At 35.4% G+C, this 144,179-nt stretch overlaps 5 protein-coding genes and 1 pseudogene across 19 annotated transcripts; 4 read left to right on the top strand and 2 right to left on the bottom strand.

Moving 5' to 3' along the window:
- Nucleotides 1-551: 551 nt before the first annotated feature.
- LOC114300426 (uncharacterized) lies at nt 552-1,646 on the top strand. The gene is made up of 2 exons (XM_028245303.2): nt 552-965; nt 1,050-1,646. Exons 1-2 carry the CDS (start codon nt 552-554, stop codon nt 1,644-1,646), a joined length of 1,011 nt encoding a protein of 336 aa, XP_028101104.2.
- A 4,197-nt stretch (nt 1,647-5,843) lies between these two features.
- LOC145816164 (uncharacterized) lies at nt 5,844-7,172 on the bottom strand. Its single transcript, XM_082912424.1, has 2 exons — nt 6,557-7,172; nt 5,844-6,337 (listed from the first exon to the last, which is right to left on the bottom strand). Exons 1-2 carry the CDS (start codon nt 7,170-7,172, stop codon nt 5,844-5,846), a joined length of 1,110 nt encoding a protein of 369 aa, XP_082768550.1.
- A 21,630-nt stretch (nt 7,173-28,802) lies between these two features.
- Nucleotides 28,803-43,804, bottom strand: LOC114299929 (uncharacterized). The gene is made up of 4 exons (XM_082912414.1): nt 43,169-43,804; nt 29,739-29,823; nt 29,072-29,430; nt 28,803-28,949 (listed from the first exon to the last, which is right to left on the bottom strand). Exons 1-4 carry the CDS (start codon nt 43,802-43,804, stop codon nt 28,803-28,805), a joined length of 1,227 nt encoding a protein of 408 aa, XP_082768540.1.
- A 16,642-nt stretch (nt 43,805-60,446) lies between these two features.
- LOC145789342 (putative disease resistance RPP13-like protein 1) lies at nt 60,447-89,927 on the top strand. 15 transcript variants are annotated; one of them, XM_082915259.1, is made up of 16 exons: nt 60,447-65,204; nt 66,540-66,625; nt 68,118-68,363; nt 68,439-68,594; nt 68,745-68,923; nt 69,043-69,139; nt 69,658-69,739; nt 69,890-70,057; nt 70,260-70,345; nt 70,925-71,025; nt 73,803-73,874; nt 85,015-85,170; nt 85,312-86,844; nt 86,961-87,335; nt 88,475-88,606; nt 89,297-89,927. In XM_082915259.1, exon 1 carries the CDS (start codon nt 60,867-60,869, stop codon nt 65,187-65,189), a length of 4,323 nt encoding a protein of 1,440 aa, XP_082771385.1. In that variant the 5' UTR covers nt 60,447-60,866; the 3' UTR covers nt 65,190-65,204; nt 66,540-66,625; nt 68,118-68,363; nt 68,439-68,594; nt 68,745-68,923; nt 69,043-69,139; nt 69,658-69,739; nt 69,890-70,057; nt 70,260-70,345; nt 70,925-71,025; nt 73,803-73,874; nt 85,015-85,170; nt 85,312-86,844; nt 86,961-87,335; nt 88,475-88,606; nt 89,297-89,927. The 15 variants fall into 15 exon arrangements, with proteins under 15 accessions (XP_082771385.1, XP_082771378.1, XP_082771377.1 ...); XM_082915252.1 differs by having other exon boundaries at nt 68,118-68,594; nt 85,312-85,383; nt 86,479-86,844; XM_082915251.1 differs by adding an exon at nt 84,859-84,920 and having other exon boundaries at nt 68,118-68,594.
- A 32,293-nt stretch (nt 89,928-122,220) lies between these two features.
- LOC114284290 (putative disease resistance RPP13-like protein 1) lies at nt 122,221-126,468 on the top strand. Its single transcript, XM_082912410.1, has one exon. The coding sequence runs from the start codon at nt 122,221-122,223 to the stop codon at nt 126,466-126,468; it is 4,248 nt and encodes a 1,415-aa protein (XP_082768536.1).
- A 12,552-nt stretch (nt 126,469-139,020) lies between these two features.
- On the top strand, nt 139,021-140,221 carry LOC114309045 (cation/calcium exchanger 4 pseudogene; annotated as a pseudogene).
- The last annotated feature ends 3,958 nt before the right edge of the window (nt 140,222-144,179 follow it).

Here is a 144,179-nt window from a genome sequence, read left to right as displayed (position 1 = left end):
AACTGCTTTCAACCGGTTTGGTTTGAACAGGTAGAATTTCAGATAGGTTTATTTTTAGATAGCTTATTTTGTGGACTTGGAATAATTTGGAATAATTTGAAGGGTGATATAAATTTTAATTTCATTGAAAATATAATTCAAATTGTTATCTTTTATATAAATATTTTAAAATTAGTCGTTTCAGTAAATTTGCCGTTGGATGGACAGAGTCTTTTGACAATTTGCCATTGTTATCTCATATACATATTTTAAAAGTAGCCGTTTTAATAAATTTACCGTTGCATGAACAGAGTATTTTTAAAATTTACCGTTGATAATGTGTTCTATAAAATATATCAGTTTTGTATATCAAGATGACAGAGTATTTTATTTTGAGAAGAGCATTACATTGTATGTTGTGAATTTTGTTTCTTCTGTGATTTTTCTCCTTTGAAACTTTAATTTATATTATCTGACTAAATTATCTGATTCTAAGGTTCAGTATTGATTGTATATCATTCTAATATTTTTTACTATTTTACATATTGTATGTACTGTATTTTTTTGAAATTATGGAAGATTTTCAAATGTTTGAAGAATCACAAATGTTTCAGCACAACACTGATATTAATTTTATGTCAGAAACTTCGCGAGAACAGAACACGCAGAGCAGTGATAATCATTTCATTTCAGAAACTTCTCGTGTTTCTCGTGGTAAAGCATTTACAATTATAGAAGATGAAACTTTATGTAGACCTTGGTTAGCAGTCTCTCAAGATCCCATTACTGGTAATAGTCAGACTATGGTTATATTTTGGGAACGAGTACTTGTTAATTTTAATTCACAATTGAGTGGTGAATCAAATCGAAACCGTATTTCTTTGTCTCACCGTTGGTCTGCCATGCAAAAGGCAATTAATAAATTCTGTGGTTTTCTTGAACAAATTCAACTGAGGCAACAAAGTGGAACAACTGAGGCAGACATGGTAACATTTATTTGTGTTATTAAATATCAAATTTCTTCTCTAAATGTATATTTGTTATTAAAATTGTTGTAATTTTTTTTGTAGGTCGCTGAAGCAAAGCGGATGTATCATGCAATACAGAAAAAACACTTCACATTTGATACATGTTGGGATATTTTGCGCCAAAGTTGTAAATGGGATGAATTTCGAACACAATCCAAAAAGAGTACGCAACATGCTTATCCATGTTCTAATCCACCAACTGGAGAATCTGATGCATTTCAATCCAACCAGAATAATGTTCTGCACGAAGAACCATCTAATCCATCAACACGACCAATTGGTACTAAAGCAGTGAAAGAGAAGTTGAAGAATCAAACAACCCACGATAGTAGATTTGATGAAATGGCTGCCAACCAATCCAAAATTGTTGAAGTGTTATCAACTATTTCCGCTAGAACTATTGAGCGAGATGAACAAAAGGCGATCGACCGTGACCAGAAAGCTGCAGACCATCGAAGAAGGGCCGAAGATAGGGAGGAACAACTAAAACTCCTATCTATGATGAATGAAAGAGAACAACGAAATGAAGATCATAAAATAATGTCAATGGACATGACAAATTTAAATCCAATGCAAAGGGCGTACTACGAAGATCTTCAACGACAGATTTTATTTCGAACAACTAATAGATTGCCTTGAAAGGTTCTGTATTTACTGGTTTCATCTATTGGTGTCATCTATTGGAAAAGGAAACGGAAAAACTGTGTACAATTATATGAAATGTCTCACTTGCCTTTTCCATTTATGTAAAATTAGAAATTAATTAATTTGTTCTCAGTTTTTGTTTCTTGAGATGGTTGCGTTCTATTCTCTACTACTTCTTTGGATACCATATTGATTGGTAAAAACAAAACACACCAATTGCTAAGTAGTTATCATGAATGAAATTCTTCTTCATGGATATGTCAGATAAGGGGCTCATATTTTTATTTTTCTTCTACAATTTCGTACAACTATCTAAATGGGTGTTGTTCTTCTGTTACGCAATCAAGTCCAAGGGCTACATCTTCATATTGTTATAGATGATTATAATTCTAAGGTTTTATAATTTCACCCTTCATTCAATCTGCGTCTTATCTTCATCTCAATGAATCTCCTCTGTCTGATTTCTCAAATAAGAATATGTTGTACATGTACATACAGTATTACAGATAACTACTTACATATAAATACATCCTTTATTCTTTTCTTTGGTTACCATTACACCTTTCAAAAACTTTCATACAAATTTAAGTAATCAAAAACATTAATAACATATTACAGATTATGGTATGAGTGAAGCTCGAAAAGATGGTGCTAAAGTATTACCAAGGCAAGATCATTTTATATCACATAATATTACAAAATCAGTACATTCATAAAAGAAATTTACCTAACAAAAGGTTGTGAAAATAATACAAGACAAAACAATGGAACCACATAATGGCACACCAATCAACAGTCATTATCTGGTTGTGGTGGAGGAGGGAAGTAGTGATGGTATATGTCATTTACGCGATGCTCAATTCTATCAATGCGATTGTTTGCCACATCATGACGTCTTCCAATGTCCAAACAGAACTCACCAAATTGTTCAATTAATGAGTTCTGTGCAGTGGCAAATGTCTCAAACTGAGTACCCAACGAATTGACCTGATTGGCCATTTGATGTTCCCATTCAACGCGTTGATTATAACGTTGTTGTTCTATGGCCAAAAAATCAATCCAATATTGAGGTGGTTCAGTTGATGGCATCACATTGACAGGAGGATCTTGTGGACCATCATCTGGTGGGACTTCATCCTCTGAATCTTCTGCAGCATTATCATTTCCCATTAAATTGGCGGCTGCACCAGCACGATTCACAGTATATTGCGTAATGGGTGAACGGATTTTGATCCCCATTTCATTTGCAAAATGAACCTTAAAATATTTGAAAATTTTTGTCAAGAGTGCCCCAAACAGTAATGACCGGCACATTTCTTGATTTGCCAGCACCATTTCTTTCATAATTATGTAAGACAAATCTAACTTCTGCCCAACCTCAAAACAGTATAACAAATAGGCATTAAAATATGGGACCGCATCATGATGTCCTTTTTTCGGAGTGACATTTTCTACAATCCACTGGTAGAGGATCCGAAGATAAGATTTTAAATGTCTTGCTTGTAGACTAGTTCCAGTAAATCTGTTCTGACATATACCATTACCGACAATATTAACTAACTCAACCTCAGTCTGAAAATGGGTATTTTCATCACCTACCTCAACTCCAATAATGCGTGCCAAAGTAGGAACATCAAACTGTACACCCTTTCCTTTCACATATGACAAAAGAGTAAAATTTCCATCTTCTTCATGAGTAACTCTTAGGTGAACATAAAAAAGGGATACTAGCCGTGGACATACCTTTTGGGGTAAATTAATTAAATTTAGCCATCCCATTGATTCAAGTTTACTAACTAGTAGTGTATCATATTGAGGTGGCAGATTGACCCTCCTCCCTGTTACAATAGGTCGGCTTGAGAAATTTTGAAAGGCTAGTTCATGACTTTCACTAAGAAATTCATCTGTAGGATATGACTGATTTTGAGGCTGCTGTTGTTCGCGTCGTCGAGGGTTAGAACGTTCACCAGCTTCTGTTCTCACTCTTTTAGTTCTAGGCATGATGTGAATATCTGTTGAATTTTAATAAAAATGTGTTATAATGAAGTAATTAACATAAACACTGTCTTTTAAAATGCTTACTGAAAACATGAACTTAGAATTAAAATGTAGACATGTATTTTTAATGAAGCATGGCCACTGAAAATTTAAGAACATAGTAATGTAGTATAAAGCATGCAGACTCTCTATTCAGTACATATCAAATGAATGTAGCTCATGTTTTAATAAAACATGCACACTGAAAATTCAGTATTGTAGTTGAGGTTTTAGTAAACTACATTCATTTTATAGAACTACAAAGTAACATCAAGTAAAAATCAAAATCTTGTTCTGTAGTTCAGGTTTTAATAAACTATATTCATTTTAAAACCATTAAAGTAACATGAAGTAAAAATCAAAATCTTGTTCTGTAGTTGAGGTTTTAATAAACTAATGTCATTTAAAAAACATTAAAGTAAACTCTTGTTCTATGGTTGAGGTTTAAATAAACTACATTCATTTTCAAAACATAAAAGTAAAAAACATTCATTTTCAAAACATGAAAGTAAATAAACTCATGTTCTGTAGTTGAGGTTTTAATAAATTACATGCATTTTCAAAACAAGAAAGTAACATCAAGTGAAACTTAAAATTCAATTCTGTTGTGCAGGTTTTAATAAACTACATTAATTTAGAAAACATGAAAGTAACATATAGTGAAATTATGTTCCTGTCTTCTGTAAACAAGTTGAACAATTGAGTGGCATGCACACTGGAAGGGGAAAAAAAAAAAATTGAAAGGGCCGGTTGCCCAACCGATTGCCCAACCGGTTGCCCCGTGAATCACCTTGCTCTTTTAATGCTGCCTTCTTGTTCTGTTTTGATGATCCTGCCTTGTTCCTCTATTCCTACTGATGCTGCCTTGGTGATGATGTGGATTCACACTTGAAAATGTAGAGTGTCTGGTTAGAGGGCTTCAGTGAAAACATGTGAAATGTGAATGTGGTGATGGCAATGTTGAGCTGATATAGAGGATGGTAGGTGGTTGAATTGATAGGTGGTTCATATAATGAATTGTAGGTGGTGTGATCTTCTGAATGGTAGGTGGTTCAATAGATGATTTGCCACATATAGTACAATGACTGTAGGTTAAATGTTCAATGTGGCAGAAAAGTAGGTTGAATGTTCAATGCATCAACATCAATAATTTACGGAATGGCACAAATAATTGATGCCACAAATAATGCACAAATAATGTATGGCATAAATACATTGAATAATGCACACATAATGTATGCACAAATAATGAAAATGCATTGAATTTAAAACAAATATACATACAAATACATTGAATATACATACTGAAATGCATGCAATCAGTCCAATTATGAATATTGAAGATAAATCCTTACAAAAGCAATTATTTGAATGCACAAATAATGGCATGCATGATGAATCCCACGAACCAGACCCTTAATTAATTGAATGCTTCATTTGATGAAAAAATTGAATGCTCCAATCCTCACTTCTTAAAAATGCCAAACCCTTAATCATCAAATCTTTTTAAAAATTCCAAACCTATTCCCAAAAGTTTGTTTCAACAAATTTGGTAAAAAGCTTTTTTTTTCCTTGATTTGATGAAAGAAATGTAAAAGTTTGATTTAATACAAGTTTGATGTAGATTGGAGGTGATTTTTACCAAATTTGTCATCAAATTTTAATTTGATAAAAGATTGAAGATTCTTAGGAAATGTGTGATTCACTGTTTAAGGATGGAAGGGAATCAATGAGTAATGGTAGGAATATAAATACAAAACACGAGACACATATGTCTCATATGAAATGTGATGTACATGATATGAGATCCACATATAAGACTCATTTCATGTAAAACATATGTCATATTCTATATTTGATATTTGTGTTCCTAGACTTATTGGGGAATCAATAGTGAAGCAAACTTGCAACTCCAAAACAGAATTATAGAACTCCAAAACAGAATTGTCATACTGAAATAAATTATTTTGATGATTGTCATAAATTGAACAGAGAACAATTATGAATATTGAAGATTGGATCACCACAATAGCACATCTAATCACATAACTTCTGCGTTACTTGGTTAATATAGTGCATCATAATGAAGATTACAAACAAGACAACCTTCTATTTCTTTACTAAACAAAATTACAAAATATATCTGTGGTGAATCTAGTTTTCACCGCGAAGATGCCACATATGTTCTATTAAATCATTACAGAGTGCATGATATGCATTTTTATCCCTAATACCTAAATGACGAGACAAAAATGATTCAAAGTCATTGGTAGGAGTAGAGGAAAGTTGCACTAGTGTGTTGGTAGATGAAATTTCATAATCAAAATCAAGGTGCTCCTCCCTCTCATCTTCAACAATCATATTGTGTAATATAATGCAAGTCTTCATTATGTTGGCAAGCATTTTTGGATCCCAAAAACGTACAGCACCACCTATAATTGCGAATCGAGATTGGAGGACTCCGAATGCCCGCTCTACATCTTTCCTGGCAGACTCTTGCATCATTGCAAAATGTTGTCTCTTTGCTCCTTGGGGAGAAGAAATTGTTTGAACCAGTGTTGCCCATTGCGGGTATATACCATCAGCAAGGTAATAACCCATATCGTAACTATGTCCATTAACAGTGTAGCGGATAGGGGGATCCTTACCTTGGGCAAGATCAGAAAACAAAGGTGACCGGTCTAATACATTCAAGTCATTGTGTGACCCAGGCATTCCAAAAAATGCATGCCAAATCCATAAGTCATAAGAAGCTACTGCTTCAAGAATAAGGGTTGGCTTTTTTTGATGGCCTACGTATTGACCTTGCCATGCTTTTGGACAATTTTTCCACTCCCAATGCATGCAATCTAAACTTCCCAACATACCCGGAAACCCCCGAACCTCGCCAATAGCAAGTAACCTAGCAATGTCAGTTGGTGTCGGAGATCTCAGATATTCTACTCCAAAGATTTCAATCACTGAATAACAAAATTGTTGCAAACTTTGAATCGCAGTGCTTTCCCCAATACGTATGTAATCATCAACTGCATCTGCTGCGACACCGTATGATAATATTCTCATCACTGAAGTCATTTTTTGTAGGGCAGATAATCCAACTACATGAGCTGCATCTTGTTTTTGAATAAAATATGAATTGTGTGCTTCGATTGCATTCAAAATTCGCAAATACAAAGGACGACGCATTCGAAAACGTCTCCGAAATATTGTAGCTGAATACACTGGATTTGCAGCAAAATAATCTGCAAACAATCTGTCATGACCTTGCCTTCTATCTCTGCGTATATACTTGTGACCTACAACAGAACCCCCTATTTTCTTTGAGCTATCACTTGACTTAAGAATCTGAAGCATACTACTGGTATTCTGCTCATAAGCTGCTAAAAGTGTGATCATATATTCATCATCAGACTCCTCATCAGAGGAGGAGGAAGAAGAAGAGGATGAAAATGAAGTAAATATCATGGATTTCAAAGTATCCATTATCCTCTGTTTTGTTTAAGATACAATCCTTGTGTTTAAGCTATGATCCTTGTGGAGTTGTCTGGCATATAAATAATAATGTGTTTATATAAGATTTTAGAAGAAAATAATTATTACGGGTAAACCAATGGAGGGAAAAACAAATAGGAAAAGAATTAGGAACAGAAATGAAGGGAAATCAAAAATAAATAAATAAATAAATAAAGATTACCGGTCGACTGGCCAGTTGACCGACCGGTCAACCAACCGGTCGCCCCCTACCAGTTCACATCGGTCAGTTCACGTTGGTTGGTTCAAACAGTTCAGTGGTTGGTTCAAACAGTTCAGAAAGGTTAAAAAAAAAAAATTTCCTCTAACTAGTCGACCATCCGGTTTTCCTGAATGAGATTTGACGAAGGTGAACCGTTGGAGCGTGAAATATCAAATTAAGGAAATGGCCATTTTTTAACTCAGATTTGGTGAAACATTAGGTGAACCGTTGGAGATGCTCTTATAGATTTAGATTATATATATTTTTTGTAGTATAGTTTGCAATTTGAATTTATATACATTTTATATATTGGAATTTCACTTCATTTCGTATTTTTAGTAAAGACTTTAAACAATTGGTAAAAAAATTGCAATCATAAGAATCAAAGAGAAAAGGTGCTTCTATTTACACACCATATTTTATCTCAAGACAAACCATTACTCAAGGTACACTATTAATATTTTGATAAATAAATATTTCACTTAATACACACCATAAACTTCCATATTTACCCTTACTCACACCCCATCCACAATCTACTTCCCATGTTTACTCTCACTCACACACACACCCCACCCACCTACGATATTTCCATCTCCCCCTTCATTCTCTATTTAAACCGGTAATGGAATACACTTTCTTTTCTCATCAAAGACGTCGTCGGTGGTGTGCTCAACATAGTTAGAAACAACTTCACATTGGAGATACAGTAGGTGAGTTCTCATTCGGCTTAGATTTTAGGGTTTTATGCACTTTATTCTATTGCCATGAAATTTGTATTAGCATGATTCAGTTTTGGACCGTTCGACACTGGAATTTCGAACCCCAAACATCTGGACGGTCGATTACTGTTGAACAACATGTGGTTCGACACTTGACTTTTGAACAATAGCCTTTGGTCCAGTCAATTTATGTCGAACATGTTCGACATCTTACTATCGGATGTTGAATGTTGAACACTAACAACATGTTTGATGTTGTACTGTCGAACAGTCTCTGTGTTTGGGTTTTTTTTTTTTGTCTTATTGATTTCTTTGTTGTGAATAGTAGCTAGAGGGCCAGACCAATTCCTCTGATGAAAGGGAACAGTCTCTATGTTTTAATAATTTTTTTTTCTTCTTGATTATTTATTTATTTATTTTTGTTAAATTCACTTTTCTTGAACTTAAAGCAGAGTTCCAAAAAAATGGTTAGTAGAGCTTCAAGGGCTTTTAATCTGTGTTACTTTCTATGTTTGGCCAACCTTGTAGTTATGAAATTCAAACAAGGTTGTTTAGTTCAAAGGAGAAATGCATTGGCCTACCATGTGTAACCGATAGGATCCATGCTTTTTGGTGTATAGGGTTTGCTCTTTCTGATGCCTTGTAAAGAATTTTGACTATACAAGGTTCACACTTTTAGGTGCTCTGTACAGGTTGGCCCCCTTCTAGTGGTTTGTTTATAAAAGAACTTACAAAAGGTAGATTTTAATATAAAATTAAAGATTTAAGGAATCCAAGCTTACTCTTGTTTTTTATTTATTTATTTATTTTTTTTTTGAACACCCAAGCTAATTCTTGTTGTAATGCCCCAAATTTTCAGCATAATAATAATTCAACAATCACGGCTCCTTAAGGTAAAACGGGAATAAATTCCCCACACTTGCATTACATGATCATGAGATTCATACAAATAGTTCCTCATGCGATTATACATTCGATGATTTCTAATACATGAATCTATAGCATGTAGAACATTCAATCCAAAACCAAATAAATTAACACCCTCAAGGGTTTACAATTTCCAAGACTTAAGTCTGGTTACACAAAATGGTTACTCAAACCCACACAAATATAGCCCTTGGCTTACAAACAGAGTCACAGCAAAATGAGAACGTTGTGCACTCAACACACACTTTCGCGCCCTTAGTTAGGCGGAATCACCACATCTTTTCCTGCACAAAAATCCCGTAGGGTGAGCATAAAGCCCTGTAGGAAATTCTTAACAAAGTATATACATTTTATACAAGTCTCAAGAGATGAAATGCACATGCCATGCTATATCTTTTTGAAAGTAAATCACATCTTCATCTTTAGAAAACCATCATGCTCAATGATATCTTGCAATTTCAACTGTTCAAAATTTATCAATTTAATTCAAAGGGCGGTAAATACGACTCTGGTAATCCCTAGGTTGGTGTCTGCAAGTAGGCATAATTAGCACTACCAAAACCCCACTTTACCGGTCACTAACCGGAAGGGAAGTGGTGCCTCCTCCTGCGTGTTTTCGGTCTTTCACCCTGGACACTCAAGCCAACTTAATCAATTTCATATACACCTCCTATCCGGACTTAGCAATGTATTTACCCCAAAACCATTTCAAGAAAACTTATTTCACAACATTCTTTTCTCAATACAAAAGTTTTCAAATTTAGATTCAAAGCTTAACATAATCAAATGAATTGATATGCCAATGTAACGATTATCAATGCAATGTAACATTTCTTCCATGCTCAATTCTTCCACACAATATTACCATTGTGATCACAATTCCCAATCCTCTTTTCAATGCAATTTCACAAGATGAATATATATACTTTTATTCTAATTCATCCAATGGATAACATATTTCTCACATTTCGAGCATTCTCAACAATTTAGTTATTTCAAGACTATATCAATATTTTGGACAACAACTTCCAAAATCACAATTCTCATATTTCATGAAACTCGTCATTTATATAAATATAAATAAGAAATTTTCCAAAACATTCATTCATTTTGGCTTACAAAAGAAACTTGGCCATGACATCCGTGGATTCTTAAGATCTTTTAAAAACCCCCAATTTCTAGGTTTTCTCACCACAACTATACTCCTCCAAAACATTTGAAAGAATCTCACCAAAAACATCTTTCTTCAATCAATATAGTTCAAAACCCTCAAGTGATTATTTAAAAAGGAATAAGGGGTAAACCCACTTTCAAAATCACTCATCTTCTTGAGCCAACAATCAAATTTCAAAACTATCAAAGCAGGATTTCTAAAATCATCTAGATCTTGCAAATATATATATATATATAACTCTAAGAAAATCCCTACCTCAAGTTTTGAAAAAGAAATGAGATTAAATCCCCAAAATCAACGGTGTCGAAACTTGATCTTTACTGCACACAATGTAGCTCTCGAGGAGTTCCTCAACTTTGGTGAAGGAACTATGGGCAAAACTCTAAGGGATTTAAAGAAATCAATGTTTTGATCTAATTTGGTGTAGGGAAATGTAGAGAGAAGGGAGAGAAAAGGGATTTTTAGAGAGAGAGATATATACAGAAGTGAGATACATTCTACCCCAAAGAGAAAGAAAAGACAAATTTTCAGACTCAAACAGGCATGCACGTGCAGCCTTCATCCACCACATGTGCAGCCCTTCTCCCGCACCTGCACTCCCGCACTTGCATATAATGCAGCCTTGAACTCCACCCTTCCCTATTTTCCGCATGTGTGGCCCCTCTCCCGCACGTGCGGCCCGAGGCCCCGCACGTGTGGCCCTCGCCCTCCAGCCTAAAAAATCCTCAGCTCAACTCTAGACACTCCGGACCCGACCTCGCACCCTCCGAAACAAGTGAAATACTCAGGATCGAAATAAACACGAACGATAGATTTTTGGGAGGAAGTCACTGCTGGAAATCGGACTTTTAGTGGTGTTTAAAAAACGCCGCCATATGTATCAAAAACGCCCCTAATTCCTTTTGTGGCGTTTAGTACCAAACGTCGAAGCTGCGGCCGTCGCTGTAGCTTTGCGACGTTTTAAAAATGTCGTGATATTAGTATAGGAGGTGTTTTAAAAAACGCCGCCAAATGTCCCACTATACACACGCTGACGTCACCAACAATATTTAGCGACGTTTTTGAAACGCCGTCGTATCTGTTTTAAAAATATAACCGTTATTGTTGAGGGTTTAGGAGGCGTTTGTAGAAACGCCGTCATATCTCTCTCTTTTTTTTTTTTTTGGTTTTGATATTGTGCTAATTTTATTTGATTAAATTAAAAAGAATACCTGTAAGAAAATATTGAATTTGGTTTCTCATGCAATTAATAAAAAAATACCTGTAATAAAACTAACATACAAAATATTAACTCCCATTCAAATACCTGTAATAAAACTAACATATAAAATAATAACTCCCATTCAAATAACAAATGAAGCATTAATTCAGTTTCTCATTCAAAAAAAAACTAACAAACCGTTCTTAAGTAAGAGACTACAATTTGTAAAATTTTGATTCCAGATCTGCTAAAATGAAAAATCCATCCATCTTGTCATAAAACATAACCCACCAAACTCAATTCTTATCTCAAAACTGCCACAAAAAGTAAATTAACTCCTCTTGAAACAAAACAATTAGATAAAAATAGTATACCTACGACAAAACTCAAAGGCAGAAAAATCTCACTAGAAGACTCCTAACCACTTTGAGAAGTTTTCAAACTCGGTGTAATCGCTGTCGGAGATCATAGTCTGGTACCATGCCTTTCTTGCAGACTTGCTTTTGGTAGCCTCTTCCTGTTAATGATGAAAAGGTCAAAATTATTCATTTAGAAAAAAGGATCCAAATGAGGCCAATTGTCTTCATATAAGTTTCTATGCACTGAATGTTATTGACAGAACTGCAATTCTCATAAATAAACTGCAAGAAACGGCCAATTATCCCAACCACCAATATCCCAAAACCAAAAGTTGGGATTTGATAAGCAACATTTTGACTGAAGATAAAGAATCTTCTACAGCCATAAACTGCACTGAGCACCATTAATAGAGGATATAACCAACAGGTGTAAACAATACAGACTAGCCACCAATATCATGTATAATATAACCAATAAGAAACATGACACTAGAAAATTGAAGGGAAATGTAAATAACATGTAAGCTAAATATTATTCACATTTTGTTTCCCTTTTGAACTATTGTTGACTTAAGAGCTTTTATATATGTCTTAAGTTGTGAAACATTGAAAATGTTCTGGTTTATTGGAAGTATGTTTTGGAACTTGCCTCATATGGAAGTTGAATGTAACATTGTATATGTTGAATATATTGTTGAAATTGGAAAGATAGTGCATAATGTTGATGCATGTTGGAAGTACATATGTTGTTTACATATTGTGAAATGTCTCTTGTTAAAGGGATGGGATGACCGGTGATGGGTCGAATTGTTGAATGTTAAAATGTGTAACATTGTTTTAAATGGAGGAAAACTTGTTTTTGAAAACTTGTGTGTAATTTCGGGGACGAAATTCTTTAGGGGGGGAGGTTATAGCGATCCCGAGTTTACCCTTGTTATACAGTGATCCGGACATGTGTCCGTGGATGTTGGTAGTTGTTTATTATTTTGTTTACATCCTTTTAACTTCGTAAATTGAGTTATAGGATGTGTTGACAAGGTTTGTTACAGGTTGGTTGAGTTTAGAAACCAAAACTAGTTGCCCAGATTTTGGCTTGTACGCTCGAGCGGGAGTTTTGGCGCTCGAGCGGAGATTACACCCATCCAGTATTTTTCCTGTGCAGCGTTGTACGCTCGAGCGTGGTATTGGCCGCTCGAGCGGGGTTGTCTGAGTGACGCTTGAGCGTAGAGTTGGAAGCTCGAGCGGAGGCCTGGTTCTGTATAGATGCTGGGAGAGTGCATCCGGCGCTCGAGCGGAAGTTTCGACGCTCGAGCGGGAGTCTGTGAGTGACGCTCGAACGGGGTGTTTTACGCTCGAGCGGGAGACTGGGTTTAAGTCCCGAAATTGTGACTTTTCAAATCACTTTCTACTTTCTTTTCTCTCTCTTACTTTTCCAAAAACACCATTGTTGAGCCTCTCACTCTAGACTCTACCTTCTCTCTAGGTTTTGATCTAGTAGGAGTGATTTGTTCACCTTTGGCCTTTACAAAAAAGTTGTTGATCGTCGAGCGCTTCATTTTAATCTGAAAATCTCGGGTTTTGGAGCACGTTGGGTTTTGTTGTCTTCTCCTTTGGGACTTCGAATTTGAGGTAGGGATATCCTACTCCTCTCTATGGATTTTGTCTTTAAGTTTTAGTATTTTGAGATGTTGGGTTTGGTTGGGTAATTTCGAGAAAGTTTGGGGCTTTTGTGTAATTTTACAAAAGTTGGGGTTTTATTTATGATAAACCTAGATGCATGTTTGGCATAGAGAAATGGAATAAAGGTTGAGTCATTGATGAAAATGGGACCTAAGGGTCGTAATGTTAATTATGGGAATTAACCTAATTATATTGTTTGATTAATTGGGATAATTAATTGTGAGAAATGAGGAGATGAAATGTTGATTGAATATCCATTGTGCATTTATTATCTGTTTAGAAATAACTGCTTTGGGCTATCGGTGGAGGATAGTCGTGATTGTTGTAGACAATGCATGATGATTAGGCAAACGGAAACTAATCAATGGAGTGTGTCATGGAATTTGACGGTTGATTGAATACATTAACTGTATGTATTGAATGATTGTATATAGAACCAATGTGTTTGTATACGTTATGTGTAGAGGAGGAGATGGGGGATGTACTCCGCGGTTTAGGGGAAGATAGGGGATGCACCTCTAAACCGGATAGTGTTGGGAGAAGATAGGGGATGAACTCCGTAGATACAGCTCATATGCTTGTCTAGAGAAGTGAAGATAGAGCTCATATGCTTATCTTTGTGAAGTGTGGATATAGCTTATATGCTTATCTGTGTATATGGGATATTGTTGTTATACATATCTGTTGAGAATGTGGATACAGCTTATATGCTTATCTGTGAATGTGGGATATAGTCTTTATACATATCTGTTGAAATGATGATAGAGCAAGTATGCGTGTCTGTTGAAAAAGGGAAAATGAAAGGTAACTTAGACTCATAAGTCGTATGACATAAATATGTAATTTATGTGAATGTATCAGTGTTGGCCATCTATCAATTGCTAATCTTTTAGTCATTGTTCATGGTTGGTTTAGTGTATTTCTACTGGGCTGTGGCTCACCCTATATGGGAACATCATTTTTAGGTACAAGCAGCATGCCACCTCCAAGGACGTAGCTTGGGAGGCTAGAGGCAGGCGGACTTTTGTTGTTTTGTTCTTTTGATGTATTACATGTAAATCCAAGCCAAGGGCTTAACGTGTATGAGTTAGTACTCTTTTGTTGTAACCAAGTGTTAACTTGGAAAGCTGTAAGCCCATAGGGCATTTGCTTTTGTTGTTAACATGTAATACTTTTTGTAATGAAACTCAGATGAATAGAAGAATGTGGACTTTTATTTATCAATGCATGCCTTTATTAACGGGTTTAATGTTATTATTTTGAGGGCGTTACAGATTAATAAGTATAAATCTACATTTTTACCTTGTTACTTCTTCTTTTTCTTCTTCTTCTTCTTATTCTTCTTCTCTTTCTTTGATAGGTGAACCTATATTTAATAAGAGCAAGTATTGTAATTAATAAGATATGCTATTTGTCAAAAAAGCTTTTGATTAAATGATTGCTCACCTCTTAGGATGAAAATGCAAGAGATTGTTGTTGATGTGACATTGGCCGAACAGTAGGATGACTACTAAGTGAATCCACAACATATCATTCAATAAGAGGCTTAAGTTGTATATTAGCTCTAGGCAATTTAAAGTAATAACTAGTAAAAATAATAAAATACCTGCTGCCTATATAATGGGTTTGATGGTGCAACAACTGGATCAACGGGCACGCCTGCAGCTTGCAATTGAGATTCCAAAAACTGAATTCGTGACTGAAAATCTGTGCGTATAGCCTGAATTTGTTTCTCCATTACTTCATTCATCTTCAGCTTGAACTGCATTTGATACTGTTGAAGTTGCTCTTGAACTTGTTCCTGAACTTGAGTTTGGAAGAGACGATTCTGCTCTTGTGACCGCCTATATCCACCTCCAAAAACATCAGTGGGTGACGGTCCCAATCCAAACGTCCGAACACGGCCAGGTCGCTCTGGGCCCATAACTTGTATGAAGATTTGCTCCTGTAATGCTGCAGGGTCAGTAGAAGATCCCTCCATGTGCTCTGTTAACTCATTCATTTGAGTCTGCAAGTTTGAATTCAATAATTAGCCTCCAATATAAATATAAATCATGTTAAAAGTCCAAAGATAAAGTAGTATCACATACCATAACCTCATTAACTGAATCACTATTTGACGTCCCATCTTTCATGTATGCGGCCATCCACACCTGTGACTGACTAGCAGGAACCTCATTGTTCTTTTTTGTCTCCTATAAATGAAAGACAACCAAAATCTTAAGATAAATAAGAACCAAAGTTTCCATTTAATACTTTGAATGTCTTAGTTTTTAATGCATTATTTCATATTTCTTCACTACATAAAATGAAGAAGAATTTGCAATACATAAGATAAAACTGTCCTAAATACACTGATCACAGCTCAGATATCTGTCCAGTTAAGGATACACATGAAGTACACTCATGTTCAACATAACAGAATATCATGCAACAGACTGAAATGGAATGCTACACTGAATTCAATCAAACATACCTTTGGGATGAATCGGTAGGGTTACAGAAAATGCAAGAGCTGAATGTGTCAATGAGTGCACATGTTTGTGGTACAATATTTTGACTAGTGACAAAAAAGAAGTACGAAAGCAAAGCAAATGACCTAGATAGGAGCCAGATCTACACATACAACTCTCATCCAAGAGATGCACACAAATGCGGACAGGAATAATTTGATCCTAAAACCGACTCCTTGGATAAATGGTTAAGCGGCGTATTTGGCGAAATTCTAGAGGATGGAGAATCATGTATATGCCTAATTGATTGTAGCTTCTTTGTTTTCTCCCTCCACTTTTGGATGTGATAAAAAATTAACAAACTTTGAGACATAGTCTTCAAACTTTGATAGAATAATTATACCTCCAGTCGAACTACTGAGAAAGGCTTTGGGCTTGTTCTATGATGTAATGTCTTCTTCTTCCGGATTTTTCTATTCTTCTTGCTTGATTTCTGTCAAATATGAAATTTATTTAAGATGTTATAAAAAATTATCATATATAAACATTTTTTCACATAAATAAAATTTTACCGACGCACTCTGAGTGCCCCAATAGTAGACCAAAGCCCGCCACTGATCCTCATGTACTCTATCTGGTCGATGAGCCAACCGTTCTGCATCATTCTTGAAGGGTTTGTATCCCATTGTTTTCACTCGACTTTTCCAATCTCTCCATTTCTTTCCAAATGAAGGCATTATTGTTCTCTTCATGGATTCATCTGCATCCGTATGAGCCTGCATTATAATTATATACACTTGTAATATGCAATGTCAACTACACTTGTAATATGCATTTCATATGGAATACAATTGTAACTTATTTCATATTAAATATCCATATATACCTTTATCTCCCTCCATATGTTATCTTTGTTTTGTTTTGGAACATAATGCCAAGTCGTAAAAGTGAGTGCTGCAAGCCTCCCATCTCGTGCCAAAACGCCCAAATGTGAAGCAAGGGATGTGTGTCCTTCAACTACTTGATTCAACTCATTTGGAACAACTTTTAAAATGCCATCTTCACTAGTACCCCATTGACCATGCACATATGTGGGACCCCTTGTCTACTTTTGTGCGGCTTGACTTGAGCTAGGACCTACAAAACACAAAAATATGTATAGGTAGTGGTTATTTCGTACTAAACATTCATAGAAATTACAATGTGGCATTTCCACAAATAGAGGTAAAAGCAAGTCAGAATTTGTCGAACTAACACTTACAAGAGTCACATGAATCGAATTGTGAATTGTTCTCTGCAGAGCTCATTAAAATGTTGCAGTTTTTATATTGGGTAAACATATAATAACATTGTATTCAATTTCTGTCTGCAGTCAGAAATCTACTACAGATTCCCCATCAACACCAATAACTACACCTACTACTACCTCTACTACAACATCAGCAGATGGCTCAGGATCCGAAACAATGTACTGTAGCATAAACAAATTCATGCTCACAGAAACATTACATACTTTACCATTGAAAGTAAAGCATGGCCAACCTACAGTCATTAAGCATACTCAACAAGAACATCAATACATAACTCTTTTCACAAACCAAAAAAAAAAAAAAAAAACCTCTATTCTGTCCTTCGAGCTATCAAAAATCAAGATGACTAAAATTCTCCAGGCAGCTACATTTACCACTATTTTGAGTAGTTGATGTTCAGAATAGTTCACAACAATTTACAACTAAGGCTGTGAATGAAATAGGCAATAAATAGTCGTCCTAATTCACAATTTAGAGCCTCAAAAACAAAATATATATTTTATACTCCCAAACTTACATTCATCAGAGACAGGGTGCCAATGTAAGTCACCTTAGGTTGTGTTTGGATCATGGATTTAGGTAGAAATTTAGAAAGAAAAAGGAAAAAAAGTAAGTGAAATATAACTATATTTCATTCACATTTCACTCATATTTTTTCCTTTTATTTTCCAAATATCTATCCAAAACCATGATTCAATCATAGCCTTAGGGTACCCACATGACAGCATAAAACTATCAATTCTATATCAACATAATTATGTTGTTGGGTAATTAAACTAAACTACAACCAATCAATAAAGGCATCTTCCAAACTAATTGGGCCACAAAACAATTCCTAGTTCACGGGGTCAGCTAAAACTGAAAAGTTATTAATTTTGTCTAATCATGATACGTTTCATGCCTGTTTCCCATTCATATTGACACTAAATCATGTTTTGTACCTCCTGCCCTAACTGACGCGTCAATGAATCCATTTGGTTTTGTTTTCTTTACAAGCTGAAAGTTGATAGTAATAAAAATAGAAACTAAAAACATCTATTACCTAACTTCTTGATAATCAACTCTTTTCATATTATTAAAGTATTTTGTCTCATAAACTGTAAGCAAAAAGTGAACCAAACACCATGGCATAGATTCCCAATTTAAAGAGAAAAAAAAAAGAAGGTTAGTGGTCCCAATATCAAGCGACACCAGGTGGGATCCCTGTGATGTATAAAGTTCATTCACCTCGGTTATAAAAGTTGATATAACATAATTCTATAATGGAGCAGAGTTTGATTACTTATTTCAAATTGTTCAGATCCATGTCCCATAAACTGCATACCAAGAAAATAACTGGAAATAACCAATAATTTTATTCTTCTCTTCAGTGGCAAGTAATTAATAGATCAACTCTGCAACCTCCTCTCATAGGTTACACACATTGGGAGCATAACAATTTCTAATTCTAACCATCCAAAGGTATATCATCAAGCATTTTCCTTTATTTATAGCACACGTGTCTGTGCAAGAAAACTTCGCTTGGGATAATCTACACCATTTTATGAAGAAAGGCATTATCCCTAAAACACGGAATTCATAACGATTAGCACATCGCCTCCAAAGCTACATTTTATTTTTCCTCTGTCAATAAGTTCAAGTATAGTTTATGGTGTCTTCCTTTAAACACACATAATATGCATAGGTTCAAAGAATGGAATCATTTAGATAGAACTGCAGATCTAACTCAAAAACACCATAAGAAAATATCAAGCAAAGTTTATACATACCAGCTGAAACAGAGCCACGTGATGTACTACTGCTACGTGATGTGGTAGGAAGACTGCCTGGTGGATGCCATGATGTCGGTGGATCGGGTATGACTTTCATCTTGAGTGTGGTCTGAGTCTCATCTGAACTAGAACTACTAGAGCTTGATTGCTCACTTTCACTAGAAAAATGGTCGGAGCTAGAACTCATAGATAATATCTATAAAAAAAACTACAAACATAAGAGTAAGGACATGATAATCTATAAATACCTACTGCATTCAAAACAAAATAAGAGTACATGAAAGGTAAAAATGGCCATTTAAAGAAAACTACAAAGGTACAAAAGCAAAGATTTTATTAATATGAATATCCATACAAATGTAAAAGTGAATATGCGGCCAATTACAATATCATATCAGTTCTTCATCATCTTCAAATTGCGCCTCTGTCGATGCTTCAAGAGGTCCAATAGTTTCATCAACAGTTGTTCCATCAATACCTTGCCTAACCCAATCCATGTCCTCCTCACAAGTGAAGGAAGCTACATCTAACTCTTGATCACCAAATCCTTCCACTTCGTTGTGATGTAGTCCTTCATCAATAGTTGGTTGTTCTCCACACACCTCATACAAGTCTCTAGGTTTCATCTTGAGTACAACATTCCAATCTTCATCAACAGAATCACTAACATACAAGACTTGTTGTGCTTGAGATGCTAGAATGAATGGCTCATCACTGTCTTGTTTCTTCGCATATAACAAGTGATTGAAATTAACAAGTATAAAACCAAAATCATCTTGCTTGAGTCCCTTATTGTTATCAATCCAGTTGCACATGAATAACATGTATCTATGGTCATGTGAGTAATACAATTCAATAATATCTGTCGCATGTCCATGGTACGCTACATCACCTTCCACTGGATTAATGTCTTTCTCACTTGCATAGCTAGAAGTCTTTGCCTTCACCATAACCCCACTATTCTGAGTTTTTCTTCTCAACTCACAACTCTTAGTATGATACCTAGTACCATTAATTATATACCCATTAAATCTGGTGGCCTTTTGGCTGGGTCCCAAAGCCAAAATTTTAATCTCTTCTGACAACGCTACATGTTCAGTAGCTAGTAGCTCAACAACCTATTTTTAAAAGAAAGTTATCAATATTAAACATCAATTAACAACTTCAAAAATATAGAAGCACATGGATTGCAAAAATATAGAAGACTTGTGCTTGACATGCACTTACATGAGAATTGAACCATTTGGGAAACTCATCATTGTGCTTAACATGCACTTACACAACCATGGTGGCAAATTGTATGGCATTATAATAACTGGCCAACTGCTATGAGAGACATTCATTGCCTTGAATGGATTGAATCCATCCGCTGCTAAACCCAGTCTGACATTGCAAGGCTCACTCGCAAACTTGGGATACAAATTATCAAAATTTTTCCAAACTGGAGAGTCAGCGGGATGTCTCATTTTGCCGTCATCAATTCGGCCCTCTGCATGCCATCTCATTAAAGAAGATGTTTTGGATGACATAAACAATCTTTGAAGCCTTGGAATCAATGGAAAGTATCTAACAATCTTATGTGGAATTCTTTGTTGCTTCTTCTTAACATCATTCTCCTCCCCCTCGAACTGCTTCTATCTAGGCATATGACACACTATGCAATCATCCATACCAGCTGTTTCCTTCCAATATAGTGAACAATCCCTTGGGCATGCATGTACCTTATGATAATCGAGGCCCCAGTCCCTAAGAAGTTTCCTAGTTGCATAAAATGACTTCGGCAAAGTTTCACCCTTTGGGAACGAATCCTTCAAAAGCTCGAGCAACATCGTGAAAGACTTGTCACTCCATCCACTAAGGCACTTGATGTGCAATAACCGAACAATAAATGAGAGTGTTGAAAACTTCTGACACTCAGGATACAACTCTCTTCCGGCCTCTTTCAATAAATTGAAGAATTTTTCGATTTTCTCATCTGGACCTTGTTTAATACCAGAACTTATAGCCTCGTGAATAAAGCTTGGTGGAGGAAGTCCAAATCCTTCGTATAGCATTTCATAAGTTTCATCACCATCGTTCGAATCAGTTTGCCCGACATTCACATTGTGTGGCACAGGCGATGACAAATTCTCCCCATGAAAAATCCAACTGATGTAACTTGGAAGAAACCCGTTGATCATTAAATGTTCCCCTAACAGGCCTTTCTCCACCAATTTGCATTACGACACCGTTTACATGGGCATGTGACTTCATTCAACAACGGCTTATTTTCACATGCAAATTTAATAAATTCCTTAACCCCTTGTATGTATTTCGGGTGCAACCTATGTTGATTTATCCAAATTTTATCCATCTGATTCTCTCTTACACTACAAATGTCACTGCCAAATCAACAAAGTTCAAAATTACCGTTCCATTTTAATTAATCTTAACCTCAATTAAGTACCTTAGAATGCATGCAATATGACATCATTCACCTCTAACTGGTCTCTAATATGTTGGTTCATCCTACTTTCCCATTCAGGAATGCACAGTCTATATTGTAAAAAGCAGCTCATACCGCTCTGCTCATCTCTAATGAAATTTTGGCAGCATCTCCCCATGGTTCTCCAAATACACGACATAGACTAGGTGTACTGTTACACCTTGTCTAGTATGCACTCGGAGAACACAAGGAGTTGCTACACGAAATCTCTACGAGATGGACTATAAGCAGTAGAACTACTAATTACAATACAGACTTGTGCTCCTGAACTGTCCAACTAGACAATCCAAGAAGATCTTCATTAAAGATGACTAGGTATCTCTAATGAAGATTCTTGGACGGGTCTAAGGCTATTTATGCATGCATGCACCATTAATGATTGCATCCCAGTGGTGCAATCTAAATTAGTACTATCAAGCATACTAGAAACATTTCTAGTATGAAGCATATTAATCAAGAAACCAAAAATTTCTACAATGTTCTTGATAGATTATGATAGATTCAAGAAATACATTGCTCTCTTAAATCAATCAATAATGGAATAATTTTGGCAGGAACTCATGGATGTGGGAAGTTCAAACCCACTACCCAAACCAATAAGTGTACCAAAGTTCGAATACTTCTAATGATGATGATGATGATGATTCAGAAAACACCAAAGAGCAACCACTAAATGAGGAATCACATTCACAATCACAATTACAATCACAATCATATTAGTTGAGGAATCACAATCACAATCACAATCACAATCATAATCACAATCATAGTTATCCACGTTAATAACTATGAAGAAAACTTGTTTGAATTGAAGACCAAACTTCACCATATAATACTACAAATCAAGACAAAGTTACATGCAAGACAATTCCTTCACATGCTAGCTAGATGATTATTTATTTATTTATTTATTTTGGGTCAAATAACACTCCAAATGAAGTTAATTGTATCCTACACTCTCTCAAATTAATCTATCATGACATTATAAAATTAGAAATTAATTAAAGGGTTAATTAGTAAAATGTCTATTCTTATATGGTCATGTGTTATCCAAGATTAATTTTTCTTTTTTATTTTTTCTGATAAGGATATGTTTTGAAAAACTATCAAAATTGAAAAAGGCATTAGCAACAGTGAAGTAAACATAAATACATCACAAGAGGTATTTTGTCCATTTTAATTAAATTGATGAAATGTAAAGTTCAAGAATGAAATAAATTTAAATTATTTATTATTAACTATAAATAAATTTTGAATAAATAATTATAAATATGTAGTAATGTTGTATCCAATGTGCACTGAACTTAGAAGCATGCTATGAGTATAAATGCAGCTTTGATGAAACGTTGAGACAGAGAAAGAGAGAGAGAGAGAGAGAGAGAGAGAGAGAGAGAGAGAGAGTCAACGAAACAGTAAAAAGAGTTTTGATTTGAGAGTGCAGTTTCACTAAAATGAAAGATCATTGATTGGCTGCCGCTACACCACTTAATTAGATAGAACAGAACAGCTTCTAGCCCTTGTACTACTCACTTCCATCATCCATATTTCATCATAAAATAATAAATTCTTTTACTTGTTGGTTGATCCATACAGATAAAGGTAAAACCCTTTTTCAACGAACCAACCAACCCTTCTTCCAGTACTTACTAACCTGATACCAACCAGTAGAATCATCTATCAAATTCGTCTTACAATAGAGAAGAAAAGAAAACTTCGGCAATCATGAAAAGACATCTAAAAGGGTTAAAGTAGACATACTATTGAAGGTATTTCATTTGGGCCTACCCTCCTAGGAAAGAACATCAAAAACCATATCATTTAAAAGGGCCAGTGTTGTCAAATTTCGGTTTCTTTTACATCAGTGTACTCTAATACAAGCCATTCATGAAAAACATTAGTTGCAGCATGCACAGTAGGATAATTTTTCAAAAAGCTTTGGAACAGGAGAAAAAATAACAAGGAGAAACATGGAATTGAAAGTAAAAACAGAGAATTAAATGAGGAATGAAAAACAACATGACAATGATTCAAGTAGAGAGAACAAAAAACTAGAGGAGTAATCATTGTTAACTCGGCCTCAACTGTTGAGGAATAGGACAAGTTCATACTGCTGCTCATTTTTGCAAGTGCAAAGCTCTGTTGCATTAATGTTTGCAACAAAAAGAGAGCATTTTTGTTAGTTACTAAGAGTTGTCTATTTGCCACTTCCAGAATGAAAATGACTAGAAACAGAGTTGACTGCTTTCAACCCAATTTGTTGCTTCAAAAGTAAACGTATCAAGCACCTTAGCTTAGAAAAAGAAACAACCATATTTAACTACATAATGTGAAGCCATCTAAAACAAAAGATCATATTTAAGTCTTCTGGTGAGGAAACCCTAAATCAAGGTGTCCTTCTCCATTTGATGTATTTTCTCCTCTAATTCAGTTGATGTACAAAAAACCAATATGAATTTGTTTTGGGGGTAGTTTCTCAATTTCCATGCTTTCTATGAAGGGAGTCTATTAGTCCCACCCTAGCTTTTAACATCTTTCCCTGGAGGGACTATTGCTTCATATCACTACCACCATATGATGAAACTGTAACAATTTTTTTTTGTACAAAAGCAGTAGCAAGGTCCTCCACAATAAATTCTTTCCCATAAGAACTTTCTGCTGTAAGGTAGAAATAATTTTTTATGTTTTAAAATAACCATCTATGTATCAATGTCAAGCTCTTATAAGTTATAACCCTAGGCAGCTCAAACCAACATAATAGCATCTTAATCCTAATTAAAAACACAAAGCACAAGCAAGTGATGGCCAGCCTCCACCATTTGAGAATGTATGATAAACAAAACCATTAACCTTTAAATTATCAATCTGCTAATTTTTCAAAGTAGAAAACATACTTGATTAGACCAAGCATATCTAATTTGATAAAAAGGCCAGATCGGCTGTACAAAACCATTAACATTTAAATTATACATGCAAAATGTACAACAAATCAGCTTGTAAAATCAAAGCAACAACAAATTCAAGTGAATTGTGAGTAAAATTGAAATCAAAGGGTGCAGAGCAAGCTATAAATCAAAGTTATGACATACACAAATCAAGCACAATACCAGTTCAGCTTGAGAGAGAGAAAGAGAGAGAAAGAGAGAGAGAGACAATAGAGCTCACCGATCTGAATCGCTGAGATGAAATTTGATTTCGATTTCAATTTCGAGAGAGAACTTTGAAATGGCTCTGATGAATCACTGATCTGTTTCGCTGAGACCGAGCTAAATCTCTGAATCTCTAAATCATAGAGCTAAACTGACAGAGATAATTAGGGTTTAGACAGCACAGAGAGAGAGATAGAGAGGGGGGGGAGAGAGAGAGAGTAGATCACCGATCTGAATCGATTTTGAGAGAGAACTTCGAAATGGCTCTAATGAATCACCGATCTGAATCGATTTTGAGAGAGAACTTCGACATGGCTCTGACTTCGATTTTGAAAGATCTTTGACAGCGCAGAGAGGGTGAAAAAGAGAGAGAGTGCGAAAGTGAGAGTGGGAGCGCGAGAGTGAGAGTGAGATTTTCGCTTATACTTGCTTATCATATTCAAAATAAAGGTGAAACAGGAGCGGAGGAGGGCGTTGAACAAAAACCATTCCAAGGCATTTAAAAAACGTCTTTGTTTCTTGAAACGGCGCCGTTTCAATTACAGAAAAATAAGACGTTTACAAAACGCGTTAAATATTAGAAACAATGGCGTTTTAAAAAACGCCGTTAAAAAAACGCCACCTAACCCCATATTTCCTGTAGTGAGTTTTCAAAACAAAGAACGAACCCAACAGTTGACAAGACCACACTTAAAGCTTGACATTCTAACGAAAGTAAATCCAACATAACTCAAGAGAACGAGGCGAATTACGTACTGGTCATCACACTTGTTGTCACCAATTATCATGGTACCCAAGGCTTAAGGAATATTTTCAACTTGGTAAGAATGGTTGAAGTGGCTAAGACACCTTTAATGCTGTATGATTACTCTTATGAAAAATCTGACATGCAAAGGCATCTTTTCTGCCACGATTGAAAAAATTATTAGATTGGCTAGAGTTACCTCCTTGTTTGCTAGGGCTTTTAGCTTATTTCCCCCAGTAGACTGAAAGCCACCCCTAGTTCTATATCTGTCAACACTGTCACTACTAGTTTTGTGCCTACTAGTATTTTCATTTTGAATAAAGCCTTTTCATTTAGAATTCAATCCATTTTGTGTGTTATTCTTTCTGTGATTTCACCACAATTAGGCTTTTTGATCCATAAAACTGTTTGAGGTAGACTTGGACCATGAAGTTTAGTATGAGCTTCATGTCTCTAGAGAAGAGGAATAATATCATGATAAGAATAGGAGGTTTGAGCATTGTGGTTACAAAATTGTCATATTATGGACAAGGCCTTGAACTTCCTAATGTATTCATTTGTAAAGTTTGTGCCTTTATGAAGAAGGGATGTTTGCTGCATTAATTGTAAAGGCTTCTACACAATAGGTTTTCATAGTTGCGACAATTCTGAACTTAAAACACGTAAATGTTCTTGCTAGCATGAGTTAGCATTATCACTAACAGAAGCAAACCTTCAAAAAAAATCTCATGACAATTAATTTGACAAATATGTTATCTTCAACCACATAGCCAATCCATGTTAAATATGGAAATTTCTACAAAAACCAACTGTTATAGGAATAATTTCACAACGCAACTCACATTTTTTTAAAAAAACTAAAAAGTTTGCTGTGTTTTATAGTTTCAAAAATTGTTTCTACACAAAAGTAAAAATGATGGGTTATATCAAACATAAAGAAACAAGAATTTGAATGATTGTGAGTATTTTAACATAAATGATTTGTGTTCCTTCTATTAACTTTATTGTTTTATGTTTCATTTTTAGAAATGGATAACCCTTCGCGTATTCCACCCACTGCCTCAGAGAGACGACGTCGTGCATTAACAAATCCTGCTCGTGGTCAAGGTTAAGGTCGAGGTCAGGATCGGGGTGATGATATTGTGTTGGAAAAAGCACCTCAAATATTGGAAGAGGATGTGATTGGTAATGGTTCAGGGGAAGGTGATGATGCTGCTGATGTTGATCAGGCTAAGGAGGTACTCGCTGGTCCGTTTCTTGGGGGCCCATCAGATCCATCAGTGCTGAAGAGCTTCAAGGCACATATTGCAGCAGCTATATGGGAGCATAAGGTAGTATATATATATATATATATATTAAATGTTTGTTTCATTTAATTATTTATTGAACCAAATTATTTATGTAAATTATTATATACCTTGCAGGAGAGGAATCTCTTAAGGTGTTATAATCATGCGTCCAAGATTCTTGAGTGGCGGTGGTGGTCAAGAATCGACAATAGAAGGTTTAGAGACATTGTGCAACAGTCAGGCCTAACTACTTTGGTCCATTGCACATATTGGTTCGTGAATAGGATTGTCATATCTGTAATTGTTGAGCGATGGCAACCAGAGACAAATACTTTCCATTTGACAGTTGGTGAGATGACAATGACATTGGATGATGTGGGTACCATCTTGGGAATCCCTATCACAGGTAGATCAGTTAGTGTTGCAACTTGATAGATCAACAGGCACATGCACTTGTGGTAGATGCCTTGGGAGTTGATAATGCTGAAGCAAATGAGGAGCTATCATCTGCTAGAGGACAATCAGTGAAGTTGGAGTGGTTACGAAGCAAATTCAGTGGTTGCAAAGATTCAGACACCAAGGAATCCATAGCATGTGCCACCGGAGCGTATTTGCTATTTCTATTGGGATGTACATTGTTCAACGACAAGAGTGGGACGAGAGTTCTTGTTGTGTACTTGTAGTTGTTGATGGATCTGTCTGATATTCATACATATGCTTGGGATGCAGCTGCATTGGCATATTTATACCGCCAGTTAGGATTTTCCACGAGATTAGCTGTTCGACAGATGGCTGGTTACGTGACATTGTTGGAGGCATGGATTTATGAGCATTTTCGGCCATTTAGACCTCACCAAAACATGGAATATACTGTACAATTGCCTCACGTGCATTGATGGACTCCTCGTCAGGAAGCTAGTTCAATGATATCACACCTACAGGCGTTACGGGAGGAGCTTGACAGATTGGCATTTGATGAGGTATACCAATTAATATTAGTTTAATTAAGTTTTCTCAATACATGTCACTCATCAAGATTTCATTTGTGTTTCTCTCTTAGGTTACTTGGGATCCATAGCGAGATTGTCATCAATATCACCTATGTCATGAGATCACATTATATACTGGTTGTTTGAAGTGTTTGGATGCAGTTGAACCCTATCATCCTGAAAGGGTTCTTAGATAGTTTGGTAGGATTCAGACCATCCCACTTGCGCCACTCAACCCTATTTGTGCTATTAGAGGTGTCATAGCAGGCCGATATAGAGTGATGTATCAGTGTCTTGATCAGATATGGGAGAGTTGGGATAATCATGTTTTATCTGCTCGGAGGAGGAGTACCTTAGTCAGATGTCCAGCTGATTGTGTTGATGGTTACATGCAGTGGTATACAAGCATCACACACTTATATATCCAGAACCCTATACATCGGTCTGGTTTTAACCCACATGCACAGGATAGTCGATCTGATGTGCAGGATGCTGAGGTATGACAATATTGCGCACACATCGTTTACATTTTTTTTTTAAGATGGCACGTGCTAATTACAATTGTATTTGTTCTTAATACAGCGTATTGATCACGCACTACGGATTGTGCATCCTATCATCGAGGCGGGCCATGATGCTAGTGTCCCTGAGCTAGATAGGTTATATGAGGCCATTGAGAGGATGACATGTGTTCTTCAGGGTCAACAAATCGATGAGGCTGGACCTAGTTCTATTCCATTTCGAACATACAATCGTAGGAGACGAGTAGATGACAGGTAGTTGGTTTTGTGGTAATCTTGTTTTGTTTTTTTGTCATGGAAAAGAAGTACTCTTTTGATGTTTTTGTTGTTTTGTAATGAACAAGAATTACTCTACCAATATTTTATAATGAAAAAGTATTCAGGGTTTATATTTTTGGTAATGAACAGGAAGTATTATGCCAATGCGTTTGGTATACCGCAATGGACAAGTAGTACATATTGCATTAAATTAACTCAAAGCTTAATCCAACTCAACTATTTAAATGCTAATCATTAAAAAAATGTATCAATAATTATTTGAATTGCATAACTATAACTCAACTCACATACATCATTACTTATCAAGGTTAATACAATCAAATGTCTCTCAAGTAGCTAGCTCTGAATGAACAACTTCTTTAAAATGCTCAATTCGGCGACTATATGCAGTACCCCATCCAGCCGCACAAGCATGATGAAACTTGCACCAATTGGTAGTTATCGGTGGAACTGGATGACCCAGTAACATGAACACCTACATTGACAAAGCTTTAAGCATGAGAGCGATGCAGTACAAAATGATAAATGTATTACACAAATCATAATGCTATACTTGGACAAAATGATTTCCATTAACAAACCCAATATCAATCTCACGTTGTTGAACTTGTGATATTGGCACTGATCGTAGAGGGGGAATGTAAGGCATTGCTGTGCAGATAAGTGGTACAAAACCACATTATAACAAGATGCAATAAGATGACCCATGTCAGGCATAGTCATCCAACAGTGATACCTTGGATTGGGCTCCAAGTATGATAGAATATAGGTCAGCTCATCAATCCTGTCATGTGAACCATATAGATGAGTGTAATGGTCTATGTGTGTGTGCAATTCCTGTAGGAGATCACGCCTAACTTGACCCCATTCAGCCTCTGTAAGCCCCATCAAGCAAGTAATGGCCCTAAACCCACAATTGCCATCAGCATCTACATCCTTAATAGACGTATGTACGGCTTCAATCCAATTGGGAGGGCATCAACATATGAATAAGTCGTGGTTGTACGAGTCCGATATACCTATTCAACAGGGAAGGCATCAACACATGAATAACAAAACACATAATTTATCATCAACAAAAATGTAAGTAAAAAATGATTACATGTACCTTCTCTTTAGCAGGCCGTTTTTTTATGTACTTTGACAAAATCCTGTGTGGGGATCTGGGTGCCCATGGGTGAGTGGCTTTCATGTCCAGACTGAACCAACTCAAATGCACATGGGTCTCGACATGTAAATACATCTATCTTCTTATGTCCCTTACCTCGAAGGTTGGGCTTCACATCCTGCTCAATGAGAAAAGTACTTTGCAGATTTGCAATCTCTCCTAACTTATGCAGAATTTCCAACTACATAGTGTAATAAGATGCATTGAATCGCTTAAGTATGAGATCAAACTTTGGTTCACAACTCAATTCCACTTTATCGTTCTTCAACTTTTGTACTAGCTCAAGAGTCCTCTAATGCCGGTTAATGCTATCAAGTGGTATTGAACGACACTGTCAGATGTAATCCGCAATCTCATAGGCACAAGGTAACCCGTGTGTTCGTTGAACAACACATCCACATACTGAAGCATCAATGCCAACATCATTCACTCGCTTACTCTCCGCTAAGACACGTTCTAATGCAGTAATAGAGATATTGCCTCGGAGCTCTCTAAAATGGGATGGTTTATGTCACACCCCAAATCCGAGTATGACCGGCCGTGGCCAACAGGGATTGAGCCCAAGGCACACGTAAGCCTAACCACTAATCCATAATCACATTGAGCAACTATACAAAAGTCCAGTAATAAATAACCAAACTCAATCCAGTGATATGCCACAAGTATAAACGGCAAAACCAACCGTAATCAATACCATCCAAACTTATGGGATATAAAAAGCCGACATATCAAAATAATCCTAAATGAACCTCAATAAAAATAAAAAGAAGTATGCACAAACTTGACATAACAATCTAAAACAAAATAAATGTATGTCCTAGAGGTCCATGCAATCGAGTCTCAGCTACGCCATGAGTCCACCCTAAGTCCTTCTAACACCTGGAAGTGATAAAAACTAAGTCAGCTGATAGCTCAGTGAGTAGCAACATGGATAGTAAATACAGTTTTGAAAACATGGCTCAATTCCAAAATAAGATATATATCACATAAACTAGATTGGCATACAGCTTGGTAAATGTAATCTGTTTCAAAAAGAAGGTTCCACAGTTCAACACTTAAAATACTCATGTCTCGCAAGAACATGATAAATGACATTTTGCACTTAAAACAGATTATAACATGAACACCAATAATTTTTTGGGTACCAATAAAAACAAATAATATGCCACACAGTTCTCAAGGCTATAAGCCCCGTTGGATCCAATACCGAACTAAGAGTCATCCTCAGGGTGGCACCTGGGCCTTTTCTCAAAGACGATCCGATTGAAGGTCACCTAGCTTTTTTTTAAGGTCTTTTCCTTACAATCGTTGAGCACTAGAGTCATCACGGCCCAACCCGGATCTGTTCCCTAGTGGCCAGAGTCACCACACACAGTGGAATAATTTCCCTGGACTAAATAAATATATGGTCCCAATAATCAATACACATCAGTTTCGCAAAACATGGTAGTTCATCATTATAAACATGAGACCAAAGCAAATAGTTTACAGTATGCCAAGTTCACACATGTTTCAGAAATAATTTGATTTAATTGATAATATAATAATTTATTAAAACAGTTTAGTCATGAAACAACAATTTAATTTTCCAACAGTTCAGGGTAGGGAAACATTTATAAAAATATGAAGCATGAAACTACTCACCTGAAACCAAAATAATATAATCCTCGAATAGAGTATAAAAGTCCAACTAGTGCCCTGAACCAAGTATGAAAACTACACGTTACTACTAATTTAAAAATACTAAAGAATAAGAACTAAGTAATCCCAAACTAAAGCTCACTAACACGGCTCAACCCAACTCACCGTTACTCTTAAATATTACTTAAGTTCATGTTCTTCAAGGTCTAAAATCACCCAAGACATGGGTTCCGATCGAAACTTAACTAAAAATAACTTTAAGATAAAACAGAGTTTTAAACAAGTTTTCCCAATCTATTCACTAACTTTGAAAATTACAAAACCCGCTCCACACTATTTGAAAATTTTCAAAAACCTCCAGATATCAACTAATATATCCTAAGTTTCAAACCCAATTGGCTTCACTTGATTTGCTTATCAAAATCATTATCTACAATTTATTATATCCAAACAGGTTGTTTTCTGCAGCACTTTAAAGAAATTGCCGGTTCTCTTAATATACACAAGCAATCAATGCAAGGCCAAAAATGTAAGAAACTAGACTCATAACCGGTTCTAATGACGCTGATTTGATAATTTTTGGATTTATACCCAAAGAGAACAACACTCCCGAATTTACTGTTTAAAACCAGTTTTCTGGACAGATTTGAACGCATCAGTTTATATGGATTTTGACTCCCAAAAATTATGAAAAAAATCAGATATACAATTCAATATGTAATTAATATATTGTAAAAATTTCAGTTCAAAATTCATTCGTTTGATAACTTTTCTTGATTTTTAAAGTTTGCTAGCAGATTAATATTCTTAGGAGCAACATTATGAATTCAATTAAAATTTCTAGAATACTATCCCCATCTGCCAATCCATTCATTTTTCTTCCACCAACTCACAACACCCACAAGCACCATAACTATGTAAACAACATAGTATAATAGAACAAGAATAGATTGATTAATACCTTAGAAAGTTGTTGAGATACAAGGGTGCTGGAAATCTCTCTCCCTCTCTCTCTCTCTCTCTTTCCCGTGGCTGCTACTACATGTTGAAAGTGTTGTGCAAAACAATTATAATAAGGGTTAGGGTTTTTGTTAGGAAAACTAGGGTTGCTCTCTATATATATCCAAACAAAACTCTAAATAATTATCCTTTGTTTTATATATATCTAACCAAAAGGCTCTGATTTATTAGCTCTTTATATTATTTTAATTTCTATCTCCATTAAAATACAAATATTATTAGATCAAAATATGCTTACCAATTTGGCACTTAAATTTATTTATTTATTTATTTATTTATTTAAATAATAAATCTTGCTTCTAATTTAAAGACTTTCACCATAAATTTATTTTAGGTTTAAAAATTAATTAAAAGACCTTCCAAATATTTAATTTGCACTTGGGGTTCACCATCAAAATATTTGAGATTGTAATATTATTATTATTTAATTATTTACTTGATTTGTATATTCAGGTTCTCACAGTTTGAACTGGTGTTGTACAACGGTTAAACTCTTCTTAAACGATGCCTTAATAACAACATGCTGCAACTCAAGCAAACTATGGATCTTGGTCCATGAACACTCAAAATTGACTTGGTTAGAACCAAGTTGCCGTTTAAGTTTTGCATGTGCACTTTCAGCTCTGTGTACAATGGAATCAATTAACATAATTAAGTTTCAATAATCAAACTCATAATGACTAATAGTGTAAGGTAGACAAATATATATTATCTGTTTGTTGTAACATTCAAGAAGTGCATACAACTATTTGTCCATACGGAAACAAACTTATCCTTATATAGAATTAACTAACTTTGTGACACATATTGCACTGCCTCAAGATATGTATCAAAATCCTCAAGTAGCCTAGTAAGGTGTTCATTGTATTCAAGCACAGTTGAGGAGAGTACTAAGAAATTCCATAAAGAGATAAACTTGTCCCATTCCTTCATACTCTTAAACATTTTCTTGCATTTTGCCAGTACATTTCTACTAATATGCCATCAGTATAATAAATGTTATAGCGATCCCGGTTGTCCCTTTACTGTTCTATTGTATTCCGGACTCAGTTCCGTGGAGTTGGTAGTTGTATCTATCTTGTTGCCATCCTTTAATTCTATTTGTTTGAGTTTTAGGATGTGTTGGGTATGTTTCGAGCAGGTGGGTAGAACCTTGGTCTAAAATCTTGTTGCCAGGCTTTTGGTCATTTCGCTCGAGCGGAGATTGCACACTCCCAGTATTTCGTGTCCCTGCAAAACTTCTACAGGTGTGATTTCTACGCTCGAGCGGGTTTCCTGCGCTCGAGCGGGCCGCGCTTGAGCGGGTTTGTTGGCGCTCGAGTAGGTCGTACTGTCTTGGTGAAAGTTTTGGGAGAGGGAGATTTGCGCTCGAGTGGACTGGTTTTCTCGCTCGAGTGGATGTACTTTATTCTTGTGTCTTGGCGCTCGAGCGGGCCTTCTTGCGCTCGAGCGAACCTAGTTTTTGTTCTTGACGCTCGAGCGTTGTGTTTTCCGCTCGAGCGGGAATGTCGTATATCAGTTGGCTGTGGGGCATTTTGAAATCACTTTTTCTCATCTCTTCTCTCTCTTACTTTTCCAAAAACTCCATTGTTGAGCCTCTCTCTCTAGAACCTTGCCTTCTCTCTAGGTATTGATCTAGTTGGAGTTGTTTCCTCACCTTTGGCCTTTACAAAAAAGTTATTGATCGTCGAGGGCTATCTTTGATCCGAGAAACTTGTCATTTGGAGCAACTTCGTTTTTCATCATCTTCTTCGTTGGGTGTCAACTTTTGAGGTAGGGATTCCTACTCACTACTATGGGTTTTGACCAAGATTTTTGAGCATTTTGTTAAATGGTTTGATTTTGAGATCTAGGGTTTCAAAATGTATAAAACAGGATTTGTTATTTTGATTCTAAAATGTGTATCTTGAGTTTCAAAATAGTAGTATGATTGTTGGTTGATGAAATATAGACCATTGGGTCCTTATTGGAAAATGGAGAAGAATGCCCTAATTTGTATAATAAATTAATTGGTACAATTAATTTGGGAAAGTTATGGATTTATGAAATTGAGTTATAAATAATAAAATTGGTTCATTATGTGACGGACTAGTGGAGTTGGATTTGTTAATCGCTCACTTTTGGAAACATTGATAATTTTTCTGTTAATGCATTTATTATCTGTTTAGATATAATTGCTTTGGGCTACCGGTAGAGGGTAGTCGTGATTGTTGTAGACAATGCATGATGATTAGGCAAACTAAAACTAATCAATTGGACGTGTCATAGAGTATGACGGTTGATAAAATACATTTACGTTATGTATTGATTGATTGTGTATATGACCTATGTGTATATACGTTGTGTGTGTGTGTGGGAGGAGATAAGGGATGTACTCCATGGTTTAGGGGAAGATAGGGGATGGACCTCTAAACCGGATGTTGTTTGGGAGGAGATAGGGGATGGACTCCACTGATACAGCTCATATGCTTGTCAGGTAATGCGGTGATACAGCTCATATGCTTATCTATGGAAGTGTTGATATAGCTCATATGCTTATCTGTTGAAGTGTGGATACAGCTTGTATGCTTATCTGTTGAGATGTTGATATAGCTAGTAGGCTTATCTATCGTGTAATGAGAAACGTTTAATATGAGTCACTGTCTCATGAAAATTGTTGGCCAGGTTCTGAGCCGTTGTTGTAATTGGGAAATTGGATAAGAATGGAAAATGAAATGGAACATGGACATAGTGGTCATGTAAAGGAAAACGGATCATGAAATGATTTATGGGAATTGAACATTTATCAATTGCTAATGTCTTAGTTATTGCTCATACTGTGTTTAGCACATCTCTACTGGACGTTGGCTCACCCTATATGGGACATTATTTTCAGGTACAGGTAGCATGCCACCTCCAAGGACATAGCTTGGATGATGATGAGAGTTGAAGACTCTTTTTGATTATTTTGTTTGTATTACATGTATATCAAGCCAAGGGCTTATTTTGTATAGAGTTAGTACTCTTCTTTTGTGTAACCAAGTGTTGACTTGGAAAGCTGTAAGCCCATAGGGCATTTGCTTTTGTTGTTAACATGTAATACCATTGTAAAATTTACTCTGATGAATAGAAATGGTTGGTTTCTTTTATATCAATGCATGTCAAAAGTGATGGGTTTTATGTATTATTTTGAGGGCGTTACAACTTGGTATCAGAGCGTACCAGGTTCGAATACTTTGGGTACGTGGGATGTGATTAGTATCACAATGGGTTTGTCTCGCTTGATAGAGACTTAGATGTAGGGTCATATGCTAAGTGTTTAATTGATAACATGCTTATGTGACTATGTGCGTATGAAACGTAGTTTCTAGGATATTGATTGGATCCTTGGGTTTCTGGGAGTCTTGTTGGAAAAGCACTTGATCAATACTGTTTCTAACCGGAACTCTAGTAACGCCTCAAGACTATCATTATCCGGAAATGAAATTCGTAATTGCTTACGTGATTATGTGCTTACGTGGAGTGAATTACAGTTGTCCATCCGTTAGGACGCGGGTGTTATAGCTTCGGCACATTTGTGAATGTGCTAATAGTCTTGGTTACCTTTATTAGGATGTCAGGACGAGGGCGTAGTAGGCATGGCAGGCATGGTAGGCAGGAGATGCCTTTACCGGATGACGTTCCGGCAGTGCAAGAGGGAGTTGGTCAGGCCAACGTGGCCGAGCCAGCGGGTCAGCAGGCTATGGGTGCCTTGGCCCGAGAGATAGCGGGAGCTTTGGGTATTCTCAGAGTTGAGAATCAGGTTGCTGAGGCAGGACCTTCTTTCTTGAAGAGGGAGTTCTTCCGGTCTAACCCGAACGAGTTTGTCGGGGATCCGAAGGAGCCCCTTAAGGCTGGCGAGTGGTTGGAACATATGGAGAAGACGTTCGAGATGCTTGGCATCGAGGACGGGGCTTTAAAGGTGACCTTGGCATCCTTCCAACTGACGGGACATGCGGGTCAGTGGTGGATGTACGAGAAGGGCCGTGTTGGTAATGCATAGGAGGTGTTTGTGAGTGCTTTCCAGGAGAAGTTTTTGTCTTCAGCTGCTAGGGAGAAGCTAAGGGAGCAGTTCTGCCAGCTTAAACAGCAGGACTTGTCAGTGGCCGAGTTTGAGGCTACTTTTACTAGTCTATCCAGGTTTGCACCTGAACTTGTGGCGTCTGAGGAACACCGTTGCTTTGAGTTTGAGCGGAAGTTGAGGCGTGGACTCAAGCTGAGGGTTGGAGGGTCGTTTATCTGGGAGTATAGACGTTTGGTGGATGCTGCAGCTCATATGGAGCTCATGATACAGGAGGAGGATGAAGGGCAAAGAGGCTCCAAGAGGAGCCAAGATGGTCAGGGTGACGGCAGGAGACAGAGGGGTTCTAACCCTCAGCAGTCTCAGGGTGGTTTGGCTAGATCGACCTTTCCAGTGCCGAGTGCGGGCTCTGGGAGAGGTAGTCAAGGAGGCTTGACTTGTTTTGCGTGTGGCCAGCTGGGTCACAAGTCTTCGATTTGCCCGCAGAAGGGAGGGGGTCAGCGAGCTGCTTCTTCTTCAGCTAGACCTCAGGGCATGAGTCAGGGCAGGGGCCAGCCTTTGTCTTGCTATCAGTGTGGTCAGCTTGGGCACCTGAAGAGGTATTGCCCGCAGTTCGGTGCCACATCGGGAGCGTCTGGTTCTAGGCAGACGCAGAGTCATCAGCCAGCTCAGTCTGTGCAGGCCTCGAGGGCCAATCCGAGAGTTTCGTCATCCCAGTCTGTGCAGCAGTCTTTTGCTCCTAGAAGTGAGCAGGTGGATCAAGGGCCTACAGGGCGCGTGTATGCTGTTACCGCGCAGGACCTAGTACCGGCTCCATCAGTAGTGAGAGGTAGCTTTCTGTTTTGCAACTCGGTTGCTAGTGTGTTGATTGATATGGGTGCGTCTCATTCTTCTGTATCTGCTACATTTGCATCTGTGTTAGAGTTGGAGTTGGCACTGTTAGCATCTCCTATTTGTGTAGTATCACCTGTTGAGGGTGAATTGGTTTTGAAACACGAATGTAGAGGTTGTGATATAGAGGTCGCCGACCGTAGGCTTCCTTTTCCCTTTGTTGTTATGCCCATGAAGGGTTTTGATGTTATTTTGGGTATGGACTGGTTATCGTCATACCGGGCAGTTATTGATTGCTACCGCCAGAGGGTCACAGTTTGTACCCTGAGCGGGGAATGTTTCCATTTCTTGGGGGATCGAGTTGGTAGTGTGTTGCCACCGATGTATGATCCGCGAGGGCGGAGTGAGCTTAGTGGTCTACTTGCTAGCTTCTTGAGTAGTGAGTGTGATGAGACCCAGACTATGTTACCAAGAGTGGTTTGTGAGTATTCGGATGTTTTTCCCGAGGATCTCGTTAGTTTGCCACCTCACCGAGAGATAGAGTTCTCTATTGATTTAGTGCCCGGCACGGCGCCGATTTCTATGGCACCTTATCGTTTTGCCCCAGCCGAGTTGAGTGAGTTGAAGACTCAGCTTCAGGAGTTGTTAGATAAGGGTTTTGTTCACCCTAGTGTTTCACCATGGGGAGCACCGACCCTCTTTGCTAAAAAGAAAGATGGTGCCTTGAGATTGTGTATCGACTACCGAAAGTTGAATCGGGCTACGGTTAAGAATAAGTACCCTATGCCCCGTACAGATGATTTGTTTGACCAGTTGAAGGGTTCCCGTTGTTTCTCTAAGATAGACTTGAGATCGGGTTACCACCAGTTGAGGGTCAGGGAGGAGGATATTCCAAAGATGGCATTCCGTACGCGGTATGGCCATTATGAGTTTCTGGTGATGCCATTTGGGCTTACCAATGCACCAGCAGTCTTTATGGACTTGATGAACCGGATCTTCTGGGAATTCCTAGATCGCTTTGTGGTCGTTTTCGTGGACGACATACTGATTTATTCACCTTCTGAGGAGGAGCACGAGGAACACTTGAGAGTGGTGCTTGAATTGCTTAGAGCCCATAGGCTGTATGCCAAGTTTGGGAAATATGAGTTCTGGCTAGGGGAAGTCAAGTTCTTAGGCCATGTGGTATCCGGGGAAGGGGTGTCTGTTGATACATCCAAGGTTGAGGCAGTGCAAGATTGGGCACAGCCTAAGAGTGTTTTTGAGATCCGCAGTTTTCTGGGATTAGCTGGGTATTACCGTCGGTTTGTGAAAGATTTCTCCAGGCTAGCTTCGCCGTTGACTAGATTGACGCGAAAAGGGGTCAAGTTTGTGTGGAGTGAGACTTGTGAAAAGTCGTTCCAAGAGTTGAAGGTTAGATTGACCACCGCTCCGGTTTTGATTATTCCGGAGAGAGGGTTGGGTTATGCGGTTTATTGTGATGCCTCACGAGAGGGTTTGGGTTGTGTGTTGATGCAAGAGGGGAAAGTGGTAGCTTATGGCTCACATCAGTTGAAAATACATGAGAAGAATTACCCTACACACGACTTAGAGTTAGCAGCAGTAATCTTTGCCTTGAAAATTTGGAGGCATTACCTTTATGGTGAGAGGTTCGAGGTGTTCTCGGATCATAAGAGTTTGAAGTACCTGTTTACACAGAGGGACTTGAATTTGAGGCAGAGAAGGTGGATGGAATTCATTGAGGACTATGATTTTGAGTTGCACTATCATCCAGGAAAGGCCAATGTTGTGGCCGATGCCATTAGTAGGAAATCCATTAGTGATGTAGCTTGTATAGCCATCCAGGAATGGGAGATGTTGGGTGCACTGGGCGAGTTTAATTTGCTTCTGGGCGAATCCGTTGAGGCTGCAGCCTTGTTTTCTGTTGTTGCACAGCCTACACTTGTGACTCGAGTGTTAGAGGCACAGAGAGGTGACCTTGAGGTAGAATCCCTCCAAGAGAAGATCTCCAGTGGGAAAGTTGAGAAGGGTTTGACGGTGTATCCCGACCTGAGTGTGAGATACAGAGACCGTTTGTTTGTGCCGGAGTCTTGCCGAGAGGAGGTACTCCGGGAGTTTCACCATTCATGCCTTGCGGTGTATCCAGGAGGCACTAAGATGTATCGTGATTTGGGTCGCCAGTTTTGGTGGCGGGGTATGAAGAGGGATGTGGTAGTTTTCATATTGAAGTGTCTTACTTGTCAGCAAGTGAAGGCCGAGCATCAGAGGCCAGCAGGTTTGTTGCAACCCTTGCCTATTGCCGAGTGGAAGTGGGAGCATGTCACTATGGACTTCGTTGTAGGTCTTCCGAGGACTCAGCGGGGTAATGATGCTATTTAGGTGGTTGTTGACCGGTTGACTAAGTCAGCGCACTTTATTCCTATGCGCGTGAGAGATTCGGTAGATCATCTTGCCGATTTGTACATTCAGGACATAGTGAGATTGCACGGGGTCCCAGTGACGATCGTCTCAGATAGAGATCCTTGTTTTACTGTTAGGTTGTGGCAGAGTTTGCAGAGTGCCTTAAGCACTAAGTTGACCTTTGGTACGGCTTATCACCCTCAGACTGACGGGCAGTCCAAGCGTACTATTCAGATCCTTGAGGATATGCTTCGAGGTTGTATCCTTGACTTTAGTGGGACGTGGGAGAGGCACTTGCCCTTGGTAGAATTTGCCTACAACAACAGATTTCAGTCTAGCATCGGTATGGCACCGTTTGAGGCCTTGTATGGCCGACCGTGTAGGTCTCCAGTTTGTTGGGCCGAGGTGGGTGATGCACCTTTGTTGGGTCCGGAGTTGGTTAGGGAGACAATGGAGAAAGTTGAGCTTATCCGTAGGAGGCTTGTTACAGTCCAGAGTCGCCAAAAGAGTTATGCCGACCGTAGGAGGAGGCCTTTGGCATTTGAGATAGGTGATCATGTTTTCTTGAAAATATCACCTAAGCGAGGTTTGATGAGGTTTGGGAAGAGTGGGAAGTTATCCCCTCGGTTTATCGGTCCCTTTGAGATCCTTGAGAGGATTGGGGAGATTGCTTATCGTTTAGCTTTGCCACCGCAGTTGTCCGGAGTGCATGACGTGTTTCATGTGAGTATGCTTCGGAAGTATGAGTCGGATCCATCCCATGTGTTAGATTGGACCGACTTAGAGGTAGATGAGGATGCCTCATATAAGGAGATACCGGTTCGGGTCTTCGATAGGCGGGATCAAGTCTTGCGAGGCAAGACCATTCCCTTGGTGAAGGTTTTGTGGAAGTATCACGGAGTGGAGGAAGCCACTTGGGAACGTGAGGCGGATGTCCGTGAGAATTATCTGGACTTGTTTGTTGATGTGTAATCATGTATTGAAATTCTGTAATATTATGGAACTTTAAGAGCATTACATATGTCTTAAGTTGTAAAACATGGTATATGTTTTGATTTATGGAAGTATGCTGTAGAACTTGCCTTATGATGGAAGTTGATTTTAACATTGTTTATGTTAATGATGTTTAGAAATGCAAAAAAAAAATATTTTGGCATTGAAAATGAGTTGGAATTGGTAAATTTCAAAGGAATGCATGTTGATTATGCAGGTTGTTATGTGTAATGTGAAATGCCTCTTGAATAGAGATGGGATTGACTGGTAATGGGTCGGAATGTTTAATATTATGTTGTAATATTGTTGGGAATGGAGAAAACCTATTTTTGAGAAACTTGTGTTTAATTTCGGGGATGAAATTCTTTAAGGGGGGAGGTTATAGCGATCCCGGTTGTCCCTTTACTGTTCTGTTGTATTCCGGACTCGGTTCCGTGGAGTTGGTAGTTGTATCTATCTTGTTACCGTCCTTTAATTCCATTTGTTTGAGTTTTGAGATGCGTTGGGTATGTTTCGAGCAGGTGGGTAGAACCTTGGTCTAAAATCTTGTCGCCAGGCTTTTGGTCGTTCCGCTCGAGCGGGTCGTTTGGCGCTCGAGCGGAGATTGCACACTCCCAGTATTTCATGTCCCTGTAAAACTTCTGTAGGTGTGATTTCTACACTCGAGCGGGTTTCCTGCGCTCGAGCGGGCCGCGCTTGAGCGGGTTTGTTGGCGCTCGAGCGGGTAGTACTCTCTTGGTGAAAGTTCTGGGAGAGGGAGATTTGCGTTCGAGCGGACTGGTTTTCTCGCTCGAGTGGATGTACTTTATTCTTGTGTCTTGGCGCTCAAGTGGGCCTTCTTACGCTCGGGCGGACCTAGTTTTTGTTCTTGACGCTCGAGCGTTGTGTTTTCCGCTCGAGCGGGAATGTCGTATATCAGTTGGCTGTGGGGCATTTTTAAATCACTTTTTCTCATCTCTTCTCTCTCTTACTTTTCCAAAAACTCCATTGTTGAGCCTCTCTCTCTAGAACCTTGCCTTCTCTCTAGGTATTGATCTAGTTGGAGTTGTTTCCTCACCTTTGGCCTTTACAAAAAAGTTATTGATCGTCGAGGGCTATCTTTTGATCCGAGAAACTTGTGATTTGGTGCAACTTCGTTTTTCATCATCTTCTTCGTTGGGTGTCAACTTTTGAGGTAGGGATTCCTACTCACCACTATGGGTTTTGACCTAGATTTTTGAGCATTTTGTTAAATGGTTTGATTTTGAGATCTAGGGTTTCAAAATGTATAAAAGTGGATTTGTTATTTTGATTCTAAAATGTGTATCTTGGGTTTCAAAATAATAGTATGATTGTTGGTTGATGAAATATAGACCATTGGGTCATTATTGGAAAATGGGGAAGAATGCCCTAATTTGTATAATAAATTAATTAGTATAATTAATTTGCGAAAGTTATGGACTTATGAAATTGAGTTATAAATAATGAAATTGGTTCATTATGTGACGGACTAGTGGAGTTGGATTTGTTAATCGCTCACTTTTGGAAACATTGATAATTTATCTGTTAATGCATTTATTATCTGTTTAGATATAATTGCTTTAGGCTACCAGTGGAGGGTAGTCGTGATTGTTGTAGACAATGCATGATGATTAGGAAAACTAAAACTAATCAATTGGACGTGTCATAGAGTATGACGGTTGATAAAATACATTTACGTTATGTATTGATTGATTGTGTATATGACCTATGTGTATATACGTTGTGTGTGTGTGGGGGAGGAGATAAGGGATGTACTCCACGGTTTAGGGGAAGATAGGGGATGGACCTCTAAACCGGATGTTGTTTGGGAGGAGATAGGGGATGGACTCCACTGATACAGCTCATATGCTTGTCAGGTAATGCGGTGATACAGCTCATATGCTTATCTATGGAAGTGTTGATATAGCTCATATGCTTATCTGTTGAAGTGTGGATACAGCTTGTATGTTTATCTGTTGAGATGTTGATATAGCTAGTAGGCTTATCTATCGTGTAATGAGAAACGTTTAATATGAGTCACTGTCTCATGAAAATTGTTGGCCAGGTTCTGAGCCGTTGTTGTAATTGGGAAATTGGATAGGAATGGAAAATGAAATGGAACATGGACATAGTGGTCATGTAAAGGAAAACGGATCATGAAATGATTTATGGGAATTGAACATTTATCAATTGCTAATGTCTTAGTTATTGCTCATACTGTGTTTAGCATATCTCTACTAGGCGTTGGCTCACCCTATATGGGACATTATTTTCAAGTACAGGTAGCATGCCACCTCCAAGGACATAGCTTGGATGATGATGGGAGTTGAAGACTCTTTTTGATTATTTTGTTTGTATTACATGTATATCAAGCCAACGGCTTATTTTGCATAGAGTTAGTACTCTTCTTTTGTGCAACCAAGTGTTGACTTGGAAAGCTGTAAGCCCATAGGGCATTTGCTTTTGTTGTTAACATGTAATACCGTTGTAAAATTTACTCTGATGAATAGAAATGATTGGTTTCTTTTATATCAATGCATGTCAAAAGTGATGGGTTTTATGTATTATTTTGAGGGCGTTACAAATGTCAAGATGTAGAAAATACCCTATCAATAGCATTCATCAAAGCAAGCTCCCTATCCGTAACAATCACCTCAGGAATAACAATGTCATCCAAGAGACTACGTAATGTAGTTAACACCCAAACGTAGTTATCAATACGCTCAAATTGGAGATATGCAAAGGCTATGGAGAATGACATATCAATGGATGTCACACCAACTATCTCAAGAAGAGGAAGACGATATCGATTTGTCTTATATGTGCAATCCATGACCAACACCTTTGGAAATGAACAGAACAAATCTAAACTGACAGGATGTGCCCAAAACAAGTCTGTGACAGTTATCGTGTTGTTGTCACACCTATGCCGCTCAATGTAATTATTCTTTTCTAATTCACCCAACAACTGTTGCATTTGTGATCTCCCAGCTTTCTCAATAACATTATTCCTATGACATGCATTATAAATGGTTTTCATAGTGGTTACATTCAAAGCATCATTTTGTTTCAAGGTAACCAAAATCTCTTTTGGTCTGACCATACTTTTGGACATATCCACTAATAATGATGTTTCCTCCTCAGATAATCTCCGTGCAAATGAATGTCCTTCAAAATGTTTAGCAGGAGAATGGTTATGCATTCCACATGCTACATCTACCATCCAATCATCATCAGCCATCAACTTGCGAGCCCTCAACTCAAAGAGACACCTGCATTTCTTTGTACCCGTTACCTTCACAGTTTTTTTGTTTGAATCATCTCCTTTTAATTTCTTATGAGCTCTGTATTGACCACTTCTCTCTCAGGCAAGATATATCCTTGGTGTCCTATGACCACTACCATAGTCCGATGTCTTGATGACAATCACAAACCCATTTGTCCTTCCAACGTCCGGTACCCAACTGAGCAATTCTTCTTTGCTCTTGAAAACCTACATGTCAAATTCACCAAAGTCATTAAACATGCGAAAATAAAAAGAAAAAATACTAATTTTTTACATGAGACTACCTCATTAGTAATGAATTGACTTGTGTAGTCAACAAGACCCCTAGATCCAACATTACTGCATTCCATGGATGCACATGTCTGGAAAAAGCCCCCCCCAAAAAAATGTTATAAGTGTTCGGCAGTACAGAGTCGAATTAAATGGAATTGCTCGATACTTAAAAACAGAAGAATTGGATTATGTTCGACACTATGAAACCGAACACATAAAATTTGTTCGGTTTTAGGTATTCGAACATTGATATATTATTCGACTCTAGATAACCGAACTAATACAAACGTTTACCACTCAGCAAGTAAATGAAAACGGAAAAAAATAAAAATAAATAAATAATCTTTTCCTTGCTCCATTGTTCCGAATCAGTATTGCGAGATGAGTTCTTCATTGAATCCAATCAAAATGTTTAATAATACATATATTTTTGGTTGTTTCTTTAAGGGTTTTGGTTTTTGTTTTAGGGTTTTGGATCCTTGAGAGACAAGATACGTAAGTAACACCTTTGAGATTGTTGATGAGTATTATATTTATTATTGTCCTTTATTGTAATTATACAAATGGTGTGTATCATAGCTTATCCTTTGTAGTCATTTTACCTAAGGTTAAAATTGTAATAAAAAATAAACTAATTAATGGTTTGTCTTGAGAGGAAAAGTGGTGTGTAAATAGAGCCTCCCAAGAGAAAAGGGTAAATTACATTGACACCCCTAACATTTGGCCTGATTATATACCAACTATTGATGTTCTGGAAATTACATTTCTACCATTGTAGTTAATAGTCTCATTCACAAATTCCCCTATCATGGAGTGGACATTAGACCTGACATAAGTAAAAAGAAAGTGTAAGGCCTCATTTGGGAACAAACTTTTTTAGTAACTTTTTGGCTTTTTGGCTAAAATGTGATATAAAAAAAATAGTATGTTTGGGATGACTTTTTAGCTTTTTACGAAAAGATGTGCAAAAAGTAAAAAGAAAAGGGAATCTTTGACTTTTTTGTATAAGTTGTTGGCTTTTTGATTTTTTTAGTAACTTTTTGGCTTTTTGCCTAAAAAAAGCCACTTGCCAAACGAGCCCTAAGTGGTTGATTTGTCCTTGGAGCCTTAAAAAATCTTTTGTAGCCTTATACCCTATTTAAAATTAGCAATATACTGAAAAACAAAGGTCCAATCATAACAGACACCACCATTTCACTTGCATTTGCAATTGCAATTCATTTATTCGCCAAATATGGCTTGTGGTAGGTAAAAAGCACAAAAGGGTATTATTCACCATGTTTGGTTTTAGAAATTTGAGCCCACTTTTTAAAAAATTGAGTTCTTTTAGTATTTTTTTTTTATTTTTTGTGAACTTTTATAATATTTTATGTAAATTTTTTTATTTTTTAGATACACCTAATCTAAATACGTTTAAAAAGTATAATCTTTGCGGGAAAAAAAAATTCAAAAAATTCACCAAATACAAAATAATAATAATAATAATAATAATAATAATAATAATAATAATAATAATAATAATAATAATAATAATAATAATAATAATAACAACAACAACAACAACAACAATCAATATATTTTCGTATTTTGTTGCATTCAATGAATTTTTTTAAAAAAAAAAATCGTACAACTTTTTTACTTTTTAAGTAGATTAAGATTAAGCGGATCTAAAAATTAAAAAATTGATTAAAATATTTTAAAATATCATTAAAAATGTAAAAATATTTAATAACCTAGAAAATTATCTTTGAAAGCCCAAAACCAAACAGGGTGATTGTCATTTCTTTGAAATAACATAGACAAAATATCTACATTTTTTTAATTAGTTTCTACATATAAAGGTTTACGGGCAAAAATGTCATTTTATCCCAACATTAACTCCGTCAAAATAATTACACTGACAAGGGGGTCAGTGGAATGTCCTAAATGTGAGGAAAAATCTGTATTAAATTCAAACCTCAGGGGGTGTTAATGTAATTTACCCAAGAGACAATTGAATTTTACATTAAAAAATTACAATAGAAAAAGTAATAAGTATTGTTTGAAATAATATTTAAATTTTAAAAAAAGAAAAAAATTATTAAGATTTTGCCTTACTCCTTGTCAAAGAATAACCCAACCATGCTTTATTACCCCAATACGTTAACACATTTTTTTTTATCAGCAAAAATTAGTTATTAGATTACAACTCATAAGAGTTAAACCTCTCACTCAATACATTAACACTTAACTAACAACAATAACAGTATACAAAAAAGTGAAAATACTAAGGGCAATGTAACGCCCCACTTTTTATTTCTCGAAGTCATTACCAAATTCATTAACTTAATTCAAGTTCAAAGATAACATGCAGAAATAAACCCTTTAGTCCCATGAGTAGAAATAAATAACAATTCTCTCATCCGAATGCAAATTAAATACAACATGAGCATACTGAATAATATGCCCGAAGGCTTACATCATTAAAGAATCAAGAAGAAGGGTGTAACCCTTTTTCATATATGGCGTTCCACCAACACAAAGAGGCCCCGTGGCCAACAAATAAGAAGATCCAAATCTTGTAGCCCATCCTGCTTAATACCTGAAAAAGATTCAATGACGTGGGATAAACATATAGTCCAGTAGGGATCTCTACATGATCCTCAACAATAACCACTTACAGATAGCTATGATCATGAATGCTCAATCTTGTACTAGAATAATAATGTGGCAGTTTACACAAAAGTATACATAAGTATAAACTTTTCTCAAAACAGTCAATCCATTCAGCGCTATAAGCGATTCATCTTTCATTTCATTTCATTATCCCTTGATCGCAAACTTTCATAACAACAACAACTCCTTAGAAAAAAATCAATTTCTCTAAGCCCATTACCTTTCTCCCATTTTCCATACTTGCAACAAATTTTCCCTTTTTCAAAATATACTTTCAAATACCCAATTCTCCTTCACACTTTCCCAAAATCTCACAATGGCATTTTGGTTTGTTTCCAATACATTCATATCAATACATGCATGCCTTCAATAAAAGGGAGATAACAAATCATCAACATGTATATAATCAACAAATGAGGCAACTCGGCCCTCCAAAACTATAACCATCACAATCCATGATATACTCAAATACATTGAGACAAAAACAATAAAACTTTGCTCTACCGACTATAGGCATAGTAAGCCAAGGATACAACTCTCACAACAGTATGCCATTTTACCAGCTGCTAGCTGGAAGGGTGTGGTACCTTAGATTCTCAGTGCAGTCAGTTCTTCAGGCACTAGCTGGAAGGTAACGGTACCTCTGATTATAAGCGCAGGGTATAACACCAATAATCACAATGCAACAGAGTATAACCAACAAGTGTAATACATACACATAAACTATCAAGATACAGAAGCAATGTGTTAAAGTATATGAACACATAGGTATGTGTGGAGTACATCCCCTATCTCTTCCCACACACTGGAGTACATCCCCTATCTCCTCCCTAACAATTATACATATATAATGTATCATAGCATTTCATTACATACAATGCTCAATCAACACAGGTGTAGTGCATACACGACAATTCAACACAACCATGTCATCCTCCACCGATGACCAAGGACAAAACCTCTAGATGCATGATTTTAATACATCGATTATAAAGACTCAACTCCATGAGATCTTAAACCCGACAACGACACTAGTACAATAGGTAAGAGTGAAACCCCCAAACGTGTGTATTCAACACTCAAGATACGACAATTAAATTCCCAATTCATTTTCCATTTTCAAAATTGACTTCCAGGACTTTCCAAATCCAAAACCCCTTTTTCATTTCATAAAACCAATATCATTCCTCTCATAACTTTCCAAATCAATTATGCAAATTAATTCATAACAGTAAATTAGGGCTTTTCTCCCTCTTTTATGATATTGACCAAAAAGGCTCAAATACCAACAACAACAATAACCTCATTTGAGACCCAAAATACATATGTATTGGCCCAAATAACAAAACCCCTCTTTTAAATTATCAAATCAAATATAAATTAGGGCTTTGTCCTCTTTCAACAATGATATACTAATTTACACCCCAATTAGTCCAAACCACAATCAATGATAACAAACCCACTTTCAAACAACCAACCCTAGGTTCACCCTCATGATTTTCAAACAAACCCAACATGGATATGATTTTCATGAAATACAAAACTACCACATGTCTATCTATAGACGAAGCATTGTAAAAGAACAAGGAAATCCCTACCTCAAGTTTGGAGCTCAAATGGAGAAGATGAAGAATTTCGAAATGCTCCAAACCTCAAGATTTTCGAATTGATAGGAAGCCCACACCAAGCTCTACACTTTTTACAAAGGCACTAGGGTGGAAGATCACTCAAACTAGATCAAACCCTAGAGAGAAGGTGTATTCTAGAGAGGAGCTCTCAAAAGAGGGTTTAGAAAAGTAAGAGAGAGAAAGGAAATGTGAAAAGTGATTTAAAATCACCCAGCTGCCAACTGATATACGTATGACCCGCTCGAGCGGAGAATAGGACGCTCGAGCGTCAAACACAAAAACTGGACCCGCTCGAGCGCAAGAATACCCGCTCGAGCGCCAAGACACAACTGCAAATTACACCCGCTCGAGCGCAAAGGAAAGTCCGCTCGAGCATAGATTACACTCCTCCAGTATTTGGACATTTCTAGATGCCTAAACTAGTGTGCTTGTTTGAAGAAAAGGAAGAAAAAGAAGAAGGAGAAGGTTGGGAAAAGAAGGAACATGAGGGATTTCCTTGTATGACAAGACTCGAGTATTTACAAATTGAAGCTTGTCCAATGTTGAAGAACCTGCCACAAGATCTGCACACCTACACGTCCCTTCAGGAGTTGAAAATCTACAGTTGTGCAAGTCTTGTCTCTTTTCCAAATACAACTTTGCCATCTATGCTAAGAGAACTTGTAATTATAAATTGCAATGTTTTGGAGTCCCAACCCGAGTTGACGAAACTAAATACTATCCAAGAGTTGTTAGTTTCTATAGCGATCCCGGTTTTCCCTCCTTATTTATTTTGTATTCCGAACTTGGTTCCGTAGATGTGGATTGTTGTATTTAACTTGTTTCCGTCCTTCAATACTTTGTATTTGAGTTATAGGATGTTTTGGGCAGGTTCGTTTCAGGTTGGTTGTGATTGGAAGCATATGGTTGCTGTCCAGTTTTTAGCCTCTTTGCTCGAGCCAGGACTTTGTCGCTCGAGCGAGCCTTGTGTTGTTGCTTCTTCGCTCGAGCTAGTGTTTGTACGCTCGAGCGAGTTTTTCATGTCTTCAGGTTTTGTTCAGACGCAGCCTTGGCTCGAGCTAGTTGTTCTTCGCTCGAGCGAGATGTTCTTCGCTCGAGCGTGCTTCTGGGTTGCAGACCTGAAGCTTCGTGTTTTCCACTCGAGCGAGGCTTTGTGCACTCGAGCGAGGTTTCTTTGTGTCTGGTCGCTCGAGCGAGGAACGTATATATTAGTTCGCAGCAGCAGCTTCTTCTTCACTTTTTGAGTTCCCCTTTTGACTCAAACCCTAGATCGGCTGCTCTCTCTCTCTACATATCTTCTCTCTAAAAATCCATCTAGCTCTAGTGTGTATCTAGCCTAGTTCCTTTGTAAGAAAGGTGGAGTTTGGCGTGGCCTTCGTTTTGATCCGAGAAAGGTTGGGTTTGGAGCACTTCCGGGTTTGGCTCTTCTTCCCCTTGGGTTCTCCATTTGAGGTAGGGATTCTTCTTGTTTTTTTTCAATACTCCGTCTATAGATAGACATGTGGTAGTTTTGTATTGCATGAAAATCATATCATGTTGAACTTCTTTGAAAACCATGTGAGGGAACCTAGGGTTGGTTGTTTGAGAATGATTATTTTTATCATTGATGGTTCTTTGGGCTAATTGGAGTATAAATTAGCATGTTATTATGGAAAGAGGAAAAAGCCATGTTTTGAATTGGTAAATTAAAATGGAGGGTAGTTGAACAATAATTGTAAATTACTGTTGTTAATATGAGTTGGGTAAAGGTGTTAATGCCTATGGGATTAATTATGGCTTTGGGGTTGTTTTGAAACGAATGTATTGAACCGAGTTGGTTTATGGCTTTTATTATCCATGGAATTGGTTTTGTAAAATAAAAAGAAATGGAATTGGTTTTGTGAATGAGAAAAGTGTCTTTGGGAATAAGTGGTGTAACTTGTTGACTTGGAAAGTTTATGAAAGTTGACCTTGAAAATGGAAAATGAAATGTTAACTCTATGTGAGTCTCGAAAAATGAATATGGAATGTAACGCCCTCAAAATAAACCCACAAATCATACAATATTGACATGCTTAAACATATGAGAATAAAGCATAATTACATTTCATCAAAATAATCATTACAAAATGTATTACATATTGACATCAAAAGTAAATGCCCTATGGGCTTACAACTTTCCAAGTCAACACTTGGTTACAAAAAGAGTGCTATCTCTATACAAAGAAAGCCCTTGGCTTGATATACATGTAATACAACCAAAAACACAAAATAGTCCAACAGCCTCCAGCCTCCCAAGCTACGTCCTTGGAGGTGGCATGCTACCTGTACCTGAAAATGATGTCCCATATAGGGTGAGCCACAGCCCAGTAGAAACATACTAAACCAACTATAAACAATGACTAAAATATTAGCAGTTGATAGATGGTCAACACTTATACACCCACTTATACCACATCACAGTTTCATGAAAATCATATCCATGTTACATTTCATTTCAAAAACGTGGCTCAGAACCTGGCCAGATAAGTTGGTAGAGATCGCATTTCTTATTAACAATATTTCCAATTCAATTGGGGTAATACTCATGTTAAACATTTCTTGCTTCATAACAGATACACATTTTGGTGCTGTATCAATCTCAAACAAACTCACTTCCACACTTCACAAATGATACACATTTTAGTGTTGTATCAATCACAAACAAAATCACTTCCACACTTGACAAATGATACACATTTTAGTGCTGTATCAATGCCAAACAACATCCGGTTTAGAGGTCCATCCCCTATCTTCCCCTAAACCGTGGAGTACATCCCCTATCTCCTCCCATACAATACAACGTATATAAACACAGATCATATACGAAATCAATTAATACATAAGGTTAATGTATTGTTCCAACCGTCATATTCGATGACGCATTCCATTGATTAGTTTTAGTTATTCTAATCATCATGCATTGTCTACAACAATCAAGACTATCCTCCACCAATAGCCCAAAGCAGTTATTTCTAAACTGAAAAATAAATGCGCTAAATGGATATATTATCAACATTTAGACTAGGTGAGCGATAAATTAATCTAACAACACCCTTCAATTCCATAATTCCCCACTTCCAATAATCTCAATTCAATTTCTCATAACTCAAAATTAATTATACAAATTAATTTGCCAAACTAATTAGGGCATTTTCCCATAATTTCCATAACAACCCTAAGGTTCCATTTCCATCAATAATCCAATATTAATTCCTTTTCTCAATGTATTACATACATACGGTTTTAAATTTGGAAACCCCTCTTTTGAAAATTACACAAAGGCCCCAAACTTTCCCAAAATTACTCAACAACTCCCAACATATCAAAATGCCAAAATTTAAAGACAAAGCTCATAAGATGGAGTAAGATATCCCTACCTCGAAGTTAGAGCTCAAACGGAGAAGACGAAGAAATTCAAAGTGCTCCAAATACCAAACTTTTCGGATCAAAATGTAGCCCTCGACGATCAACACACTTTTTACAAAGGCCGAAGGAAAGGAGAACACTCTAACTAGATCAATCCCTAGAGAGAAGGTATTTTCTAGAGAGAGGAGCTCTCAAAATCAATTTTGGGAAAGTGAGAGAGAGAGAGAGAGAGAGGAAGTGTAAAAAGTGATTCACAAATGCCCAGCTGCCCTCTGATATACGCATGACCCGCTCGAGCAGAGAATAGAACGCCCGAGCGTCAAGCACAAAAATCTAGACACGCTCGAGCGCAAGAAGTCCCGCTCGAGCGCCAAGACACAAGAATAAAATACATCCGCTCGAGCGCGAAAACCAGTCCGCTCAAGCATAGATTTCCCCCTCCCAGAACTTTCACAGACAAAGCACTACTCGCTCGAACGCCAAGATACCCGCTCGAGCGTAGGAAACCCGCTCGAGCGTGAAAAACACACCTGCAGAAGTTTTGCAGGGGCACAAAATACTAGGAGTGTGTAAATCCCGCTCGAGCGCAAGAAGACCCGCTCGAGCGTAACACCAAAATGTAGGGCAACAACTCTTGAGACCAAAACTCAACCTAGTTCGAAACACGCCCAACACATCCTAAAATTCAAACATAAGGAATTAAAGGATGACAACAAGATACACAACCACTAACTCCACGGAACCCAAGTCCGGAATGCAACAAATACAGAAAGGGAAAACCGGGATCGCTATATGGAAATTGAACTATTATGTCTTGAGTGTTGAATACCCACATTTGGGGTTTTACCTTTACCTATCGTACTAGCGTTGTTGTTGGGTTTAAGATCTCATGATAGTTGAGTCTTCTAATAGGTGTACTGAATTCATGCATCTAGAGGTTCTGTCCTTGGTCATCGGTGGAGGATGACATTGTTGTGTTGAATTGTTGTGTTTGCATTACACCGGCGTTGATTGAATACTGTGTGTGATGAAGTGCTATGATACATTCTATATGTATAATTGTTAAGGAGGAGATAGGTGATGTACTCCAGTGTGTCGGAGGAGATAGGGGATGTTCTCCACACACCTATGTGTTCATATACTTTAACACGTTGCTTATGTATCTTGATAGTTCATGTGTATGTATTACACTTGTTGGTTATGCTCTATTGGATTGTGATTATTAGTGTTATACACTGCTCTTATAATCAAAGGTACCGTTACCTTCCAGTTAGCGCCTGGAGAACTGATTGCGCTTATAATCAAAGGTACCGTTACCTTTCAATTAGCGCCTGGAGAACTGATTTAACTGTTAGAGCAGAACTTTATTATTTTTGTCTCACTGTATCTGAGTATATCATGGATTGCGATGGTTATAGTTTTAGAGGGCTGGGTTGCCTCATTTGTTAATTATATACATGTTGATGATTTGTTATCTCCTTTCTATTAAAGGCATGCATGTATAGATATGAATGTGTTGGGAATAAACCAAAATGCCATTTTGAGATTTTGGGAAAGTGTGGAGGAAAATTGGGTATTTGAAAGTATGTTTTAGAATAGGGAAAACCTGTTGTAAGTATGGAAAATGGGAGAAAAGTAATGGGCTTAATGGAATTGTTTTCTAAGTCGGTATTGTTATGAAAGTTTGGGAACAAGGGGTAATGAAAAGAAAAGGGAAGGTGAATCGCTTATAATGTTGAATGAAACGGCTGTTTTCGAGAAAAGCTCATACTTACGTATATTTTGTATAAACTACCACATTACTATCGTAGTATGATATTGGGCATTCATGATCATAGCTATCTGTAAGTTGTTATTGTTGAGGATCATGTTGAGATCCCTACTGGACTATATGTTCATCCCACGTTGTTGAATCTTTTTCAGGTAATAACCAGGATGTGCTACAAGATTTTGGATCTTCTTATTTGTTGGCCACGGGGCGTCTTTTGTGTTGGCGGAATGCCATTGTTGTAAAATGGTTACACCCTTCTTCTTGATTCTTTTAAACAAATGATGTAAGCCTTCGGGCATTTTATTTAGTATGCTCATGTTGTATTTAATTTGCATTCGGATGAGAGAATGGTTATTTATTTCTACTCATCAGACTAAAGAGTTTATTTCCGCATGTTATCTCTAAAATTGAATTAAGTAATGAACTTGGTAATACTTTTGAGTAATAAAAAGTGGGGCGTGACAGTTTCAAAATGTGCATCACTCGCATATTAATCATCAAGAGGTGGACTACAGTCCTCACTAAGACAACTTCAGATTGATGAATGTGAAAATCTGAAGTCACTCCTTGCAGGGGACGGGATCAAAATTGTCCATCTCTTGAAACTGTAGTTATCAAGTATTGTAACAGTCTCACATCCTTACCAGATGTCCTGCATTCTAAAGGGAGATAATCTCAGGGAATTGAAGATAGAAGATTAAATATGGTAATAATCAAGTGTCTCTTTCAAAAGGATGGTTCCACCGCTCAAGCAATCTAATAGAAATTGTAATACGTTGGTGTAAAAAACTTGAATTCCTGCTACCACTTGGTGTCGGTGTGCACAACAACGAGAACAACAACATCAACCAATTTAATTCTCTTGATTGGTTGAAATTATATAATTTCCCTGCAGGAATGGTTTCCTACTTTCTCAAGGAAGGGAGTTTCCCCACCAACCTCAGTTCACTTCACATCGGGAATATCAGAGTGGACGCCGGTCAACTTCTTCCACCTCTATCTCCATTAGAGTGGGGTTTGCACAAACTCTCTTCTCTTACAACACTTGTACTTGGAGGCCCAACTTCACCGTGGGAAGATACAATGTCCCTTGGGATATTGCTGCCCACTTCTCGAATCTACCAGACCATCATCAACTTTCCAAATCTGGAAAGACTCTCTTATGAGGAGCTTCAAAACCTCGCCTCTTTCGAAACACTTCATATCATACTTTGTCCTATGTTCACGTCATTTCCAAAGGAAGGGCTGCCTCTCTGATTTTGCATCTGAAAATCTGGGACTGCCCTAAGCTTGCGTCATTTCCAGAACATGGCTTCCCTCCCTTGCTTTTGTCACTAGAGATCTTGAGATGTCATCCACTACTGAAACAACAGTGTGAAAAAGGAGAAAGGCCAATATTGGCCCATCATCCAATACATTCCTCAAGTATCTATAGATGGTGATATCTAGTACAATCAGCAAACTGCAAGGTACAAACAAACATATAAGCACATTATATCCTATCATTTTTATTTATTTATTTTGTCAGTACCAAAATCGTCTCAAATTTTTGTCACAACTGAGGATTTTCTATTTTTTTTCTTCTTTTTTTTGGATCTTTAACACAACTGAGGGTTCTATTTTGTTGTAAATGTGGAATTTCAAGTACAGTGATTGAACACATGATGAACCCCAAAAATATTAGTAGGAAACAGAAAAGAAAAAATAGGTCAATAAAGCTTTAGAAATGGAAAGATGGAAGGAAGTAGCGGGGAAGAAGAAGAAGAATTCAGAGAGGAGAAAAGAGAAAAGGAGAACATATCAAATTGAGAATGGGGGCAAAAAAACACTGTGTTATATTAATTCTTTTTCTTTTCCTTTTCTATCTATATACCACTACAGAGTGGATGAACTTCATTCTCATTTGGCATTTAATCTCTATTATTTTACACCTTAGTGGAACGTAAGAACTATTTCAAGTTGTCAATGGAGATTTTCATTTTTGTATTTGGTAACAATGATCTCCTTTATTGATTTGTTGAAAGGAGTACATTTCAATCATTTCTAGTTTTTGCAGCTTTATTTTATGGGTCAGTATATGCTGTTTGACCTCCATCTCATCCTTATCACTAAGACATCAATTTTTCCTAGCATAATGTATGACATCATGGATTGGCTACATAATGTTTCTAACAGCTACAAATTAATTGGTTTTGTAATTTGATTAGGACACGGTATTTGTTCCCCCTTTCAAATTTCTAGAATGAGAACTATTGAGTGGTTCCATTTTTGTATTAAAATGCTGATTTTTATTTTTATTTTTATTCTAGAGAGGACAACTTCCTGACTCTATTACAAACCTGTAGTTGTGACTTTGAATGCAATCTTCTTTTTGTTGTTCAGCTTGTAAATGTATATTTTTTCTATTTTTCTCAGTGTTTTGTGAAAAATATATACAAAAGATTTGTGGATGGTTTAAATAGAAAAACTATTGTTATCATTACCTTTTTGTTCTCCAAGGCTTCTTTTGTCATGGAAACAAACTTTAGGATGTATTCATACTCACTGCTGCATTGTGAAATTTTGTGTCTTTACAAGGTATGCCAAAAAATTTCGTTGAAAATAAGGCTTCTTGTCTTTGGAAAGTACTACAATTTAGGATGCAATGGGTTGCTATTTTATGAGTTTTAAAACTGTCATGAGGTTTTTTATTGAATATATTGATTTACTTTTGTACAGTCATGCCGAAAACTCTTGTTAGTGATACATAAATAAGAGATATATCAAGAAAATTGAGAAGGAAGTCCTTTCCACAAACTATAAATGAAAAACCTCCCTTCCACACACTCTTCAAAGGCAAGAACTATGATCATTGAGACTTCAATAAATTTGTTTAATATCATGTTGTATTTTAAAACCTTTTTCCTTGCATGCTGAACTACATTTGATTTGACAGTTATGAAGCCACGTAGTCTAGTCAAAATCCATGTGGGAAATCTGTTGCAGTTGGAGGCCTTTAGATTTCCTTGATTAAAAGGAGTTCAGAATCCAAATCCAAGTCTTTCATTTGTTAACCATGTTAGTTATTATTACAACAATATTGTCAAAAATGGTTCTCATCAAGAAATTCAAAAAGTTGGTAAAATTGACATATAACACCAATCTTGCATCTCATAGGAACATGAAATTTTGTAATATAGTTACCACAAGAAGGCCCTATTTATTCCAATAATTTGACAAAAGGGGAAATTTGTCTAATTGTGAAAAATGGCATTATGGCTGAACATGCAATAAATCAATTCCTAGTTGTCTTTTGAGACCTTTTAAGGAGTCATTTAATATGAGATGAAATAGCTTAATTAAGCTTGAAAAAAATGAAATGACTTCCAAGTAATGACAGTTAATGAAATGATAAAGTTTGGTCCTTGTGCTTTCCTTTAAAAGAGCTTGAGCTTGAATTTTTTTTTTTTTATTAAGAAAATCCGCTTGCCTTCTAAGTTCTAGGGTAAAAAATTAAAAATTATCTCCACTAAATTTAGGGTAAAAAATAAAAAAATTGCCTTTTAACCTTTTGTATTGGATTTTAATTAGGTCATATTAAAGTTTTGCACTAAAGATTCCGCTTTAGAATTGTTCAACAGATATTTCAGTTATTGGTGACATTGTAGAGGAGATTAACGTAATTTGCAACAGCTTGAATCCTTTACGGTGTTCTTGGAAGAGAAGAGAAGCAAACTGTTGGGCTAATGCTATTTGAGGCTGACAACATAGTGGATGAATTTTTTGGATGGACTCTGCCTGCTAAACTTCCCATCCTTCTAGAACATTCCTATTATTAGTTGTCTTTGTTTTATCCAAATAAAATAAAAAAAAAAGAAAATGCGAGGGGTCACCATTCAATTAGCTCACACTTCAGTAATTAACATTCCATGCACTGTCGGCATTCACAGCTTTATTGCAATTTCTTTGGCACTCCGAATTACGGAATGTAATCAGACATTTAATTTTTTCTTTATAGAAACCACGATACTTCTACTGTATTTTATTGCTTGCTGCCTTAATAAATAATTGGAGTGGTAGCTATTTGATTGTATTATAGCTAAATCAACACAATTTTTGTTTTATCCACTTCTCTAGTCCATTAGACATCCCACTGATCAATTATTATAGCTATTAACTTGTGCATTAAGGGCAAATTATTGTTTTTTTTTTTTGGGCAATGTAGCAGTTTCTTTATTGAAACAACATGAATACATATGAAAGAAGTCCTGAGCCTTGTTTTAAGTCCCTGGATGCACATCTTCATTTGTAGGTGGTTAGGTTGCTGATTTATTAGAATTTAACTTTCTTCTACTATGTGCCACATGGCCTAATTGATTGTTCACGTGGTATTCACTTTTCAAGAGCATTCTTGAGAGAGTATGTTTTGTTACTTGATCGTATAAATGATGTAGAAGCGCAATTACTTGAACAAAGTCTGATTCTGAGTTCAGTTTAGTAGATGTTCCCAGGAAAAAAATGCTAGTTTGGACCTTGGAATATAATACCTACCAAAATAAATAAATAAATAACTGTGGAGTCAAGTATAAAATTGTCTAAGGAAAAAAGACATAAATACATATATCTGGACATACATAATATACCTGCACCATGTATATATATATATATATATATATTCAAAGCCTTAAACTCATATCTCATCTAATTTCATCCCATAACTGTCGTATAGTCTGAGAATATTATTACTCATTCTATGGCCATCAACTTTTATGTGGGAAAAAAAAAAAAAAAATCAAATATCAAAAAACTAGTCCCAAAGCTTCAATCTTATTATGGACTTGGACTTGTGGAATGATTCTTCTGCAACATAGAGATTGCTATAGTGCTGAAGGGCCTCCTGTTTATTATGGTTATATGGCGAGTTAAAGCACTCTCAAGCTGAAATTAGAGCAGTTTGTTCAACTCTCTAAGAATAGACTCAGTTTTTTTAATTTTTGGATTCATTTCTCAACCCTTGAGAACATGTTACTATTCGAATTTTCAGAAGTTCGAAGAATCTGCTTGATATTCCCAAGTCTCATCTAAAAATTAAAGAATTTGAAAAGTATTCGCAATTCAATTTCGGGACTGCAGGAGGACAATGATCTGAACCTGTAGGATCCAAGAACATCTTCGACTTCTTTGAGAGTATCTTCATCCCAAAGGGGGATACAAAACAAGACCTCACATTATTATCCAGATATTCAACTCTGCAAGTAATAATTGTTCAGAGGTTTGCAACTTTGAAACTCTTAAGTTGTGTTTGGATAAGGGATATTTGTGGAGGGAAAGTAAAAGAATTATGTCCAGTGGCAGAGCTACAAAAATACAAAAAATATACTGAATTTTCGTATTTTTTGTTATATTTTCGGTATTTAGTGATTTTTTTTTTTTAAATTTACAAATATTATACTTTTTAAGTGTATTTATGTTAGGTGTGTCTAAAAATTTTTTAAAAAAATTATTTATAATATTAAAAAAATTAATTGAAAATAAAAAATACGAAAAATAAAAAAATAGATTTTTCTGAAAAGTATTTTCTGAAAACCAAAACTAAACAAGCTGAACTACTCCTTGATTTGAAATTAATGCATCAATTGCTGAAGTCAAGTGTGAAAAAGGAGACAATTTGTTTGGCTGGTTGGGTGAGTAATTGAATTCTAAGGCTTTGTTTGTCATGATTTAAAAAAATTAAAAAGTCAAAAAGTTACTATCCTATTTAAGTCACATCATCTTATTTAAATCACATCACATCTCTAACAGATCATTTCAAACTCAACTTATATTTCATAAAAAGTCAAAAAATATATTTATTTAGATCATTCCAAACCACCCCTAAATGAAAAAAAGTTGACAATTTTAGACGTTTTTCTTGAAACAAAATGGTAAAATTATTAATTAAATTTTAATAAACCATTAGATGAAGTGACTAATAAATTATTGAAACAGAACACTGGAATTACAAGGCTCAAATCTAGAGAAGTCACTAACTTTTAAATATTTAATTTTTCAAAAATCTGATTATTATAGAGGCACTTATGATGGAATATATATAATTAGTGAGCGATCATACTCTTACATTTGTACCTAATCCATAAAAGTACTAGAAAAATGATTTACAAAAGAAGGAAAAATAAAAAATAAAAAAATCGAAGGAGAATGAAATTCAGCAATATTAAACATTAGGGTTAATTACACTAATAGTCCCTATAGTTTAGTGCTTGTGTCACTTTGGTCCCTGACTTTTTAATTGTGACATTTGATCGTAAATTTTGAATCTTGTTCCAAATAAGGACAATTGAAAATATCATTAAATTTTTCAAGAGTAAAATCGTCAATTTGATAAAATATAAACTAATTTGACAAAAATAAATGTCAAAAAAAATATTTTAAATTTTTTAAAAATTATTTTTATCCACCAATGATAAAATTATGTAAAATTAATAAAAATTACATAATTAATTTTTTTAAATTAATTTTACATGATCATTATCCAAACACATAATAAAAATTAATTTATTAAAAAAAATAAATAAATGTCTAAAAGATTTATCAATTTTACATAATTTTATTTTTAGTAGGTAGAAATAATTTTTAAAAATTCAAAAATATTTGTTTGACATTTATTTTTGTCAAATTAGTTTATATTTTATCAAATTGACAATTTTACCCTTGAAAAATGTAATAATATCTTCAATTGTTCTTATTTGAAACAAGATTCAAAATTCATGATCAAATTTATCACAATTAAAAAGTCAAGGCGCAAACTATAGGGACTATTTATGTAATTTGCCCAAAACATTATTCATAAAAGAGGGTGGCCCCTCTCTCTCTATTCCTATCCCTTCGTAATCACAGCCACCAATCAAAATGTAATGTTGACCATGTAGCACAATCTTCAACAACTACTCACTTGCAGAGCTTCTTTAAACTGTTTGTTTTTGATGAGTTTCTGACTTTTCAGATCCTTTACAATTCCAAAGTTGTTTGAAGTTTGCAGAGTTTCAGTCTGTTTTTGATCTCTGTATTGCTTCGTTTCTTACCTTTCATATCTTTTATCTGCCAAAGTTGTTCCAAGTTTGTAGAGGTAGCAATGAGATGAGACTCCATTATTATTATTGACTTCTTTTTTCTTCATACCCCTTCTTTCACCAATTCCTCATTTTGACTCAATTTCTTACCTTTACCACCAAAGTTTGTTCCAAGTTTGTAGAGGTTCTTCAGTCTATTCTTGATATCTGTATTGCTTGGTTTCATTACCTTTCCTTCTTTCAGAACAAACACCATGGATGTATTTGGGATCTTTATCTCTCCATTTGTGCAAGCCATGGTTGATAAATTGTCCTCTTATTTAATCAACTTAGTGAGCACAGCGGAAGTTGGCACTAGCATCCAGAATCTGAAGAAGGCATTAGAGGATTTAGAGACTCTGTTGGCTGATGCAGAGAACAAACAAGTGTACGACAAGGATATCAAAAATTGGCTAGAAGAGGTTCAACCTTTGGCTTACGATGCAGATGACTTATTGGATGATTTTGCCACTGAAGCTCTCGAAAGGAAGCTAATGGCGGAGGAGACGACAATGGGAAGAAGATCAGCTAAGTTTCCACGCCTCTCTTCTATTGTTCCATTCAATTTAAAAAATGGGTCTAAGCTAAATGAGATTACTAGTCAATTACAAGAAGTTGCTACAAAAGGAAAAGATCTTGGTTTAGATAAAAGACTTGTTGGGAGGATGTCTACAGGTCTATGGCAGAGATCACAAACTACATGTTTGAAGGAGCCTCACATTCATGGCAGAGATGAAGACATGAAGCAAATTATCGAATTGCTACTTGGGGATGCACCTACTGCAAAAAGGTTTGATGTAATTCCTATTGTAGGCATGGGTGGGATCGGCAAGACTACACTAGCTCAGCACATTTACAATCACGACCGAGTGGAAAATCATTTCAATCTAAAGGCATGGGTATGTGTGTCTGATGACTTCGAAGTTATGAGAATAACAAAGGCAATTCTTGAGTCATTCACTCACAGTTCATTTAATTTTAGTAACTTAAATGAGGTTCAAGTTCAACTTAGCAAAAGGTTGGCAGGGGAAAAGTTTTTGCTTGTCCTAGATGATGTGTGGGACTACGGACGTGATGGGTGGAATTTGTTACAATCCCCATTTAGAGCTGGAGCACTTGGAAGTAAAATCATTGTGACAACTCGAGACAGAGGTGTTGCAAAGCAGATGGGAATGGATAAATATCACAATTTGCAGAACTTATCATATGGTGATTGCTGGTTAATCTTTTCCCAACATGCATTTCAGAACAGAAATATTGAGGAATACCAAGAATTGGAATCAATTGGTAAGAAAATTGTTGAGAACAGGTGCAGAGGCTTACCCTTGGCAGCGAGGGCCCTTGGCAGCTTATTATGCTGTAAACAAGAAGAACATGAATGGAAAGAGATACTAAACAACAATATATGGAATGAGGAAAGTGGCATTCTCACAGCGTTGAAATTGAGCTACCTTCATCTCCCTGTCCATTTGAAGAGGTGCTTTTCCTACTGTGCAATTATCCCAAAGGACTACGAATTCATGGAGGAGGAATTAGTCTTGCTATGGATGGCTGAGGGTTTAATTGAGGAACCAAACGGTGGAGACCAAATGGAATATTTAGGCCGCAAGTATTTTCACGAATTGGTGTCAAGATCATTTTTTCAACCGTCAAGTGGTAACAAATCGCAATTCATAATGCATGACCTCATTAATGATTTGGCTCAAGATGTCGCAGGGAACAAATGTTTTAGGTTGGAGAATTATTTGGAGTATGGCAGGCATAACAAGATTTCGAAAAAAGCTCGACATTCATCATACGTTGGTAGCCATTATGACGGAATCAAAAAATTTAAAGTTTTTGATGATGCCAAATGCTTACGAACATTCTTACAGTTTTTTCCACCGAGTATGTATACATCGAGGTACTTGTTTCATGATTTGTTGCCAAAGTTAAAATGCTTACGTGAGTTGCGTTTACATTGTTATCACATGGATGAACTACCAAATTCCATTGGAAATCTAAAGCATCTACGATACCTTGACGTATCCCATTCTAATATTCAAAAGTTACCTGAGTCGGTGGTAACTCTCTACAATTTACAAGTCTTGTTTTTGAAATTTTGTGGACTACTTCGGAAGTTGCCTCTAAACATGGGAAGGCTAGTAAACTTGTGCCATTTTGACATGACTGGCGTGGATATTTCATCATCAGAAAAGATGTCACTACATATAGGTAAATTAACTAATCTCCAAACGTTGTCAAATTTTATAGTGGGTAAAGATTGTGGGCGTAAAATAGGAGAGCTGAAAAACTTATCACACATTCGAGGGGCAATACACATATCAAGAATGGAGAATGTCAGTGGTGTTAAGGATGCAATGGATGCCAATTTAATGTCTAAGGAGGAGTTAAAAGAGTTATCACTAGAATGGGATGAATCTCACCGTTCACTGAATGACATAGTTGAGAGGAATGTGCTTGACGTGATGAGGCCTTTCAAATTGTTGGAACGACTCACCATCAGTGGGTATGGCGGTACAAAATTTCCAAACTGGGTTGGAGATGTTTCATTCTCCAAAATGGTGTTCATGCGATTAAAAGGTAGCAAATGTTGCAGATCTTTGCCACCACTTGGACAACTACCCTTGCTTAAAGACCTTTACATTGGAGGAATGAGTGCAATAGAGCGCTTGGGTTGTGAGTTCTATGGGCAGCAGTGTTGTGCCAAACCTTTCCCCTCTCTAGAGAGACTGAGCTTTGAGTTTATGCCAGAATGGGAGGATTGGTCTGCTTTTGAAACAGAGGGAGTTCAGCCTTTCCGTCATCTCAGTGAGCTTTCCATCATAAATTGTCCCAAACTTGTTGGAAGATTACCAAATGATCTTCCTTGTCTCAATTCTCTCAAAATTGATGGTTGTCCGCAGTTGTTGATTGATGTTTCGAGCCTCGTTCAGCCATCACTTGCATCCTTGTCAATGAATAATGTTATGCTCCCAAGCCTTCCAGCACTCTTAGGGACGAAGAACACGATTGAACTTGGTTCCCTCACCTTGGATGTTAGCCGTGTCACAGTTCCCGACTCCCTCTGTGATCCAAGCACAATTGATGAAGAGTTACTGGCTACTGAAATGTCTAAGCATTTGACTTCAATAACTGCTTTGAGCATTTTTCATGTTGAAAAATTGGCGTTCCTACCAACATGGTTTACTCGAGATTTGATGGGACTCGAGAAATTGGAGATTGGTAACTGCGAAGAACTCATAACATTGTGGCAGAATAAGGTGGGAATACAAGTATGTCTCCCTTCCCTCTGCCATTTAAAGATTTCTCATTGCCCCAAACTTGTTTTCTTGTTTGAAGAAGAGCAAGAAAATGGAGGAGAAGGTTTGAAAAAGCAGCAACATGAGAGGCTGCCTTGCATGACGAGACTCGAGTATTTAACAATTGAAAAGTGTGGAATGCTGAAGAAACTGCCACAAGATCTGCACACATACACATCTCTTGGGGTGCTTAGAATTGACGGTTGTGCAAGTCTGATCTCTTTTCCAATGAAAGGTTTGCCATCTATGCTGAGAGAACTTGGGGTTTCAGGGTGTGATGCTTTGGAGTCCCTACCCGAGTTGATGACACTCAATAATCTGCAAGAGTTGCAGGTTTCTAGGTGTAAATCACTCACATATTTATTGTCAAGAGGTGGGCTACCATCCACACTAAAACAACTTCGGATTGATTCGTGTAAAAATCTGGAGTCAATTTTTGCAGAGGAAGGGATCAAAATTGATTGTCCATCTCTTGAAAATATTGAAATTTGGGGTTGCAGGAGTCTCAAATCTTTACCTGAAGCCAATAATCTCAAGAATCTCAGTGAATTGGAGATATGCGGTTGTTCTAATCTGGAGCCCCCGTCACTTGGTGGTCGTGATGAGAACAACAACATCAACCAACTCACTTGGCTTCAAAAGCTGTGTTTAGTTAATTGCAGAGCAAGAATGGTCTCCTACTTTGTCAAGGAAGGGAGTTTCCCCACCCACATCACTTTACTTCAAATCGGGAATTTGAGAGTGGACGACGTGGGTCAACTTCCAGTTCCGCCTCCATCTCCATTAGAGTGGGGTTTGCACAAACTCTCTTCTCTTACAAGACTCAACCTTCATGGCGGAGGTTGGCCGAGCGGAGATACGGTGTCCTTTCCAGAAGAAGGGATGTTCCTGCCCACCTCTCTCATCACTTTGTCCATCTCTTGGTTCCCAAATCTGGAAAGACTCTCTTATGAGAAGTTTCAAAACCTTACCTCTCTCGAAACACTTCATATCTTGTTTTGCCCTAAGCTCGCGTCCTTTCCAAAGGAAGGGTTGCCTCCCTCTCTTTTGCATCTATCGATCTACGATTGTCCTAAGCTTGCCTCTCTCCCTCTCTTTCCAGAACAAGGCTTCCCTCCCTCGCTTTTGTCACTGGTGATCAAACCATGTAATCCAATACTGAAACAGAAGTGTGAAAAGGGGAAAAAATATTGGCCCATCATCCAATACATTCCTAAAGTAGATTTCGAAGCATAAGCAGCCACCTGCAAGGTACAAACAAACAAATTCAAAATATGTCCTACCATTTTTATTTATTTATTTATATTCTCATTACCAATTTCAGATTTTTATCACAACTGAGGATTTATTTATATTTGCATCCTCTACCATTATAATACAAAAATAAAAAAAGTACAATTAAAAATAATAAATTTAAAATTTAAAATTTGATCTTATACATATCAAATAAGTTGTTTGAGTTTAACATTTAAATTTTTATCAAACAATTTTTCAACTTACAAACAAGCAAACACAAAATCTGTCATACCTATATTAGAGCATGTATATATTTTATATATTAAATTATTAAATATATAATTATATTCTAAAAATTATTTTTTTTCTATTTAGTTAGTTGTAATATATTTGTTAAAATATGAATTTTTGTTGGAGATTGATATCAACTACAAATTGTCTTTATTAAGTATAAATAAATATTATGTAAATATAAAGTACTATAATAAGTTTGAGTTATTTTTCTTTTATTTCTTTAAGATTTATATGCTTGAGAGATTCTATCTCAGTTGAAAGCAAGTTTATTCCTAAAAATGAACGAGTTTCTTGCTAGTTTCTTATTTGAAAGCGTGGAATTGTGTTTCTTAAGAAGCATTACCAAATTAAGAGTTTCTTGCTACTATGGTCTAGTCAACTCAAATTGATCATTTTGTGGCTTCAACTACATCTCCACATCAACTCTTCTATTTTTCACCTGTATCAACACACAACAATGTTTTTACGTTCATTCCTTTTTCTTTTCCTTTCAAATATTTCTTTTTCCTTTTTTTTATCTATATACCTCTAAATGGATGAATTTCATTCTCATTTTTATTTTATTTTTACCCTGACTCTACTACAGGCATGTAGTCGTGACTTTGAATACTATGCTCTTTTTGTTGTTCAGCTTGTAAAAGTTTATTTTTCTATATTTTCTCAATTTTCTGTGAAAAAATATAGAAAATATGCCTTGTTTGGTTTAGCTTTGAAAACAATTTTTGAGAGCTCAAAACCCAAAATTTGTTTGGTTTACAATTTTTCCAAAATTGTTTTCAATCACTTTTTCTATCTCATATTCTCTTCTCTCACATCCTGCACATCAATCAACTACTTTTTCTTTCACACCCATCTATTCAACTATAAAAAAATTTCAAATCATTCCAAACTACAAACCTACAAAACTAATTTCAATATATACAACCAAATAAATTTTCAAATTTTGAAAACTCTTTTCAATTTTATCTTTCAAAACTAAACCAAACGCAGCCTTTGTGGATAGTTTAAATGGTGAAACCCACTAACTATTGTTGTTATCACCCTTTTGTTCTCCAGGGCTTTGTTGTTGTGGAAACAAACTTTAGGATGTATTCATACTTACTGTCTAAGCTGCATTGCAAGATTTTGTGCCTCTTTTCAAGGTATGCCAGAATTATTCTTGGTAAAGACTGGCTGCTCTGATTTAACTCAATGCTTTTTGGCTTTGGAGAGAGCTACAATTTTGAATTCAATAGGTCACTATTTTTTGAGTTTGAGTTGTCATGAGTTTTTTTTTTTTAATTTCTTTTCAGAATATATTCATATACTATTGTCCAGTCATGGTAAAAGCTCTCATAAGTAACAAAGGAGTAAGAAATATATGAAGAAAATTGAGAATAAAGTCCTTTCCTGAGACTACAATTGTAAACGCCTCCCTACTGCACATTGTCATGCAAGACTTTTGATCATTAAGGCTTCCATGCCTTGCAAGAAGGGAAATTTTTTTAATATCAAGTTGTATTTTTTAACCATCCTACTTGCATGCTGGACTACATTTGACAGTTACAAAGCCACACATAATCTTGTCAAAATCCATGTGCGCAATCTGTTCTAGTAGTTGGAGGGATTTAGGCTTCCTTTATTAAATGGGAGTTGAGAAGCCATCTACCCTACTTGGAGTATTATTTAGAATTCAAATACTGGGCAAATATTTTAAAAAATATAGGAAACTATTAGAAATTGGTATACCGTATAGAGTTTTTGTGTTTGTTTGTTTAAATTTACATGTTGATTTGTTTAGACTTGTCATGAAGTGGGCAATATGGAAAACAATAAGAATAAAACATAAAGGGAAGTTCATCTAATGATAACAAATAGTTCTCTAATGTTTGATAAAATCAGGTTCTTTTCCGGATGGGGTTGACCAAAGACTGAAGTGTCTTAGCAAACACTAGAGAGAAATCCTCGCTACTTTGCCATTCCAAAAATCTTCCGGCAAACTCCAAAACATGAAATATTAAAAAATGTTTGGAATGAGAGTCTTAGCTTTAGATATCTTTATTCTACTAGATCATAGGATATTTAAAAAATAGTCGATTACACTGTACAAGCTTGGTGCCACATTAGGAAGATATTGCTTATAGTTTGTATTTCCCTAAATGCTATTCATCAGTGAAGGGATAAGCTTGTCATTCATCAATGAAGGGACCAGTTTTGGCTTGAAAATGTAGGGTAGAATATCAGCTTCCAAATCTCATACTGTTTCTGAATTTACTAAAGAAAACTTGTATAATGCTTTCAAAAATGGTATTACAACAGAACATGCAAGTATTAATTCCTACTTGTTTGTAATTTTTAATCTTATCTTTTGAGACCAAACTTTTTCTTAGCTACTCTAACAGGTAAAACATGAAATAATTAAGCTAAAAAAAATGAAAGGACTTCCAAGTAATGATAGTTAATGAAATGATAAAATTTGGCCCTTTACTTGTGGTTTCCTTTAAAAGAGCTTGAGCTTGGTTGCAATTTCAATTTATTTTTTGTTAAGCAAATTTGCTTGCCTTCTAGGATATAACTCATTTCCACTACAATTGTGTTCATGTATATTACTTCAAACATCTTATCAACTTATGGATTTGTTTCCATATCTTGCAGTAAGTTTTTGAGGATGCTTGCAACTTTGCTGGAGAATATGGGGGTTTGTTATGGAAAGATTCAAGGTAGATGGCAAAGAAGGCAGAAATACTAGTGCACATCTGAGAATTCCCGCGTGATCAAAGGCAATAGAAAGCACGGAATAGGAAAGAAAGAAGCAGAGAAGAGAGAAATTGTACATAGTTGCTTTTTGGCTGCTTAGCTTGGTGGGATGGGATTTTAATAAAGCTCTTTGAGCTAAGCAAGGTTGGCAGTTGCTTACTATCCAAATTCAAATTTTCTTGAAGCTAGTTTGAGGAGTAACCCATTGACATTGTTTAGAGGAGTATTTAGAGTGCAAAGTCTTTTTTGGAGGCTGTACTGCACTGGCATATTGGGAATGGAAGGTCTATGAAGATTTGGAAAAATATATGGATTCCAAGGCCTTACTCTTACAAAACTATTTCTGTTGCAAAATTCCTGCATGCTGATGCTAAGGTTTGCTCTCTCATTTATGAAGTTTTCATCAGACAGTGCTTTTTTTGGATTTTGAAGTTGAGTTGATATGTAAAATCCCTCTTTGCCCAAGGCTTGCTTATGATATACTGGTTTGGCGCTTTACTAAAAATGGCCTTTTTTTCTGTTTAGTTGGCATATCATTTGGAGATGGTTTTGTGAAGTAGAGAAACACAGGTCAGGTCAGATGCTGGGAGTTTTGGAAGGGCATTTTCAAAAAAGATTTGGTTGCTGAAATTTCTGAATAAAGCGAAAATCTTTGCACGGAAAACATGTTCGAACATCCTTCATGTTCAATCAAAGTTGAGGAGGTGCAAATTAATTCAATTCAATGACTGTTATTTCCCTTTTGCTGCTGAAGTTTGGTCTTTAAGCCCTCTTTACTCTATTCTAACTATGCCCTGCTTAAAATTTTCTATTCTTGATCTAGGAGTTTAGCCAACAGATGGCTGTATCGCCTTTGGGATTATTCTTTTTTCATTTGCTGGAGTATTTGGAACAATCACAATGATTGGGTTTTTTGCTAGGTACGTGGCTGATTACTTACAAGGTTATAACAATACATAGCTCAAGGTGGCGACTCTTGTTCAGCAAAAACATGTTTCTGTTGGGAAAATGGTTTATAACCATGAGGTTTTGCTAAATTTGGAGCCAAAATTAAGTGGAACCCACTTATTATTTTTGGTCAATCCAAAGGCAAAGTTGTTCATAGCTATGTGAAGATAAATATTATGTATTTGGTTGGTGAAAACCATTTATGGGTGAATGAGAAATCGACACCAAAGTGAGCCATTGGAAATGACTCATGTTGTGGGTTCCTAGAGGGGCTTGGGCCCTAAGGGCACCCAAGTTTTGTAGAGGGGGAGGACCTAGACAAAGGTAACCCTAACTGGTGACCACCATACCCACTGGCTCAAATCTGGGTTGGGTCAAGGTCGTGCGTTGGGTCAAAAGATATTTGTGTATATACTTTTTGCAGAGAATTTTTTAATTATTTTTTTCAAATTTCCCTCCAGTTTTATTTCTTCTTCTTCTTGTTGAACAGGCGTGTCTGTTTAGATTCAAACAAAAAGTTTTCAATGGCAACCCTTTGCCATTGTTGCATTGGTTCAGACCTCTCCGAACAGGTTTCTAACAGCCTATATAAAGGCAATCCATTTCCAAAATTTATTAATTCAGTTCCATCCTGTTTTTTGTCCTTTCTTGCAGTATTCTTCATATTAGTTTTTGAGAGAATTAAGAGAGTTACAGAACATAGGTTTTGATTTGCTGTGCAGAATTGAGTGTAGTGCTGCTTCAATATTGCGAAGATCATTGTATCTTGGGAGATTGATGCCATCATACCACAAGCACTTGTACGACGGCGAATCTATCTCAATGACAAAGTGTCATACACTCAACTTGATTATCAACTTTGTTAAATCTATTTTCGGTACATAAATTCTGTAAGAAAATTAATTTTATTTGTTTGATTCGTTTATGTTTTTCTTATTGTACACAGAAGATTGTTCTAACAGTTTCCAATTGTGAAATATATTTTTCTGTATTTTCTGAGTGTTTTGTGAAGAAAATAATAGGAAGGATATGTGGACAGTTTAAATCGTGAAATCTACTAACTATTTTTGTTATTACCTTTTTGTTCTAAAGGGCTTGTTGTTGTGGAAACAAACTTTTGGATGTATTCATAATCATTGCCTACACTGCATTGCAAGATTTTGCACGCACTTCTCAAGGTACTTTGGATGCTCTGATTTAAATTAAGGCTTCTTGTCTTTGTAGAAAACTACAACTTTAAATGGAATGGGTTGCTATTTTATGAATTATAGAAATGTCATGAGGTTTTTTATTGAATATATTGATTTACTTTTATCTAGTCATGGTGAAAAATCTCGTATATGATAAAGGAATAAGAGATATATCAAACAAATTGACAAGGAATTTCTTTCCACAGACCACAATTGAAAATCCTCCCTAAGACACACACTTAGGCAAGACTTCTGATAATTTAGACTTCCACGCCTTTACAAGAAGCTAAACTTTGTATAATATCACGTTGTGTTTTTAAACCTTTCTCCTTGCATGCTAGACAACATTTGACAATTATGAAGCCACCTAGTTTGGCCTACAACACACTTTTTGTTTAATGTATTCTTATTGAGTTTTTTTTCTTCTTCAAAATTACATGTTGATTTGTTTAAACTTGTTGGGGAGTGGGCGATATGACAAAGAAAAAGAAGAAATCAAAAGGGGAAATTTGTTTAATAGTAATAAATGGCCTCTAAATCTTTGATAAAAATGGGTTTCTTTTCCAGATAATGGGGTTGACCGAAGACCAACATCTTACACACTGAAGAGAAATCCGTGGTTACTTTGTCACTCCGGAATTCTTTGGCAAACTCCAAAACATGACATGGTAAAAAATGTTTGGAATGAGAGACTTTCCCTTTAGATATATTTATTCTGCTAGATTGTTAGATATTATATATATATATATAAATTGAAGTCATTGTCATTTACCATTTTCTAGCTTGGTGCCAAATTAGGAAGCCGTTGCTCATTGTTTGTATTCGTCTAAATTCTATTCCTATATTTGCCATTCATTGATGGAAAAATCAATTTTTGTGCTAAAAATGCAGGGTAGAATATCAACTTCCAAATCTTATTGTAGCTACAATTACAAAGAAACCTTGTATAATGCTTTCAAAAATGGCATTATGGAAAAATAGACAAGTATCGATGCCAAGTTGTGTAACACTTTGAGACTCTTATTATTGTACTAGTAGGATTGCTCGACACTCTTATTATTGTACTTGGAGCCTCTTTGGTTCATCTTGGAATATTGATTGAGGTGGTATCATAATGGTAAAGTAGGATTGAACCAAAAACATTGATTCAGATAATTGTCCTATGAGCAGTCTTCACTCTTTTGCCTTTTTTTCTTTCCACACTTTGAATCTGAATGTGAGGCTAGAACCATTGGAAAGCTCATTACGGGACTTTGATTTAGACACAAGAACGACCAAAAATGGAGTCCGAATGACGGAGTTATGCCCATTTGAAATTTGAGTAATTGTGTTAGAAGTAAGTCCGCTCAAGCAAACTTTTGACCGCTCGAGCGGTTTTTTGCGAATTTTAGAGATTCTAGGAACTTTCTTTCACTGCTCGAGCCAAGCTTTGACCACTCGAGTGGTCTGTTTGAAATCTGGCACTTTAAAGTCACTTTTGGCCCACACTTTTCATTCTTTTTTCCTTTCTTCTCTCCCTTTCCTCCATACCCAAAACCCTAGACCTCCAAATCTTGATTTCATCCATTTTTCACCAAGAATCCACCATAGATCTTGTAGTAAAGGTGAAGAACAAGAGAAGATCAACATTTTAACTGATTAGATTGCGTTTTCTTCAAGGTTTTTCTTTAGGTTTGCATCTTCTTGTCTTCATTCTTGAGGTAGGGGTACTTTTAACTTGATATATTTGTGATTTGAGATATATATGTGATATTTTCTTAGTTATAATAATGTATGAGATGATTTTGTGATAAAAAGTGGGTTTGTTGAATAACAAGGGGTTTTCCTCCATATTTTGGAAAAGTTTATGCATATCCTTCTTGATTATTGTTAGAAATGGTGAATATTGACTCCTTATGTGTAAAGGAGGGGAAAGCCCAATTTTTTCAAAAACCCTAGTCTTCAAATTTGATTTAATAATGGGTTTGGCCAAATTGACTCTTAAATCTTAAAATTGGGTGAAGGATTATGGAAATGGTGTTAAGATATGAGATTTTTGAAGCTCTGAGTATATGTATTGAGATTGATAAATGTTGAGATTGGAGAAATCTTTTGGTTGTTGATATTATTAATGTTGTTGTGGATTAAACAAATCTTAGAGAAAATTTATTGAAAACTCTTGCATCATGTGCATCATAATTTCTCTTGTGATCCTAAAATTTTGTGGATGATTGGAAAGTATTAGAAGGGGGGGTAAATAGCATATGAGTCTAGGTAGTTGAGTCGGGTTTTGGTAATGGGTTCTGTGTTGTATGTGGTACCCGCGCGAGAGTTAAGGTCCCCAATTGCCCTGTCTTGTGCATATCGCCAGACGAATGTGGGAAAGGTTTTTGGGTGTCTACGAGCTTGCCGTTTATAGAGTCGGCGAATGTGGAAAAACTTGATTTTGGGTGTCCACGAGCCTGCCGTTTATAGAGTCAGTGAATGTGGAAAAGCTGAATTTTGGTTGCCCATAAGCCCGCCATTTTAGGAGTCGGCGAAAGTGAAGAGGGAAGGTTTTGGGTACCTATCGCCCCGCCATTTTTAGAGTTGGCAAATGTGGGAATATTTTTTGTTTATAAATCTATATATGTATGTATGGTTTTGCAGCTCTTGCTTGAGACGTCATAGCGTATTTACCACCCCATGTTTGTAGACGAGACTTTGAATGTAAATCATGCATTGAACATTTTTGGTTTTAAAAGAGAAAATATGGATTTCATCCTAACAAGTCAATGGCATGATTATATGCATCTCGATTATTTATATGTCTTGTTAATAGTATTTCCTACTGGGCATTAGCTCACCCCAACTAACAACATTTTAGGAATTGATGGTGTGACTCCACCCAAGTGACAAGGCAGTGAAAATTTTGAATGGAGCACGTGGGCTCATTGGATGTTATTTGTTGAAGCTCCGAGCTAATGTGTGCTGGGACTGAATGTCCAACCTTTTGCGTAACCAAGGGGTTTCCCTTAAAACTTGTACGCCATTAGGGCACCTTTACTTTTGATTTCTTTAATTTTGTGAACTATAACTTGTATCGTGAACGTAAGATGTAATAGTTTAATATAGTTCAATGAGAATGAGATTTACTTAATGAGAGATAATATTTTTCTTAAAGCATTATCTTATGAGAAATGGATTTATTTGATGGAAACCGGTGAATAATTAATTAAAAATTGACTATATAAAGGTTTATAATTTTTGGGGCGTTACAAGTTATCTATGACTTCATGTTATCTTTTGAGACCTTTTAAGAAATTATGTCGTCTTTTAACAGATAGAGTAGCTAAGACTTTACAATAATAGCTAATGAAATCATAAACTTTGGTCCTTTACTTGTGTTTTTCTTTAAAAGAGCTTGAGCTTGGTTGCTAATTTTATTAACCAAATTCTCTTACCTTTTTTGGATGTTTTGTCATAGGACACAACTATGCCCTTGCAAGTGCATGGAACTCTCTTGCTTGCAGCCTTGGTTACTTTGAAAAGTTAGCAGGTATGTTTTGTTTGAAATAGGAAATGGGTATGCTCTAAGAAGCACATACACGGACACATGACATGACACTAACACGCAAACATACAAATTTTCAAAAACTACAGGACACAACACATTGGGGACACGTGCAAAACATATAATTTTTTACATTTGTTATATGTTATATTTTTAAATATTTAGTATGTATTTTATGTCAAATATTTAATTTATCAAATTTATCAACCTTAGATATGTTTTTTTAATAAACAAAATTAAATCTTTTTTTTTTTTTTTTTGAAAAAAATAATCCTCAACGTGTTCTTAGAGTGTCCTCAGCGTGTCCCTAACGTGTTCTCAGAGTGTTCTTAATGTGTACTTAGCGTGTCCCAACGTGTCCACAACGTGTCCCAAGTGTCCCAGCATGTACGACGCTTTCCAGCGTATCAACACCTGTATATGACCTCCGAGGAGGTGTTTGTGCTTCATAGTATGCTTTATTTGTTTTGTATTCTTTTTTTGATAAATAGTTTTCTTTTCTTTTCTTTTTTTTATTTGGGTGGTTTTTGTTTTTGTTTTCTTGGTATGTATGTTTGCATGTGTGTGTGGATAGGTGTGAGGTGGGAGTAGTTGATAATAAACAAAGTTTTTTAAGTTATAATTAATGGTGAAATCTTGCTTCTTTTTTTTGCTGATTAATGTGAAATCTTGCTTTCTTTGAAAGCCCTGAATGGGATGCTCTAACCTACTGGAATGTGGATGACTTGGATGGTTATATAGGACTAACTTTATGACTTATATGTAATATGTGGATATGGCTGCTCAAATACCATGAGTTCCACTTAATATATTTTTACGTTTTCTATATTCTCTAAGGCGTAGAACGAAGTATAAAATGCAGCCCCAATTTTTGTTCTTATATAAATCTAGCCATAATTTTTTTGTTATCTACATGGGCCAAAAAAAAAATTATTGTTTGTTTGTTTGTTCTATTAGAATATAATTTGCTTCTTTGAAATTTGAACCTTTGTATTTGTAGATAATTTCTTTTCATCTATAGAAAGCACATCCTCGTGTTGCAAAAAGAATGCCATGTTAAGTCCCATCAAATGGGGTCGGTTATACTCGACTCTATCAAAGGTCATATCGTTAGTCAAATTAAGGAGATTTATATTTCTATTTACTACTCTAGCCCACGTCAATCTAGGTCTACCCCGTCCCCTAACATTTCTATCTCGGTCTACCCCGTCCCCACGTCACTACATCGTATCTCTTTACTATTGCCTCTGTTGGTCTCCATTGTATATGCCCAAACCATCTCAATCTATGCTCTCTCAACTTATTTTTTATCGATACTACTCCTACCCATTATCAAATATACTCATTCCTAATTCTGTCTTTCCTAGTCTTGCCATACATCCACCTTAACATCTTCATTTCAGCAACACTCATCTTATCTACATGTTGTTTCTTAGTTGCCCAACATTCCGTCCCATACAATATCGCTGGTCTAATAGCCGTTCTATAGAACTTTCCTTTTGGTCTAGTGGGTACTCGTTTATCGCAGAGTACTCCAGATGCGCTCCTCCACTTAAACCACCCCGCTTTAATTCCATGGACTATATCCGCTCTAATCTCCCTAGCCGTTGTGATAATCTATCCTAAATAACGAAAATGTTCACTATTAAGTAGTTCTTGGTTCTCAATCTTCAGTTCTCTACTTCCATTGTTATTGTTACTAAAATTACACTCCATGAACTCTATCTTAGTTCGGCTTATCCTAAATCCTTTACATTTAAGTGCTTCTCTCCAAGTCTCCAACTTAGTGTGAACTCATTCTCTAGTCTTATCTACTAACACGATATCATCTACAAAAAGCATACACTACAGCACATCATCCTGAATATTTCTTTTCAACTCATCTATAACTAAAGCAAAAAGATAAGGACTTAAGGTTGATCCTTGGTGTAACCTTACAATAATTGGAAATTCATTTGTCTCTCCAGCAGGTGATCTAATAGTGGTCATCACACCGTCATACATGTCCCTAATTACATCAATGTAATATGTTGTCACCCCATTCTTCTCTAACACCCACCAGAAAGAATGCCCTCTGTATCAAAATATGTTTCTAATCAAGTTTACATTTTTCTCAATATTTAGATACATTTGCAAACCAAAATATTGCTGATTCTATTTAGATTCAATATTTAGTACATGTTAGCTCCTAGTGAAAAGTGAATTTGGTTATGTTGTTTTTGTGAATCATCAAGTTCTTAAAGATATATATCTTGTTTTTCAAATGATTAAAGTTAGAATGTATAGTGAAGCAATTTAGGGTCTGGGTTTAGGTGGAAGAAGAAGAGATAAGAGAATAGAGAATTTTTTATTTATTTTTGTTTTTTTTATATATATCTAGAATGAATCTATTGATTACATCAACAAAATATATATACAAACCCTAACCTAGTGATATGACCATCGTACCCTCAACTTAAAGTAAATATTAACAGAAAAACAATAAAATAGAAAATAATAACTATTCTAACACTCTCCCTTAAGCTGGAACATAGAGATCAAACATGCCCAGCTTGGTAGATAAACGATGAAATAAAGACCAAGCCAAAGGCTTAGAGAGAATATCACCCAATTGATCTTCAGGACGAACATAAGGAGTCACAAGTTGCTTGCAAAGTAAGAGATCACGAATGAAATAGCAATCAACTTCTATATGTTTGGTTCATTCATGAAACACTAGATTGTTGGCAATAAAGATAGTCGTCTAATTATCACAAGACATGCGCATAGGAGTGGGAACAGAAAAAACCAAAATCCTAGAGAAAATACTGAACCCAGAGCATCTCAAAAGCAGTATGAGCCATGGGACAGTACTTAGCCTTAGCACTAGAATGTGCAACAATGGTTTGTTTGTTGCTACGCCAAGTAACAAGATTACCACCAACAAAGGTATAATAGCCGAACGTGGAACGACGGTTAGTCTTATTACCAACCCAATCAGCATCACTGAAACTAGTGACAGACAACGAGGAAGATGGACAATAGAGCAAACCCCGACTAGGGACATTCTTCAAGTACTGCAAGATACGAGACACAACAGAAAAATGAGGTTGGTAGGGAGCATGCATAAATTGACTAACCACTCCCACAACATACATAATATCGGGATGAGTGACAGTGAGATAGATTAACTTCCCAATTAGCTGACGATAACGACCAATATCAGGAAACAAGTTCCCAGTTTCACCATCAAGTTTGACACTAGAATCCATGGGAGTATCACTAGGAAGAGTGCCTAAGAGGCCAGTGTCAGTGAGAAGATCAAGAACATACTTCCGTTGGGAGAGAAATAATCCCTGAGAAGAGCCAGCAACTTCAATCCTAAGGAAATACCAAAGATGACCTAAGTCTTTAGCATGAAATTATTGGCCTAAATACCGCTTCAGATCAGCAATACTAATGGAATCACTCCCAGAAATGATTATGTCATCGATATAGACAATAAGAACAATACTCCTAGTAGACGAGTGGCGAACAAAGACAGAGTGATCAAAGGTGGAATGGCGAAAACCATAGGCGATCACAATAGTACTGAAATGATCAAACCAGGTACGAGGGGACTGCTTGAGACCATACAAAGCCTTCCACAATCGACAAACAAGATGCTTATGACCGGAAACAACATAGCAAGGGGATGATCCACAGAGACCTCCTCGTGGAGATCACAATGAAGAAAGGCATTCTTGATATCAAGTTAATATAAAGGCCAAGACTTATTAACGACAACGGAGAGAAGGATCCGAACAGAGTTAAGACGAGCCATAGGAGAGAAAGTCTCTAGGTAATCAACACCATAGGTTTGTTGGCAACCTTTGGCTACCAAACGATCCTTAAGCCGCTCAACAATCTCATCAGAAAGATACTTAACAGTATAAATCCAACGACAACTCACAATAAATTTGTCAGAAGGTAGAGAGGTAAGTTCCCACGTCTAATTCTTATAAAGGGCATGCATTTCCTCATCCATAGCATGCTTTCAACCAGAGATGGACATAGCTTGTTGATATGAATGGGGAATGGTAATACTAAACAAGCTATAAGCAAAGGAGTAAAGGCCAAGAGAGAGGCGAGCATAAAAAAAAAAAAATTAGTATTTCAACCAGAGATGGACATAGCTTGTTGATATGAATGGGAAATGGTAATACTAAACAAGCTATAAGCAAAGGAGTAAAGGCCAAGAGAGAGGCGAGCATAAAAAAACAAAATTAGCAATAGGATGTTAAGTGCAAGTAAGTTTACCCTTGCGAAGGGCAATAAGATATTCATCAGAGGGCACATCGACAAGTGGAACAAGGGAGTTAGGAACCTCATACGAAGGAGATGAACTGGTTAGGCTATAAGACACAATGTGACGAGCTTGAGACCGCTGATAAACCTGCAAAGGAGGGGTAGAGGTGATACTAGAAGGAGAAGATATAGAAGAGGAGGATGAAGGATCATAATACGGAAGAGTAGGGGTGAGGGAAGCAGGCTCCTCCTCGCGACGAGAAAGAAGATCAGTGGATAACTGTTACTCAGAGGAGGAGAAAAAAAGGAGTGGAGGAGGAAAAAATAACATTAGCGCTAACAAAGTATTGACGTAACTTAGGATGATAACACCGATACCCTTTCTAAGTATGAGGGTAGCCTAAGAACACACACTTGCGAGCACGAGGAGATAACTTATCCAGACTAGGGTTAAGAATATGGACAAAGGCAACACATCCAAAAACACGAGGTGACGAGGGAAAATGAGACAATATGGGATATAACTGATGATATGGAGACGTGTGCACAACATTGGAGGGCATACGGTTAATAAGGAAACATGCGGTGAGAACACCATCGCCCCAAAACTGTTTGGGGACATGCAAATTAAACATCAGTGTACGAGTAATATCTAACAAATGACGGTGTTTTCACTCCGCAACACTATTTTGAGGAGATGTATGAGAACAACTAATCTGATAAATAATACCACGAGCATCACAAAAAGGTAGTCACAATAGACTGCGTATAGTTTAAGGTATTATCAGATCGAAATGTCTTAATACGTTTCCTAAATTGAGTAAATATTTCATTATAAAACTTAGAGATGATAGAAGGGAAATCAAATATCTATTTCATTAAAAATAACCAAGTCATCTGAGAGTAATCATCCACAAAAATAACAAAATAAAAAAAAATCATTAACAGTGGGAGTTCTAGAAGGACCCCATATATCCGTATGGGAGCAAACGACTCAAACACACGACTAACACTATGACTAGGAAAAGAACTACGGTGATACTATCCAAGTTAATAGGCTTCACACTCAATCTTAGAAACATGACTTAAACTAGGAACAACTAACTTAAGCTTGGCCAAAGAAGGATGACCCAAGTGAAAATGCCACTAAAAAGGAGATATAGTACTGCTCAACACAGTAGATGAAGGAGGAGGAGAAATCTCAGTACCCAAAAAATATAAGTCATCATTTTCATGCCCTGAACCAATCATCATCTTGGTCTGGAGGTCCTGTAAAACACATGAATTGGGAGAAAAGGTTATGGAATAGTGGAGAGCTTGCGTCAATTGGCTAACAGAAAGCAAATTAAACGGAAACTTAGGAACATAAAAACCAGAAGGTAAGGAAATGGATGGAGTGAGATGAAGAGGACCTTAACCACTGATAGGTCGAGAAGATCCATCAGCAAGTATAATCATATGATCAACAGGCCTAAGAGTATTAAAAAGAGAAGAATTACTAGAGATATGGGAAATAGCACCAGAGTTTAGAAGACAAGGCTGAGTAGACTTGGCCGCACATGCAACATTACCTGAACTAGCCATAGTAGCAGTAGAGGAGGAAAGTAGACTAGACCGGAGAGATTGGACAAGAGCGGTAAGCTCACTAATCTGAGTAGTGAGAGTCTCATAAGAATCAATTAGAGAAGCAACAGAACCAGTGGAAAATAAGAATGGCTGTGAGGATAGAGCATCCATAACCTAATGCACATGTTCAAGTTTGCCATACGTCTGCCAACACCAAGGTTCAGTATGACCTTAGGAACCACAATGAGTACACTTGCGATCACCATGTGTGTCGGAACCAGGTCCACTACTACCGCCTCCACATGAACCACTACCATGAAATATCCCACCACGAGAACCACCTCCACAAGAACCTCGTGAACTAGAAGAGCCATGAGAACCCTTGCAAGTAGACCCTCGATCACTACTACTAGAGATCAAGGCAGAAGAAGACAATGTAGAAGACCTAGATGAGGGTTAGGACTGGCCCAAGAAAGAACGTAACAGCCGAGAATAGGCATTAGTAGTAGACGGTAAAGTCCACTAGCATGAATCTGATCCTTGAACTCCTTCAATTTAGGATTTAAGCTGGAAAATAAGGAAGCCATCATAAATTCCTCCCAATGTTGCTTCTGTTTGTTTACATCAATAGTGAAGGGCTGATACTGCAATAACTGATCCCATAAGGTCTTGAGACTACTATAATACTCGGGAAGTGACTGGCCAGATTGACACATAGCAAAAATCTATCATATAACTCATAGACCTGAGAGATATTACTCTGATTTGAAAAAGATTTAGCAAAGGAGTCCTAATTTTCCTTAGAGGTATTACAAAATTCCATGGTAGTAGCAACATGCGGTTCTACATTATGCCAAATCCAACCCATAACACAGGAATCCTCACACAACCAATCATCATAACCTTTATCATCCTCAATAGGTGGAAGTTCAGTAAGAAACAGTGACTTCTTCTTGCCACGTAAGAAGAGCCCAAGCCAGATAATTTAAATCATTTAATTTCTTAGTGGTAGTTGACTTGGGTATTTCATCATCCTTAATTGCAGAGGATTGAGAGCAAGAACAATCAATCAAGAACTCCAACAATTAAACAACAACACATAACCAAGCATCAACACAACAACAAGAAGAGTCCAAGAAGAGAATTCCAAGTTACAGGACCAATTCAGAGAGGAAAACGCCCTGTTTGTCAAACAGGGAGAAGCCGAAATCCACAAAAGCTCCAAGAAAACACCACCAAATCACAAAACAACTTTAAGAAAGGTGTAGACACTAATTTCGGTTCCCAGAGAAGACAACCCACTAGGTAGATATTGCAGATAGCTCGTAGAATCACAGACCAAAAAAATGACGTAAATAACTCGAAAATCATTCAAAAATACAAAACTTACATTAGATGGTCCAAAAAAATTCTAGAAAAATCACCATTAACATCAAGAAAGAGAGGCGACCAGGAGGGAGCATATTGTCCGTATAGACTATGACATCATGCTGACATCATCATTCAAAAGATGACGTCAGCACGTCGTTTTCACCTCAAAAGAACTTCAAGAGTCTGACAAATACTAGACAAAGATGGATTGTTGCTCTGATATCAAGTTAGAATGAATAATTGTAATGACCCAATTTTTTTTTTTTTGGCCAAATGATAAGATAGTCGATGGTTTGCTGAGAAAATAATTGTATCATTTTATTTTATTTTTATGATACAAAATATTATAACGTTTCTAAAATATATCTTTAATTATATATATATTTTTATACTCGGGTGGTGGTTCATAGTTGGTAGAGGAGAATGATTAAAGAGAATGTATTGTTTTTTTTTTTCTTTCTTATCTCACGTGGGGCAGGATGAGTAGGAGGAGAGATTTAAAAATTTAAATATATCATCTAGTGCTATCTCTCTTTACCTCACACCCACATGTTTTCTCTTTCTGCACATGCACATTCTCCCTGAACCACAACATCTCTCTCTCCCACACGAATCAATCCCCTCTTCCCACTATCTTCGCTTTTCCGAAAGTGCTTTATTGCTGGAGCGTCAACACCCTGCCCCTTCAATCCCACCTTTTCTTTGTCGCTTGCAGATACCATCTTTCTGGGTCTTCAACAATTACTCACGGGTTCAAAGTTTCAAACAAGTTGTTAGTGAATGGAACTTTGAGGATGGACTGTTCAAGTTTTTCACATTGACAGTTCGGTTTTTGTAATCTGAGTAATCTGAACCTGATTGATCTTGTGTGAATTTTACATGGAGTTCTTACCTATTGAAGTAATTGGGAACATATTGTCTCATCTTGGAGCTGCCTGAAACGTGGTGATTGTTTCTGCAACGTGTAGGAAATGGCGAGAAGCTTCGCGCAAGCAACTTCAAACACTTTCATTCAGTTCCGATGATTGGCCTGTTTATCGTGATCTCAGTAGAAGTCGACTTGAAATCTTGATTATACAGACTATATTTCAAACAACAGGATTACAAGGCCTATATATATTTACGGATGATGTTGATGAGTTCTCGGTGTCGAGTTTGGATGTTAGCCGTAGGCCCGGCTAGTGTTGTTCAAGATTTCCATTTTCATCGTGGGTGTTGTCTGCTTCGGTCGTGAGTTTTCCATCCACTGGTTCAGCTTGTTGGTGGACAAGCATTGAGTTTTTGTGGTTACCAGTCTTCGCTGGTAGCTTTTCAAGTCTCCGGCGGTTTTGGAGTGGTGGGATGGTTCTTCTACAGCCCTGGCAGACTGGGTTTCGTGATGATGGCACCATCGCCATTTCTAGGTAGAGCCATCTTAATCACCGTGGCTAGTGGAGAACAGGTTTCCGGTCCTATATCGTTGGTAGCTTTGTTACAGAGTTTGAGATTTTTGTAGATGGGCGTGTGCCTCATGGCCTGCTTCATGTGCATGATTCAAAAGTTGGTGCTAAGCTAATGTCAGCCGCGTGAAGGTTCTCCACGTGGAGGGATAAGAGGGAAATTTAAATTTAGCAAAATGTTTAGTGGGTTTCATCCACGGGGTTCTTTTTGTTTTTTTGTTGGGTCATGGTCACTGATGAGGTTACAGTAAAGAAGGAAAGTTTGAGGTTGAAGTTTACAACTTCTCTCAAGATGATATGTTGCTCGAGGATATTTTGTTACTTAACACACACTGCCAACTCTCTCTCTCTCTCTCTCTCCATTAATGCTCAATCTTTAAGCTTAAGATGGGAGTCTTTAGAATGTGATTTTGTCAAAGTGTTGTATATGAAAGTCGGAGGGCTTGTCGTGATCTTCGCAATGATGATCTCAGATCTATGATCGGGTGATGTTTGCATTTTCGGATTAGCTTCTCTTCTAACTTGAGGTAGAGATTTTTTTTGAGTTATATATATATTTGTAAGATCTAAATAATTTTAGAAATCATCTTTTGATTTGTTTTGAAAAATAGATTGTTGATTCAAGAAGGTGAATGATTTTGAAAGTGAGTTTACTTTTTTTTTCCTTCTAAAAATAGAAATTTATATTTTTGAACTATGTTGATGAAAGAAATATGTTTTTGGTGAGATCTTCTCAAATATTTAAAGATGAATGGCTTTTGGTGAGAAAACCTAGAAATTGAGAATTTTTAAGAAGGATGTTGAAAAATTTTAGAATATGTTGTTATATTTATTTTGTGTGCCAAAATAAATGATGTTTGAAAATTGCTTATTTATTTACATATAAATGATGCTTTCATGAAATATGTGAATTGTTGAAGTTTTGGGAATTGTTGTTTAAAAGTATTAATATAGTCTTGAGATGACTAAATTGTTATGATTGTTTGAAATGTGGGAATTATGCTATCCCTTGGATGAATTGAAATAAAAGTATTTATTCATCTTGTGAAATTGCATTGAAATGATAAATGAGAATTTTGATCACAATGGGAATATTGTGTAGGAGTATTGAAAGTGGAAGAAATATTACATTATATTATTAATCATTGCATTGACATATCAATTCATTTGATAATGAAGAGCTTTGAAATTTGATTTGAAAATGTTGTATTTAGAAAAAAATGTTGAGAAACAAGTTTCCATGAAATGGTTTTGGAGTAAATACGGTGGTAAGTCTTAACAAATAGTGTGGATTAGAGGTGTCGAGCCTTCCAGTTGCAATTGGTAAAAATGACAAATTGGTAGTACTTGTATAGTCTACTTGCAGACACCAGCCTAGTGATTGATAGGTGGTGTAGATGATAGGTGTCGAGCCTTCCGGCTGTGACCGGTAAAAATGACAAATTGGTAGTACTTGTATAGTCTACTTGCAGATACTGACATAGGGATTACCAGAGTTGTATTTACCGCCCCTTGAACAAAATTGATAAATGTAGAACAGTTGAAATTGCATAGCATCATTGAGCATGATGGTTTTTGAATAAATAAAGATGTGTTCTTATTTTTCAAAAGAGCATGGCATGTCATATGCATCCACCTTTTGAGACTTGTATAAAATGTATAGACTTTGTGAAGGATTTTCCTACTGGGCTTTATGCTCATCCTACGGGATTTTTGTGCAGGAAAGGATGTGGTAATCCCGCCTAACTGAGGGTGTGGAAGTGTGTGAAGAGAGCATAGTGTGCTCGTTTGCTGTGACTCTGATTGTAAGCCAAGGGCTTTATATGTGTGGGTTTGAATAACCGTTTTGTGTAACCAGGCCCAGGCCTTGGAACTTGTAAACCCTTGAGGGTATTTGTTGTTTAATTAATGGTTGTTGGATTAATTGTATTATCGCATGAAGACTATTTACATCTTGTAATGCAAGTATGAGGATTTGTTATCGGTTTTACTTTAAAGAGCCATGACTAGTGTATCACCATTTAGGCATGAAAATTGGGACGTTACAATAATGAAGCAATTTATGGTTAGGGTTTAGAAAGAAGAAGAAGAATAGATAAGAGGAGAGAGAGAGAGAGAGAGAGAGAATTTTTTATATATCAAGAATGAATCTATTAATTACATCAGCAAAATATATATATATATATACAAATTCTAACATAGTGATATGACCATCATACGCTCAACTTAAATAAATATTAATAGATGAACAATAAAATAAAAATAATAACTATATTTATATCTTAATTTGTTTGACAATGATCTGAAATTCAATTTTTTTTTAATAGATTATGTTGTGCATAAGGTTGGGATGGCACCCGCTCATCTTTATGATGGGTTCCCTTCTAGGGTAAAAATAAAACTCATCCTCCACTACAGTAACATTTCGTGTATATTTCTTAGAATCTTTTATCAACTTATGGATTTGTTTCCTTGTCTTGCAGGAAGTTTTTGAGGATGCTTGTCAGAGACACTCATGAAGGGATTTGAATACTTGAAAAAGCATACCTTTTTCCCTTAGAGGACGCAAAATATCAGAAATGAATGAGGAAGCAAAAAAAAAGGGAAAAAAGAAAAGAAGAAAAGGAGGAAGTAGAGATGTAAGAAAATGTACAAAGTTGTTTTTTGGCTGTTCAAATTGCTGCCTTTCACTTTTGTTTTTGTCTGTACTTTTATTTACATACTTGTGAACAGCACCATTGGCAAACCATTGTTAACTTCTTCCACTTCAAATTGTGCAGTACCAATTGGCACCCACGAGCTCAGGAATTATTGTGAACCTTGGTTTGTCATGCTTCTCTACTAGGTTTGAGGTGATCAAATATATAAAAGAGTTTTCCATTTCAATTCTTTTCCCAATAAAATTTGGGTGCGTCTGTCTATTTTGTGTCTTGTTGGACTATTGGAGGATGTTTTTTCACCTCTTACTTTGAACAAGTAAATTGTAAGTTATAAAAGACTTGTATAAGTTCACACAATGCTATAAATAAGTTAGCACATATTCTGGTTATGTGCAAAGAAGAATACACTAGTATAAGTTCTGTCCTCTGTCTTTGGTTTTATGCTCATGAATTAGCTTTGATACTTCCTCTTTGTTTCTTTTTGTTTGTTTGTTTGTTTGTTTGTTTGTTTTCTCCAGTAGATTCGTGTTGTGCTTCTTTACCTCACATTCCTTCAGTAGGGTTGGTATGTTAAGGTTAATTGTTGGGGCAGTTGAAAGGCAGTAAGGATATTCATGTTGGTTTACCTCCCTGGATGTATGATCTACTCCTAGCTAAGTCTTTTTAGCTTTGCAGCTTTACTATGGCAAACAATAGCTTCTTCTCTCAAGCTAAGCTCCAGCTGGTTTTGGGGCTTCATTAAGAATTCAATCAGCTTGCTCCTTTATTTCTGAGATGTTCGGTTTCTTTGCTATTCTACTAGTTGTTGTCCTTCGTAGTTCTTGTGATTTTAAAGTTTTTATTCAAAGCTCTATTTTCCTGTTTTGTTTGTCATGTTTAGGTGGTTAAACTCTTGTACTTGGTCTCTTTTATCAATGAAGTTCATATTGGAGATAAGATTATATTGTTAAAGATATAATAAATTTCCACTTCATCAAAGGCAATAGATTTTGTCTGCAATTTGTAAGATGGTACTTAAATGGGAAAAAAGAAAGAAAAAGAAAAGAAAGAAGTATAGATGAAAGATATTGTACAAAGTTGAGCTTTGGCTGTTTGGCTTTGGGCTTTTAATAAAGCTCTATTAGCTATTGAAGGCCGGCAGTTGCTAATTCAAACTTTCTTCAAGGTAGCTTGAGTTGTAACCCAACGTTTATTTGGAATGCAAAGTCTTTTCTGGAGGCTGGGCTGCGTTGGCGTGTTGGGAATGGATTCCAAGGCCTTATCTTACAAACCTATTTCTGTTTTCAGAGTCCTCCATGATGCTGATGCTAAGGATTTCTCTCTTATTTATGAAACTCTGATCAAATAGTGCTTTTTGGATTTTGAAGTTGAGTTGATATGTAAAATCACTCTTTGCCCAAGGCTTGCTCATGACATACTGGTTTGGCACTTCACTAAAAATGGCCTTTTTTCTGTTAAGTTGGCATATATCATTTGGAGATGGTTTTGCAAAGAAGAGAAACACGGATCATCTCAGATGATGGAAGATTTGAAAGGGCATTTTCAATGAAGATTTGGCAGCTAAAAATTCCGAATAAAGTGGAAATCTTTGCATGGAAAACGTGTTCGTATATCCTCCCTGTTCGATCAAACTTGATTGATAAAAGGTGCAAGGTAATTCAATTTGATGACTCTGTTATTTCCATTTGGCTGCACTACTTTGGTCAGTAAGCCCTCTTTACTCTGTCCTGAATATAGGCCCAATTCAAAACTTTCTTTTCTTGACCCAGGAGTTTAGCCTACAGATGGATGTATTGGCTTTGGGATTATTTTTTTTCACTGGTTGGAGTATTTGGTACAATCGCAATGATTGGGTTTTTAACAAGAAGAGTCAATCAGCAGAGGAGGTGGCTAGGTATGTGGCTGATTACTTACAAGGTTATACCGATACACATACACAGCTCAAGGTGGCTACTCCTGTTCAACGAAAAGAGTTCCCAGTTGGAGGCCCCAGGTGGAGGGCGTGTTTAAAATCAATTTTGATGGTGCTCTTTTGAAGTGTTGGTGTGATTGTTTACAAAGTGGAGGTAATTGTAACAGTAATAAGTTTGCCAGGGTTTTGGGTCTTCATGATGTTCAGATTGAAGGGGATTCCTTTAACTATGGTAAGTACTTTGAAGGGTACTGATTCTCTTTTGTCTTCTTTTGGCCATATTATCTAGAATTCTTGTGAGCTTCTCAACAACACAGCACATTTCTCCCCCCCCCCTCCCTCCCTCATTTTTTGAAAAGGTGAAGTATAAGTGGAAAAAGAGTTGTGTAAGTGCATATAATGATATAAATAGGTTAGAATATATTCAATCAATAATTTTATAATATTTAGTTAATTTTATAGGTTATGGTTTCAAGTCTTGGGGCCACCACTTTGTGCATTATGCTAAAGGTTAGGTGTGTACTCAATCTTTTCCCTCCCAAACACACATTAATGTGTACTAATTGGGCGTTGTTTTTTAGTTAATTTCAAAACTGTATTGTATATAATTGAAACAACATCCTTATATAGATAATAGATTTTTACCCAATATTCTTGCACATTTTTAATTGGTAATGAAATAGAATTATTGTTAGTGGTGCAAACAAATAATAAGATCTCATTGGGTTATATATAGGTTATGATCTCCAATGACACTACGAAATGACCCTTCTAAGTTCTACTCTACCTTGCTTGCTGGTTGAAATCAAACGGATTAACTCTGCAATTCTTTCATTTAGTAACCATGCTAGTTATTACAACAATATTGTCAAAAATGGTTCTCATCAAGAAATTAGAAAAGTTGGAAAAATTGACATGTAACACCAATCCTGCATGTCATAGGAACATGAAATATTGTAATATTTTTACCATAAGAAGGTCGTATTTATCCCAATAATTTGACATTGCATTGATATGGAAATGAGAGATCAACATTCGTAAACACAAAAACATTGCCCCAGAATTGGGACTGCAGTAAAATCATTGCACCCACCCTTCTCCATTCTACGGTGTGGGGTATAGGAGGAGTTCATATAAAGTTTCTTTGGTCCTAATTCAAGTGCCTAGAACAATTATTTATCGATTTGTGCCCCCTCCACATTTTCCATTTGCAGCATCCCATGTGTGTGTTTTTCCCCTCATTTTTTAAAGTAGCATCCAAGTGTAATTTGGAGTTTAGGTGATGAAAATGCATCATGCTCTTTCTTTTTACCAAATTTGATGGCCACAATTATGATATTTAAGCTTTAATATTAAAATTTCAATGTTCAGATGTTTGCACTACTAAAGGTTTTGTTGAGCACGCTGTACCAGCTCTGGGGGAATGTGTTACACTTTGTTTTAAGGCCATTCAGTTCACTAATAATTCACAACCAAAGAACATCGGGAGGAAAGATGTCTCAGGTCTGTCATTTCCATTCAGTTCACTAATAATTCACAACCAAAGAACATCGGGAGGAAAGATGTCTCAGGTCTGTCATTTCTTCTGAACTTGTGTTCTTGCTATTTCATTTTTGCTTTGCTTTAGAAATCATCTCAATTTGTTCACTATGCCGTGATTGTGGGCACTCGTAACAATGTAATTTACCAGTGCAAACACAACAAAGCATCTCCCTGGAAGTGGAAACATGGAGAAGGGTTTTACTTAATCTGTTCATATCATATATGCATATGTTTACTTTTTCAAAGTTTAAATGTGTTTGCCAAGAACTGTAGATAGTAATGCAATGATATATAAATTAGTTGAAAATTATGGAACACAATCGTGTACTTCTGCACCTTTACAAGGAAAGAAGTTACACTTTTCTTTTCCTTTTTTCAAATGTCCAATATGTTGACATAGCAAGGGTGTACACATCATAGCTCTTTTAGTTACAATGTTAGAGCAGCTGGTCCTCAAAAGATTCGCTTCATGCTTGCAACCATAATAATTTCTTGCTGACCAAATAGCTTACCAAAATGGGTATTTTCAGTGAGGAGAAGCATTCCTGATTTGACCTGAGTCTGTTTCTCTTTTAGATGTTCTTTCTTAGCTCAATGGAAATCTTTTTCTAGATAATAGTAACACGACCTTTTGTATGGAATGTTGAGCAGGTCATATTGAAGCCCTATGCTCTCTGATATAAAGTTTTGCACTGGAGATTTTGCCTCAGAATTGTTGAGATCTTTCAGTTATTGGTGACATTATGGAGGAGATTAATGTACTTTGCAACAGCTTGAATCCTTCATGGTGTTCTTGGAAGGGAAAGAAGCAAACTGTTAGGCTAATGCTTTAGCATTTGAGGCTTACAACACAGTGGATGAATCTTTTTTATTAGTAGCTCGCCTGATATTTCCTATTCTTCTAGAGTGTTCCTATTATTAGCTCTGTTTGATTTATCCAAACAAAAAAAGGTTATTTGTGCAAGGCGTCCAACACCATTCAACTTGCACACACTTCAGCAGTCAACATTCTGTGCGTTGTCGGCATCTGAAGATAAGTTTGAGCAACATTATGTAGTTGTCTTGGCATTCACAGCTTTATTACAATTTCTTTCGCACTCCAAGTTGCAGAATGTAATGAGACAGTCGATTTTTTCCTTGTAGAAACCACAACACTACTATTATATTTCATTGCTAGCTAGCTTAATAGTAGTAATAGCACTTGTCAAAAATAATTGGAGTTGTAGCGATTTTATAGTATTATAGCTGAATCAACACAATTTCTGTTTGATCCACTTCTCTAGTCCATTAGACCTCCCACTGATCAATTCTTGCAGCTATTAACTCATACATTAGGGGCAAATTAGTGTTGTGCAGCAGTTTCTTTATTGAAACAACATGAATGAATACATATGAAAGAAAAAGTCATGAGCCTTTTTTAAATCCCTCGACACAAATCTTCATTTATAGCTCCGTAGGTGGCTGATTTATTAGAATATAAATAGGTTCTACTCTGTGCCACAGGGCCTAATTGAGTGTTCACATGGTATTCACTTTTTAAGAACATTCTTTAGGTTGTGTTTAGATCATGGATTTGGATATATATTTGGAAAAAGAAGGAGAAAAGGTGGGTGAAATGTAGCTCTATTTCATTCACATTTCACCCACTTTTTCCTTTTCCTTTTTCTTTCTAAATCCCTATCCAAATCCATGAAGGTGCTCGTGGTTATATGAAAAGTTAAAGCACTCTTGGATCTAATTTAGTTTCTCTTTTGCTTCAATGACTCTAATTTAGATCGGTGTGTTTTTTGTTCAGTTTTTAAAAAACAGACTCGATTCTTTTCATTCTAAGCCTCATTCTCAACACTTGAGAACCTGTTACCTTTTAAATTTGAAGAATTTTGAAGAATCTCCTTGATATTCCCATCCCATGCTTCATCCAAAAATTGACGATTATGAAAAGTTTTCTCAATTTAATTTCAGTCATTAAAGTAACAACAGGACAATGATATGAAACTATACTAGCCAGCAACTCAGCTTCGGCTTTTTTGAAAACTTGAACTCACTAGAATTAACTAATACTCTATCTAATTTGTTAGGTTTTTATTCTTGGCAATCCCGTATGATAAAATTCATTTCAGTTGTACTTGTTTTTGCACTTTTTATTTTAGTGAGGCTATGAGTTTTTAGATGCGAATCCAACCCAAATTGTGCCTTGCAGAGAAGTTTGTGGTGCTAATTCTTTCATGATTGCCACTTCACTGACTATGGCGGGGATTGAGCTACCCGGTCAGCTCATGGGGGATCCAGGGGGCAACGCCCCTTGGTGGGTCCAAGGCAGTGCCATGCGGGGTTGAGGGGCAGCGCCCCCGAAGCAAAATGCAAAAATGCATTCGAAGTTGCTTGTCCACTCGAGTGGAGAATCCTTGGTTCTAGAAGTTTGATCACCTGCAAAAATACTGGAAGATGTTTTTTTCTTGCTCGAGCGGAAATTCCTACTCTCGAGCATCAGTCCGCTCGAGCGACCATTCCGACGCTCGAGCAGAGATCGCGGGACAGTTTTCTATAAATATGCGATTCAGTCATATTTTAGGGTTACGCCTCTAGATCTTCTTCTTGGATATTAGGGTTTATATCTAGGGCTATTTTGTTAGTTTTTTTTTTTATGTTTGATTGAATATTCAACTCATAGTTTAAGAAGTATACATCAAAGGATTATTTCTTTATTCTACACAAAAGAGAGAGTTGTTTTTCGGTAGATTCTGGAGAATTCAAGCCTGAAGCTTTGATGGATTCTGGAGTGGCTCATCGTCGTGATTTGACATCGGCGTTGTGGATTCAACGTTGGGCAAGACAATTCTGAGGTGAAGACGGGGTTGGAAGAGGCACATAGGGGTTGGTTCAATTCGGGCGTGGATTCACTAGATAATTGAGAGTATACATGTGTAATTCCTTTATGCCTTTTTAGTAGGTTGTTTTGTGACTTTTGCCCGTGATTTTTTTTTATCACAATTGGAGACGCTCCAATTGTGGTTTTTCCACGTAAAATAGTTGTGTCGATTTATCTTGATTGTTTGATTGAGATTGTTATATATTGCTTAAAATTGATACATAATCACAAATCAATATCTAAGAGATTTCTAAATTTTTCATAATTTTCATTTTACAGTCCACAAACTTCTTTTATCAATAGCTTTAAGAGTAGTTTTATCCCAAGTGGGGATACATAACAACACTTCATATTATTAAATCCTTACAATTATTAAGAAATTCAACTCTGCAAGTAATCATTTGTTCAGAAGTTTGCAACTTTGAAATATTACGGTTGTGTTTGGATCAGGATTTTGAGGGGAGACTTGTGGAGGGAAAGTAAAAGAAAACAAAGCCTAGGAGTAAACCAAATTGTCCCAGCGGTATTTTCATCAGCATTTATGAAATTTATTGCCATGGTTAGAGGCAAACAATTCTGAGCCATATTGTTGATGATTCCCAAACTCATTTTATTCTCTAATAATCCTAGAAGGGTGGTCAATTTATTCTCATTTATCAATTTCCTATCATCTCTTTGTTTATTGGGGGTAACACCTTATTTTTTTAATTCAGTTAGCCCAAATAGGCAATTGAGCATTTCTTTACCCTTTATTTTTCTTGTTGCTCTTTGTTTTCAAATCAGGTAGGGGTTTTGTTGACACTGAAAGGTCTTTTATTTCTAAGCTTGGCTCATTAATTAGCTTCAGCTAATTATACTTTTTCAAATTAATTTCTTCTAAGCTGATTATTTTCTTCACATTATTTATCAATAACCAGTAGGGTCCAAGACATATCATCAATATGGATTACTATTCTCTTGGGACCAAAATTTTCGTCTAAAAAAGTAAACATTTTGGCACGAAATTGTTTTTATCCCTAAAAGTGCTTTTATAAGTGACATTTTCAAAATTTTGTTAATTATATATATACCTCCATAGTTAGACCTGCAAAGTTCACCACTTCCGCAAGAAATCTCAGTGAATACTATTACTACTCCTTGAATTGAAATTAATGCATTAGTTGCTACAATAAGAAGACATTTTGTTTTGGACATTTTGTGTGATTGTAATCAAATACAAAATGAAGTTAAAATGTATTTGTTGTTGCTGCCCCCAAAGACTGCAGCAGCATATTTTTGAGTTGGTTTGCATAGTTTTTGTACTGATAAAGATTGACAATTTGGAATATATTTCTTGAAACAAATTGGTAAAACTGTCAATTAAATTTTTAATAAGCCACTGGGTGAGGTGATTAATAAATTATTGGAACGTAACACCAGATCACACAGCTCAAATCTAGGAAAGTTGATAACTTAGAAATCCTATGCATACATTCAGTTTGAGTATAAGACCAGTTAATAAAAACCACTAAACAAATGAAATGACACCCCATATATACACTGCTCTATACCCACCCACCAAAATTGACTATTGCTTGTGCTTGAAGAATCAATAGGCAAAGATCAAGGATTGGTTTAGCGTATGAGGCGCTTTCTTACCAAACATGACACTTCGATACGAGTCTTACCGTTGTGCTATGCAAATTGCCCGGTTCCTCTTCTCTATATCCTCCTAAATAAATTTTAAAATTAAAAATTAAAAAAAAAAAACGCAAGTGGAGAAAAAACTAGCCTTTCTTCGTGAGTAAGTAGTTGAAGGGGAATTCCTTACTAGAAGAAATTGCTAGTATAGAATATGATGCAGAAATCATAAATGACTCCAAATCATCCCAACCTCTTGATACCACAATATATATATATATATATATAAAGAGACTACACGGGTGTAGTGTGGGATTTTTTCCTTTTTCACCCTTCCAATTAATGAAAGTTAAAATTATCGCACTTGTTAAAATGTGTTTTTTTTTTCTTTCTTTTTTTTCTTTTCTATGCAATTCTGGATTTTAAAATTGCATTATATAGAGCTTCATTTTGTGTTCACATAAAAATGAGATGTTCGCTTAGGTAGTATTTGATAAAATTGAAAATTGAAAACTGAAAATTTAGTGTTAAGAACTTAATACTGAATTTTTTAAACTAAAAAGTTATTTGATAATGAAAACTAAATGTTGATTTTTTTAAGCTGAAAAACTATTTGATAAAAATTTAAGTGCTAAACTAAAACAAATTGTTTGATATATATAATATTAAATTAAAATTTTATTATTTTTAAAATATATTTTATTATTTTATATTGTGATAGTGAGTTGGTGGTGGTGGTGGTGGAGGTGGAGGTGGAGCAACAATGGTGCCTATAATGCCAATGACAATGGTGGTGGAGGTTAGAGAGTGGTTGTGGTAATGGTGGAGGGATAATGTATTTAAGATAAAAAGGGAGTGCTGCTGGTGGTGTAATGATGGTGGTTATTGTGGTGATGGAATAATAATGGTGGTTATTGTAGTGGCAGAAGGGTTGTAGTAGCTGTAGTGGTAGTGGTGATAACAATAGCAACTGTGGTCATTGTAGTGAAATGATGTGGTGCTTAGAGTATAGTAAACATAGCTAAAATAGCTATCCAAAATTTCACTTTACTAATTTAGCTAGTCACTTTTTAAACATACACTGCAACAACGCTCTACTTTAACTATATTCTTTTAAAATATTCTTATTCTTTAACCCGGTCGTCCACCAGGACATCCCCAGGACGTCCTCCCGGTCGTTTGCTAAGACATCCCCAAATTGTGGTCATCTCCCAAGAGGACCAACTTGTATAATACTCTGTTGAAATGTTTTTTTTCATTGTGGTGTGTAATACTTTGGTGAAATGTTTTGGACATCCTCCTAGTCGTCCGCCAGGACATCCCTCGATCATCCAATTATCATAATTCTAATCTCTCGGTTTTATTTAGAATTATTTGATGCCTTAAAAGTACAGAAAGCATGCAAAGAAGTAGGCAACGAAAGCAAAGCAGCAAACAGGACAATAAAACCAAGGCTGGGCAACAAAGCAAGAAAAAAGCTTTGGGTGGTCGATCGGATTGACACCTGGAAGTTTTGCTCACTTTAGCGCCAATCTGATAACTGTAACTAGTTCAATTTACCGTATTTTTTCAAAAAAAAAAAAAAATTGGACGACAAAAAAAATAAACTATACATTTTTTCCTATGATAAACGCAATAAATTAAACTAGTTACAATTATTGGATCGAACTATTTTTTATTTTATTTTTTTGTGTAGATGAAATACACGAAGTACTCGACAAAATGAATGGTTTGAATTATCAAAACAGGACTCATGGGCTAGAACAACGCCTCAAATTTTAGACTGGAGGGGATCCTCCACGTATGCAAAAGAAATTAATATAAAGAAAAAGGAAAATAAAATGCATTATCAAAGTTAGTAAATAAACTTAGGGTTTAAAATGAAATAAAATATGGACTGGAGGGGATCCTCCACCTTTTAATATACAAAAGAAATTAATACACAGAAAAAGGAAAATAAAACGTTTTACCAAAGTTAGTAAATAAACTTAGGGTTTAACATGAAATAAAACTCAAGCGCTAGGAATATTTCTACGTTATGAAATAACACACAAATACCTATTTGCAATTAATAAAGGCTAGAAAAATATACTGTTCCATTGGACCTAATTGCAAAGTTTAGCAAAATTGGAAGATAAAATAGAATTAACTAGAAACTTAGAATTTAAAGTACAATGACTAAAACTTAGGGTCCCTACATGTTTCCACCAAAGAAAAAAAAAAAAAAAGGGAACACCCTTGAGAACAAAAAAGTAATAACAACATAGTTAGTAGGTGCGTTCAAAAAAAAAAATTAGTTAGTATAGGTTTCACCATTTAAACCATCCACAAAAATTTTGTATATTTCTTTGACAAATAATGTTATATGTATCAATTGGTGTACTAACTACTGTACCAATTGATGATGTGGCGTAATTTAAGAGGTTTTTGAAATTTGTAATGTGATTAATGGGTGTGGTCAATAATAATGTCATAAGTAATGTTGGTACACAGTTAGTACACTAATTGATGTATATAACACCACCTTTCTTTCACAAAACACTGAGAAAAATAGAAAAAAAAAATTTCCAAGCTGAACAACAAAAGGAAGATAGCATTTAAAGTCACAACCGCAAGTTTGTAATAGAGTTAGGAAGTTGTCCACTCTAGAATAAAAATAAAAATAAAAATAAAAATTATAATTTCAATTGAGAAAATGAAACCATTCATTAGTTCCCATCTTGGAAATTTTGAACGGAAAATGAATATCACGTACTAATACAAATTACTAAAATAATTAATTTGTAGCTGTTAGAAACATTATGATGAAGCCAATCCATGATATGCCAACATTTCAAATGTTGATGTAACTAATTGATTTTAACAAAATAAATTACATCAGTCTTTGTGGTAACGATGAGATGGAGATCACACAACATATACTAACCCATAAAACAAAAAACTAGAAATGATTAAAATGTACTGTTTTCAACCATCCATAAAAGGAAGTCATTATTACCAAATACAAAGAGGAGGCTGAGACTACCATCGGCAATTTGGCACCTAAGAATAATGCAGATTCAATAGCAAATGAGAATGAAATTAATCCATTCAGTAGAGGTATATAGAATTATAGATAGAAGAGAAAAAGGAAATATTTGAAAGGAAAAGAAAACAGAATGACCTTAAAAACAGTGATGTGTATTGATACAGGTGGAAAATAGAAGCTGGAAATCTGAAGAAATGGACAATTTAGTTTGTTATGACAGTTAGGGTTAGTTAGCAAAGTAGTTAGTTTGTAATAGAAAGAGAGTATAAAGCTTCTTTTTGTTGGGATTGTATCAGAGGGATCAATGATTGTAATGAAGGGTTTTTTTTTTTTTTAATTTTTATTCACAATCTCTCTGTTCTGCTTTTCTCTTTTCTCCTCTTTGAATTATTCTTCTTGTCTGCTGAACGTAGTTTACCTATTTTTTGTCTCTGTTTCGTACTGGAATATTTTTGGGCTTCATCATGTGTTTAATTTAATCGCTGTACTTGGAACCCTTAGTTGTGTTAACGATCCAAAAAGAAGAAGAAAAAAAAGTAAACCCTCAGTTGTGATAAAAATGTGAGACGATTTTGGTACTGAGATAATAAATAATAAAAATGGTGCAACGGAATGTGTTATTATTCGTTTTGTTTTTCTTTTTCTTTTTAACAAAAAAAAAAAAAAAAAAGGTTTGGTGGGGATATCATAACTTATGCAGGCCATGTAATCGATTGACGGCCAGGTTTAACTTAATCTAGATTTAACCCAACTCTCTCCACGTGTCTTAAGACTTTGCGAGTATATTGCAGTCTTTCGAAAAAAAAAAATTACATTCCCAGTATGGAACCTAAACATCTTGCATGGAAGAAAAGCAAAGAACCGCTCGACCACCACCCCGGTGGTTTTATTTGTTTGTTTGTGTCTTGCAGTTTGCTGCTTATGTAGGGGATCGTGGATTTTGCCCAGGACCTTCCAGAAATTATACCAAGCAGAAAAACACACCCACACTCAAAGAGACACCATATTTAACGTGGTTCGGCCTCAATGCCTACATCCACGGGAGAGTAGCCGGTTATCACTATAATAATAGAGAGATTACAAAAAGATTACAATAGAGGAGGAGCTCACACTCTCCTCACTCACCCACTCATCCGTCTCCCTCGCTCACACCGAGAGAGACGGTCTCTCCACCTCACATCTCTCACTCTCTTTGGTTTGCTCTATCTCTCTCAATTAAACTCTCTCCTCAACCTCCATTTATACACTAACAGAATGGTGGAGAGCTTGGTTGCCCTTGCATATGTCTAGCTCTTTCCCCTTTACAAAAGTGGTGATCCACCTTTGTGACTTGTCGGTTGGCAAGCTGTCTTATGTGTTGGCTTCACATGGAGCACATGGAAAAGAGATCACCCTCACATAGGATGATAGATATCCAACAAATCACCCCCTCAACCCATGTGAGGTGATCCACTGCACACACTGTTGCTAATCTTGTCATGCCTAAATTTCAGCATAGTCTGTTTCTCCTCACTGAGACGTTTGCACCCCCTGAAACTAGAGATAATACACCAGAGATACAAGAGGAGGAGGGAATCCTATATCCTCAACTCAACTCACACCACTCTCTAATTTGGGGAGAGAGCCTCTGCTCCTATCTCTCACAGATCTCTTCCACGCTTCCTGTCTTGGATGCCTTCACTTGCTATGTTTGAACTTGCGTAACCAAGATATCCGATACCCCCTGATTGGATGTCCTGCACCCCCTGATTGAGATGCCCAGCACCCCCTGCCTGGGATGCCTTGCACTCCTTTGAGTGCTCTGTGACACTACAGGTTTTCCCTGAAATGCCACTATCCTGCCATGTATGTCTTTGCACGGCCAAAACTGGAGCAACAGAAACTCAACGTTCCTGGTTTTCTTTGCTTGGAGTTTCCTCTAAACCATCCTAAACTTATCAGCATTTGCCCTTTGCACTCTTGAACAACTTCCCAACATTTCCACACACTTGTTGTTCATGCCTTTTGCAATCCCTGATCTCCACTTCAGCGATACGCGTTACCTGCACATCTTTCATTTGTACTACCAGATTGACGGTTGAGAGTAGCTTTCTCTGCCAAAGCAACTTCAATAGATTTGTACAAGTAACCAACTATGCCACACTTAGCATAGTACCTGCACCCATACTCCTTGAGTGCTCATTATGGCTCTATCTCTCCTCTTGCGCTCGAGCTCGCCTGAGAGATCTACAACTACTCTATTTCATCAAGAGGTGCGTTCGCCGCCACTAGGGCTGCAAACGAACCAAGTCGTTCATGAACAAGCTCGAGTTTGGCTCGTTAAGGCTCGTTCGAACTCGGCTTGATTAATAAACGAGCCGAGCTCGAGCTTAAATTTTAAACTCGTTTAACAAACGAGCCGAGCCCAAGCTTAATAATACTCGGTTCGATAGGCTCACGAGCTCAAACATATATATATATATATATTATACAACATGTATATATTTATATAATATATAAATAAATATAAATATAATTAATAAAATATTAAACTTACAATTTTTTTTCTATTATATATGTGTCCATTTTTCCTATTATATAAGTGTCCATACATATATATATTGTAACTTCAACTTTGGAATCATTTGCTTCAGCTTTAGTTGACTAGAGAAGCAATGGGCAACCACGTGAGACTTTTATAAGCATTCACCTTTGAGCATACTTTTGTCATGGACCGATGTGGGACTCTTTTGGGCAATTCCTCACAACAACAAAACGGCGTCATTTTGCTGTATCATGTTTCAAACAATCTGTCCCACATCGTTTACACAATGTTGTTCAAGGCAAAGTGATATCTATTTATGTTATGTGTAGTAGTAGGCTGGCTTGAAGTCTTGTTTCAAGTGTTCCATGAATTTCACTTGGCTAACGAGCCATAACGAGCCGAGCTCAAGTTAGAAAAATTTTATGCGAGCCAAGCTCGAACATCTTGAAAATAAATCGAGCCGAGCTCGAACAATGATAAACTCGACTAGGCTCGGCTCGATTACACCCCTAGCCGCCATGGAATTAAAAATCGATACCACAACCTAGGTATCCAACCATTCAGTCAAAACTGAATGCCATCTGCTATACAAAACACAAGCGCTTTTCCAAAAAACACAGTAGATTTTATTGCTCAAAATCACATTGAGCCAATGTAAAGAACATGCAGAACCGATCGAGCTAGCTCTTCGATTTTCTGCAACTCAAGCTCCACCATAGTGCCAAGTTCCAATTTCCATAGGCGCTAAACAAGTTGTCCTTGACAACTCCAAATAAAACATGGCGAGCAACCCGCTTGAACCAATGTTGAGGAGACTAAACAAGAGAGACTTCAAATTCTCCGTCAAAGCAACTTCAAAAGCGGTACCAAAAAACATCATGTCTGATCAACCATCAAACACAATGCTGCTCTCTTCAAGCTCGAATTAATCAAGAGAGCCAAACAAATTCTCCAAGAATTGAGTCAAGTTCTCCACCAAACAAAACTGGACTGTGGACGCAGTTAGGCTCTAACCAGTTCAGAAGTATTGGAACAAACTTCAAATGAACTTACAAAGTACCAAGAGCCAAAAAAAAGTTCTGAAGTGTCGAGCAAACTCCAAATTCCTTCAACTGTAATTCCAACCGACAAACACAAGATGATGCACCATCTTCACAACTACCAAAAAATAGCCAAAAAAAGGCGTGTGCATCGTAAATGCACAACTCCAACAGTCCCCGCTGACTTCACCGTGTATGCAAACGATCTATCCCCTCCAAATCCAACGGCAGATTAAGAGATGGATCTCAACACTAAACGGCGCGTGGCGGCGCGTTTTGAGACTAGGACTCACACGCAGTCTTCAGGGGGCGTGTGATGGCGTGCCCAGGGTCCTCTCGGGCTCTGCTTTGCATTTCTGGACTCCTCTCGTCGAGACCTTGCTCCTGGTATGCTCAAAAGCTAATTTGGAGCAATTTGATTTCTGGACAGTTTCGAAAAACACACTGTTTTTGTTCTGAAAACGATTGACGAGGCTTTGATACCACTTGTAGGGGATCATGGATCCCGCCCAAGACCTTCCAGAAATTATACCAAACAGAAAAACAAACCCACACTCAAGAAGACACCATATTTAACGTGGTTCAGCCTCAATGCCTACGTCCACGGGAGAGTAGTCGGTTATCACTATAACAATGGAGAGATTACAGAAAGATTACAATAGAGGAGGAGCTCACACTCTCCTCACTCACCTACTCATTCGTATCCCTTGCTCACACCGAGAGAGATGGTCTCTCCGCCTCACATCTCTCACTCTCTTTGGTTTGCTCTATCTCTCTTAATTAAACTCTTCCCTCAGCCTCCATTTATACACTAACAGAATGGTGGAGAGCTTGGCTGTCCTTGCACATGGCCAGCTCCTTCTCCTTTACAAAAGTGGTCGTCCACCTTTGTGGCTTGTCAGTTGGCAAGCTGTCTTGTGCGTTGGCTTCACATGGAGCACATGGAGAAGAGATCACCCTTACATGGGGTGATAGATATCCAACAGCTTATACTAGTCGGCGGTGACCATCCATAGATACTCACTCTCTAGGCAGGAATTCGATGATGGGCCAATATTGGCCTTTCCCCAGCCCATTTCTCTGAATATTCCTACAATTTTATTTTCGCAATAAGGTGAATTTTTATTTTATACCCAATATAGAATAAAATGAATTTTGAATTGAAAATTTACCTATAAATCTTATTTTGAGAAATGGTGATAATTTAATCTCAAGGATTTTCTTATAGACCAATTAGTCCCAGTGATTTTGGAAACGTAGATTGAATATATTATTTAAAAATTAAATTTGCGGTTATACCCTTATTTCTGTTATGTTTTTTTCTCTTTTTTTCTTTTATACTAGAAAGGTAAGGTACATAATATGTGAGAATTAAATTTGGGTAAATTTTTGTATGAGAATCTTTTTTATTTAGAAAACATTTTAAAAGGAGTACAACAATGAATTAAAATATGGGATTCTTCAAACATTCTAAAAGGATATGGGATTCTTTAAACGTTTCAAAAGGAGTACAAAAACTCTTTAATAAGCTTTGGACAAATGTATAATTCAAACTGTAACACTCTAATGTAACACTCAAACGTAATACTCCAATGTAACACTTACAAAAAAAAAAAAATTCCTTAGCGTATTTTTTCAAATATAACACTCTCATATAATACTTCAAAAAAAAAAAAAAAAAAAAAACTCCTTAGTGTAACACTCTAATGTAACACACAAAAAAACTCCTTATTGTACTTTTTTCAAATGTAACACTCACTCTAAAAAAACTCTTTAGTGTAATACTTTAGTGTAACACATAAAAAAGCTCCTTAGTATACTTTTCTCAAACGTAACACTCTAATTTAACACTCCAAAAAAAGCAAATCATTTCAAAAGAAGTACAAAAATTCCTTAATAAGTTTTGGACAAATTAATAATTTCAAATTGTGAGGGTTACGTTTAGAAAAAGTACACTAATGAGTTTTTAGTATTTTGTGCTTGTTACATTGAAGTATGTTACATTGGAATGTTACGTTTGGGATTACATTGATTGGAGCGTTACGCCAGGGAAAAGTACACTAAGGAGTGTTTTTTTTTTTTTTTTGGTGTTACATTAGAGTGTTATGTTTAGGAAAAATACACTAAAGAATTTCTTTTTTTAGTTTACATTGTAACGTTTAGAAAAAGTACATTAAGAAGTTTTTTAATGTGTTACATTAGAGTGTTACGTTTTTGTTCGCAATGTGAGATTTGTTCAAGAAAGAAGGTAAATCCAAAACTTCTATGTTGCGAATTGCCCAAATGTGTAATTTTATATTTAGAGAAACCCACTTTTATCCCTGAAAAATTAAATCCAAACATGTAAGTGACTACCCTTTTGTGTAATTTCTATTTTAATGGGACTAAACAGTTCACAAAATCACATTTTGGGATTTATTGATGCTTCACCTATTTTGAAAACACATTTTTTCAATTTTAAAATTGATTAGAATAGTATTAAAAATATGTCATAAAAAGTGTGTTTTCAAAACATATTTTTGATTAAGACTCTATTTGTTTTGATGTAAAATATTTTTGTCAAAATTATTTTACTCATTTTTTGTAATTTGGTTGAACAAAAAACAAGTAAAACATTTTTTAAGAAAAATATTTTTGTATTATTTTCTCAAAAATGACTTACCATTAAAAATTTCGTAAAATAATTTTTACAAAGTTGACTCTCACTCACTACGTTTTCAACACACTTAGCCTTTTTAAATAAATATATTAGCTCACTAAAAAGTCATAAATGACATTTTATTGATCAAAATTTATCTTTTCGACAATAAAGTATTTTTGTTTCAAGTGTCAACCAAAGGTAGAAAAACAAAAACAAAAGCATTTTTTTTGTGTAAAATATTTCAAATTGATATGGAGCCTAAGTCATGTTAAAAATTTTAATTAATCAAAAGTGGATTTTGTAAACACGATTTTACGAAAATTATAAATAACACTAAAAATATGTTTTTGTTTTTTATTTTCTAGCTAAAATATTTGTATGTGTAAAGCGGGTTTTGTAAACATGTTTTTACATTTAAATATTTTTTCTTTTCTTTTTATAATAAAAAAACTAACTTGAAAACATTAGTCATTTTCTAATATTTCAACAGAAGTGTATGGATTTAAAAAAAAGAAAAAAGACTGAAGTGCACTATTTAGCCGTTATTGTCAACCATTTTAAATGTCATTATTAGTCCCATTTGATAATGTTTGGCTTTTTTGTTTTAACTAATAAAAGGTCACATGCAGTGCACATGAATATTAATCTGGTATATATATTTTATAGGGCAAATTATAGAAATGGTTCCTATAGTTTACTCATGTTTTCACTTTGGTCCATGTACTTCTAATTGCATCAATTTTGCCCCTGTAGTTTGGTTTTTGGCTTGAAATAGTCCAATAATTAACGGTGGTTAGACATTTGGACGGAAAAGCGGCCAATATTGACTTTCTTGACTTTCTTGAACAATTTTGACTTTCTTGAGTATTTTTGGATCAATTCAATTTGTTCTCTAATATCATCACTCAAATTTAACTCATTTAATGATGTTTTATTTAATTTCATTATTTAATTATTATTATTTTTTAAAATAAATTTATTTAAAATTTTAATTAAAAAAATAACATATATTTTTATTGATATTTTATTTATTTAATTTTTAAAAATAAATTTATTTAATTGTGTAAAAAATAAAATAAAATAAAATTTTATTTAATCTAGCTAAAAATAATTAAAATATTAAAGACATGTTTAATATTGCTATTACTTAGTAAACAATTGAAAAATGGTAAAATAGTCTTTTGTACATTTATCTTTATCCAGTTCGTCCAACCAAAAATTAGATTTACTAAAAATAGACATTTCACATATTAGTTCTATTGGATACCAATCCCATGGAAATAATCTTCCCCTAGGATTGTTTAGTCCATCATATGAGGGATATGGAGTCCCTCATATAAATTATAAATTATAATTATAATTTTAATTCTAATATAATATAATATAATTTAATTATATTTTTAAATTAAATTAAATTTAAAATTTAATTTAATTATAATTAAATTATAATATATTTTTTAAATTAATTTAAATTTAATTTTATTTAAATTATATTTTTAATTTAATATAATTTAAAAAATATATTTTTTTATTAATATATAAATTAAATTAAATAAAAAATAGAAAATAGAAATTATAAATTTAATTTAATTTAATTAAAAATAATAAATTAAACATTATGGCCTTATAAATTATAATTTATAATTTATAATTTATATGAGGGACTCCATATCCCTCACATGAGGGACTAAACAATCCTACGGGGGTGAGATTATTTCCATGGGATTGGTATATCATGGGATTAATGTGTGAAATGTCTATTTTTAGTGAATCTAATATTTGGTTGAACGAACTGGATAAAGATAAATGTGCAAAAGACTATTTTACCATTTTTCAATTATTTACTAAGTAATAGTAATATTAAACATATCTTTAATACTTTAATTATTTTTAGCTGATTAAATAAAAATTTGTTTTATTTATTTTTTACAAAATTAAATAAATTTATTTTTAAAAATTAAATAAATAAAATATCAATAAAATATATGTTATTTTTTAATTAAAATTTTAAATAAATTTATTTTAAAAAATAATAATAATTAAATAATGAAATTAAATAAAACATCTATTAAATGAGTTAAATTTGAGTGATGCTATTGGAGAACAAATTGAATTAATCCAAAAACACTCAAGAAAGTCAAAATTGTTCAAGAAAGTCAAAATTGGCCTGCTTTTCCGTCCAAATGTCTAACCACCGTTAACAATTGAACCGTTTCGAGCCAAAAACCAAACTGCATGGGCAAAATTGACGTAATTAGAAGTACAGGGACCAAAATGAAAACACGGGTAAACTATAGGGACCATTTCTGTAATTTGCCTATTTTATATTTCTCGTTGAAGATAAATACATTTCAATGCATATGATTCTCACTTTGTCTCGCAATATAAACAAGATGGTTGCAGATATAATCATAATAACAAGATTACAAACTCAAATTTTTTTGTCCATCATTTTTTCATAAATAGAAATCAATAATTCAAATTCATTTCACTCATGAATTGCACATTTCATCAATTTAATTTTGTACCACACAAACTCATTCTTGATAAATTATGGTTTCTAAGTATGGTTCCTAGCATTTTTGTAGTCACAATTGTTGCTACAATCTCCATCATGTTTTCTTTACATAAACATCTCATTACAAGTTGTGTTTTTTTTTTCCTTTTTTTAATTTTTAATTTTTTACCCAAGCCTTAGAACTTGTAGTTGTAGATGTGTTGTTCAAGCATCTAAACCTGAAATTTAGTTCATATAAATTATCTTTAAAAAATAAATAAAAAGGCTTTATAGTTGTAGTAGATAGTAGATTGCTTTTTTTTATAAAATTGGTATAAAAAACAAAGTGGGTTTCAATCCCACTAAAAAAGAAAAAAGAAACAAGAAAAAAAAAAAAGAAAAAAAAGAGAAGGAAATAAGTGGTAATTGTTAAGAATGCTTTCAATAGTGGGTTTCAATCCCACTAAGCAATTATGTGTTTTAGTAACTAGAGTTTTATTTGTGGTAGGATTTTTAAAGTATTGGTGGTAATATGCTTTTGATTTAATTTTGTTTGACAAAAAAAATGTTTTTATTTTTAATTTTGGTTAGGTTAATCATGTCATACGATTGCAATGAATATTGTGCAGTTTGTTGTCACATTTTGTTGTCATGGGTAATTCTTTTGCCACATTATTTGCTCTTAGTACATATCATTTATTTATTTTTTGTTTTACTCATTTCACACACCAAAGGAGGAATGATTGATCAAATGAGATTTATCATCAATAGGCACTCCGCAAAGAGGAGGCAAAGAAGGAATCCAAATGAATGGATTGAAACTTGCAAATGCTAATAAGGCTCAGGGCCGGCTTTGACTTTTTAGGGGTGTAAGACGAACTTAGAAAATGAGATCTCGATTCTCATACAATTTTTAAAATATATATACATTGGTAAAATAGTTACAATCTTAAATTTATTTTTATTTTTTGCTTGTACCTTTTATAAATTTGTTGCATATAGTACACATAATTATTGACGTAAATCATAATTATTGAGATAAATTTTGAATATTTTCGATTGTTAACACTATTAATTTATTCACACTTTTTCCTAACGTAGTAAATTAAATTGTAAAATTTGATTAACTTTAACTTAAAAAAAAATTATTTCTCCAGAAACAATCATAATTTGTATAGTCAAATAATATTCTATAAATAATTCATACATTTGGCTAATAACCATCCATTATTTTTAGATAATTCACCTATTCAATTGTTTGTTTAAAATTTCATTTTTAAACTAGAGCAAATTGTGACAATAGTCCCTGTATTTTGGTCCTTACGTCATTTTGGTCTTTGTAATTTCAATTGACTTGATTTTAATATTGAATTTATGATTTGCTCTTAGCATTTTTTTTTATGAAAAATATGCATATAAGTGACATGTGTCATATTTTTTAGAGTAAAATTATAAATTTACTAACCTCAGTGATTTAACCTTAACTAATTCAGTGATTATTTTCAGTCAAAAACACTAACGATATTATCAATTGGACCAAATTGACACAAAATTTAAAACTAAGAGTCAAAATTATACCAATTGAAAGTGTAGGGACCAAAATAACGCAAAGGGTAAATGTAACACCCTCAAAATATTATAATTGAACCCAACATTTATGACATCAATAGACATAAGAGAATAAAATATATTTCATTTATTAGAGTATTCATTACAAAAGTATTACATGTTGACAACAAAAGTAAATGCCCCACGGGCTTACAACTTTCCAAGTCAACACTTGGGTTCAACAAAAGAAGAGTTCTAACTCTTTATACAAAATAAGCCTTTGGCTTGATTTACATGTAATACAGAAAAGATAACACAAAAAGATCTTTCAGTCTCTAAGCCTCCCAAGCTACGTCCTTGGAGGTGACATACCATCTGTACCTAAAAATGATGTCCCATAAAGGGTGAGTCAAAGCCCAGTAGAGATATACTAAACCAAATATGAGAAATAACTAAAACATTAGCATTCGATAAACGGCTAACACTTGTAAACCAACTCACAACATATTCCGGTTCCATGGCAAATACATCCATGTTTCATTCCTCTTTCCTTTACTTATCAAATTCAAATTCATAAACATGGCTCATTATCTAGCCAAATAGTTAAATGAGACTACAACTCATATCAAAACACTTTCATTACCCACAATTCAAATGAGACTACAACTCATATCAAAACACTTCCAATACTTCAATTATCTACGTTATGCAAACGTAATTAGAATTTCGAGACTTTCACTCTGGACACTTGTAACAACCCTCGTCACTGTTTACCGAATAACCACTGATTACCGTTAAACTGAAACTGATTATGACTGATAAGTGAACTGAATAAACTGAGACTAATTGTGATTGATAACTGAAGTAATTGAACTGATTGAAATACTGAACTGACTGACTGAAATCTGAAACTGATTGATTGACTGTATCTGTTTAAATGCACTATCTATCTGTTTGACTGTCCGATTATCTGTTCATGGTTTTATGGTTAAATTGCAAATTGAGGGCCTTATCGGCGGCCAAACCGGAAACCGATTAGTGTTTTATGATCATCGTGATTTATGTGATTTTATGGTGTAATTACCTGAAAACTTATTAGGTATGATTAAATTAGATTAAAATGAAGTTAAATTGCACAACTTAGATTTAATTACAACCTTGCCCTATTAGTGGCCACTACCTTACACACTTTGAGACTTGTATACACATTGAATCAACACAATTCATCAGCCTTTCTCCTTGTTATTGCCGACCATAGAGAGAGAGAAACTAGAAGAGTTGATTTCAACTTGTTTCATTGTGAATTGGCTTGAATCTTGGTAGAATTGAAGGTTGATAGCAACATTGACCCATAATCCAAGACCTAAGGCAGATCATTGACCTTCTTCATTGTGTAATTGAACTTATTCTTGCATAATTCTTGGGTCTTTAGTGATTTAAGGCATGAATTGGTTCAATGGTGTTGAATTGAAGCTTAATCTTTGCATGCATGGCATACTCTTGCATTTTTGAAGTTGTTCTTCATGGATTTTTACATGCATGTCCATGTTAATGCTTAGGACCATGTTTTCATCTTGTTTTTGGAACAATTGGCTCCTTAGAGCATCAAATTGAAGCTTTGAAATGGTTTTAATTCATGCATGTTTGCATGTTCTCCATATTCATGAAAATTGGTTTGAATTGGATTTATTTGAACCACCCTTGGGCTTTGATTTTACAATTGAGCTTTAGAATCATGTTAAAGAATGAGTTTTGATGTGTTTTCCAGAAAATTGGCCCAAGAGGATCGAAATTTATGGTTTTAAAACTTGGATTTGAGCTTGAGGTTCAAATCTGAAATTTCCAGAATTTGGACTCACGCTCGAGCGGGGTGACTGGCGCTCGAGCGTGGAAATCGTCCTCCCAGCATTTTGTTCTGTTTTGAAGTCCGCTCGAGCGGAATAATTGACGCTCGAGCGGGACATTGTGTCTCATGCTCGAGCGGGTGTCGAGCGCCCAATCGAGCGTGATTTTCACCTATCCAGCACTTTTGACTGTTTTGCAGAACGCTCGAGCGGGTAAGTCTACGCTCGAGCGGAAACCTTTGTCTGCATGTCCGCTCGAGCGGAGTAACCTACGCTCGAGCGTGACCCCTATTTTCTGAAAATTCTGAAAATGCTTTTAAAGTGCATCTTTGCATCCTCATCTCATCCTAGGCATTATTAGGCCTAGTTTAAGGCATCTTAATGAGGATATAGATGTAGAACCACACCGAGGCAAATTAGGGATTAAGTTGTTATCTTTCTCGACTGTGTAGCTTAGTGTGTGTTCAATCTGTAAACTGTGTAGAGTTGGCGACTGGGGACGCGCTCTAGCTTTACTGTAGCCCAGAACTCTGTGAGTAACAACTGTGTAAAGATATGTTCAAAATGATTATCTTCTGAACAATTGAACTGTACTTCTTTCTGAACTGATACTGTTAATTGAATGAATGTATGTCCTATATTCTGAACTGTATTGTGGCATCCTTAGCAACTACTGTTTACTGTTACTGTTATAGAGATCTCTGTCGGTTCCCTTGTTGGAACCACTACTGTTTACTGATTGATATGGCCATCGTTTATTGTCCGGTCTTTTAAGACCTACTGTTTACTGTACTGTTATGCTAATGGATGTACCACATATGACTGTATCGACTGAACGACTGAAATACTGATTTAATGAACTGTTTTCATTACTGTAAGGACATTCATTCTTAACCCCTTTACGCATTGTGTTATTCACTGGGCTTTAGCTCACTGCTCATATATATATGTAGGTGTACAGGCACCAGACCGTGGCTAGAAGCGTCGGGGTTAAACTCCAGTTTTGTCAAGCCAACCTATGTGCCTCAATGCGAGGTTCCGAGCCTGTCAAGCTTTGGCTTAGGGGTGTTTTTTATTTCCCCCTTCGGTCTCTGTAACTGTTTTGTTTACTGTACGGTACTGTTTAATAGGGATTCGGTCCCTAAACTGAACGATTGTATATATGTACATACTGTTTTGTCTGACTGTATATATTTGAATGAAAAGTCTTTTTGCATACAGATTGTCACAGCTCATTGGACAATGTTTAATTACTGTATTGGCTTCCGCCAGCCCCTGTACTCTGTATTACTGTATTACGGTTAAGCAGGCCTTCGGTAATCTCGGATTACTGGCCGGTTACGGTGCTAAACCCATAGGGGCGGGTTTGGGTAGTGACAACACTCCGGCCAACTTAGTTATCAATGGAGTTCATCCCCTATCTCCTCCCAAATAGGTTTGAGAGTACATCCCATATCTCCTCTCAAACCATGGAGTACATCCCCTATCTCCTTCCAAACAATATGCATATACAATGTATTTAAACACTTATCATATACAATGATCAATCAATACACATATTTGATGTATTATTCCAACCGTCATATTCAATAACATATTCCAAGTGATTAGTTTCAGTTTTCCCTAATCAACATACAGTGTCTACAACAATCAAGACTATCCTCTACTGACAGCCCAAAACGGTTATCTCCAAACAGATATTAAATTTATCAAACAGATAAAATCTCAACATTTTCATGGGTGAGTGATTCATTTATCCAACTACACCATTCAATTCCATAATTTTCCAATTTCATGATTTTCAACTCAATTTCATAATTCCATATTTTCCCCCATAGTAATTATGCAAATTAATTTATCATATTAATTATGACATTTTCCCCTTTTCTCAAACATTGATCCTAAGACCAAATTCCACTAATTTGACTCACAAACTCATATTCCCAAGGCCTTATATGCACATGGAGCTTTAAAACACAAAACCCCTCTTTATATAATTTCAATATAAACCCTAACTTTCCCAAATTAACCATAACCCACCATTTTATACAAAATGACTAAAATCTATGTTAAAGCTCATAAGAATGAGTAGGGTATCCCTACCTCAAATGAAGAGATCAAATGGAGAAGATGGAGAAAACTCAAGATGCTCCAAACCCAAAGATTTTCGAATCAAAATGTAGCCCACACCAAGTTCTACCTTTTATACAAAGAGGCTAGGGTAGGGGACCACTAGAACTAGATGGATTTATAGAGAGAAGGTATGTAGAGAGAGAAGAGCAGCCAGATCTAGGGTTTGTGTAAAAGAAATGGTGAAAAAGTGAAGAAGAAGATGATGCTGCAAACTGATATATTCGAGGCTCGCTCGAGTGAAGGAATGGTCGCTCGAGCGACCAGATACAAAGAAACCTCGCTCGAGCGTAGAAAGCCTCGCTCGAGCCAACAATACAAAGCTTCAGGTCTGCAACCCAGAAGCACGCTCGAGCGAAAGAATGCTCGCTTGAGCGAAGAAACCCAAAACATAGTCCTCGCTCACTCGAGCGAAGGAAAGCTCGCTCGAGCCAAGAAATGCAACCTTCAGGTCCAAAACTAGACGCAGATGCAAGCTCGAGCGCAAGACTTCTCGCTCGAGCCACCAGACATACCACTCAACTCTCGCTCGAGCGAAGGAACCCTGGCTCGAGCGAAGGAACTAAAACACAAAGCTCGCTCGAGCGATAAAAGCCTCGCTCGAGCGAAGACATCAAAATCTAGGCAGCAACCATTTGTTTCAAAACACACCCAACTTGTTACAAACCTGCCCAATACATTCTAGAACTCAAATATAAGGAATTAAAGGACGGAAAGAAACATATACAACAACAGACATCTTCGGAACTGGGTCCGGAATACAATAACCAATGGAGGAAAAACTGGGATCGCTATAGTAAAATATAGGTTCAATTTGCCCTTTAAACTACTAATACTATAATGTAGTTTTTGGTTCACTGAAATCAAATTGAATTGAATGTATCAATCATTCCTTAATCATAAAATTACTTTTTCCTAAAAATGGTGGATGATGATTTCATTTGTAATCTTTTTTTGTAAATCAAACGTGAAAATGGAGATTATGATGAAACGATTACTCTATTCAACTTTATTTTAATAAACCAAACATAACTTAAGACCGAAATAATTAACCAAATAAAACATAAGATCGAAATTATTTCGGAGCCCTATTTTTAGATAGAATTTGGGGGCCTGAGGCGACGGCCTTACCTGTCTTACCTCAGAGTTGGCCCTGTCAAGGCTATCATAGAGGATCTTACAATTATCTCTGACACCTTAAGCTTTCGAATTACTCGGACTCTATGATTCCCAATTTGAACGAGGATTAGAACTTCACGTGTGTACTAAATTGTATCAGTTTTTCCATAATTTAGTATTGTGTGAAGTTAAGTGTTCCACAGTGAGATTGTGGGAGTTTGTGTTTCAATTATCTTTGTAATTGTCAAACTCTGTACTTGTAATTTTTGTTATGTTGACTATTAGTCCTTATAACTAATTTTTAGTTTATTTAGCTTGTATATGAAAATTAAGTTTAAAGGCCCCGTTTGTTTTGGGTTATAGCAAGGGGATTAGGATTACTAGTACCTTGGGATTAGTATATGGGGTGTTTGTTTTGAGAGATAGCCTTGGGACTATTAATACCTTGGGACTAACTAATACATTGGTATTACTAATACCTTGTTTGTTTTGAGAGATAGGGAGGGTATTACTAATACCTTGGTATTACTAATACCCTTGGGGAGGGGATTCATAGTGAGGAGTTAGAGATGGTATTAGAAAAATAGTGAGGGGATTAGAAATTTTTTTATTTTTTTTATTTTTTATATATTGGAAATTTTTTTTAAAATATAATTTTTAATTTTTTATATTTTTTATTTGTTTTATTATTTTATATAAAAATAATTTAACAATTCCTCACTACTAATCCCCTCACTATCAATCCCCTCACTACTAATCCCCTCACTATCAATCCCCTCACTAACAATCCCCTCATTATTAATCCCCTCACTATCAATCCCCTCCATTCTATCTCTGAAAACAAACGACCCTCACTAACAATCCCTTCACTATTAATCCCCTCACTATCAATCCCCTCCATTCCATCTCTGGAAACAAACGGGGCCAAAAGGTCAATTATTAAGGCCTTGTTTGGTTTGTATTTGAGAAATATGTTTTGAGATAAAAAGTACGAAAATTTGTTTGGTTTGATTTTTTTTCAAAAGATGTTTTGAAAAATTATTTTGAGAGAGAATTTTGGAAAAAGTGATTGATTTGATGTGTATGAGAGAGAGATTTGTTTGGAAAATTTGTAAATTAAACAAGTTTTGGGAAAAAAAATTTGGAAAAATTTGTTTGGTTTGATTACTTTTGAAAACTTATTTGTAGAGAATTTTTCTTAAAATTTTTTGAGAAACACAAACCAAACAAGGCCTAAGTTTGGGGGACGAAACAATATAATTGTTCTAGTTTTACAATCGGTAAATAATTTTTTTTACCGATTTTCTAAAAAAATTAAAAAAATACTAAACAAGATCAATAATGACATTTCAATTGGTTGACAATAATAGCTAATGATCCATTTATCAAGTACGCTTCAATTTTTTTTTAGTCCATACACTTAAGTTGAAATATTAAAAAATGACTAATATTTTTATGTTATTTTTTTTAAAAAAGAGTGTAAAAACGTGATTACACCTTTTAATGTTTTCAAAAAGAATAAACGTAAAAACGTGTTTTGTAAACATATTTTATAAAAAATAAAAAGCAAGATTAAAAACCCCGTTTTATACATACAAAATATTTTAACTAGAAAATAAAAATATTTAAGCTAAAACTAAAAATTAAAAGATATTTTTATGTGATTTATAATTTTTGTATTCACTTTTGCTTAATTAAGTTTTTTAACATGACTTATTGAAAAATGTATTTTGAAAACACGCTTCTCATGAGATATTTTTGTTATTATTTCCATCAACTTTTTTTAAAAAAAAGCGTGTTTTCAAAACCCAATTTACCCTATGTTGGGAATAAATTAAAAACCCACCCTATTGTGGAAATAAAGTTGTAGAAATACCTTACTCAGGAAAATGGGCTGGATTAAATATATGATAGGATCACCTAATATTTTTTTTATTTTTTTTTTTGAATCTATGAAAGTTAATTGTTAATTGTTAATTGTTAGATTAACACCTATAGAAGTTAACCCTACCATTTGCCAAGCACCAAGTGCTTGCCTCCTTAACTCAACTCCTCCCATGAAGAATTTAACCCATGACTTCCCCCTAGGGATTAAGACCTCATTCGGAAACAGGTTTTTTTAGTAACTTTTTGACTTTTTACCAAGAATATAATGTAAAAAAAAACTAGTATGTTTGGGATGACTTTTTGATTTTTTACGAAAAGATGTGCAAAAAGTAGAGAGAAAAGAGAATTTTTGACCTTTTAGTATAGGTTGTTGACTTTTTGATTTTTTTAGTGATTTTTGACTTTTTTTACTAAAATCACCACTTGTCAAACGAGGCCTAAGCCCTTAAGAAAGTTATGTTGGCCAATCAAGCTAGGCTTAGTTGGTTAATATTATAATCATTGTTGATCAACACAAACAATACACAGCTTTTTGAGAATGTATTACTTTAAGAATTCTAATGATTTTAATCCATACAAATTGTGACAATCATCTTGGTGATATAAACAAAAAGTTGTTGTTTTTTGGTTTAGAATTTAGTAGAAAGATAAAAATCACAAGAGTGAGAAGCCGGACTCTCCCTCTTTTCCTAGGAAAATTATTCAGTAATTTTATTTTTTCAGTCAATTCTGTTAAATAAAAAATTTTAACAACAAAATATTTGTAATTTTTCAAACTATAGAGATAATTCATATTTTAAATAAACTTCAAGAATGTATTTATAATTTGTCATTTTTTTTATTCATTAATTTCTCTATATTTCAATAGACAGTCCAGCATGACTATGGATAGAAACTAAAAAGGAATTGTTAGAGTCAATCAATCTAAATGCCTATACAAATGTAGTTTGTAAAGTTTAAGCATTATTGATCAACACTACACGTGATTGGTGGATGTGGTTAGAAACAGATACCAAAAGGGAAAATTATTCAGTAGTCTTATAGCACAACGCTATTTGTCCTATCATATGTGGTGCTCTGCGCCAATTAAATCTGGACACAAATTCAGATTTCAGTTTGTTCGCCACGCCACCATACAAAGTTGATTCCCACCCTTGAGTTAACGAAAAAGCAAAGTTGTTAACGGAGAAGAGTTAAACATCTACCAAACTCTCTGTCTTTCAACAGTTTTCCTTTATTTTTTATTTGTGTTGCTAATTTCTAACAGGTTTGTTTTTCAGGAAGAAATCATTTTTACTTTTGCTAATGGATATGGGATTTTGAAGTCACATCATTTCGGATTTCCACAGCTGGAACAAAATTTTATTAAATGACCAGTTTCTCAAGCATATATCCATCAACAAGGAGATCAGTTTCAACCTTCATCCTGAAGGCGCAACGGGGATGACCTTCCAATTTCAATAATGGATTTCTTTGCTGCTACGAACAGTCAATGGATTTCTTAGGCTTGCCAATATTCATGCCTTATGTAATGCCATATTTTTTTATTCGTGCCTTTCGAAATGTCATATTGGCTAAATGCTTTGTAAATTTAAATTACTCCCTTTATTATGGTTAATAGCAAAATGTTGATCAAATTTAAAGCTGTTTTTCCTGCTCTTATCAACTGTGAATCAAGTTCAAATGGAAATCTATGAAATGTAATTAGTTTATTGTAGGACTCAGGTTTTGTCTATTATAGGCCTCGTTTGAGAAGTTAGCTATTTTAGTTTATTTTAGTTTTTAGCTAATTTAGTAGGCTAAAATTTTTGTGTTTAGAAAGAGAGTTGAATTTTTTTTTTGTAATTAAAAGTAATGTTTGTGAGAGAAAAAGTGAAATGATTATAGGTTTGATGTGATATTTTATCTTATTAACTATTTTAACTTATTTTGTCTTTTTGTAGATTTTAATTAGCCAAAAAAAAAGTCAATTAGAGAATGCATGTTCCTTGCAAATCTAATAATAACTTATGTGGTTTTTGCTCAGTGTTTGACTTGAGAAGTGTTGCACAACTGCTTGTCTCACTGGAAATAAAGAAAGAAAGAAAGAAAGAAAAAAACAAAAAATAAAATAAAAAATAAAAAATTTGGGCACTCACACTTACCTACCCACAAGCAACAATGAATGAACCTTGATTTACTAGATTTATTGTTCAAAAAAAGATATTACAGTAGTAAAAAAAATTGTATTAACTTCAACTACAATCTTGGATTTTATAACAAATTTAAGTTATAATTGAATCATTAATTCGGTTGCTATTCCTAATACCAGCATGTGCATGTATATGTTGGTTATTTGCAAATAACCTTTAAAAAGCACAATCAAAGATTCAATTTTCTTACACAAGAAAGAACACATTCTTGATGATTTTCTGAACAGACTGACAGAAAATGAGCACAAGATTTACAAATGAAAACAAAAGGTTGGCCTTTTTGTCAATATAACCAGGACAAACAACTTTAACATCCAAGGCACTGAGAAACTTCTTTGAAATGTATCTATTGCATTGCAGCCATTTCCTGTCTTCATAATGATTTCCTCTCGTTTAGCGTCAATCGTCACTCCACTCTTCTATTTGCTTATGAATCTAATCCACCTTGTTTTTCATTTTTTTTCTTTTTTTCTACATAACATGTTACGCAACAAAAAAATAATTAAAATCCAGAATTTAATCTATAAAGCAAAAACAAAAATTGGATTGTGACAAAAATATGTGATGGAGTGTGTTTTCTTACACACAAGAACGTTTGAAAGATAGAGAAACAGAGCTAGTAAACTACGGTGGTGGTCTATGCCAAAAAAAAAAAAAAACTACGGTGGTGGTTGATTTGTGGAAGCAGTGTGCCGCTGGTGGTGAGGGCTAGTGTTTTGAATAACTTCTCCTATTGGTATCTGTTCCTAACCACATCCACCAATTATATGTAGTGTTGACAAAAAATGCTTAAACTTTACAAACTACATTTATATAGGCATTAAGATTGATAAAGCCTCTCTACCCACTCCTTTTAGTGTTGACCAACCATGCTTAAACTTTACAAACTACATTTATATGGGCATTAAGATTGATTGAGACTCTCTAACAACTCCTTTTTATTTTCTATCGATAGTCATGCTAGAATGCCCATTGAAATACAGATAAATGAATAAAAACAATGGTAAAATGGCAAATTATAAATACATTCTTGAAGTTTACTTAAAATATGAATTATCTTTACAGTTTGTAAAATTACAAATATTCTATTATTAGAATTTTTTATTTAATAGAATTAATTGAAAAAATAAAATTCCTGAGCTCCTATACAATAATAAAATTACTCTTATCCAAATTATTAATTAAGATAAATTTATGACATCATTAAAAATTATTTATTGTCTTGATGATTTATTAATAAAATGAATTATTTGTTATGAAATTGAAACTTCAAGGAGTGGGATGTAATTTTCAAAATTATAGAGGACAAATCATATTTTAAGTAAATTTCATATGTGTATTTGTAATTTACCCTATAAAAAATAAAATAAAATAAAATAAAATTAGCAAACAACTTAACTGGAAAATGGGCCAATGAGATGAGATGCCATTATTTGACTCCCTTTTTTTATTTTTATTTTTATTTATTTATTTTTTTAATGATTTCAAAGTAGATCAGGGAGGACTCTGCTTCATACACTTCTTTCATCACGTTCTCATTTGCTTTTGACAACTTACAATCTTCAACTACTACTCATTTGCAGAGCTTCTTCAAACTGTTCGTTTTCATCTCTGTATTCTTCATTCTAGCTCAGTTTATAACCTTTCACATCATCTAAAGTTGTTTGAATTTTGCGGATGTTCTTTAGCCTGTTTTTGATATCTGTATTGTTTTGTTTCTTGCCTTGCTTATCCCCTTTACCCACCAAAGTTGTTCCAAATTTGCAGAGCTTCTTCAACGTGCTTTTGATAGCAATATTGCTTTGTTTCTTACTTTTCCTTCTTTCACAATAAAATACATGGATGCATTAACGACCATTATCTCTCCATTCGTACAAGCTATGGTTGATAAATTGGCCTCCTCTTTTTTAATCAACTTAGTGAGCAGAGAGGACATTGACACTGGCATCCAGAATTTGAAGGAGACATTTGAGGATATAGAGATTCTGTTGGCTGATGCAGAGAACCAACAGATATACAAGAAGTATATCAAGAAGTGGCTAGAAGAGGTGCACCATTTGGCTTATGATGCAGATGACATATTAGACGAGTTTGCCACTGAAGCTCTCGAAAGGAAGCTAATGGCAGAGGAGAAGATGATGGAATGAAGACCAGCTATGTTTCGACGACTCTCTATTGTTCCGTTCAATTCGAAAAATGGGTCTAAGCTAAAAAAGATTACTAGTCAATTGCAAGAAATTGCTGCGAAAGGAAAAGAATTTGGTTTAGATAAAAAAAAACTTGTTGGGAAGATGTCTACAAACATATGTCCAATAGCACCAAGTACATGTTTGAGGGAGCCTCACATTCATGGCAGAGATGAAGACATCAAGAAAATTGTCGAATTGCTACTTGAGGATGCACCTACTGCAAAAAAGTTTGATGTAACTCCTATTGTAGGCATGGGTGGGATTGGCAAGACTACACTAGCTCAGCACATCTACAATTACAACCAAGTGGAAAAGCATTTCAATCTGAAAGCATGGGTTTTGTGTTTCTGATGACTTCGACGTTCTGAGAATAACAAAGTTAATTCTCGAGTCGTTCACTCATCGTTCATGTAATTTGGGCAGCTTAAATGATGTTCAAGTTCAACTTAAACACACACTGGAAGAAAAAAGTTTTTGCTTGTCCTAGATGATGTGTGGGATTATGGATATGATGGGTGGAATTTGCTACGATCGCCATTTGGAGCTGGAGCACCTGGAAGTAAAATTATTGTGACAACACAAAACACAAATGTTGCATTACAAACATCAATTGAATATTACAAGTTGAAGAAATTATCAAATGATAGTTGTTGTTTAATCTTTTACCAACATGCATTTGAGAATAGAGATATCATGGAATACCCAGAATTGGAATCAATTGGTAAGAAAATTGTTGTGAATAGGTGCTGAGGCTTGCCATTGGCAGCCAAGGCCCTTGGCAGCTTACTACGTTGTAAACAGGACGAACATGAATGGAAAGAGATACTAAACAGAAATATATGGAATGAGGAAAGTGGCGTTCTCCCAGCATTGAAATTGAGTTACCTTCATCTCCCTTCTCATTTAAAGGGGTGCTTTTCCTACCACGCAATTATCCCAAAGGACTGCGAATTTGGGAAGGAGGAATTAGTCTTGCTATGGATGGCTGAAGGTTTAATTGAATAATCAAATGGTCAAGAGCAAATGGAAGACTTAGGTCACAAGAATTTTCAAGAATTGGTATCAAGGTCATATTTTCAATCCTCAAGTGATTACGATTTCCTATTCATTATGCATGACCTCATCAATGATTTAGCTCAATGGTTTTTCAGTATTTGTTCCCCCTTTCAAATTTCCAAGATGAGAACTATTGAGTGGTTCCATTTTTGTATTGAAATGCTAATTTTTATTTTTATTTTTATTTTTGTTCTAGAGAGGACAACTATTGAGTGACTCATTTACTTAAACAAAGTTTTGATTCTGTGTTCAGTTTAGTAGATGTTCGCAGCGCAAAATGCTAGTTTGGACCTTGGAACATAATACCTGCCAAAGTAAAATAAAAAAACTATGGAGTCGAGTATAAAATTGTCTAGGGGAAAAAGACAGAAATACATATATCATGTATGTGGACATACATAATATATCTACACCATACATATTGTCAAAGCCTTAAACTCATTTATCTAATCTAATTTCATTCCATTACTGTCGTATAGGCTGAGAATATTATTCCTCATTCTATGGCTATCAACTTGTGGGATGATTCTTCTGCAAAATAGAGATTGATATAATGCTGAAGGCCCTCATGTTCATTATGGTTATATGGCGAGCTAAATCACTCTCAAGCTGAAGTTAGAGCAGTTTGCTTAACTCTCTAAAACCAGACTGAGTCTTTTAATTTTGGGACTCATTTCTCAACACTTGAGAATGTGTTACTATTCGAATTTTCAAAAATTTGAAGAATCTGCTTGATATTCCCATGTCTCATCCAAAAACTAAAGAATTTGGAAAGTTTTTCTCAATTCAATGCCAGGCATCAAAGTAACAACAGGAGGACAATGATCTGAACCTATAGGGGCCAAGAAATCATCTTCGATTTCTTTGAGAGTATCTTCATCCCAAGGGGGGATACAAAACAGGACTTCATATTATTATCCAGAAATTCAACTCTGCAAGTAATAATTGTTCAGAGGTTTGCAACTTTGAAACTTTTAAGTTGTGTTTGGATAAAGGATTTAAGGAGGTATTTGTGGAAGGGAAGTAAAAGAAAACAGTGTAAGAGTATCTCTTTCTTTCTCATTTTATTCTCATTTATGAATTTCCAAACATCTCTCTGTTTATTGTTTTCAAATCAGGTATGGGTATTCTTGACAGGTCTTTTAGTTGTAAGCTTGGTTCATTAATTAGCATCATTTAATTAAACTATTTCCTAAGCATTTCTATAATGTGTTCTCAATTTGGAAAGCATTTATTAATATGCATCATTCCCCTTCTAATCTGCCTTAAAGCTAATCATTTTGTTCACATTGTTTAATTAACCTATAGGTCCTAATAAATATCATCAATGTGACAAAATGAGAGGCCTACCTAATAGCACCTTGCATTTGACAATCCCTTTTCTTTGAAATTTCTTCGAAAACAGTGTCGGAGCATTCCCCAATATCCATCTTTTCCTCGATTTCAATTTTTTATTTTTATTTTATTTTCTAAGTAATAATGACCCACTCTTCCTTTTCAGGATTTTCATTTGTTGATTTCACTTTCCACTGCTTTTCATTTTATTTCCGACAAAGCATTTCATTTCGTTATGTCCAAACAATTTGCATTTAGTGTATCCAATGGGTTTCCAAGGATATTTGATTGATTTAACCAAGTATCAACGCTGGAAAACTACAACTTTATTTTCTCTGGAAACATAAAATAAAACCCACCTCAATTGTAGATTCTCGGAAAGATCCACATATAGTGGCAACCTATGAATCTGTTTCGGAAAGATCCACATACAGCTTTGAGCACCTCTCAATATTTGGATTCTAATAATCTCCACAAAATCTATATGCTATGACTAATTTCTTCCCTTGATCCGAACTTGCCCATATCTGGTCATCACCACAACAAATTTACGTATTAGAGAGAAAACAATTAGGGACAAATTATCTTAGTTGCCAAAAGTGTCATTGTTGTACTTTTAGCAATGAAATTGAAAATTTCATAATGAATTACTATGCTTTTGGAACCAAAATTTTCGTCACAAAAATAAACCTTTTCGTACGAATTTATTTTTGTCCCTGAATATACTTTTATAAGTGACATTTTAAAAAGTTTATCGCTAAATGTTCTTTCTTTTTTTTACTTTTCAAGACAGTATTTTCAAAAAAAATTATGATCATATATACCTTTATAGTTTGACCAGCAAAGTTCACCACTTCCATGAGAGATCTCAGTGAATACTATTACTACTCCTTGATTTGAAATTAATGCATCAAGTACTAAAGTTAATTCTGAATAAAGGGGCAATTTGTTTGGCTTGGCGTGTAATCGAATACTAAATGAAAAAAAGTTGACAATTTCAGATGTATTTTTTGAAACAAAATGGTAAAACTGTTAATTAAATTTTTAATAAACCGCTAGGTGAGGTGACTAATAAATTTTTGAAATAGAACACTCAAACCACAAAGCTCAAATCTAGGAAGGTTGCCAACTTTTAATGATGTGTTTGGTTAATAGATTTGAAGATAGATTTGAAAAAGGAGAGGGAAAAGGTGCGTGAAACTCAATAAAATATAGGTATATTTTATTGACATTTCACCTACTTTTTTCCTTTTCCTTTCCCTATCCTTTCCGAAATCCATGAACCAAACACAACTAAATGTTTAATTTTTCAGAAATTTGATTATTATAGAGGCACATGTGATGGAATATAGATGGTTAGTGAGCCTATGCTTTATCATACTCTTACATCTGTACCTATCCCATAAAAGAACTAGAAAATGATTTTAAAAACAAAAATAAAAAAAGACTAGAAGCCAAGAAGTCCAAGGAGAATAAAAATTCAGCAATATTAAACATTATTCATAAAAGGCCGGCCTCTCTGTCTCTCTCTATTCCTATCTCTTCCTGATCACATCCACCAATTATACAGAGAAATTAATAAAAAAGTAGGTAGCAAACAAACTGGTGAAATGGCCAATGAGATGAGACTCCATTATTGTTGATTTCTAATTTCTTCATAACCCTTCTTTCACCACTTATTTGCTTTTGGTCAAAACTTACAATCTTCAGCTACTGCACATTTGCAGAGCTTCTTCAAACTGTTTGTTTGTTTTATCTCTGTATTGCTTTGTTTTTGAAGAGTTTCTGGCTTTTCATATCCTTCATAATTCCAAAGTTGTTTGAAGTTTGCTTCGTTTCAGCATGTTTTTGATCTCTGTATGCTTCGTTTCTTACCTTTCATATCTTTTATTTGCCAAAGTTGTTCCAAGCTTGTAGAGGTTCTGCCTGTTCTTGATCTGTGTATTGCTTCATTTTGACTCAATTTCTTACCTTTACCACCAAAGTCTGTTTATCTGTATTTTGCCGTAAACCTGTTCTTCAATTTCTTACCTTTCCTTCTTTCAGAACAAACACCATGGATGTATTTGGGATCTTTATCTCTCCATTCATACAAGCTATGGTTGATAAATTGTCCTCTTATTTTAGCAACTTAGTGAGCACAGTGGACGTTGGCACTGGCATCCACAATCTGAAGAAGGCATTAGAGGATTTAGAGACTCTGTTGGCTGATGCAGAGAACAAACAGATATACCACAAGGATATCAAAAAGTGGCTTGAAGAGGTTTACCATTTGGCTTACGATGCAGATGACATATTGGATGATTTTGCCACTGACCATCTCGAAAGGAAGCTAATGGCAGACGAGACGACGATCAAAAGAAGACCAGCTAAGTTTCCACGCCTCTCCGATATTGTTCCATTCAATTTAAAAAATGGGTCAAAGCTAATTGAGATTACTAGTCAATTACAAGAAGTTGCTACAAAAGGAAAAGAACTTGGTTTAGATAACAGACTTGTTGGGAGGATGTCTACAGATTTACGGCAGAGATCACAAACTACATGTTTGAAGGAGCCTCACATTCATGGCAGAGATGAAGACATCAAGCAAATTATCGAATTGCTGCTTGCGGATGCTTCTGCTGGAAACCTTTTTGATGTAATTCCTATTGTAGGAATGGGTGGGATTGGCAAGACTACACTAGCTCAGCACATTTACAATGATGACCGAGTGGAAAATTATTTCAATCTAAAAGCATGGGTATGTGTATCTGATGACTTCGAAGTTACGAGGATAACAAAGGCAATTCTCGAGTCGTTCACTCACGGTTCATGTAATTTTAGTAACTTAAATGAGGTTCAAGTTCAACTTAGCAAAACGGTGGCAGGGGAAAAGTTTTTGCTTGTCCTAGATGACGTGTGGGACTATGGACGTGACGGGTGGAATTTGTTACGATCCCCATTTGGAGCTGGAGCACCTGGAAGTAAAATCATTGTGACAACGCGAGACAGAGGTGTTGCAAAGCAGATGGGAATGGATAAATATCACAATTTGCACAACTTATCATATGGCGATTGTTGGTTAATCTTTTCCCAACATGCATTTCAGAACAGAAATATTGAGGAATACAAAGAATTGGAATCAATTGGTAAGAAAATTGTTGAGAACAGGTGCAGAGGCTTACCTTTGGCAGCGAGGGCTCTTGGCAGCTTATTGTGCTGTAAACAAGAAGAATGTGAATGGAAAGAGATACTAAACAGCAATATATGGAATGAGGAAAGTGGCATTCTCACAGCATTGAAATTGAGCTACCTTCATCTCCCTGTCCAGTTGAAGAGGTGCTTTTCCTACTGTGCAATTATCCCAAAGGACTACGGATTCACGGAGGAGGAATTAGTCTTGCTATGGATGGCTGAAGGTTTAATTGAGCAACCAAAAGGTGGAGACCAAATGGAAGATTTAGGCCGCAAGTATTTTCACGAATTGGTGTCAAGATCATTTTTTCAACCGTTAAGTGGTAACAAATCCCTATTCATAATGCATGACCTCATCAATGATTTGGCTCAAGATGTAGCAGGGGACAAATGTTTTAGGTTGGAAAATAATTTAGAAGGTGGCAGGCAGAGCAAGATTTCTGTCAAAGCTCGACATGCATCTTATGTTGGTAGCTACATTGATGGAATCAAAAAATTTAAAGTTTTTGATGATGCCAAATGCTTACGAACATTCTTACAGTTTTTTCCACTGAGTTTCCATGCAACGAGGTACTTGTTTCATGATTTGTTGCCAAAGTTAAAATGCTTACGTGAGTTGCGTTTACATTATAATAGCATGGATGAACTACCAGATTCCATTGGAGATCTAAAGCATTTGAGGTACCTTGATGTATCCTGTTCTGGGATTACAAGGTTACCTGACACGGTAGTAACTCTTTACAATTTACAAGTCTTGTTTATGAAATTTTGTCGTCGACTTCGGAAGTTGCCTCCAAACATAGGGAGGCTAGTGAACTTGCGCCATTTTGACATGACTGGAGTGCATATTCCGTCATCAGAAGAGATGTCGCTACATATAGGTAAATTAACTAATCTCCAAACATTGTCAAATTTTATGGTGGGTAAAGATTGTGGGCGTAAAATAGGAGAGTTGAAAAACCTATCGCACATTCGAGGGGCAATACACATATCAAGACTGGAGAATGTCAGTGGTGTTAAGGATGCAAGGGAGGCCAATTTTATGTCTAAGGAGGAGTTAAAAGAGTTATCACTAGAATGGGGTAAATCTCACCGTTCACAGAATGACATAGTTGAGAGGGATGTGCTAGATGTGATGAGACCTTTCAAATTGTTGGAACGACTCACCATCAGATGGTATGGCAGTACAAAATTTCCAAACTGGGTTGGAGATGTTTCGTTCTCCAAAATGGTGTCCGTGCAATTAAAAGGTAGCAAATGTTGCAGATCTTTGCCACCACTTGGACAACTACCCTTGCTTAAAGACCTTTACATTGAAGGAATGAGTGCAATAAAGCGCTTGGGTTGTGAGTTCTATGGGCAGCAGTGTGGTGCCAAACCTTTCCCCTCTCTAGAGAGACTGAGCTTTGAGTTTATGCCAGAATGGGAGGAATGGTCTGCTTTTGAAACAGAGGGAGTTCAGCCGTTCGGTCATCTCAGTGAGCTTTCCATAAAAAATTGTCCCAAACTTGTTGGAAGATTACCAAATGATCTTCCTTGTCTCAATTCTCTCAAAATTGATGGTTGTCCGCAGTTGTTGATTGATGTTTCGAGCCTCGTTCAGCCATCACTTGCGTCCTTGTCAATGAATAATGTTATTCTCCCAAGAGAAAGCCATGTTACAGTTCTCAACTCCCTCTGTGATCCAAGCGCAACTGATGAAGAGTTACTGGCTAATGAAATGTCTAACCATTTGACTTCAATAACTGCCTTGAGCATTTCTGATATTGAAAAACTGGCATTCCTACCGACATGGTTTACTCAAGATTTGATGGGACTCGAGAAATTGGACATTAGTAACTGCCAAGAACTCATAACATTGTGGCGGAATAAGGTGAGAATACAAGTATGTCTCCCTTCCCTCTGCCATTTGAAGATTTCTCATTGCCCTAAAGTCGTTTGCTTGTTTGAAGAAGAGCAAGAAAAAGGAGGAGAAGGTTGGAAAAAGCAGCAACATGAGGGGCTGCCTTGCATGACGAGACTCGAGTATTTAACAATTGAAGAGTGTGGAATGCTGAAGAAATTGCCACAAGATCTGCACACATACACATCTCTTGGGGTGCTTAGAATCCACGATTGTGCAAGTCTTATCTCTTTTCCAATGAAAGGTTTGCCATCTATGCTGAGAGAACTTAGGGTTTCAAATTGTGATGCTCTGGAGTCGCTACCCGAGTTGATGACACTCAGTAATCTGCAAGAGTTGCTGGTTTCTGAATGTGCATCACTCACATACTTATTGTCAAGAGGTGGGCTACCATCCACACTAAAACAACTTGGGATTGAGTTGTGTGAAAATCTAGAGTCACTTTTTGTAGCGGAAGGGATCAAAATTGACTGTCCATCTCTTGAAACTATTTGTATCGAATTTTGTGGGAGTCTCAAATCTTTACCTGAAGCCAATAATCTCAGGAATCTCAGTGAATTGCAGATAAACTATTGTTATAATCTGGAGCCCCTGTCACTTGGTGGTCATGATGAGAACAACAACAACAACATGAACCAGCTCAGTTCGCTTCAAAAGCTGTGTTTATATAAATGCAGAGCAGGAATGGTCTCCTACTTTGTCAAGGAAGGGAGTTTCCCCACCAACATCACTTCACTTGAAATCGGGAATTTGAGAGGGGACGACGTCGGTCAACTTCCACTTCCGTTAAAGTGGGGTTTGTACAAACTCTCTTCTCTTACGACACTCCAACTTCAAGGCCGAGATTGGCCGTGGAGAGATACGGTGTCCTTTCCAGAAGAAGGGATGTTCCTGCCCACCTCTCTTCTCAATTTGACCATCCTCCAGTTCCCAAATCTGGAAAGACTCTCTTATGAGGAGTTTCAAAACCTCACCTCTCTCCAAACACTTGAAATCTGGGGTTGCCCTAGGCTCGCGTCCTTTCCAAAGGAAGGGTTGCCTCCCTCTCTTTTGCTTCTATCGATCTATAACTGCCCTGAGCTTGCGACCTTTCCAGAACAAGGATTGCCTCCCTCGCTTTTGTCACTGGACATCGGGCGATGTAATCCAATACTGAAACAGAAGTGTGACAAGGGAGAAGAATATTGGCCCATCATCCAATACATTCCCAATGTAGATCTTAGGTAGCCTACTGCAAGGTACAAACGAACAAACACAAAATCTGTCATACCATTTTTATTTTGTATTTTTTTTTTTCATTATCAATATCATCTTAGATTTTCATCACAATTGAGAGGTTACTATCTATTTCTTTTGAATCGTAAGAGGAAAAATTTAATTAGCTCAATGTATAAATTCAATGACAATTATATTCTAAATAAAGATGACTATAATAGACATCCAGCAATACCTATAATATTATATAGAAAAATTTCTTATTCATATCTTTTAAAAATTATGATTTAATTTTTTGACCGGATGGGTCTTGGCAATGAGCTTCTGTCAATTGTTATTTTTATTCTTATTAATATTCATTTTATTATTGGAAGTTAGAAGGTAGGAAAAACTAGTTTAAACCAATTTGACTAGCAACTAGGATGCTTTATTTTTTTATTTTTTTTATTTTTTAGGGCAAGGTAGTCTGCCCTCGAGCGTCTCCGTCTTGAAATCTAATATCTAATTTGGTCTCTGCAACAAACAATGGATTTGTGATGCTCTGATTTTGAATGGGTAGCAACACTGAGGGAGGTGCTACCTTGCTTCAAAAAAAGAGAGCACATAGACCGAAATAACCTATCTTTTATGCCAATAGAGTGCACATAGATCCGAAAATTATAAGTGCAATAATAAATATAATAAGAAAATAGAAAGATTTCTTACATTCAACACTATTTTGGAGGATTTACAATGGTCTTCAATGGAGATTTAATGGAGGTCTTTTGTGACGCCCCAAAATTTGCGGACATTATAATAAGGTTTAAAACTTAAAATCAATTTTCTTAATTAAGAATTTCTAATCATTGTTACCACCAAGTTTGTCATCTTCCATTAATTAACAAAAATAGAAATTAAATGCTGTGTTTGGAGAAGCTCTCCAAACACATTTCTACCCATTATATTGGAGTGTGTTGTTTGTTTACAATTTTCAAAAATTAATTCCACACTCACTTTTGACAACTCTTTCCAAGGTGGGAAAATTTGAGCTAACCAGTTGTCCTCCCGGACGTCCAGTCATCCTCCCGGGCGCCTGGTCAGTTGACCAGAATAGTGCTTTTTTTTTAACAATTGGCACCTGGTATTTTTTATATTTTAAATAAAAAAAAATTTGGAATTTTATAAGTTTTGAATATAATTTTGAGTTGTGTGTTTGGTTATAAGTTGTAAGTTTTTGTATCAAATATCACATGTCACATCAAAAATTTTCCACTCAATTCAAAACTCATTCACCAAATAAAATTTCCACACTCAAATCATAATTCCAAAACTTACAAACTCAAAATACAACTCTATTCTCAAATCATATTTAGAAAACTCCACCAAACGCTACCAAAAGTTCTTAAATTACAACTCCAATCAAACTTAAAACTTAGTCTTAGTACATTCATGAAAGAAAAACACAAATATAAAAAAGAAACCTAGAGAAAAACTAGAAAACTCAAAAAAATGGTTCATGGGACATGGGCACACTTCAAGCTAATCAAGGCTGAATGTCGCCTTCCAAGACCTCGGTGTTTCCTTCAGTTTCTTTGGTACCGGACATAAAATGCCAGGGCAACGGGAATGCCAATGAGCGACGAGCTCAATAAGATACTATAACCCGAAATACCCACCCCGATAATAATACTCACAGTTAATGAATATTGTGTAGTAATAGAGTAACAAGCAGTGTTTAATATGCATAACAAGAATGCTATTAGTTGAAATAATAACAATAGACAATAAGAACAATGACAAGCAGAAGCAGTATTTCATCATAAGGAAGATGCCAACTTTTCTTTATAATTCACATAGATTAGTTTATCGAGTGAGTTTAAGTAACTCCCCGTGGAGCATTATTTCCACTCAACCGCTAAACAATGGCCACAGGCAATTCTGACTCCCCCTTGGTAAAATATTCAAATGTTACTTGCTGTAACTACCAATGATGCCCACGCACCAGGGTTACGTACTCGAGTCGTGACATCACGGTCTGCCCCAAGGGAACAATATATGTTGTGACACCCGCACCACCAACCTTATATCGCCTATACCGATAAGAGCCGAAATACCTTCCCGTGCCATGTTAGGGTTCGCAACTCACTTGCGCAAGACTCTGAACTGGGCTCACCCCATCAGTTTTAAACTTTAATGCATATGTTCAATTTCGTGTTTCTTTACTTTGTCAAACTCACATTTTGATGCATGTGCGAGTTCTAGTTTGAAAACCATAGTAACATAAGGTTTATATAGCACAACACAACCATGTATGACAACCAAAATAAGTATTACTAAATGTCTTAGGAGTCATCACAAAATTTCTTAGAATTTCCCACACTTCTTATTTTCAGCACTGAATGATCGGACTAAAATTAATGAAACCCATATCAAACGAAATTCAATTATTACGATATTTTAACTGGTACTAGTTAACTGAGTTAGGAAAATATTTTGAGAGAATACCAGGGCTAAAAATGATTTTAAAATGGAGAAATAAAATATGGAAGAAAACTGTTTTCTGGGACAGTGAGTTACAGCAACTTCCAGCACAGGTGTTCTGTGTTTGAAAAATAAAAAGGGGCCTCAAACAGTGTCAAAAAGAGGTATGGTCAGAATGGCTTGCTAGATATTTGAGTTTAGAACATATGTACAGAAGAGTTTGAAAACTAAAAACCAATGGAAGATGATCAAATAATTTTTCTAAGAAAATTGGACAGATTCTGTCTCATTTTAGTAAAATTGCGATTTCTCCTCTTAGACTTATCCATTTTTTTTGAAATCAGCGGAAAATGAAAGATAACTCTTATATCTAACTATCCCAAGTGGTCGTGCAAAAAAACAATATTTTCAGAGAAAATGGAACTTATTTGAAGTCACTGTTCCTACTGTGTTGTAAGCAACACTTAGAACAAATATTTATTTCGGTAAGAACATGGTGTCCAATGATTTTAGAAAAAATTTACACCGTATAGAACACCTATATATACTCCTAGTAAAAACAGATTTTTGACCCAAGTTATTTTCAATTTATTTGAGCATTTTTCATCCGATAAAAATCTGAAACAGGGAAGAAAATATAAGTTTCAAGTATAGGTGAATCAACTTTATCTAATTTTGCTCTCATGCAAGATTATTTCAAATAATGGAAAATGTTTGAGCACGTAAGAAGATAAAATCAATTGCTAAACCATCTAATCTATGCTTGCAAGAAGGAATAAAAATCATATAATCATGAAATTCTTATTCTATCAAAATGTAAACATGCATTGAGCTATTCTTGCTATGTATGTATTAACAACGCATACTCTTGCATACATTTAATATATAGGTTCAGTAAAAAAAATATTTAAGGAATGATAGAGGTTGAGTATTCCTACCTCAAGAGCTTTTGCAAACTATTCTCAAGATTAGTTTTGAAATGGTGACCAACAAGCACCCTCTCCTCTTCCTCTCTTTTTCTTTTTCTTTTCTACTCTTTCTCTCTTTTTTTTCTCTTTGCTCAGCCGTAGTAGTAGAATGGCTGAATAGTGTTCTTATTTGTAGGAGTTTGGAGGCCTATTTTTATTTTATTTTTTCCTCTTGGCTTGGGAAATATTACCTACATGTATAGGCTTAGAGTGTAAATGTATGCATGCCCTCCAGCAGCCTTCTTGGAAAGGAGGGGGCCGAATTTCCCTGCCCAAAATCTGATTTCATATCTTTTTTTTTTTTTTTTGTGTGTACAAAATAAAATCAGTTTATATATAACCTATTCACTAGATGTTTTGCTTCCTACTATCCTCTAACTAACTTAGTTATTATTTGTTTAAATCATTTAGTTTTCCACAATTGTATTTATATACAGTCACAAAAAGATAAATAAATTTATTTAAAGGAGTTTAATATTGGTATTAATTATAATGCTATTAACATTATAATTTAATAATTTAATAATCACTATTAATTGACTTAATATTGTTATTAACAAACTAATTAGTTGTCTAAAAATTCAAGTTCTTACATCTTCTATGCAAGTCTTCAATGGAGGAAATTTCACTTCAGACCAAACTTTTCAAGGGCATGGGTGGGTCAATGTGGAAGTAGGGTCAATCAAAAGTGTGTAGGAAGACGGTTAGTTGTGTGTGTACAATGGTTATGAGTGAAGGGTGTAATTGTAACTTTAAGTGTGTGGATTAAGAAAATTAATTGGTAATCAAATTAATAAGTGAATGTATTGAAAAAAGATGTGCCCTGAGCTAATTAGATGTGTGAAAATAGAATTTCTCTCGCAAGAGAGTTCCAGTTTGTTGTGCATGTTGAAATTACCAATACATTATTGATTAATTAAACACACTGCTCTGTTTTTCAATTCATTATTTGTCTTTTCCTTTCAAATATTTCCTTTTCTCTTAATTTTCCCTTAATAATTGTGACATCCCGACTCTCTCATATGCTTTAAGTCTTTACTTATATGTGTGATTATATGCTTGATGTGAAATTACATGTTTAAATGTATGACTTACATGATTATGAAATTGTATCTGTCGGCTATAAGAAAATCTGTTGAAATTACGACATTTGGACTGAAAATTGAAAGTCTTAGAGGCACGATAAACCGAAATCGACTTTATAGTTATGATTAGCATAATTTTTAGGACATGATATAAAATTTTGTAAAAATTTGATTCGTAACAAATTAATTGGGTTTAATTGTACTAAACTCTTAATTAAGCTTGACTTTAGACTCAAATAAGCTAATCCTTAGTTAGACGAGAGATATATACATGAGCTTAGTCTTAAGACATAGACTCCAACACAAAAATATCTCCTAGAGGAGAGCTAGAGGAAGAAAAGAGAGAGAAAAGAGGAATTTCACCTAAAGCTTGGAGATTGAAGAAATTGAAAGAGTAATTCAAAGAATTAGCTCAAGCTAAGTGTAAATCAACTAAAATACCTTAAATATTTCTTCAATTGGTTAAAATCAACACTTAAGAGGAAGCTTTGACACTCATAAAAGTTAGGGTTTATGGATTATGATCTTAACTGCACAAATCTCATGAAAGTGAACATGGAATCCTTGGGTTTGTTTAATTAAAGGGTTGATTCTTTTATTTTGGAATTGTCTTGTGTTAGATTGTGACAAATTGCTTTCTAATCTTGAGTCTTTGCATGATTTGAACTCATGTAAGCAAATATAAGCATGGACACCATGAAAAGATAAGGAAAATAAAGGAACTATGGAAATTAGGGTTTTCTATTTGGAATTAAAGTAAGCTATGATCTAATTGAGCTTGAATGTCATTCTTAGTATGTTCATATATCATGTTTTTGAAGTGAATTTTCTTGAATTGAACCTTAGAAATGAGTTTGGGAACTTGAACATTGAATAATCTTCGGACTGCACAAACAGGGCAAGAACCGCACGTGCAGGGCTCACAGCCGCATGTTCGGAAAACAGGGCAATTCAGAGCATCGGTTCTGAAATAAAGGCAGATGTGGTAGGGGTCTTCCACACGTGCGGAAAACGGGGGGAAAAACTATTAAATTTTGTTCATCTTTTCGACCCTCTGAATCTGTTAATGAGTGTGTTTAAGCCCTCCGAAATGCTTTAAGATAAATAGAAATTGAATGAAACAAAAAAATGATTAAGTAAAAGAGGCTAAGAAAAGAATGAATTGCTTATTAAGTGGGATGTGTGTAATGTGTAGGTCACTCGCCAGAAGGGACCACTGCACGACCAAAATCACTGTGAGTAGTAGTAGTGTAACGATATGTTATGACTTATGTATTTTCGATCATGAATGATATGCTTTATACAAGTTGTGTTTTGTTTGAAATGATTGAGCATTTGCCCACAATGGCATATGAAATGGACTCGAGGTCGTTCTGTTTCTGTTATATATGATGGGTCCGAGGCCGTTATGTTTGGTACGGATTGCTTATGAATTATGGGCCTAAGGCCGTTCCGTTCTATGGAGATGGAGACATGTTGATGTTCCATCTACTCTATGATACGAAATGTTTGGACCTGAGGTCGTTTAGAACAGCTGTTACCATGTTGGGCTTGAGACCGTTCCATATTATGTTGGGCCCAAGGCCATTCCGTCTTATGTGGGCCCGAGGTCGTTCTGGAATGCAATCATGAATGATAAATGTATAAGTTATATATATATATATATATAGATTTCTCAAGACACATGCTCATTCATTTTAACCTCCTTACATTATTATTACTCACTGAGCCTCGCTCACTCCGTATTTTTATATATATGTAGGTGATCAAGTCGGAGACCAGCCTTAGGTCGGCTTCAGGAGTCATTTTTGATGGACCTGCGTTGATAAGCCTCCAAAATGGAGCCTTTTGTCTTTTTGGGAATTTCTATGATGATAAATGTTTGTTCAGTCTTTTGCTGACTTTTGTTTGGACACTTTGTGAGCCTATAACTTTGAGTTGCTGACTTCTTGTATATATCTACATGAATTGTACTTGTATGTATGAACTGTGTATGCAAACTTTCAGCATATGACATGATGTCTAAATTCAGGCATATAAGCACTGCTCAATGGACGTTTTGTTATTTTATTTGCTTCCGCTTAGGCTCCTTTATTATAAATTCTCTGTAATCTGTTTACGGCTGTAGGTAATCTGGCTGATCATGATCCAAACTTTTAGGGGCGGGTTTGGGTCGTGACAATAATGAATGGATAATTTTCATTCTCATTTGTTATTTTATCTTGTATTATTTATAGGTGCTGATGGAAAAATTGCCCTATTCGTTTTGAAAAGAGTTTTGAATTGTGTGTTTGGTTATGAGTTTTAAAAATAGTTTTTGAATTGAATTTTGAGTTGTGTCTTTGATTATGAATTTTGAAATTTTTTGATTAGAATCACAATTCCAAAAGTAAACCAAACGCAACCTATTTTTCTATAAAATGTTTTCTCTAGAAAATGATCTCCTATGTTTGATTGCAACTTGAAACTAATGTACTAGTGGTTGTATTAGCAGTGGTGTTGGTTGCAGTGGGGGTGGTGGCGGCTGTGGTGGTGGTGCTAGTGTGGTGGTGGTGGTAAGACTTTAGACCAAAAAATGTTTTACACTTCAGGAAAAAAATTTCACCTTCAACAGTGAAAAGCATTTTTCACTCAAAAAGGTGTGTTTTTTATTGACCATAGAAAACATTTTCCATTTAACTTTCATTTTCTATCATACTAACCACCGAAAAATGTGACAAACACTTTTCCAAAAAACATTTTCGGCCAAAACAAACAGAGCATAAGAGATGAATTTTTTCTAGGTTTAGCAAATATTCTGTCAAAGGGGTGGCTATTGATGACTGTTTGGTTTCAAGTTTCTGTATCAAGTTTGTTCCCTTGTTTTTACTCACCCTGAGCTCAATTCATGCATAATCAACTGCCATTCTTCTAAAATTCTACTTGTTCCCACAATAATTCATCCATGTTTAAGTAAACAATAGAATCCTTGCACTTTTGTTCTACAAGTACCTGAATGGAAGGAAAAATTTTACTTCTGCACCATGTTTCAATTATATTTTGAGTTTGCATTTTTGTTAGGACCTTAAGAGAATCTTTATTTTACTGTTGTTCATTTAACATGGATTCCATCTCATTCTGGAGAAAAAAAAATGCATGTACAAGCTTTGAACTTTGTAAAATAGTTTTTTGAAGTCTATTGAAAAGTATAGCATCACTTTTTGATACTCTTCATGATAGTAACTCACTCAAACATAATTCTTCTATTGTTACTATCATTGTAATTTTTAGTTGTTTCAGGTTCTAGCTTTCGTAAATTTGAAATTTACTGATGACAAGCTTATGCATAAATTTTGAGTTTCAGATTTTATGGTCTTGCTTAGAATGAATAGCTGGCAGATTGAAGAATTTTATTATCCTTAAAAGACAACAATGCTTCTCTCCCAAACCGTATAAGTGACAATCTCTAAAGATGTGGAGCTCATCAATCATCCAAAATCTTAGTCACTATGTTCATCGTCTTCTATACTTACCTACGGATGACAATCAAAATCTACTCTGTAGGTTGTGATGGTTCACTTTTACTTTAGGAATACATTAGTTCTCTAATTCATCCTTGTCACCAACTCAAGCAAAAATATTTTTTTCCAAGTTCTTTATTCACAATCTAAGCTAGACGGTACCTTTTCCCTTGATCTTTCATTTTTCCTGTATTGCTGCTTCGATTCCAGATAATTGGCAAACAAAATTTCCCTTGTCTTTAATTTCATTATGTTATCTATTTGTAGTCCATACCATGGTTTCCAGTTTCACTTCAATAGAATTAGAATTATTTATTCCACTTATGCAATTTTTTTGACTTAGGTGGGACATGAAAATTTAGTGTGTCCCATTTATGTAGAACATATAGTAGTGTCAGAGACAGCATAATGTATAATACCCATGGCAGCATGGAATATATTTTGGCAGCATGATGTATTAGCTAGCTGCATAATGTTTCCAATGGCTACAAAATAAATGGTTCAGTAATTTGTATTAGTTCGAATTATTTCTTCTTTTTTGAAATTGCCAAGACGAGAGCTAATGAGTGGTTCCATTTCACTTGGAATGTTGACATTGTTTTTCATCTGCTTCATGAGTACGTTCGCACATACTGCACCAAATTCAAACACACCTCCATGAGCATCGACAATATTTTTAACCCTAAAGAGGACAACTTCCCCAGTCTGTTACAAACCTGCATTTTCAATTTGTAAAACTGTGCTTTTCTGTATTTTTTCTATGTTTGTTGAAAATTTAAATAGAAAAATGTACTGACTATTGTTATTACCTTTTTGTTCTGATGGCTTTGTTGTTGTGGAAACAAACTTTAGGATGTATGCATGCTCATCATCTAAACTGCATTGTGAGTTTTTACGCCTCTTGTCAAGGTATGCCCGAAATTTGCTTGATAAGTACTTTGGATGCTCTATTCTAAAATAAGGCTTTATCCAGTAATGTAGAAAACTCTCATAGGTGATAAAGGATTAAGAGACAGAAAAAAAAAATGATAAAGGATTAAGGTTCAAAAAAAAAAATGATAAAGAAGTAAGAGATATTTCAAGATAATTGAGAAGAAGTCCTTTCCATAATTGAAAAAACCTCCCTCCAGCAGACTCTTAAGCAAGACTTTTGATCATTTAAATTTCCAGACCTTGCAAAAAATCAATTTGTGTTTTTAAGCCTTTCTCCTTGCATGTTATTCTACATTTGATAGTTAGTAAGCCATCTAGTCTGGTCAAAATCCATGTGGGCAATCCATAGTTATTTTACCACTCCAAAAATGGCAATATGGAAGAATCAATCATTTCATCTTTTACTTGATAGAGTAGCTAAGACTTTACAATAATAGTTAAAATGATGAAGTTTGGTCCTTTTTCCTTTACGTGGTTTGGTTGCTAATTTCAATTTATTTGTTATTAAGCAAATTCGCTTGCCTTCTCATCTCTACTACAATTGTGTGCATGTATATTACTTTGAACCTCTTATCAACTTATGGTTTTGTTTCCGTATCTTGTAGGTAGCTTTTGAGGATGCTTGGGACTCTCCACAACAATATTGAGGTTTGTTATGGGAAAACTTTAAAAAAAAAAAAATTAAAAAATAGTAGTGCAGCAATACCCATGCACATCTGAGAGTTCCCTCGTCGTCAAAGGCAATAGATTCTGTGTGCAATCTGCAAGAAAGGATTTGAAGTGATTTGAATGTCTGGTGTGTGATGATTTGGAAAGTTAGACGAATTCCATGCTGATGCTAAAGTTTGTTCCATTATTAATGAAAGCACTGATGTTTGAAATGCAATGAAGCTCTCATCACATAGTGCTTTTTGGATTTTGAAGCTGAGTTTATATGTAAAATCCCTTTTTTTCCCAAGGGTCACTGATGACAAGCTAGTTTGGCACTTTACTAAAAATGGCATTCTTTTTTCTATTAATCGGCATATCATTTGGGGGTGGATTTGCAAAGAAGAGAAAAATGGGTCAGTTCTTCCGATGAGGCGAGTTTTGAAAGGGCATTTTGGAAGAAGATTTGGCTGCAGAAAGTTCTGAATAAAGTGAAAATCTTTGGATGGAAAATCTGTCTGAATATCCTTCATGTTAAGTGAAACTTGAGTAGGTGCAAAGTAATTCAATTTGATGACTGTTATTGTACATTAGTGCTGTTTTTGGTGGTTTGAGTTAGCTTACAATGTGATTGACAATGTTAGCATTGTAGTCATTCACTTCCACACCCAACACAATTTGCGGATCAATACAGTTCTAGGCCCTTTTTAAGTCTCTTGACACAACACATTTTCATTTGTAGCTCTGCTTAGGTGGCTGATTTATTAGAATTTAACTTTCTTCTTGTCTGTGCCACAGGGGCCTAATTGAATGTTCACATGGTATTTACTTTTCAAAAGCATTCTTGAGAGAGAGTATGTTTTGTTACTTCCTCACATAAATGATGTAGAAGCACAATTACTTGAACAAAGTTCTGATCCTGTATATAATTTAGTTATGTTCTGAGACAAAATGCTAGTTTGGCACATGGAACATAATACCTGCTCAAAAAAAATAAAAAATAAAAAATTCTATTGAGTCAAGTATAAAATTGGCTAAAGGAAAAAGACGAAATACGTATATGTGGACATACATAATATATCTATACCACATATATATGTGTGTGTGTGTGTGTGTATTCAAAGCCTTAATCTCATTTATCTATTCTAATTTCTTCCCATTATTGTCATAATGGCTGATAGTATTATTCCTCATTCTATGGCTGTTAACTTTAATCTTATTCTAGCATTGTAGTTGTGGAATGATTCTTTTGCAACAAACGAATTAATATAATGTTGAAGGGTCTCTTGTTTTTTTATGGTTATATGGAGAGTTAAAAGACGTGGATCTAATTTAGTTTCTCTTTTGCTTCTAGTGACTCTCAAACTGAAGTTAGAGTAGTGTTTTTTGTTCACTTTTCTTAGTACAAACTCAAGTCTTTTAATTTTAAACTCATTCTCAATACTTAGAGAACCTGATACTTGTTGAATTTTGAAAAATCTCCTTTTTGTATCCATGCTTCATCCAAAAATTCAAGAATTTGAAAAGTTTTCTCAATTTAATTTCGGGTATTTAAAGTGATAACTGGAAACATTAGGACAATGATATTTAAAAACATGAACCCATTGGGTATTATTAACTAATACTCTATCTAACTTGCTGGTTTTTTTTCTTTTTTCTCGTTTTTTAGTCCAAGTGAACCAAACTTTGGCATTAAGGTCTTCCATAAGTAGTTCAACAAGGCAACCATTGAACTCATGCATTGCAGCTCATCAAGATTGCTAGTTCTAGTGTTTCACTTTGAAACTTTTAAGGCTATGTTTAGATTAAGAATTCTGGGATTATGGAGGGGGAGAAAAATAGATAGGGAAGTGAAAAAATTTAGACTGTGTTAGGTGTGAGCTTCAAATCAAGTTTCCACCCTCATATTTGAATGCTATGTTTGGTTTTAGTTTTCAAATTTTGATTCCAAATCAATTTCAAAACACATTTTGAAAACACGTTTGGTAAATTAGACAATTTTTGAATTTTTGGTCTACCCGGTAGTCTGGCCGCTTGACCGGAACAGTACTCTTTTTTTTTTTTTTTTTTTTTTTTTTGTAATTGTCAATCGCCACCTGTTATTTGGAATATATATATATATATATATTTGTTTTTAATATTTTTTAAATATACAAATTATTTTTTTAGACCAAAATGACAAATTATTTTTTGGAATTGAATTTTAAAAAGAGTTTGGTTTTGAGTTTTGAATAGAATTTTCAATAGAGTTTTGAGTTGTGTATTTGGTTATGAGTTATAAGTTTTTGAATTAAGTTTTGAAAACTCTTTTTAAAACTCGTAACCAAACAACTTTTCTCATTTCATATGTCACATCAAAAATTCAAAACTCAATTCAACACTCTTTTCAAAACTTATAACCAAACAAATTTTCTCTTCTCAAATCATAATTCCAAACTCACAATCTCAAAATACAACTCTATTCTCAAATCATAATTCTAAAATTCTGCCAAATGCTACCTTAGCTTCTATTTCATACATTTTTTCCCTTCTTTTTTTCCTTCCTTCCACAAATCCCCCGCAAATCCTTGATCCAAACGCATGCTAAGAATATCCTCATCCCAAGTGAGGCATGAATCATGTCATGTCGTGTCGTGTCATCATGGGTTCGTGTCCAAAACACCCAACACTAACATGATCCATTTAATTAAACGTGTCAAATATCATGACACTAACCTAACCTACTTGTGATCATATCAATCTGAACGTGACACGGCTAACATGGTTAGCATTAGAATTTATTTTAGATTATAAACAGTTTGTGCAACCTAAATCAAGCAAACTTGTTTCAAATCACATATAAGGGTAACTTATATAAATATTAACACCCACAACATAAAATATAGAAGAAAATACATTAAAGTGTGAATAACTTAAAGTAATTGCACTTATATGGAGATGCAAGTCGGAGCAATGTGAGAGGTGTATCCCATGCCACATATTCCACATGCAGCTCATCATGTGTCACTTTTATTGATTTTGTATGCTTGTAAGGTGAGTGTGGGGGGAGCCATCGCATTTGTCTTGAGTTATGCGGTTTATGCATCTGTTGTTGCTGCGAATGAGATTTTGAGGAAACATGCTCGGAGGTTGAAATTGGATGTTGTTACGTTGTTGCTTCCTGTCAAAGGAAGTGTGTTCTCTCAATGGAACCAAGAGGGTGACTCTATCTATAGTACTTTGCTTGACATGGACACAGAAAGTGATACAATCATATCCCATAGTGCATTGCCTCAGTAGATGTGGGCATCAAATGTCGCAATATATTCAAATCAGTCAACTAAGGTGTCTGATAATGAGAGTCTTGTGTGGGGCTAGACTGATGATGGCATAGAAATTGAGCACTCGTTATTCTCCTATTCTAAACTATGTTTGATAATGGAGTTGCCTTTAAAAGTGCCATGCCGGTTGACAATTCCTCTAGTTGAGGAGGAATCTTGATCAAAAGTCTCTACGTTGTAGGCAGTGCTTCACTTGCTCCCATTCTTTTGGCATTTCTCTAGAGTACTCAAGACTGTGGGTTCTGAAAGCAGAAAGGTTTCTTATACGCTTGGTGTTTCTATTGGTTGTGCACTAGGTGTTCTTGCATTTTGGTACACTAGATCACATCGTCCACCTCAAAAGTTTTTACTTCCATTGGTTTTGGATGGATTTTTGATAAGTATCGTTTGGTTCTACATGATTGCAAACGAGCTTGTTGCTTTGTTGGTAGGATTGGGTGTAATTCTAGGGGTTAATCCATCAATCCTTGGATTAAATTTATTGGCATGGGGTAACTCGATGGGTGATTTAGTGTCAAATGTTGCATTGGCAATCAATGGTGGGGATGGTGTGTAGATCACCTTGTCTAGATGCTATGCAAGTCTGATGTTCAACTCACTTATTGGTTTGAGGATCTCTCAATGCTGCTTGAATCCTGGTCAGAGAAACCTGGCTTGTACATTGTTCCACAAGACAGAAGCCTCTTCTATACTATGGGATTTCTCATCTCATTTGGCCACTTGTTTTACCAAGGAATGATATGCGTCCTACAAGGAGGCTTGGAGTCGGTAGCATTGCTCTCTACTTGATATTTCTCTCTGTTAGGGTAATCAGTGCCACGGGAATCATATCATTGGCTGGTCTAAGTTGACATTTGATGTAGTGAATATTAAGGAAGAGCAGGTTAACTACAAAGATTTTTGAAGATGATGATGTGTATTTTGTCTTATCTATTATTGTCATCTTGAAGCTGTTTCTCATGAAGGACTAGGAGAAGAAAAAAACCCATGATCATGATCAGTTATTGTACTTGCAAGTTGGAAATGGGTAATCAATTGTTGTACAATTAAATTCACTACAAGAAAAAAGGGATATGGCAATGCTTTTGTATGCTTTATTCTGATTTATGATTGCTAGTTTTGTACAAAGATAAGATGATATATTTTGAATTTACCATCCTCTACTTTTATGTTGTGATTTCCCTGTTTCAGTATAATTTGAAAATCAAACCAAACATGAAATTTGAAAATCAAATTTGAACACCGGAGGTAAGTAGTATTCTGTTAAAATTCTATTGGTTTCACTGAAATTGCAAATGCAATCTTTCTCAGTATAATATGAAAATCAAACCAAACATGAAATTTGAAAATCAAATTTGAACACTAGAGGTCAGCAGCGTTCAGTTAAAATTCTGTTGGTTTCACTGAAATTGCAAGTGCAATCTTTCTTTACTTTCAAGATTTTTGTAGGTTAATTATTGACTTCATTTTCATATCAGACAATGCTTATGTTAGAGAACATATTCTTCTCATTTGGAAATTGGATTGGTTGCTTAATTATTATTGGGGGGAGAAAAAAAATTTGGGGTGGTTAAAATTAGTTGGATTTTTGTTTGTTAGGTAAGTAGTCGTTTTTGTATTATTGATGAAATTTTTTGTTACTTTTTTGGGTGGTTAATATGTATATTTATCTGTTTGTGATTAATTAGTCACTGTTATTTGTATAGTGTAGGCAACTGCATTTTCTATTAGGTGCAAAATCAAACTTCAAATTATAGTAGTGTCTTTTGGCTTCTATTGCTGGTATGTGTTATTCTGTTTTATCATAGTAGTTTTTATGTTTATTTGTATTATCTTCAAGGCCTGCTTGCTCACTTTGATCTTCTCTCTCTTCACTCAAAATTTTGCACGAAATTTCTGATTTGAATATATATATATATATATATATGCAGTGATGAAGTTAATATTCCAGATCTGAGTATATATTGTAGATATGAAGGGCCATGAGTTTTGGAGTGGCCCCTTGACTGAGTTTTGGCTCAATGAGGTGTGTATATTTTGCAGTGTAATTGATTTATTTATACATATGTAGCTGATTTTTTCTTTTTGAATTTCAAAATGGCAATTTTAATAGATTTGCACTAGCTTATAGATGGGCCACTCCAAAAGCATTAAGTTCCATAAATTCTATTAAAAAAAATTAAACTAAACAACATTTACTTTGTTCGGCTTTGAATGATTTTGAGTTTTCAAAAACAATTTTTATTTTTTTTATTTTTTGTGTTTTGTTATCTTTAGAGGGGGGAAATATATATTTTTTACTTTTTAGATGTACCTGACCTATATGCATCTAAAAAACAAAATATTGGTAATTATTTTTTTAAAAAATTCAATGAATACAAAAAAAAAAAAAATTAAAATATACTATTTATTTATTGTAAGTAAGTGAAGTTTTAAAATATTTTTCATAAATATTTTACTTTTGAAATGTATCTAAGTGTGTAGATTAAGTGAATCCACAAAGTAAAAAAAAAAATTACTTAAAATATTTAAAAAGTTCACTAAAAATGAAAAATAAAAAACTCAAAAACTATTTTAAATAATTGTAAGAGTGATTTAAACTTCTCAAAACAATAGATCGTGAATTTATATTTGATGGGGGTCTCTTAACTTTTTAATGAGATTAATTTATATCAAACAAAATATTGGTAACATAAATAAATTTTTTTAAATTTTTTTTGATAGTTTGATGGGTTACTCGGACCCCATCGGTTACTATGTGGAGTCGCCCCTAAACAAGATACATCTCCACTACTTAGTGACGATGGTGGACATTGATCACATTGGCGACTACGATTGGGGTGGTGCTGCTCTAGTCACCCTCTACAGATACGCTAGTGTTGTCATGCGTAGCTGAGAGATGACCATCGAAGGGCATTAGAAATGATGGAAGGTACAATTTACTGTTTTATGTCATTTCTACATTGCACATGTCATTTATGCATTTATTCCAAAATTTTTGCCTCATCTTGTACTAATCAACTCTCTGAATTGTAGATCTAGAGCTTTGAGTATTTCAAGGCTAATGCCCTTGACGCTCAGGAGATGGACTAGCACGTCATCCCTTGGTCCCGACAATACTTTTGTTAGCATCGCCACCAGTCCCCACGGTTGTCGAGCTTTTACAAGTTTAGATAGCATTTCGACATAGTCACCCCCGATCAGGTAATTGGCTTAATCCCTGTTCAATCATGTACTATATATATTGCTTTCATTCATTATGCTCTGAGATTTCTAAACTTCAAACTTGTCTTGTTTGTGACTTGGGCGTTGTGGGCAGCTATGGCATCGGATATCGTGATGTGCTTCATCGCAGTGCTCAACATCACTCTGGTGAGTTGGAGAGGATTTTGCTAAAGGGCCCCTTCTATCGAGTTTGGTATTTCGACAAGCCGGGATGATGCTAGTCTATGGGGATGGCTGCCCCCAGAGTGCCTACCGTGGTAACAGATTGCATGCGAACTACAGACACCTTGACTCTAGAAGACATCATACCAGCCATAGAGGGCACCGATATAGAGATCTTCTATGTTGTGGCATCTAATTCCTTCATGACCATGACTTCCCTACTAAAAGAAGGCAAAGAAGCATATATGGCACAGAACAATCTATCCATTCCCAATATTATGATCAATTCATCAGGCATGCACCTTGTGTGAGATAAGAGTTTGTGCTTGTGTGTGACTACGTCCCTTTTTTATGAAAAATGCTAGGAACCCACACTTACGGAACCCAAATTTATCTCAAATGGGTTTTTGTGTAGTAGAGATTGAATTAATGAAGTATGAGGTCTACATATGAAATGAATATGAGCCATTGATTTTTTTTTTTTTTTACTGGTAAATTCTAGGTTGATAAGGGTGGATTTGTAGTATTGTTGCTTTTTTATATGAGTCAGAGTTTCTATTTCATCTTACCAGTTATTTTATTTATTTATTTATTTTTTCCATAATTCAATGTTTACAAGTTTTTATTTCCAAAACCACAACGTTGTAAATTTTAGCCAATTGAGATTTTACTATCTTAACGTTAGCTTAGACAATAAAATCCAACCACCACCATCACTAACCATCACAATAATCATAGATGAAATATCATTTTGCCCCCCAAACTTTCACTCGTTTTTTAATTTGACCCCTAGACTTCGATTAATATCAATTTTACACCCAAACTTTTGAAATTTTGATCAATTTGACCCCTACTGTCACATTTCGTCTACAATTAGACAGAATGTGCTGATGTGGCACCAAAGTTCATTAGAAATTTTATTTTACCCCCAAACTATATCTTAAAAATCAATTTGCTCCCCAAACTATACCTTAAAAATCAATTTACCCCTTTTACTATGTTAACGTTAGCTTAGACAATAAAATCCAACCACCACCATCACTAACCATCACAATAATCATAGATGAAATATTATTTTGCCCCCCAAACTTTCACTCGTTTTTCAATTTGACCCCTAAACTTCGATTAATATCAATTTTACATCCAAACTTTTGAAATTTTGATCAATTTGGCCCCTGCTGTCACATTCCGCCTACAATTGGACGAAATGTGTTGTCGTGGCACCAAAGTTCATTAGAAATTTCATTTTAGCCCACAAGCTATACCTTAAAAATCAATTTGCTCTCCAAATTAAAAATCAATTTGCCCCCCAAACTATACCTTAAAAATCAATTTATCCCCCACGTCAGCACATTCCGTCCAATTGTAGATGAAATGTGACGGCAGGGGCCAAATTAATCAAAATTTTGAAGGTTTAGGTGT

This window comes from Camellia sinensis, chromosome 2, assembly GCF_055761805.1.
Source record: "Camellia sinensis isolate YWXY chromosome 2, ASM5576180v1, whole genome shotgun sequence".
In the NCBI taxonomy this organism is placed as follows: domain Eukaryota; kingdom Viridiplantae; phylum Streptophyta; class Magnoliopsida; order Ericales; family Theaceae; genus Camellia; species Camellia sinensis.
This window is presented reverse-complemented; position numbering and strand designations above follow the sequence as displayed.

Coding starts and splice junctions, on each gene's coding strand:
- LOC145816164 (XM_082912424.1), bottom strand. CDS start 7,172: ATGGATACTTTGAAATCCATGATATTTACTTCATTTTCATCCTCTTCT. Junction 6,338..6,556: donor CGAGGTTCGGGGGTTTCCGG/GTATGTTGGGAA, acceptor ATCTTGCCCAAG/GTAAGGATCCCCCTATCCGC.
- LOC114284290 (XM_082912410.1), top strand. CDS start 122,221: ATGGATGTATTTGGGATCTTTATCTCTCCATTCATACAAGCTATGGTT.
- LOC114299929 (XM_082912414.1), bottom strand. CDS start 43,804: ATGGCTGATGATGATTGGATGGTAGATGTAGCATGTGGAATGCATAAC. Junction 29,824..43,168: donor TGATGAATGCTATTGATAGG/GTATTTTCTACA, acceptor TACACTATGTAG/TTGGAAATTCTGCATAAGTT. Junction 28,950..29,071: donor AATATCACAAGTTCAACAAC/GTGAGATTGATA, acceptor TTGTCAATGTAG/GTGTTCATGTTACTGGGTCA.
- LOC114300426 (XM_028245303.2), top strand. CDS start 552: ATGGAAGATTTTCAAATGTTTGAAGAATCACAAATGTTTCAGCACAAC. Junction 966..1,049: donor GAACAACTGAGGCAGACATG/GTAACATTTATT, acceptor TTTTTTTTGTAG/GTCGCTGAAGCAAAGCGGAT.
- LOC145789342 (XM_082915258.1), top strand. CDS start 60,867: ATGGATGTATTTGGGATCTTTATCTCTCCATTTGTGCAAGCCATGGTT.